The sequence below is a fragment of the Miniopterus natalensis genome, chromosome 3 (assembly GCF_054644295.1).
Source record: "Miniopterus natalensis isolate mMinNat1 chromosome 3, mMinNat1.hap1, whole genome shotgun sequence".
Classification (NCBI taxonomy): Eukaryota; Metazoa; Chordata; class Mammalia; order Chiroptera; family Miniopteridae; genus Miniopterus; species Miniopterus natalensis.
In genome coordinates, this window is record NC_142083.1 from 671,998 (window position 1) to 813,304 (window position 141,307).

The window sequence follows — 141,307 nt, forward strand, 5'->3', positions numbered from 1 at the left end:
TGTACGCGAGACTTCATTCGTCTTTCTCTGACACTTGCCTCTTTAAATCCTAAAATAAGAAGTTAGCCTAAGAAACCCCCCGGTTTTCCTCTACCCTATTTACATGTCAAAGCCCGCACAATACTGGAGGGATCCGAGTGCTCCCGGAGGCAAAGCCCAGCCCCTACTTGGTGTAATTGACTCTAAAGCCAGATTCTCCGGGAGAAACGGGCTCTCTTTATAACTCGATTCAAATGACTGCTCTGATTCTCAACGGCTTTTCACGAAATTACCATGTTCAACCTAAATTGGTGCAGCTGAATTAAATAAATATCGGAGCTTAACGTTCTTAATCGCAAACCTTCAATTTAACCAACCGTTTATCACCCTCGAAAAGCAATCAATACGTTGACTGTGGTGACAGGCGAAATGGAGATGGAGTTATTAGTAATTACCCTGTATCTGCGGAGCCGCGTGGTGGGAAACTTCGAGCGCCGCCGTTAAAGGGCCGGTTGCTGTCTGCCTCGCGGGCTGTGTGGGCTGCAGCCTTTGAATAAACTGAGCAGCACAGGCCGCCCTCGAGCACGTGAATTATTCACGGCGCAGGCTCCGGAGCGCTGCGCCGTCTGAACGCTGACGGGTGGGTGTCCACACGAGGGGCCCAGAAGCCCCCAGTTCTCGCAGGAGAACGGCTCAGGGCAGGGCGAACGTTGATGGGCACACTCCTTCACCCGGGCCTCTGCCCTGACCCACAGGAGGTGCGGGACTAGCATCAAGCCTCAGCCCCGCGCAGGAGGCACTCGGACGGGAGGTGCTGAGGCCTGCATGACCGCCAACACTGGTGACCCCAGAGGCTCTCCCGCAGGCTCCAGGGACCTCAGAGTTTCCATGACATTTCTGGGGTGGCCCTCGGGCCCCTCCCAGTCAACACTTGGAGCTACGTATCGACACGCGTTGGGTTTGCGTGTTCAGTCCTGCGTGTGCAAGAAATTAGGAACATCCAATTTTGGGGAAATCCTAAATGACAGTTTTCTTTTCTCTAAATAAGTCTCCACAGTGGCCTATAACCTGCATGTTTCAATATTTATGAGCCCTCGTTAGAAACGAAATCCTTATTTCCTGAAAACTCTGGGTAGCATTGTCTCGGAATGATACACATATTTTAGTAAAAAATAAAATAATTTGTCTGAGGCCGTCACAGAGAGAAAACCACAGAGAGGCAGTGATTTGTGACCAAATCAATGCAGCTTGCCTGGGAGTCAGGGGGTTCCCAGGATAGGGGACCTTGAATCTGAACACATGGGACAGTCTCAGGCAAACTGGGATGAGCTGGTCACGCCACCGACTGTACCCGCTCGAGGAGAGGAATCAATCCCCTGGGACGTGGGGCGTTCAGTGTTAAAAGCGGGGAAGCCCTGGGCCAACGGGGAGGGAGGGCCACCCCACCTGGACCCCAGAGTGAAGTGAGCGGATTGGTGTGGGGCGGGCGGGCTTCTCGCGTAGATGAACTTTCTGGAATTCTGATCTACAGCCCTGGAAGCTAACCTGTTAATTCACAAAACGTGTACATTTTCCTGTGCGTGGGATCCTATGCACACTGTCGAGTGCCCCGTCCCATTGTCAACACGGCCGAGTTTTTATTATTATTTTTTAAAGTATGTCTTTATTGATTTTAGAGAAAAGAAGGGAGAGGAAGAGAGAGGGAAATATCAATGATGAGAGTCATTGATCAGCTGCTTCCTGCCCCCCCCACTGGGGATCCGCCTGGGACCCGGGCCTGTGCCCCGACCGGGCATCGAATGGTGACCTCCTGGTTCATGGGTCGACACTCAACTGCTGAGCCACACCGGCCGGGCTCATTTTCCAGGTCTTGCAAGGATGCCTCGTTTCCACCCCCAGGCACCAAGTGGAGTCGCCACACGGACGTGGTTCTCACGGCTCATGCTCGTGTGGCTGCAGTGGGCTGGTCACCAAATTACTTCTTTTCCCCCCGGCCCCGCAACGATGTTCCTCGCCCTTCCTTGCAGGTGGACGTGGTAATATGACTGGACTCTGCCATCGGAATTGGGCGATAATGTGAGTTATATCTGGGCTTGTCTGGGAAAGGCTTCTGGGCACCCCTCCAGATTCTCTCCCCTCTCCAGCTGACCTAGTGGAACAAGGAGATGGAAGGCGCCTCGGACCCTGGGCCACGGCTCGTGGGAGAGCAGCGTTGGACCCTGGCTATTTGGGAACACTGACCTGTCACTGGGCTTGGTCACTCGGGTGCAGGGTTCCCTCTCCTGACTCTCAAGTAGGAAGGAGGGGACGCTTATCTGTGACAAACATCTGGCGAGTGGTATTTTGGGCCTCTGACATTTCCATTCTTTTTTGTAAAATGTGTTTTTAAAAATAAAGTTAGGCAAGTCTTTATATATTTATTCTACAACATTTAGAAAGAAAGGAGAAAGTTAAAATAACCCGTACTTATACCATGTATCCTTCTGGACTATTTTCTATGTGTGTATAGATAGATTTTTCCCATTAAAATGGGCTCATCCATCTTTAGTATTTTATCACTTTCCCAATTTTTGGCATTTAATGTTAACGTTGTGACACGTCAACCACCATTTTTAATGGCTGTGCCGTCATCTGTTCAGTGCTGTTACTGGACATTAATACTGTTCTCAATTTCTCCTCTAAGACAAATCCTGCTTTGATAGCCTTTTACATTAATCTCTGCTCATACCTTAATTTTCTTAAGTTCACTGAGGTGGAATTGCTAATTTAACATTTTGTTCTTATAACGAGTGCAGGGTTGCCTGATTTCATCAGCCTGGACCAAAACCGCAGCCGTATTTCACTTTCCCAGATTGTAAATGGGACCAAGGGAGGGCCTGCCAACCCTTACAACTGTCACGGGCGGCGGAGGAGCGTGTTGTCTCATGACCTAGGACTGCAGTCTCTCCCCATAAACATCATTTCTGAGAAGGCTTACTCCAAGCACACTCCTTGGGAAACGAGGTGTGAGCCTGTTTGGGGCAGATGGGGCATCGCCACTGACCCCGCGGTTCCTGCGTCTGAGGTCTGCCTGGACAACGCAGTGACGTGAGACCCTACTAACCCGAGTGCGCATCTCACCTGCTGCTGAAGTCATGCAGGTAACGAAGTTTTTATTTTCAAATCTGCACGAGAATCACTTGGTTTAAAAAAACCTCCTTAAAATTATCTTAGGGTAAACTCTGAACGCTGTCCATGCTGGAGGTCTCGCCATCTGTTTTTAAGTCTTCAGTTATCTCAGGGCAAACGAGGCAGTAACGGGCATCTTTGTTTCAGGAAGATGTCCCTGCTCTCCTGGCAACACCCGGTGACACCCGCCTGGTCTCCGGCCCGGTGCCGCCGTGCAGACCACACGTCGCCCTGAAGACGCCCGCCTGTGATGACTGTGCCATCGCTGGGTGACCCGTGGAGGCCGAGTGACCTGCACCCACCGCCCTTCCGCAGCCGGCCTCGAAGGTGCGGGACGTGCAGTGACGAGGCACAGATGGCACAGGCCGCGTGCTCGATGGCCGGTGCACGCGGAGGTGTTTTTGGAAATACAGTGGCTAAGAACGAACAATTTAATCACGAGGACACACATATTTTAAAATGTTTCATGTGGAGACACTTTTCTTTTAGCCAGCTGGGTGGACGGGCGGAGTCTGAACACAGGTGACGTAAGAGCTTCGCAGAGCCCAGTTTCCTACGGGTCCCTCACTATCTCAACGGTGACCAAGGGTCCAGCCTGGCTCGTCTGCTCGTCATCAGAGGCGCACCCTCCACGTCGGGTTCAGCTGCTCAGCCACCAGAGCACAGTCTAGGGCGAGGACCGAGCCTCCTCAGTACGCCTCCCGGTGGTGTCCCAGCGGCCACCCGGAGAGCGTCACCCTCGGTGTTGTGTTTGTTTAAAATAACCACCTGCTTCCCAGCAGCTCAAGGACACGGAGGTTTGTGTGTGGATCCTCGGGGTGCGAAGTATTGGAAAGAACGTAGCCTCCACGCAGAGGCCGTGGTTTTCATTTTGGCCTTTGCCCCGTGAAAAGGCAGCTGTGTTAACGCTGACCGACTCCTTGGCTCACGGCAGCAGGAGTAAGTGTTCCGAAACAGGCCGCCACGCCGTGACCCTGGCTGCTGCTTCAGGAGGGGGTGTTCTGGGGGTGGGGACGGTTTTCCTATCGGAGACCAGAGGTCTTGAGGTGGAACCTCACCTACGTGTTCCTGATCAGTGAGCATCTGTCCAGAACCTTCTGTGAAGCCGCGAACTGGCCGTCACGCCGGCCCCCTCTCTCCAGCCAGAGCAGATCCTTCGCTGATGAACCGACCGCACCCACTGCTGCACCTCGTAGGTCAGAGTGAAGATGAGGCCCAGTTGGCAGAGGCTCTTCAGAACGGGAGGGCAGGTCCACGGCCTGCGCGCCCCAGGCTGTCACCTAGCTTGCCTTCCTCTCCCTCAGCCAGAGCCTCTGACCAATTCTCCAAAACCGGTGCTTGGCCCTTAGCAGGAAACCATTGTTTCCCGAGCGATGTAAAGCTGGTGTTTTGCCCTTTACAGAAAACCACTGTTTGCTGATTGATGTGCATTTTTACACTGACCACTCTGAGTTCTGCAGTTTTAATAGCCGTGCTGAGGCCCTCGTGAGATGTGTGATACTGGGCAAGTCCCTTCACCACTCTGGACCTAATTTCTGCCATTAAATAAGATAATCGGTTGAGCTCTAAGGTCCCTTCAAGCTCCAAATTATATGATTATTAAAAACATCTGGATTCATTTATTCAAGAAATACCTACTTGGCCCTGGCTGTGTGGCTCAGCTGGTTGGAGCATCTTCCTGTGCACCAGAGGGCTGTGGTTCGATTCCCAATCAGGCACATGCTTAGGCTGCACGTCTGATTCCCCGTTGGGGTGTGTATGGTAGGCAACCGACTGATGCCCTCCCATCAGTAAAAACATGCCATCAGGTGAGGATTGAAAAAAAAGAAAATAAATACCTGTTAGGCCCAAACTACTGGTAGGCATGGTGTCGGGTGTTAGCGAGCCTGCAAACGCCTTTGGATCTCGCTCCTTGTCCTGGAGCAGCCGTGTCTCAGGCTGGAGCAGCAGAATCACGCTAGGGCCCTGGGGCACTCAGGAGGCTGGGAGCCCCTCCCTCTCTCAGCTGAGAACTGGACATTCACCCTGAAAAGGTCGGGCACAATGGGCCATTAGGACACATTATTCCCTGTAGGTTGGCTGAGGTCCAGCCGGTGGTCGCCGGTCACCGCGCCTACAGCCACAGCACATGCACTGTAAAGCGCTCAGCCAGCCAGCGCGGGGCAGGGGCCCGGGGGAGGAGCAGGGGTGCATTTGCACCAAAGCCCCGGTTGTACGGTCTCTGAGTGACTCTGCCTCTGCAGAGTCGGGGGCAAACCCAGCGTTGTCAGAGCAAGCCCTGCCGAGCCCCTGGCTCGGGCCCCTCCGCTCCACATGCCCCGGTTGGGGGGGGGCGAACATGACAGCTGTTGGCTACACGGGTGCAGCTGCCACACGCCTGCTGCCACGCGAGGGGGGAGAGCTCCTGAGCCACTTGGAGGCTTGTAACCAGTTTGTCACCAGTCAAGACCTAGGATAACCCTCTGCGCACCTACCTACTACCTCCATCAATACTCGCTCTCCTTCACAGGCGCACACACAGGCGCACGTGTGCACACACATGCAGAGACAACTAGCTGTGCAGTGTTACTACTGCCCAATGTCCCATTCTTGAAAACGACTCGAGTGTCCCCAGGGCATGTGCTCTGCAGCTTCCTTTCATGCCAACTGCTGTACCCTGTGATTACTTTGTATTAGTTACTTTACTGAATCATTTTCGTGTGTCTTCGAAGGACCTGCTGAGTAGTGGGCTGTCCTGGTTGAAAGAGTACTGGGCTGTGTCCTGGTCCAGTCTCCTTGAACGAGCCAGCTATTGTGCAGAGCATTAACCTCTGAGGGGCTCAGTTTCCCCATCTGTGACATGGGAATAGCATTTCTTTGCCTGCCTGGGAAAATGCTGGAGGGGAGGTGGTGGACTAGATAACTGTACTTAATTTATTAAATATGTATTTATTGATTTCAGAGAGTGGAAGGGAGAGGCAAAGAGAGAGATGGAAACATCAATGACAAGAGTAACTGATCGGCTTCCTCCTGCATGCCCTGCACTGGGGATGGAGCCCGAAACCCCTGCACGTGCCCTGACCGGGAATCAAACTGCAATCTTCTGGATCACAGGTTGATGCTCAATTGCTGAGCCACACCAGCCGGGCTGTATTTATTTTTATATTTTTACACACATATATTTATACATTATGTTTTTAATTTATATATATATATATATATACATATATATATATATAAAACATGTTAAAAGGAGTTGGTTTATTTGACATTGTTACACCAAAGATATTTAATTTGGGTTATTTGTAAGCCTTCCTGAAAATCGCCTTTATGTTATCATTTTATTATAAACCACTTTGTGAAATAGGTTGAAAAGCATCACTATTCCCTTTCTGTGGATGAGAAAACTGAAGCTAAAACAAATGAGATGTTTCTGAGAAGCAGCAAAACCAGGCATGAACCCAGGTTGTGTCCTGGGGCCAGGCTGCTTCCCTTCTCTTTGCCAGGGGCCTTGCCCTAAGCAGCTCTGACAGCTCATGCCCCTCTGTCCAGGCGCCTTGGCCAGGCCGAGAGCTGCAGTAAGTGCTCAGGGCCCAGTCGGGGCAGATGCTGAACCCTGGACAGTGGGGGGCTGTGGTCTGCAGAGAAGTGGACCCAAGCGGAGCTGTGGGGTGGAGCCAGCTTCAGATTTGGAGCCAGAGATCAGCTACGAGAACACACACACTCTGAGCGGGGGCCTGTGACAGGCAAGAGGTCCAAGCACATCAGGAGGAGGCTGACCCCAGCTGACCAGCTGTGATACACAGAGTGGGGTGGGGAGAGCGGGGTCCGGAACGAGTGCCTTGGGAACAGTGGGCTGGATGAATTTTCTGGGAAGGGGTCTCTGTGGCCCTCTGCAGGCTTAGGCCCGACTCCAAGGGTGTGCCAGTGCTCGCCTCCCAGTCTTTCACCCCCCAGTCAGTGTGCATGCGGGCGCCAGCGGGCACACTAGGACCATGAGAACAGCGTGAGCAAGTACAGGCACTGTCCTGAGGCAGGGTCCTGACCACTGCAGCACGGGGAGCACTATATAAAAACGTACTCACATTTTAACAGCTGATAACCCACTTAATTTCCACTCCTTTCAGGTTTAACTGATTTGAAATAATGGGTGAAGCCAGACTAAGCTGTGAACAAAGAAAATTTACCCACTACACTTTTTCATGGGGACACACAAAAGATAAAGTTCACGGTACAAAACCGGCAAGTCCACAAACTGAGGCGCAAAATATGGAGTGAAATGATTCTTGATGTTCGCGACTCCACGGCTTCACGTTATCAGCAGGGCCTGAACCAGGACACATTCAGTTTAAAAACAGGTGTTGACAAAAAGAGTTTATTCATTTCTGCAGATTCTTTTAAATTTTGCAGTTGAACACTATGATAATAAACACTGACTTTCCAATCACTCACAGTGTGTCTACATGCTTTTGGGGCACCCTGCACATGGCTTCCACCCCCAAATACTACCACCATCTTTCCAGCTGAGACAACCAACAGTGTCTCCAGACATCGCCAACTGGTCTGGGCGGGGCGGGGAGAGGAAGGGGCCGCTGCCCGGGGCTGAGAAGCACTGGTCTGGTACCAACAACGATGACCAACCACTGAGCACTGACCAGGTGCCAGTGGTGCTCGGCACAACCAGCCGCAAGGCAGAAACAAACTCCTGAGCAGACCCCACCGAGGCACCTCATCAGGTGCTCCAGGCTCTCCATGTCCTCCGAGACCCAGGAGGAGCCAAGGGCGGCGAGATGGTTCCAGCTGAGAGCTCTGCCTCCCGAGCACTTCTCCCCCCCTCGATGAGTCACATGCTCACAGAAGAAATGTCTTTGTTCTCAAACCTGTTCGTGCCATTGTACTGGTTGTAATTGTGCAACCTGAATAAACAGCACACAAACATTGACTAAGAATGCAGGGGGCGGTTAAAGATTAAGTGGGACACTCTGGAACAATATGATTAAAAACACCTTCTCCCAAGTAAATATGGGTAAGAACAATCGTAACAGGTAGAAAAATTGTAAAAATCTGGAAGATATAAGTTCTTGCTCTACCTTAAAGAATCCCAAACTGGAAATTGTTGGCAGTGAATTCTGGACCTGGGTTAGATACCAAAACTTGTGTGAAGCCCAGTTAGCCAAAATAAAGACCTGTGCCCTACACAGAGATGCATAAATAAATGCATGTTGGTACATTAATTTAAAGGATGTTTGATGATGGCATTTTGTGATTCGCCATTTCCAGTTGATCAACTCTGTATCTCAATTGCTCAGGCGGGTCTCTGATGTTACCCCATTTTAGAGATGAGAAGTTGAAAGTCAGAGAGGTGGACACGTTTAGGAGGTGGTGGCCCAGGAATCAAGTCCGGGTGCGTCTGCCCACAGCTCAAGCCTTTGACCACAATGTGATGTCAACAACCTTCCCCTTTCCCAAAGCTGCTCTTGACTGCATTAAAATTAAGGATTTCTGTTCAATCAGGGACGTCATGGGCAGCATGAGACTGAGTTCAAAGAACTGAGTGATGGTTTAACACTAAAGTCTTCCATTGCCCCCTACTTATTGTGTGAGCATGGCTTCTCCGAGCTTACTTCTACACAAATAAAGAACATAATTGATGCTAAACCCATTCTCATTCTAGCATTAAGTAACAGTCATCCACAGGTACATGAACTAATTTTTTTTAAGGTCCCATTCATCTTATTAAGAGATTGATTTCTGCCCGGCAGGTGTGGCTCAGCGGTTCAGCATCAACCTAGGATCCAGGAGATCGAGGTTCGATTCCCAGTCAGGGCACATGCCCAGGTTTCAGGCTCGATCCCCAGCAGGGGGGGGGCGGGAGGCAGCTGATCAATGACTCATCACTGGTGTTTCTCTCTCTCTCTCTCCCCCCCTCTGCCTTCCTCTCTCTGAAATCAATTAAAAAAAAAAAAGATTGATTTCCAATGCAATTTTGATTTTGTTTAGTAAGTCTTAATAAAAATTTGTAATACATGTATATTGTTTTAATAAATTGCAAATTAATAACTACACTGACAGTTAAATCTAGAGGGAGGTCATTAATTTTGAGTGCCAGTTTATATAGATATTTCTGTTTCAGAGCAAGATACACAAAAGATACACAAAAGGGAATCAACAGAAGCCTTCCAGGCATGAGGAGCAGTAGGCTGGGACGAAACCCTTCAGAAGGAAATGGGAATGTGGGTTCAACAAGAAAAGGGGATCACAAAATTTTCTCTTGTTCAACAACACGTTCACTTTTTAAAGAATGGTAGGTGCATCAAACTGCTATGGTATTTAGATCTACTGCATATATTTTGAAGTGTTATGTGATCGTCCTTATTTATTTTAGTTGTTTTTTAATCTTCACCCCAGGATATTTTTTCCACTGCTTTTTCAGAGAGAATGGGAGGGAGGGAGGAACATCGATGTGAAAGCGACATCGACTGGTTGCCTCCCACGAGCCCCGACTGGGGCCAGGGATAGAACCTGCAACTCAGGTACCTGCCCTTGACTGGGAATCGAGACCGCGACCCTTCGGCGCTCGAGCCGATGCTCTAACCACCAGCCACAATGGACAGGGCTGCTGGCTTTCTTTTAAAATGACCATCGTGCCTGACCACCAAAATGGCCAGCAGTTGAGCATCAACCTAGGATCCAGGAGATCGAGGTTCGATCCCCGGTCAGGGCACATGCCTGGGTTGCCGGCTCCTCGATCCCCAGTCTGGGGCGTGCAGGAAGCAGCTGATCAATGGCTCTGTCATCATTCATGTTTCTTTCCCTCACTCTCCCTTCCTCTCTCTGAAATCAAGATTTAAAAAAAAAAATTCTAAAATGACCATCATAACAATATGTTGGAAAGCGTATCCTTTGCATCTATTTAAACTTATATGAAAAAATTAGATGTCAACTTGGACATGCAGAAAGGCTCAGATCTTCAAAATCCTTTTGAGAATATCCCTGACATTTAAAGCCGCTGAGTGTAAGAGGGAAGCGGGCGGCCTGGCAGCGCCGTGCTGGGCTGACGCCTCCACCTCCTCGTGGATCAGGCTCCTTCCCTGCAGTGAACTGAGGCTCCTCTCCCTTCCTTAGGCCCCGCGCAGGTCATCTCCCCTCGTGAAGTCCCGCCGGGCAGAGCTGCCCGAATCAGCTTTCCCGGGGTCGCCGTTCACGCCAACGGACGCTTGAGTTCCACCGGGAAGCGGTGCGTCCGGAGGCGCAGGAGGCGCGAGGCGCGCGGAGCTGGACGCTTGGCCTGGTCTTACCCGGGGCCACGGGAAGCTCCGGTTGGCATGACTTACTCAATGCGTTTATTTAGCTCACGTTGTGTTCAAAAGTTTTAAAATTAGTTGACAAATTTTAAAAAGCAGGAGAATTCACATAAAAATTCAGCCTTCCAGCTGCTCGGGGAAAATAAGAACATCTGGCGGCAGCGGGCCGGCGAGGCAGGAGGACGAGCGGGTGCGCCCAGAGCCCGGCGTCCCCACCCGGCGGGGCGCTGCCTCCCGCGGCCGCCCACCGCGTCCGCTCCGCCCGAGGGCCACGGGCCGGGCCGGGCTCCGGGCGTCTGTGCTCCACGGGGGCGGGCGGACCGTGCAGACTGCAGCGCACCCCCGGCCCCGCGCCCCCCGACGACCCCGGCTGAGACGCCTGCGGGGGCCGAGGCCCTTCCCGCCCCGCACGCCGCGCTCGCCCCCACCAGCCCCGGGACTGCGGGCGAGAGCGGAGGCCACGGCCACGGCCACGCGGCGGGCTTCCCGGTGCAGCCACGGGGACGCGCCAAGCTCAGGGCGGGGGGGGGCGCTCCACTCGCCTCCCCACGAGCCCCTTCAATGCCCGGACGCGGGCCCCACGGCTGCGCTGCGACGGGCGAACGGACACGGGCTCGGGCTCCAGGTCCCGCCTTTCTCAAACGGGGCGGCGCGGAACCCCAGGCCAGTTCACAGGCCGCACGCGCCCCGCGCCCTGTTCCCTGCGGGGCCCCGGGCCGGGCGGCGAGCTCGGGGCTGCTTCACGGCCTCGCCCGCCCTCGGGCCGGTTCTCTCGCGAACCCCCGCCCACGGAGGAGGCGCAGCAGGGCCCAGCCCCACGGGACGGGGGAGAGCCCGCGGGGGGACGGACCCCCGGCCTCCCGGACGTTCGCAGGCGGCTCCAGGGATCGCCCCTAAAGTTCCCACGAACAAACGCCTTCCCGCGGGGGCTGACTTCCACTTGAGGCGCCTCCGCGGAGGCGTGGAGGGAGGACGCGAGGCCAGCCGGGGTCGAAGCCCGCGCCTCGCGCCCTCCCGGACCCGCCTCGAGACACGCAGCCCCGAGACACGCCGCCCGCTGCCGCGTGGACTCCGCAGCACCCCGCGGGACCCCGCCCTGGCGGGCCCTTCCCAGAGCCGCTCGGCAGGGCGCGGGCGGCCGGGCGCGGGACTCGGGGCTCCGAGGGGCGGGCGCTCGGGCAGGGTCTCCGGCTAAGCCCCGCCCCGGCCCCGCTCCCCTTCGAGCGTCAACAGACGCCCGGCCTCCGGGGGCGCGTCCGAGACTCCGGCGTCGAGGCGCCCCCGCCCCGCCCCCGCCCCCCGCGGCGCCGGCCGAGTCCCGCCCAGTCCCCCGACCGCACGGCCCGGGACCGTCGTGGTTTCTGCCCCGCGCGCGACCTGCAGCCACGCGCCCCCCGAGCCCTGCGAGTCCGCCCGGCCGCGCGGGGCCCCGGGCCCGCCGGGAGGCGCCCAGGTGCCGGGTGGCGGCGCCGTCGCCCCGGGCCGAGCCCGCCGCCCGCCGCCCGCCCGTCTACTCGCGACGCCCTCGCCTACGGGGTCTGCGCCGCTGTGCCCGCGCCGATCCCGCGGTGTCGGTGGGTCTCGGGCCGCGACCCGCTGGACGTGGGTCCGTCCGGCGCCCGTGCGTCCGTGCGCCCCGCTCGCCGCCGATTGGGCAGGAACTTTGCTGCAGCGGGGGCGGGGGCGAGCCGGACGGCGGGCGGGGGGCGCGGGCGGGGGGCGCGCGGGCGGGGCGGGGCCGGGGCGGGGCGGGGCGCGGCGGGGGCGGGGCCTCGGGCGGGGGCGCGGGCGGCGGCGGCGGCGATTGGCTGGGGCGCCATCCGGGGCCTGCTCGGCGCCGCTCGCTCGCTCGCCCTGAAGGCAGCAACATGGCGGAGGTGAGCGGGCCCGGCGGGAGCGGCGGGCGGCCGGCGTCCCGTCCCCGTCCCGCCGGCTGGGCGGCCCGGCCTCCCCGCGTCCCCGGGCGGCGGCGGCGGGCGGGGCGGCGCGGGCTCCGGCGGGACTAGGCCGCGGCGGGCGGGCGAGCGGCGGCGGCGGCGGGCAGCGAGCCCCGGGCCGGGACGGCGCCGAGTCGGGGCCGCGGCGGACGCGGAGCCCGGGCGCTGCCTCCGGGCGGGCTGCGGGCGGGGCGGGGGCGCGACACCGCGGGCGGCGGGAGCGGGGTCCGGCGGCGGGGTCCCGGCCGCGGGGCGCGGAGGGCGGGATGCGGCGCCGGCGGCGCGGGGTCGGGGGCGCCCTGCGCGCTGCGCCCCGGCCCTCGGCGGCCTGTCCCCGCGCCGGGGCCGCGTCCCCCGGGGCCGGCGGGCGCGAGGCGGGGCGTGCGGCGCGGAGGCCGGGGTCCGGGCGCCTCGGGGCACCGGCGCCCCCGCGCCCGGGACGGAGGCTGTTCGCTCCGGTTTGGGAGACGGCCCGCTGCGCCCGGCCTCGCTCGGCCCGGACGGCGCCCCGGGCGCGGGGGCGCAGGTGCCGGGTCCAGGCCACGGTCGGACGGGGCGCGGGGCAGCTCGCCGGGCGCCCGGGGCTCGGTGGGCCCCGGGCCGGGCGGGCGCGGCGGGCGGGTCCGCGGCGGCGGCCCCTGACCGCGCGCTTTCTTGTCTCCCCAGGCCGCGTTCGGGAGTTCCAGCCCAGGTGGGTCCCGGGACGGCGCCCCCGCGGAGTCGGTCTGTCGTTTGCCCGGGCGTCCGGGCGCGGCCGGGGCCGTGACCCCCGGGGGCCGCCGCGCAGCAGCCCCGCCGCGCCCGGACCCCCGCGGGGCTCCTGCCTCTGGTTCAGGTCTCGCTTGTTGAGAAAGCACCGCGTTGCACAGCGGACGGCAGACCCCTGTTCCTTAACCCTCGCGCGTGTTTTTTCCTCCAAGCCAGAAACAGTTAACGCGAAGTCATCTTTCCACAACTTCGGGAATTTCGGGGAGCTGTTAATTTTGGTTTCTTCGCGAAACCGGCTCTGATGTGCCAGGAGGCCGGGCAGCCCGGGCTCCGAGCCCACGGTCTCCGCAGCCGGGAGCCGTCTGCCGTGTCAGGAACGAACTTGGAGAGTTAGGTGAAGCTGCCTTAAAAAAAAAAAGACAATTTCCAAGTTTGGCACGGAAAAGTGGCAGAGTTTTTGAGGTGAGACAGCCTGAGCGCGTCTTAGCCTTTCGGGGCGGGAGGCCCGCGAGGCACCGGCGGCTGCAAGGTGAGGGCCTTGCCCACGTGCCGAGCGCGAGGCAGCTTTGTTTCCGCCCCGCACCCCCGGCCGCTCCTGGCTGCCGCCTTCCCGGGCTGCGGGCGCGGTTCCTCTGCGCCGCGCCCGCCCCGTGCGTGCCTCGCACCGGAGGACACTTCGGAGCAGCGCCGGGTCACCTAGTCCACAGCAGAGCCTGGAGGAGCTCCCAGGGCCCACGTCGCCCCTGCCTCAGAGCGAGGGCCCTTTCCTTGCAGATTACTTCTCGTTTTCAGCCCACCTTCGAGGTCTCACTTAATTACCACTTAGGGCATTGTAAAGTGGCTAGCACCAAGCGCAAGAAATTTGCGGCTCTTTTAAAAATAGCTGTCTACGTCTTTACATTTAAAAATTGTTTTAAAACCTTTCTCTAATTTTGAGACAAACATTTCTTTGTTATAACTGATTTCAGGAAAAGAATATTTATGTGCATGTTGCCAAACATCTGGATGATAATGGAATTTTTCCATTTTGTATCACTGTCTGCTTTTAAGAAGTTGCAATCTAAATAAAAAGCAAGAAGACACTGTGGTTTTGGTGTTTAAGCAAATTTATAACCTGTTTTCAATCGATTAGTCAATTTTAAAGAGAATTTTAGAGCTAGAAGAGACTCTTGAGGTCATTTGAGCCAACCCTGTGTGTTTTACAAACGAAAAACTGGACGTAGGCCCAGAAGTTTAAATGACTTGCCTCAGGTCCCAGAAAGCCAGGGATAAAGCCAAGAGTAGACCCCGAGGCCCCTCATTTCTGGCTATTATCGAATACCTTCCACTTTAACAGGGAGCCTGCTGCGCCAGCCAAGTGATGTGGGGACCACAGAAGAGGGCAGAACTCTGCCCTCAGAGGTAGAAAGTTACCATCCGTGTCACCCCGACACTTGGCATACTGCAGAGGTTTCCAGGAATTCCTCAGAAAAAGAAAATCTGTAGTGGTGGATGCTCTGCTTTTGAGCTATTTAATAAATATTTTTTTTCTTTAAAAATAAAGTTAACTTACATACTTTAATAGGTTTTTAAATGAGCAGGTAATATTTTTCAGCATTAAAAAGGGAATATCATAATGTCAGCCTCCTAAAGAATTAAGTCCCATAGAAGTTATATATATTTTTTGGTGCAAATGATCAGAGTTCTCTGAACTCAGAATCAAAAACATTGAATTATGTCTGTGGTTTTTTCCATAGTGAAAAATCTTAGGTCTGGTTCAGTATTTTGTTAATGATCTCACACTGTCCTTAAGTGTTTGAAATTTCAAAATATTGAGGAGCTTGACTAAAGAGAGCAAACTTTTTATGTTGAATATGTGTCTTTCCACTTCTCCCTCCATTCATCCCAAGGTTCTGATACTTCGTTCTCTGCTCTGAGAGTCACTGGTCTAATCGAATTAAATTCTGCAGTAAAACAAATGGAGAAATTCCCGTTTTTCATCATTTGATTTTATTCTCTTGGGATTATGGATCTTATTTATTTTTCCACTTGGTTTTCAGAGTATCCTGTTAACTTCATATTTGCCATTAAAATGCATCACAATTATATAAGCAAGTATGAACTGACCAAAGCAACTTGCAATGGGACAAATCTTCCAAAACCTATAGATGTGATTTTCCATATTCCCCTCACATACTGCTAAGAACTTTTTTAGTAATTCAAGAAGAGCATGCACTTCCAGTTTAATGCTTGTCTGATCAATGCTGGGGAGCCTGACATACCATTACCAATGTGAAAAGCGATAGGCCTTTCAAGACTGAATTGCTGTATGGCTGCTTGCTTCACAGAAACTTGTATTTGTTCAAAACCAGATTTCTGTTGCATATTCCACCTTTATTTGAGGTTTAGAATTTGGGTAACATTTGTGTTCTCTCCTCCCAAAGTTTTTAGCCTTAGTGTGTAACAGATTTTTTTAAAAAAATATGCTTTTATTGATTTCATAAAGAGGAAGGGGGGGAGAGAGAGAGAGAAACATCAATGATGAGAGAGTCATTCATTGATCGGCTTCCCCCAAGTGGGGACCGAGCCTGAAACCCGGGCATGTGCTCTGACTGGGAATCGAACCTCGATCCCCTGGATCCTAGATCGATGCTCAACCGCTGACCCACACCGGCCGGACTGTATAACAGATTTTTGTGGGATTTTTCATTCATAATCCCTCCGACATTTTTCTACTGCTTTTAGACAGATGTATCACACTAACCTCATAAGCAAGTTGGACTTTCCTATTAGGACATTTTTTGGGACCACTCCACTTAAAAATAACTTTCCTGCTATCGTATGTCTTATTCTCAGGGGCTGCACCCCTGTGAAGGTCGTTGAATTGCGCTGCCTGCTGCTTGTGCTGGTTTAGATATCTTCTCAGGATTCTATGGTCTGACTTCATAAGTTGTAAAGTGTATAGTAAATGCTCTCAATAAAGCTCACATATAAACTTTAAAGGGAACTGGCAGAGGAACACAAATTATTTTCTTTTGTAAATAGCCTTTGAACTTGTAAAGTGACTGGGTCTGTTTCATTGCAGTTGGGTCTCTGTCTTCTGAGGACCATGACTTCGACCCCACCGCGGAGATGCTGGTGCATGACTATGACGACGAGAGAACCCTCGAGGAGGAGGAGGTGATGGGTGAGGGCAAACACTTCAGCTCTGAAATCGAGGACTTGGAAAAGGTAAAGGTGCTGCTTTAGTACCGTAATGCAGACCCTCAGCAGAGGTTTTGAAATTCTTTTGTAAGTTGTTTTGCAACCTGCTGTTTTGATCTACTTTTTACAGAGTGTCACTGGTTTTCTCTTTATTTTGGAGGATAGCCTAATAAGTACATTTTTATTTAATTTTCAGACTTATTTTAAATCTGTTAACCTAATTTTCAAGTTTGCACCAGCTCAGTGAAGGAGGCACCCGATGGTCTCACAGATGGACGGCTGAGCGTAGTCCAGTGTGGCCTAGACTAGTTCTGTCCAGGCCGCACTGTCTCCTGAGGGCAGGCTTGAGTTCAGCTGCAATAGATACAGGGAGAGGTCTCTTCCTTGAAATTACTTATCATCTGGTAGAATAACGAAATTAAAACAGAGAAAGTTTTACTCTATTTTAAAATGTAAGTTAGTAATGTCTCATTTTCTACCCCCCCAGTCATCTTTTAAAAAGTTGGCAGGAGTAAATATAGTTTATATAACTTTTTAAATCCAAAATCAGTATAAATTCAAATGAGCTGGGTTTTAAACACATATTTATACCAGCACTGCAAAGAGAGGCCTGCCTAGGGGTCATCTTGAAGAAAATGTAGGGCTATACTTGTCTATAAATTAACCTTATTTGCAGATTTCTAATCAGCGCAGAATAACAAAACCTTTCAGGAATACTATTAAATGTAATAATCTTTTGAGTTTTCATACTCTTTTTTTCTTGAGGACGACAAAGCACATTCTTACATAATCTCTCTCTCCTGCTGACTCTGAGGCAGGGGTGGGCTCTTACTCATGTTACTACACAGGGAGACAAGGCAGATAGGTCCTCGGGCTTGGACCCTGGCTCACTCTGCTAGACCTGGAATTTTCTAAATGCATTCATTCATTTGGCACATTAATCCAAAACAGTTGCGGTTAGATTTAGTCATTTAAAAACATGTATATCTCCTATAAAGGGCACACATATTTGGGAATATGGAGATAAGATTGTTAGGAAATACTCAAGAAGAAAAGTCTTACTTATTGCTTCTTTAAGGGGTGATGATAAAATAACTGTTGTTGAGAAAAGATGCCCAAGAGTCTTGAGCTCTGCCTGGCGTTGTTCAGGCAGTTCCCTCATATCTCTTGAGTGGGTGACCTAGAAAAACTGAGAACGATAATCCAGTGAACATTAGCACTAAGCCAAGGACTGTGGTAGGTCCTGGGATTGCAAAACGAGCAAGTTGACAATGTCCCTGAAATCTGGGAGCTCACAGCGTAGTGTGGGGACAAGTGGGAACCAAGATTGTAACGTGGATGCTAAGCAGTGTGAGCACCGTAAGCAGCGAGAGCTGGGGAGAGGGAAGGTGTGTGTAGTAGATGTTTAGCCTGGTGTGGAGGGTCATGGAGGCTTCTCAGAACAGACACTTCTCCCGGTAGCTGTTAGGGGCAGGACACTGCTGTTGGCATGGGGAGAAGTCCCAGGTGTTCCCATAGTTCATCTCCCCTGGCCACGTGCTTGCTATTGAGGGTAGGGAGACCGCAGTCTAGTTGCCACGTGACATAAGGGCGATGTACATGTGCGTGTTATTTGTTCGGTGTCTGTTCTGTCAGTGAGACGGTCAGAATTGAGGTGGCTCAGTGGCTGCCGAGTGTGGAAAGTGTGGAGATGTCTGATCGGGGGAAGCCCTGTTTTTGGATACGTAGGCTCTGTTCTTTCAGTGGTGGTGGCAGCCGCTGTGCTGTTAGTGAGTTTAAAGGAAATTGGGGGAGATACTGAGAAATAATCAAGAGCCAAGAGTTACACACTTGTCTTGTCACATAAGTACCTGGGTCCTACTCTTGTGATTTTCATCTTGTTTCATAAACACTGGTAATTAAATCTTTGCTTTGTAACATCACCTATTACTGAATTTGTAGATTCAGAAAAATTGTGGGCCTTTAAAGATTTCAACTTTTCTGTACTTGGACAGCTTTGCTTTTTGGCATTTTATCACATTCTTGGAAATCAGGATAAAATAATACAGGTCGTCTTTAAGTAAATTCCAGTGAAGGTCTAAGAGCTACATCCCCCTGGATAGACTAACCCTGTCTCACTGGGCAGGGACGGGGCTGTTCCTGAGAGTGGCTGCTTGCCCACCTCCCTCAACTCCTGTCCTTAGTGCAGCATAGCTGTAGATGTGGTCTCTGTTCTTTAATGAAACATGAAAATGAATAAAAAAGAGTGGGAAGAGATACAAATATAAGGAGTAAGGATCACTTCCGGTCCCGGGCGTGTCCTGAGTGTGGTGTGTGCCTGGCTCGCAGGAGGGAAGCATGCCTCTGGAGGACCTGCTGGCCTTCTACGGCTATGAACCTGCGCTTCCAGCCGTGGCGGATTCCAGTGTAAACAGTTCCCCAAGCGAACTCGCAGATGAACTGCCAGACATGACGCTGGACAAGGTAAGTACGATCATCTAAAAGAACAACTCTAGGTCCCTAGCCACTGACTGCTTATCGGCGTTTCCTTACCGTAAAGGTTTTCCTAATTATGAAATGGAAGCTTCTACCACCCACTGCTCACCACTTTGGTGGCTGATGGAAATGCCGTCTGGCTTGATCACACTACTTTAAAGGTCGTGGCTTCATAGTGCTTGGCATGTTTGAGTTCCACAGTTTTCTGTCTTTTCTATGTAGGTGTATTTTGCCTAAACTTAGATTCTGCCCCAACCTCTTTGGATCCTGAGTACCCTTGAATGCATTGGTCAGTAAATCCCCCAGGAGCCTTCAGACCAAGCGGCTCACTCAGGGAGGGTTGGAGAGAAGTTCTATGTGTGGGGCCCCACGGGGGACAGTGGTATGGCAGCCCAGGCCTCGGGGACGCGTCTCTGGCAGGCTGGTTGTGGGGAGGCCTGGTCCCTGCTGAGGAAATTCACACGGCCACTGTCTCTGCTAACAGATCCCTGGGAAGCTTCCCTGGCCTTTCCGATCTCAGGCAGGGAGAGGAATCCACATCTTGGAACCTCTTCCTGTGAGTTATGTTCCCACTTTTCAGTGAAATGTGATATTAATGCACCACAGACCTGGTGACCACCGTCACTCACAACACTGAGTGCCCCTGTGCTCCAGCACAGGGGACTGCACACTGGCACAGAAGTAACCAGACCTGCTTCTCTGACATCATACCTCTAATCAGAGCTGTTCGTTAGTCGGGCTTTCCATGTTACTGGAAGGATGGACTTAATGACACTTTTTGGCTTTTATAGTCCCTCAGTATCTGTCAGGGGCAAAGGAGGTATTGGTTCTAGCCCCCTCCAATGAATGCACATATCCAAGGGTCCTCCAGTCCCTTGTGTAAAATGACCTAGTGCATCCTTCCACTCACTGTGAGCCATCTCCAGTTGCTTGTAATACCTGGCGCCCTGTCAGTACTGTGTGCATAGTCGTTACGCTGGGTTGTACAGGGAATACTGACCTGAAGAAAGTCTGCATGCTCAGTACACACCCAGCCACTGGGGGCCTACCTCCTTAGTACACATATCTGCATTCGGTTGAATTGCGGATGCGAACCCTCAGATACTGAGGGCAGACTCCTTATTTTGGCAAAAAGCGAGTTTATTTTTGTTTTAAAGTCACTAAAAATTAGCCTGCAGCTTCAGATAAGCTCTCTGCAAATCCACAAATTAGGTAAATTGTTTGTTGTAAATCTATAAAGTTATTAAATACGATTAAGTTTTAAATGTTATTAAATATTTACAGGATGTAAATTATAGAATTTCAGATTCTCTCAAAACTAAGGGAGCTTCAAGTAGTTCTTAATTATATTATAGTACTATAATAACATTTATGAATAATGTTATAAAAAGACATTTTAAAAATTGATGAGATGGGATCATTCTAACTGGCCCTGCATTCCTGTTCTACAGGAGGAAATAGCAAAAGACCTGTTGTCAGGTGATGATGAGGAGACTCAGTCTTCCGCAGATGACCTGACGCCATCAGTGACCTCCCACGAGACTTCTGATTTCTTCCCAAGGCCTCTACGATGTAAGAAACCCAGTCGTTGCTGATCATAGCAGGGTTGCTGCTCTAGCTTGAGTACATTTTATTGCATTTGATAGTTTGTCAAAATAGTCTAAGTTTTTTACGTAGTGGAAATAAAATGCTGTTATAGTCTGAATAAGAATACGACCTTTTTTATTGTGAACAGAGGTCAACTTATATTTTATTTAAAAATTCAAACATTGCTCAGGTGTGCCAGGCTGTTTCTCCCCCAGGATTCGCCTGTTGCTATGATAATCCTAGTTCAGCCATGAAGTTCTGCAGATGTTTTTTTGGACTTCTGTTAGAAAGCCCTTACTCTCTTGGTTTTGAAAACTCAGTTGCTCAAAAAGTATTTTTTATTTTTAGTGATTTATCTAATCCTTTCTTTTCAGTTCTTGGTGTTAACCCTTAATATATGTCAGGACTAGTTAGAAGGTCTTTGAGAAATTTCTTCGATGCAGCTTGCTTGCTTCTCAGGTACTTCTGGTAGAGCTGCTGAGAGGGGGGGTTGAAACCCAGGTGCACAGGTGTGCACAGCCTGACTGACGACTGGGTTGCAGCTCCTTGTGCGTCCCAGTCTGGTCAGTGGAAGGGGACTCAGGCCTTTGTCTTTCCTGAGGTGACACAGTGGTGTGCCCTGTGCCTCCCCACTGCTGACCAAACACTGAGTGATCACAGGACACTGCACCCCCACCTGGGCTGCTACCTGGGCTTCTTTTGACGTGTCAGAGACCTGAGAGCAATACAGGAGGTTTAGTATAGTTGTGCTGACCTCATTTATTCAGCAGATTTTAATAAGTTCTATGTGCCAGCCCCTCTTCCAGGTGCTACAAAAATAGGCAATAAAAACTTTTTTTAAAATTTATTTTTTTTCCTCTAAGCAAATACCACTTGTGATGGAGATAAAGAATCAGAGGTTGAAGATGTTGAGACAGACAGTGGTAACTCACCTGAAGATTTGAGGAAGGTAAGTTGAATTACCATCATAACTTAGTAGACCATTTGGACCAAAGTATTAAAGCAGCTTTTTAAAACATTTAAAAAATAATTTAAGAAATCCTGGCCCTGGCTGGGTGGCTCATTTGGTTGAGTGTCATCCATGCACCAGAAGGTCGAGGATTCGATTCCCGGTCAGGGTGAGTGCGGGAAGCAACCAGTCGATGTTGGTTTCTCACATCGATGTTTCTCTCTCTCCTCCCCTCCTTTCCCCTCTCTTAAAGAAATAAAGAAATAAAGAAGAAATTTTGTTACTACATGATGAAGTTTCTTTTGACCTGTGGTAACTGATTAATGAGTTGGAAATTTTTTCCAGTATTTATTTTTATAATAAGTTGTTTTTACTTCTGAATTTTCTTATAGGAAATAATGATCGGTTTACAGTACCAGGCAGAGATCCCCCCTTACCTCGGAGAGTATGACGACAGTGAGAACGGTAAGGAAGGCGTTTGGTTTTGATGATGAATACTCTCTCAGAATTAGCACAGGACTCGGACTCCGCACCCTTCTCTGGACGGTGCTTCTCGCCAGTGTGCCCCTGGGACACTTGGTTCTTAATAAAATTTTTAAAAATGTTTTTAAACCTTTGCTAATGAAACACACAGCTTGCAGATAATCCCATTGCTGATGTCCCTCCAGTTGGTCACTTGAACGGGTGAACAGCTGGTCAAGGGAGAGGAAGCATTTGCTACATGCTCAGTGTGCTCACTGCTTCCACGGGCTAAGGGGGTTTTCCTTACAGTGTCTAAGAATGAAGACCATGAAGACCAGTTGCTTTGGCGTCCCGGTGTGGTTTCCGAGAGCAAAGTTAAGGAGTACCTTGTTGAGACTGCACTGAGAACTGGAAATGAGAAAATGGTGGACAGGGTTTCCGCAGGCACGCTCACGAGAGACAACGAACAGGTAGCCCCAGCTTCTGAGTGGCTTACGTCTCATGCAAGTATTTCTTAAATGTCAGCTGAGTATCTGCTTTGCTTTGCTTTGCTTTTTATTTATTTATTTGGACATCTCTTTCGGATAGGTTTTTAAAACTTAGAAAATACTGGTAAAAAAAAAATCTTGAAACCTAGTGATCATCACTCTGTGTTGTTTCATGTCTTTTCTGGTCTTTTTTCTATACATACACCCATATCTTTCTTTAGGTACTCGTCTACATTCTTAATCACTTAAGTTTTTTTTTTTTTAAATATATCTTTATTGATTTCAGAGAGAGGAAAGGAGGGGGGGGAGAGAGAGAGAGATAGAAACATCATGATGAGAGAGTCATTGATCGGCTGCTTCCTGCACGTCCCTGACTGGGGATCGAGCCCGTAACCCGGGCATGTGCCCCGACCGGGAATCGAACCCTGATCACCTGGATCCTAGGTCGATGCTCAACTGCTGAGCCACGCCCAGCCGGGCTTAATCACTTAAATCTTATCTTAATTTACCATTGAGGATTCTTTAATCCCTCATTTTTTTCTTTTTTTTTTCTTTTTACATAGTATGTATTTTATTAGTTTGTACTAATACATTCTCATATTACAAAGGCAATTTAGTACAAGAATCTTTCTTTTGATATTTGAACAATCTGAAATAACATACAACTGTACATCAAAAAAAATGCTCATTTGAATAACAAAAAAAAGACAAGCTAGACAACAAAAAATGTTCCTTTCTTACAGGTGGACATTGAAGTGGATCTAATTCGTTTTTCTTTTTAAAAGTCTCCAAAGACAAACAGCTGAAAACCTAATTAAAATGAATAAAAAACTTGTTTACTAAATTACTGGTCTCCGGCACCATTTTCTGTTTTCTGCTGTTTTGATGCAGGTTCTTCTTTGTCTGTTTCTTCTCCTGCTCTTTTCACTGGTCCTGATGCCCTGTTTTCATCATGTTCATCATCACTATCAAATTTAGTGTTCTTGCCCTGGACTGTACTTTTCCTTTAGCAGACCCAGTCTGGGCAGCTTTATTTCCCTTTCCTTTTCCTTTAAATCTGCGACCTTTTGACTTCCATTTGTTTAAGGATTCTTGCTGATCTTCGATGATTTTTGTCAATGCTTCTTTTTCCACGTCTCCATCTAGTACTTCCCATGTCACTTCTTTGTTCCTTAATTGTAGGTTACCATTATTTGCATCTTTGGCTTTATCCAGTGCTTCCTTAGCTTTTTCTTTAAACAGAATTATTCCCTCTTTTGCTCCTCTGACAAGGTCTATCCATTTTATTTCACCATGATTTGAGAAAAGAATGTGCAAAACTTCTCTACAGGTCTGATCATCTAGGTCCCCCGAAAATTTCAACAAGCAGCCAATCTTTTCTTCTAGAGATTTCATTTCAGCATTTTCTGCTAGCTTTTGTTTTTCTTCTTGTTCTTTTTTAGCTCGTAATTTAGCTTCCACTTTATTTTGCTTTCTTTCTTCATTTTTTTTTTTTTTTTTTTTTGCAAAGTAATCTTCCTTGAAAAGTATTAGCAGATCTGTATCTTTATACTTTTGTCCAGGGGTCTCCACAAACTTTTTAGCAGATTCAATGCTATCAAACACAGCAAATATGGATCCCTTAAATGCTTTGTGCAGTGTTCTTCTCATCTGAATATTTAGTACATGACCTTTATCTTCTAACCATTCTTTTATGTCATCAAGGGTTGCATCAGTAGGGAAACCTTTAATATAAACAGATCTGTTTTTTACATCATTTTTATATTCGTCAGTCACTTCAGGTAGAGGTTTGTTTGGAGATCTTCTGATTTTGGTTTTATCTTCACTTATTTCCATGAGTTCTGCCTTTGATTTGCTCAATGCTTCTACTATTACATTAAAGTCTGTTGTTAGACGATTTAACCTATTGAATTTTATCATTATTTGCAACGGTACCCAGCCTTCATCCAGTTTGATTTGTTCCTTTAAAAGTTTGTCTCGTGGCAAATTGAAGTCACCAAAATAATACTCAATTTGATGACATATTTTGGCCTCCAGAGCAGCCAGTTTTTCATCACCATTTTCAGCCATTGTGGCTATCTTTAAGGTACCGGTCCCACAGAGCCGGGCCATCTCCGCGTCGCCTCTTCTAACGCGCACGCCTAATCCCTCATTTTTTATTTATTTATTTTTAAATATGTCTTTATTGATTTCAGAGAGAGGAGAGGGAGAGAGAGAGAGAGAAACATCAATGATGAGAGTGTCATTGGTTGGCTGCCTCCTGCTCCCCCCCAACACTGGGGATCGAGCCCACAACCTGGGCATGTGCCCCAACTGGGAATCGAACCAGATCTCCTGGTTCCTAGGTCGATGCTAACCTCTGAGCCATGCTGGTTGGGCTGATCCCTCATTCTTGATGGCCATTCCATTCTGTAGTTGCAGCATCACCTACTTAAACATGTCTGTGGGACTTTCAGTTTATTCTTGAACTTCACTCTCCTGGTTGGGTGGGGTGGGGTGGTGGGAGTATTGCCCATTAAGGGCTTTGTGAATACCCCTTGTTTTGCCCCCTGACATCATGTTGCCCCTCACCCCCCCCTTTCACTCTGAATTGCCAGGTGGTCCTGACTAACGAGAACCCAGAGGTGGGTGAACTTAGGCTTGTTCCCAGGTGACACAGAGACGTCACACTGGCTGAACTTCAGAGTAGTTTTATCAGCTGTCGGAGGGAGTCCCATTGGATTTTTGTTCTGATATTCCATTAAAACTATAAATTAATTTTGGAAGAATCAGTACCTTCAAAATATTAACCCTTACACTTCAAGACCGTGATCTGTGACTCTCTATTTTACCTTTTTATCATGGGAATGTTTTGTTTGTTTTAACATGACATGCACCTGATTCCTCAATATTTTTAAAATGTGTATGTGTACTCAGTGCTGTTGTAAATGGGCTCTCTGTTACATTTATAATTGTATGTTGATATAGAGGGATGTCAATTATTATTTAATTTTTTCTGAAGCTAGTGAAACTAATGATTTCCAGCTGTTTCTCTTAGGTTTTCTAGTCTTAAATTTGTTACTGAATAATTACACGTCTGTTCTTTCCTTACATCATTGTCTCTCTCACTCTTGTTCTGTCATAACTGCATTGGCCGTGGCTCTCAGAGACACTAGTGGCAGTGACGGAGGCCTGCTTTTCATGGAAAGTAGTGCAGCTAAGGCTTTGCATTAAGAGTAATACCTGCCCTTGGTGCGACATGGGCTGTCTTTGTGACAGATGTAACTGTCTACTCACAGCTACTATAGTTTTTTTACTTATTGTTAGAAATCGGTACTAATTTATCAGTTGCTTTTTCAGCAGCTATTGAGATTGTTTTTTCATGATTGATTATTACTGTAGTGATTATTAACCTATTGATATAGTAATAGCTTTACCAGTATTGAGCCATCTTTGCCTTCCTTGAAACTTACTTGGGAAGGTAGAGTATTACTTAACTTGTAATCGATTTCTGTTTACTTCTATTTAGTATATTCATAATTTCCAACAGATTTAATAGGAAGAGATTCTAATTTTAAAAAAGAGATCCTTCATGGTGGATGACAGTGACTGAGACCATTATAAACCCTGTTTGCCAAAGTACCCCCACTTCTGGTCCAGACCTGCTGCTCTGCTCTTTCATTAACACTCTCAGAGGCAGGAGGTGGGTGATCAAGAGGACTCTAGTTCTAGCTTTTCCTGGCTGGAAAAAATAGTGTAGAATAGGGGGGGGTCCCCCAGTTCAGAAGACGTGGCAGTAAAAGTCAAGAATGATACTGGCAGCTGACTTCTGAGAGGTGGAGTGAGGATGGGCTGGGAACGCGTGGGATACTGCAGTCAGTCTGCAGGTGGCCATGTGGACTCAACGTCTGTGCACACATGCCCCCGAATGTCCTGGAATTAAAAAGCATTTTAGCCAGTACTTGGCAGGACTTTGAAATACACCTGGGTTTTTATTTGCTCATTTTTAATGTTGTTAAGAATGAACTTCTGGTTGTTTTTATTGAGTAGTTTTTCCTCTCTCCAGGCATTGTATGAACTTCTCAAGTGTAACCATGACACGAAGGAGGCGATCGAGAGGTATTGCTGCAACGGAAAGGCATCTCAAGGTAAGAAGCTCTGGATCGGGGGAGCGACGGGCGGTCACGTGGGGTCAGAGTAAGCAAACCACCATGAGGGACAGAACAGCCCTGTGACACTCTGTAAGGTCTTTGTTCATCTTCGTAGCAAATGTTTCCTTTCTCTTGTCCTCTATTTTTAGACATACCAGAGATTACAGATTAGTTCCTCGTCACCTCCACTTTCTTGAGGAAATAGTCACAGCACAGAGCAGACCCCAGAGATGACAGTACAGCCAGAGTCATTAAAAAGAACTGTTTTATCGCTTCACTGGGAAAACTGTTCTTTCTTTTTCTTTTTTTTGGGGGGGAAAAAAAAGGAAATGAAAAGAGATAAAAGATTTAAGAGAGAAACATGTATGATGTGTTCCATTGACTTTATTGCAAGAAGTGTTTTTTAGTAATTATGCAATAACAGTCTTCCCAAGGCTTCGGTGGTGTTTTTTGTGTGTCAAGGAAAAGGGTTCACTTTAATGTCAGTGTTTTTGTCACTGCATGAGTGGTTTCCTGCCTGTGGCTTTCACTCAGGATGTGTAGAGTGAAGCACTGCTTCGTGATAGTATAGTGAGGGCTTGGAAAAGTATGAAAGCTGGGAACAGTACATTGAAACTTGTAGGTTGAGGTAGTCTATTGAAATGTTTTCTTGTAAAAGCTGCTGCTGTAAGAATTATTTTAAGTTTCTTAGTTCAAAGTATTTTTCACCTTTCTTGTGGACTCCTGTTAATGGCTTTGGGGACCTGGCCCCCAGTGTCACTGAGGGAACACTTCAGTCCTGCCTGCCGGAGCATCAGGTAGATTGGAGTTCACCACTGTTGGCGTCTGCCAGGCGTTGAGTGGGGTCTAGCCTTCTGAAAGCATGGGCTATTTCTTCCTTCACGTTTCCAGAGCCTAGCACAATGAAAACCGACTTTAAGTAAATACGTATTTATTGTTTATGGTTTCTAGCTAAAGAACTTACGGTTCTGATGTAAGACCAGAATAAAGCTGCTTTTTCCATAAAGTAAAACTTTATTCTAACTAAAAAAAAAGTAATAATATACATATGTATATGTCTGTGTTCATTGTTTTAAAAAAAATCAGACCAACAGTGAGTGTAAATTATATAAAAACATTAAATTCTTATCCCACCATGCAGGAAAACCCCCCACCAGTGTTTATATTTTGGTATTCTAGACTTTAGATAAGGTTTATAGTTTGCATACTTTTGGCAATCCTAACTGAAATCTCCAACATATAGAACGTGTGTGTGTGCATGTGTGCGAGAGAGTTGATGGCCTTTAATATGGAAAACATACTGAAAGTGAAAGGGCTTTAAGGCTAGTGCACTTCGTTTAAAATTTCTCTAGAGGGAATGGCCGCGTGGACAGAAGAGGAGTGCCGGAGCTTTGAACACGCACTCATGCTGTTTGGAAAGGACTTTTATCTCATACAGAAGAACAAGGTAAGTCAGGCAAAGGAGTACAAAGAACTTGCTTAGTAATTACCATGACTATAAGCAACTAACCTTCAGGTCACTCGGGTAGAAACACAAGCCCAGCTTGTGAAGGCTTCCCTGCCGCCAGTTCCAGTCCTGCTCCCCGTGGTCCCCTTGACACGCACAGCCAGCGCCTCTACTCTGAAAGCGGGTTTACTGAAGTTCGGGAAATCCTACTCTTCTACCATTTCCCTGACTTTCATTTCTTTCTAAACTGTTTAGAGGTTCGTGGCCTTAAAAATGTTTCTTTTCAGCAAGAAGTGCAGGTGCTGGAGAGACATTGGTTCCTAAAAGCAACTAAAAATATTCTAAAACAACAGCGCCGGGGAGATGTGGAGCAACAGAAACTTTACTGCTGGTGAGCATGCAGAACGGTGCAGCCACTGTGCAGGACAGAACCAGCCATGGTCTCAACATACAGTCCGTCAGTGGTGTTCACCCCAGGGACGTGAAAACTGTCCGCACAGAGACTTGTGCCGGTTGTTTACAGCAGCTTTGTTCATAATTGCCAAAACCTGGAAGCGACTGAGATGACCGTCAGCAGGTGAAGGATAAGCAGGTGCACCCATACAGTGGACTGCTGCTCAGCCACAGGGAGACATGGAGGCCCGTAAATGCGCGCTGCCAAGTCAGAGCATTCAGTCTGAAAAGGCCGCACGCTGTAGGATTCCAGTACTGTAGGAATGATTCTGTAAAAGGCAAAACTGTGGAGATGGTAAAAAGATGAGCGATTCCAGGCGTCAGTGACACACAGGCAGAGCACAGGATGTCCGGGGCAGTGGGACTGCTCTGTGTGCACTATAATGGCGCACACCCCGTTGTCCCTTTGTCCAAGCCCACAGACTGTCCCGCACCAGGAGTGACCCAATGTAAACGATGGACTCTGGGTGTAGGTTCAGCGGTTGTCGTAAGTGCACCTTGGTGGAGGTGTGAGGTGGGGGGCTCTGTGTGGGAGCAGGTATGTGGCAGCTCTGCTTTTCAAGTCTGCTGTGAACCTAAAACTGCTCTAAAAAATATATATTTTTTTTTCGAGAGAGTATTCTAGTGATTCAGAATAGTTAAGTCTCATTGAAGTTAGCTTTATTGTCATTTCTCTTCGTCATAAAGGGACAAAGGATTCTGAAGTATTTAGACATGTAGGTCCATATTTTATGCTTTTTTTTTTTTTTTTACTAAGAGACTTTATAGCAGTTACTGGTTTACAGAAAAATTGATCAGAAAGTGCACAGCGCTCCCTTACCCCCCTGCCCTGCCCGGACATACACAGCTTCCACGAGCGTCAACCTTATATTAATGTGATACGTCTGTTACAGTTAATGAACCAGTATTGATACATTTTGACTAACGGAAGTCCCCAGCGCACACGGGGGTTCACTCTTTGTGCTGTACATTCTAAGGGTTGGACAAAGGTGTAATGATGTGTCCACCATCACGGTGTCATGCGGAGTAGCTGCACTGCCCTGGAGGCCCTGTGCTCCGCCTGTGCGTCCCTCCCACTAACCCCTGGAACCACTCCTCTTTTTACCCCTCTCCAGTCGCTTGCCTTGCCCAGGATGTCTCGTAGTTGGGGTCAGACCGCACGCAGTCTTCTCAGGTTGACGTATTTGACTTAGCTGTGTGCATTCTTGGTTTCTCCATGCCTTTTTGTGGCTTGATAGCTCATTTCTTTTGTTCCACCTGTGGATGTACCAGCTTGTTGATCTGTCCCCTATTAGAGGACATCTTGTTGCTTTCAGGTTTTGACAGGAGTAAAGGTGCCATAAACATCGGTGTGGAGGTTTTCCTGTGGACGGAAGTTTTCACCCCTTTTGGATAAATGCCAGTGGTTGTGATTACTGGATCATATGGCCGAGAGCTTGTTTGGTTTTGCAAGAGCTGCCAAGCTGTCCTCACAGTGCTGCGCTGTTGTGCGTGCGCACTGGTGGGGAAGCAGAGTTGCTGCTCCCACGTTGTCCTCTGCACGTGGCCTTAAGTGTTTTAGATTCTGGCTGTTCTATTAAGTGGGCAGTGGCAGCCTGTGGCTATTACGCGCCACTTCCTGATGGCGTGGGACGTGGAGCCTCTTTCGTGTGCTGCTCTGCATCTGCGCATCGTCTGTGGTGTCTGTTTAGGTCTGAAGCCCATTCTTTAGTGAGGTGTTTTCGTGGTTTTCCCCTTACTGTTGAGTTTTACGGTTTCTTTGTATGTTTTGGATAACAGTGTATTATCAGGTGTGTTTTGGAAATATTTTCTCCCAGTCTGTGGCTTGTCTTTTCATTCCTTTAACAGTTTCTTTGCAGGGTAGACGTTAGTTTTAGTGACATCCAATCTAATTTCCTTCCCCACATTTTGCTTCTGGTGTCACATCTGAAAAGCCATCGCGCCCAGCCGGGCATGGCTCAGCGGTTGAGCGTTTACCTGGGATCCAGGCGATCGGGGTTCGATTCCCGGTCAGGGCACATGCCGGGTTGCGGGCTAGGCAGCCCCATCAGTGACTCTCTCGTCATTGATGTCTCTCTCTCTCCTCCTCCTTTCCTCTCTCTGAAATCAATAAAGATATATTTAAAAAAAATAAAAAATTAAAAAGCCATCACCATCCTGAGGTCATCTAGGTTGCTGCCTGTTGTCTCCTAAGAGGTTTATAGTTTTACATTTTACACTTAGGCCTCTAATCCATTTCAAGTTAATTTTGTGGCAAATGGAAGGCCTGTGTCTAGACTCCTCTTGCGTGTGGGTGTCAGTCCTTCTGGCACCATTTGTCGAAGGGCTGTCCTCCCTTCACCTACTTCCCTCCTCTCCACTAACAGTGTCTGTATTCTTGTGGGTTTTACTTCTGGGCTGTCTGTTTTCTTCCATTAATCTGTTTTTTCACCAACACCACACTGTCTTGATCACTGTAGCTTTGTAGTCAAAGTTCTCCAACTTTGCTGTTCTTCAGTGTTGTGTTGGCTGTTACGTGCTTTTGTCTAAAATTATTTGCTAAATAATGTGCTGGGGTTTTGTTCAGGGTTGCACTGAATCTGCAGGTCATGTTTGGAAGAACTGACATTTTAACGATAATGAGTCTTCCTGTCCGTGAATGTACTTTCTCTCCATTTATTTAGATCTTTGATTTTTTTAATCATAGTTTTGCAGTTATTATGTAGATCTTGAATGTATTTTGTTAAGTTTATACCTATGTATTTTATTTTGGGGGCTGCTAATATAAATGATATTGTGGTTTTAATTTCAAATATCAATTGTTCATTGTTGATATATAGTAAAGCAGTTGACTGTTGCATATTAACCTTGTCTCCTGCCACCTTGCTATAATCCTTTATTAGTTCCAGGAATATTTTAGGTGATTCTTTGGGATTTTCTATATAGACAATCATGTCATCTGTGAACAGAGAAAGTTTCATGTGTTTTTCTCAGTGTATTTTTAATTTATTTTTCTTGTTTTATTGCATTAGCTAGGCCTTCCAGTGTGAGTTGAATAGTTTCATGCTTTGTTGTATCTGTGAAAACTTAATGTTTTCTCAAAGATGAGCTGGTGTGTTTAGTTAATAGATTGATATTTTAAAGACGTCTGGGTTGCCCCCCAAACATTAGTTTTACAGTGACTTAGGAAATTCATTCATTTTATAAATACCTAAGTCCTATCATTTACTAGACATTCTTCTAAGCACTTAGAGATACATTAGTGACTAAGACAGGAAAGGTCCCTGCCCCAAGAAGACTGTTTCCTCTACAAAGTCAGTGATGTTTATTCAAAGGTGAACTTCTTCTTCTGTTTTAAGAAGCTTGTCCGTATGTTATTATCTTGTATTGTGCTCCCTAATCAGGGTAGAGTTACTAAGCTTCATTATTGGGTACCACAGTGGAGAAAGTGTGTATTGGTCATGATAGAGAATTTTGTCAGTATATATGAACTCTTACCTGTAGCCAAATGCAGTTAGAGGAGCCAAGAGCCAAGTGCTTGCTGGAGGGGAAACCATGCTTTAGGTCGAAAATTACCTTAAATCCCAGATGCAGTAGGAGGCTGCTCCGTTCTCCATGGGGACCCAAAACCTCTTTTGGATCATGGAGCCCTTTGACAGTGTGACAAAGCTTCAGTCCTTCCCAGGAAAGTGGATCTGCCTGTAGTTTTAGGGATTAACAGGCTCCAGTGAAGCCCATCACGGCCCGACCCTTCAGGGTTAAGGACCTGCTGCAGTCAGAGTCAGTGAGCATTCAGTGAAGAAAAGTCACGGATGTGGTATGTTAGGGTTTCTCGAAAAGGTGTAAGATAATTTCTAGATGCACATTTATTTTATAAACTAATGCATCCTGGTTTAAGTGAAAAACAAACCGTGGGCTTTTGAAGGTAGCCTCATTGTTAAATAATGTGAATGTAAAGACATTTCACTGAAAAAGTGTTCAGGATTTCATAATTGGAAGGGCAAAAGATGTCCCATGGGTTGAAAAAAAAATAGTTAAGCCCGGCCGGGCGTGGCTCAGCGGTTGAGCGTTGACCTGGGATCCAGGTGATTGGGGCTTGATTCTCCGTCGGGGCACATGCCTGGGTGTGGGCTCGATCAATGACTCTCTCATCATTGATGTTTCTGTCCCTCTCTCCCCCTCTCCTTTCCTCTCTCTGAAATCAATAAAGACATATTTAAAAAAAAAAAAAAAGTTAATTAAAAATGTATTGGGTCTGCTTTAAAAATCCAACTATTTTGTTAGGTGAAGACTAGAACGGTGGCCGAGTGTGTAGCGTTCTACTACATGTGGAAGAAATCTGAGCGCTACGATTACTTTGCTCAGCAGACGAGATTTGGAAAGAAGCGGTACAACCACCACCCTGGAGTGACGTAAGTGCCGTGGTCCTGACCCGGGACCTCTGTCTTCCCCGGGACGGGCAGTCACAGTACTGGGTGTGTTTTTCAGGGACTATATGGATCGTTTGGTAGATGAAACAGAAGCTCTGGGTGGGACAGTCAGTTCTTCCGTCTTAACCTCCAGCCGACCTGAGCCTGTTCCTGATCCACAGCTGAACATCCTCAGCTCTTTCACTGCAAGCGACTTGACAGGTAAAACGGCCCCGGTGGGTTCTGAGCTCAGGGTGAAGTTGAGTCCTTATTTCCTGACATCGGACCGCTTCCTGGAACCGTCTTCTCTTGCTCTTCTTTCAGCTTTGACCGGCAGTGTGGCGAGCGGCTGCAGCCCCGCGGACGTGACGTGCTTGGATGATGGCTTTCCTCCCCTGGGCAGCACACCCCGTGCACAAGTGAACCACGTGCCAGTGGTGACGGAGGAGCTGCTTGCCCTGCCCAGCAGTGGGGAGAGTGACTGTTTTAACTTATTCGAGACTGGGTTTTACCATTCGGAGCTCAACCCCGTGAACCTGTGCAGTGAGGAGTCAGAGAGACCAGCCAAGAGGTTGAAAATGGGCCTTGCTGTTCCCGAGTCCTTCATGAGTGAGGTGTCCGTGAATAACTTGGGTGTGGACTTTGAGAGCCACGCGCATCACATTGCCAGCGCCAAAATGGCTGTGTCTGTGTCTGACTTTGGCAGCCTGGCTGCCGGCGAGGCCAACGGCTTCATCAGCGCCCATGCTCTGCACCAGCATGCCGCCCTCCACTCCGAGTGACCCGGGCACACGGGGCCCATTGCGGCTGCAGTGCCAGTGAACAGGGACACATCAGGTTTGCTTAGTCTTTCACTGGAAGTTTGAACGTTTCACTATGACATCAGTGATGTCAGTATGTATAGAACTATGTCTTGATTTATCAAGAATATTCTCATTTTTCAATCCATAAATGTGGAAATGAACTAGGGTCAGCAGAGTTGGGAATGAAGATCGAACTCTGTGGTGCAGCTTTAAGCTCTGCTCATCTCTTCCTCACCTCCCAGTACCTCTTCCCCACACCCTTCTTTTTCTAGTCTCTTCTGTTCTCATGTTCAAAACCTGTAGACAGAGGCCACCAGCTCAAAACCAGCAGATGTTCGGAACTGAATGGAGTGGTTTCTCCGTGTAAATTCCTTTTGCCGTAACGGATGCAGTGGAATAACCGTGTTTACAGGTACCGATCTGATCCCTGCTAAATGTAGCATTTTTTGGTTTTCTAAGTTAAGCAGGGGTAGGTTTCTTTAAACTGCACAAACATGCAAGGACTTTTTAAAAATGGAAACTTCTCTCATGTTATTCAACCAGAGCACTTCTGTTTACAAACAGCAAGTCCATCTTGTGGAGGCCGCACGAGGAGCTGTGCAGACGACGAGGGGATCCTGCTTCCCAATTCTCACTCACCAGGGCACTTTCCACAGAATCGGTCCTTTTACTGTTGGGAGATTTTTATGAAACTTCATTTGTTGGCTACAGATTGGGCGTTTGAAGATGTGGTATCCAGATGGAGTTTGTCCACCACTGTCAAGATCGTGATTGTAAAGCCATACCGGTCATTGGTGGTTTTGTTTATTGCCAGGCAGTGGACCAGCACAGCCCAGTCTGCAGAGCCCGGGGTGGGCATTGCCACTCATGGTTTACACTTGGGACGCCTCTGGTGGTGTTTGTAGCACAGGTCAAAGTGTCAATGTCAAGGAGGGACTTCAATATTTTACAACGGTGCAGGAGAGCCTTGAAGTGTGTTTACAAGTTTTGTTTAGCTTGAACAGATGGCGAGGAAAATGTGAGTTACTATCTGAAGTAGAATGGTACGCTACCACTTGAAGTGTATACAGTGTAGACGCTCAGGTGTGTCTCAAGCTCAATTTTATTTCTGTGGCTGACATCGTGGATGAGAAGCTGTTGTCACAAACCTTGGCCACTGTGCTCCGTAGACAGCATCTGAGTTACAAGGTGAATTCAAACAACACGTAACAGTATTAGGATGTACTATGCTTTGCTTTTATATTTCAGTTAAGACAGAGTTTTACTTTTTTATTTGCACCGCTTTAATTAGAACGTTCAGTTTCTGTGAGTTGTCTTGCTTCGCAGACAGCTGAAACGTGTGGCTGCGTTGCTGAACCTTGTGAGTCTGCATCACCTCAAGGCAGTGCTGATGCGTAGGTAGATCGTAGTGACCTTAGCCAAGGTGGAGGGGCGGGTATTTATTATACAGACTGTGAACTGCAATGACATCCTTGCTTTGGATGAAGTGTATTCTTGTTTTTCTTTGCAGCATTTTAATGAAGATTGCTTTGAAGTGTTTACACAGTGTAGCGCATTTACCATAAAGTTTAGTTTAGCACAGTGGACAGAGTAGGTAAGTTAATAACTTAAATCTGTCTCTAACTTATGCACCTGAAGCCTGGCATCCTGTGTGCACACAGTGGCTGATGTGGAGCCTGGGCGAGTGCTGCGTCAGGTGTTTTACCTGAGGCGTGAGCTGCTGATCGCTGTGGTGTTGTGCTCAACTGTGGACCTGAGTTCCGTAAGAATCAGTACAACTCCTGTGATTTAGTAAGATACCAGCCATAATCTTCCATTGTCCTAACTTTAATTTCCACTCTGGGCTTCCAGTGGCTGGTCCGTGTGAAGTGATTTGCAGAGGCGACAGCCCCGCCAGGAGCACTTAGTGAACACGCCCGCTCCCTAGGGAAGCAGTGATACGTCAGTGCATCTGTGCATTGCTGGGGTCTTGATGCAAGATGGAAACAGTGTTTCTTATCTAAAGTTCTGATTATCAGCAAGTGGAATGGACACTTTAGTTATTTGAATAAAGTTTTTGACCAAAATTCAGAAAATGATATGAGAGAAAATAAATTCCAGCTAGTTTCATAGATGTTTAAACGCCAGCCAGGTTCAGCCTCAGAGAGCGCTGATGGGCTGGCAGCGTTTACTTCTAATTCCTTGTTAAAATGAGGCAATAATTTGCAAGATTTTTGTATATATATGTAAATTTTTCCTACTTTTTAGATCTGATTCAGTATTTTCTGTCTGCCGTGTAGAATACCATTTTGTGCATGCGTGATGTGACACATAAACTGTACCCTATGACTCTCCATGTAAAATAGCTATTTATTGAATTTTCTTTTAAAAGCTGGATTGACTGTTTTCCCCCTCTCCATTTAAGCTTATTAACACAGAATTTGTTACTGTTTGTTAGGAGAATTGTGCTTGAGAGCACGAGGATAGCTGATCTGCAGCCGAAGAGACAGTAATGCCTTTACTACCACGCATTAAGCACAATTCTTATAACAGACTGTGATAAATTCTCTTTGTTTTTTTCCTTTGCTGCATTATTTTTGTATGAACAAACCAAAAATCCATGGTGAACAGTTGCAGTGTTGGCTGGTGTGTCTGTATGTACAGAGAGTTGGAGAGGACAGCGGGGTGGGGTGTGACTGGTGCTGTGACCATAGCAATATTTACTTGTTAGCCACGGTCCGTCTTCTCACGCTGGCTTCTTAAACGTCCGGATTTCCTCTTGTCATGCTCAGCTGCTGAATTTACTTGAAGGATGTGGAATACTGTTTAAACAGTACTAAAGTGTGTACAATTAGGTCAAAGCATCGTGCAATTGTTTTCCGTTTCATTTGTACAATTGAGGGTCCTAAGTGTTTGAGGACATCAGCTCTAACAGAGCATAGTGACTTTATTGAATTTAACCAAAGTCTCTAGTGCATCTTTCAACTCTGAATGTAAACTAAGGAAGAAACCTGACCACCAAGGAGACTGTTGCCCAGAGTTTCAAAGCACATTGTCTACAAATGGAAAATGAAATAATTTATAAGAATATTGACATTACTATGTTTTTTAAAAAGTTCTTAATTTTTCACGAAAAGGAGGAAACTATTAGTTTTATTGTTAAATGTGGTAGATATTAAAATTCCTCTTAGAAAACCAGTGATTCTAATGGTCCCAGTTTGAAACAAGTACCCTGTATGAGATGAATTAGTGACAATCAGAACAAGTTTTAGTACCAGATGTTCAAGAGGAAGTTGCTGTTGTTGCATTGATTTTAATATTTGTACATAAACACTGATTTTTTTGAGCATTATTTTGTATTTGTTGTACTTTAATACCTGTACAGTTCCAGAAATAAAAATCTGGAAATCTTTTTTTTCTTGGTTCGTGTGAATATTTGCCACAAAGATTTTTATTTAATGAATCTTGGTTTTGGACATAGTAGATATTTGGTAGGTAAAAGATAAGTTTTCTGTAAATTCTCTATAATAAATTTCCATTTATAATAAAACTGTAGCCATTCCAAAGTGAGGATTATACTTTCAACTTAACTCAGGAAATATTTATTGAATGTGGTATGTTTTGAACACTGTCCTCAGTAACTGTCTTTTAAGAAGACGTGATCTATGAAGTTCGATCACATGCTGTTATTTGACAATATGTTTATGGTAGTTTTCTTCACAGTTTAGTAGACTAGAGATATCTTCCCTAATGCCGGAGCCTGCCGGCAGCTTTCATCTTTTCCAGCTGACGATCTTTCAGCCTAATTTCACAAGTGTGCCCCAGCCTTCACTTGCTCTGACCAGAGCTTGCTCCATTCTTGGCTTCGGTCGGATGGCACACAGTGTCCGGATCCTGTGTGAGGACAGGAGAGAGGAAATGAAAACAGAACCCTGACTCCTCAGCTCTGGTTACGTATCTAAAACTACATTCCTTCATTCACAGACACCAAAGAGCCCTGATGAAGGCAGCCAAGTGCCACGTGAGAGCTACATGGTGTTCCAGGCTTTTAGGGGAAGGACCAGAGTAGTGACTTCTAGGTCTTGTCCATTTGGGCCGTAATTTCCATCAGTGGTACCTTTCTGAGCCTGCTGCGTCTGTAACTTATAGGCCTCATGGCTTTTATAAGTGGGACATTTTCATTATATACACTTCTATTTAAAATTTTTAAAAAAATGTTTTTAATGCCCTAGCCAGTTTGGCTCAGTGGTTAGAGTGTTGACCTGTGGATTGAAGGGTCCCGGGTTTGACTCTGGTCAAGGGCACCTACCTTGGTTGCAGGCTTGATCCCCGGCCCCGGTCAGGGCAAGTGCGGGAGGCAACCGATTGATGTTTCTCACATCAGTGTTTCTCTTTCTTCCCCCTTCCACTCTTTCTGAAAAGCAATGGAAAAAATATCCTCTGTTGAGGATTTAAAAAAACACTTACTGATTTCAGAGAGAGGAAGGGGGGGAGAGAGAAACATCAATGAGGAGAGAATCACCCATCGGCTGCCTCCTGCACGTCCCCTGCTGGGGACTGAACCCGCCCGAAACCCAGGCATGTGCTGTGCCTTGACCGGGAATCGAACAGTGACCAGGTTCATGGGTCGACGCTCAACCAGTGAGCCACGCCGGCCAGGCTATACCCACTCTTAATTTCAACTAGTCCCTGGGACAGCACTGCTTACCATCTCCCATCCAGGTCGGTGACCCCCAACCCTCACCCTGTTTGTGTGTGTGTGTGGGGGGGGGCGTTCTGATGAGACTGCCAGGGCACTGAATTCAGGTCCTAGACCAGGAACGTGTACGTTTTTTCTAGGTTTAAGACACTAGCTAGCACCCACTGTAGAGAAACGCTGTACTCTGCTGTGTTTATTGATTTGAGAGAGAGAAACCTTGATTTGCTGCTCCACTTACTTCTGCATTCGATGTTGATTCTGGCACGTGCCCTGACGGGGGAATCACACCGCAGCCTTGCAGCCTTGGCGTATCAGGACAACGCTCTACCACCTGAACCACCTGGCCAGGGTTGCACCTTGGTGTTAATGAGCCTGTTTTCAGAGGGAAAGCCAGTGCCGCCTCAAGTTGTTCACAGGTGTAGAATTCCTAACAGCACGTCATCAGCCTGTAGGAAGTGAAGTCAGCCATTTATAAATCTAAAAAATTATTTTAGTAAGAAAAAAAATGGTTCTACTTTAAAAAATGTTTTATTTAAAAAGATACCATGTACTTTCAACAATAAAGGTAAAAAATCACAGACCTTTACTCCATGTTCCCAGTGCAGACCAAGTCCTGGTCCTGGGCAAGTGTTTTGCACCCACCACGAGCATCATCTCAGCGGGAACCGTACTTTATTCTTTGAGTCTCCCAGGACTTTTCACATAAGTAGATATTCACTAAATATTTGATGACATATATACTCTTAAGCTGATGGTGACTTTCCCCAACTTAAAAAGTTTAGCCCTGGCCACTGTGGCTCGGGCTGAGCATCGTCCTGTGAACCGGAGGTTGGGGGTTCGATTCCCGGGAGGGCACACGCCGGGTTGCGGCTCAATCCCCAGTCGGGGGTGTGCAGAGGCAGCCGATGGGTGTTGTGCCCTCCCATGGCTGTTTCTCTCTTCTCCCGTCCTCTCTCAAAATCAATAAACTATGTTTAAATAAGTGTAAAACTTTTAAGACAAAAGAACAAAGAATTAACATTTACCGTATTTGATCTCTAATGTGCACTTTTCTCAACTATTTTAAAGTCATTGGCATTTAACACTTTTCTCCCAAGCACTCAGCCCTCCCAGTTTGTCCGCAGGGGGTTCTGTGTATTTTTAACCCTCACCCCAGGGCATTTTTCCATTGATTTTTGAGAGAGAGAAACATCGATGTGAGAGACCCATGGATGGGTTGCCTCTGACAGGCGCCCCAACGAGGGCTGGGGATGGAGCCTGCAGCCGAGGTGCGTGCCCTTGGCTGGAATCGAGCCCGGACCCGTCAGTCTGCAGGCCAACGCTAACCCGAGCACACCTCCAGGGCAGCGTCCGTGTTTACGTACAGTTCTGGGTAACAGGTCTCCTTGATCAAGTCTGTCAGCTTTTTTACAAGATGAGTCCCCCCTGATGTAATAAGATCTCAGTGGCACAGAGACTGAGTGATGAGGAGCTCACGGCCGTGCTTGCGTGTGCGCGTGCATGTGTGTGCATGTGCGTGTGCGCGGGCCACAGCATTTATCCAGGATGGGAGGAGGAATCAGAATTTTGAGCAGAGCCAGGCCAAGACCTGAGTCCCTTCTGAAAGACTCGCTCCTAGATGAAGGGGGCAGGAGGCTATTAAAATTGCAATAAATTGCCCTGGCCGGTGTGGCTCAGTTGGCGGAGCATCATCTCATGCACCCAAAGGTGACGGTTTGATTCCCAGTCAGGGCACATGCCCCGGTTTTGGGCTTGATCCCCAGTAGGGGGTGTGCAGGAGGCAGGTGATCGATGTTTCTCTCCTTTCCTGTACAAAATCAATAAAAATATATTTTAAAAAATCAAAATAACATTGCAGTAAATTGAGAGAAGCTGCTGGTGTAGCAGTGAAGGTGGTTAGCACCTGGCTCTACAGGTTCCCTGGAAGGGTTTGGGGGCCCAGTAAATAACACTGCTTCCTTACCTAAGTTTGGAGCTGAGAGTTGGATGCAGGAGTCAGGTCGATGGAGATCAAAGGAATTATTACTAATACAAGTCTGGAGGAGGTGGCTTCAGAGCTGTGGCTAGGTTGGCTCACTCACCCCCCATCAGCCGCTGGGCTGCCCCCAGGCTGCTCCTCGCGGGGGGGGGGGGGGGGGGGGCGCGGCCCAGGAGGCCACAGAACGGGAGCTCCAGGGGCCGGGGGTCTAGTTCTCCAGAGATAACCGAGAAAGTCACCTTCCTCCAGTGGGAGGAGAGGGGCAGGAGCATTAGTGACGGGAGCCTTGCAGGTGGGGACACGAGGAATGCGGCCAGGTGCTCGCCCACCACCACCGTCTTTTAACATAGTCCCACACCAGACAACCTCACACGCTTTTTAAACTCCGTGTGTGTAAATTTCAAGTAAAGTAAATAGTGTAATGACTCCCCCATTTCTCCGTTAGCCATATAACACAATCTATAAATCACACACACACACCAATTAATTCAAGGTCACACAAAAATATGTTTGGTTTATTCTATAAAAGTAAAGTTTTTACAGAAGTTCTTACACATCAACAGTAAAAGAAGTGCTGTTGACTTGGCTGAAATTTTATAAACCACCGCAGACACACATTAAACAAAAGAAACACTGAAATAAGTTCAGGTGGCAGGTTTTAATTTAATAAGCTACTGTGCAGGGAAACGAAATAAAATTGGAATTGTATTGTAAATTTGAAACTGTAATGAAGCAAATAGTTTTTATCATGGAATCGAAACATAAAGTATCAACAGAAATTAAAAATCCCCACCCTGATTAGATCTCAAAGCCCGAGTTGTACAGGTGGGACTCAGAGAAATGGTGAACAGAAGCACTAACGTTAACAACAGTCGAGCAGAAAACCCAGTTCCTGGTTCAGTCAGCTGACAATTGTGTAGTAGTTTGAAAAAAGCTCCTCTCCTTGTTCGATGTCCCTGAGCGCGACGAGAACCACACATCGGAGTGGGCTGAAAGCAAGAAAAGCCGAGACAGACGCACGTCACAGGTCCTGACTGACAGCTGGGTGTGAGTGTAGCCGACCCGGGCTGCGAGGCGTCACCTCACTCAGTCCCTGCCACCTGCTCAGCCAACTGTGACGAACACAAAATCTAAGCTATAATTTTTCACAAAAAACACCCCAAAACAAAAAACTTACCCCAAATCCTGTAGAGCTTTATGTTTTTTGACAACATACTGTTTTAAGCACAGCTCATATGAGACAAGCTGGGAAAGGCCCTATGGGAGGACTGACCTGTGCTGGTCGCAGCCGTAGGCAGTGTTTGGAAGGTACTGCTTCAGCTCCACAGGGAAGACTGCAGGCACGTCCCACTCCTGATAGCAGACGTTAGCTGGTCTGTCTAGGAGCGAGCACGTCGCTTTTAGAAACAGAGTCGTTTTACAAGGTCACGGGAAAGAGCGCTGAGTTATGAACTGGATGTATGGATTTCTAAATTATCAGAACATGCTCAAATTAATAATCACTGTTATGTTCCAGGCAATGCTCTCTCTCTCTCTATATATATATATGTATATAATATATACATATTATATATACATATGTTTTTTAATTTACTTTTTGAAGATCAGGAAACAGGCTCAGGAGGTTAAATGTTACGTAGAAGAGTCAGGCCTCAAGTTAATGTCTCCCCAACGCCAAAGCCTATGCTAAATGTAGCCAGATGGCCAAACTTAGACTTATGGGAAAGTCACACCCCAGAGAAGGTAAACGACTCACAAACTTAGCAGCAGAAAGGGGACACCAGCCTAGTGGTTAATCCACGAGGCTATACTCAGGGACAGACAAAATCATCTCTATATCAACTATCAAAAAACGATGATGATAATGATGAAAAGGGCAGCTTTCCAATGCCTATGTTTACTGCCAAACCAAACCAAAACAGTACATGAAAGAACTCCAGTTAACAGATATCACTGTTTCCCCCAATTCTCTCTGCTATCTGCCTCAAAGAGTTAGTCTGTGTGAGGGCTTCGAACAGCTGAGACGTTCAACTCCTCCCAGTCACATGGCTCAGGAAGAGAACTGCCACTGCCGCTCGCTCGCTCGCAGCCCCATGGTGCCGACTCACCATTGGAACAATTGTTGACATACTGTCCTACAGCCAGCGGATTCTGCATCTCTGATGTCAGCCACGTGCTATCACTCATTTTTAAAGGGCCAAGCCGATCCCTTCCGCTGCAAGATCTGAAACGGGAGAAGCATTAGCCAAGGGATTGTTCCTCTGGATCTTAAAATTCAAAAACACAAAATCAACCCAACCCTACAACCCCAAAAGTGCAATTTTTCTTTAAAGAAGAAAACACCTTAGTCTAATCAACAAGGCAACTAAGGTTAGTGGTCACGGTCACTGTGGTGTGGCTTGTCTCCTAGAATTCAATTTGAACATGGGCACCAACCTACCTGTACACGAGTTTCGAGATTCCCTTGTCATTTCCATCAATGAGTATGCCATCCAAGCATCTGAAAATAAACGGGTTTCCAATAGACTGGAAAAAGATTGGCTCATATTTCTGATACACTGTACCTATCATACGACAAGAAAGAGATATTACAGCCACATGTAAAAGTCACTAACATCATGATAAGGCCTTTTCTCCGGAGCATAAACATAACATGTAAGAATGTTTTAATTTCTCAACCTTTTCTCTAATATTTTACCTCCAAGTTAGACCATCACATTCTCTCTGGCCGTTTTCCCCATTAAAGAGTGCCCAAGAGCAGACCAAGCAGAATCAACATGTCCACACAGCCAAAAAATAAAATAGGACTTGGTTAATAAAAATGTGAACACATTTCAGGCTCAGTTTTACCAAGTCGTGGGGTTTGTTGTTTTTTAATTGATTTGAGAGAGGCACATGGATTTGTTGTTTCACTTATTTGTGTATTCATCGGTTGATTCCAGTACGTACCCTGACTGGGGGTCAAACCTGCAATGGTGGCTTATTGTGATGATGCTCTAACCAACAGCTACCCTGTGAGGGCTGTTTTTTGGGGTTTTTTCTGTCTTTTACGTAAAGTGTGGTTTGACACCTATCACAGCATCTTTCAAGGAATGTATTTTGTTAATGACCAATTAAATAATGTAGACACGTGTGGCCATTCAGGTGGTTCCTCCTTTCACTGGCAGAGGAACGGAGAAAGTCATGCATACCAGGTGCTGCTTATGTCCCAGGCACGTCAATCTACTACATTTATTTTAGTGTTGATTTGTTTCTGGTTGGTTCTGTTTAATCCTTAGAGTTAATTGTGTAGGAAGACACCGAGACCCTCTTGTTAGGGATGTGGCTTAGCAAGTCATCGGAGGACTTCAGGGAAAGATTAGGCCTGATTTAAACTCCACTTTGTTTTCCACTTTGCCGAATAACGTAACGTCAGTTTAACAGATGACATATTCTACCGAGCATTTGAATTGATCTTTTGCAAAGAAGCTGCTTGCTTCCCAAGTGTAGAGACACCAGGAAGGTCTTTATTCAGTGATGTACGGGCCTATGCCCTACCTTTCACGCTTTAACCCAGATCTTGTTTACCTTTAGTTATCAATTATCTAGGCCAAACTGACTTATTCTCTAGTACTTTCTATTACTAAGTCTGATCAAAGCCGGCCATCCCATACCCTTAAATTTACACATCGACTAGAAAAATTTCCTTAAAAGAAAAATGCATTTATCCCAACAAATAACACGGATACTTTCTGACACACGAGATAATTTCCAACAGTTAATTTCCAAATCAGGATTTAAAAATCTGTGGAGATCTGAGTTTCCGATTCAGCTCCTTACTCTAAAGGTTACGGGGCTAGGCCTTTTTTTTTTCAACTTGTAGTTATCAGTATGTAGGAATCTCCTGGCAGAGTGAACTGAGCCATTACCAGGATACATGGCCACGACCGCGCCTCTGGGCGCCCGTCCTTGGGTAATGAAGACGCCTCTCCCGGCGGAAACCAACGAGCTGGGCGCTCGGGCGACGCTGAAACCCAGAGTCTTACAGAGAATTTCTTCTGGTTTAAAGATGCTTTGCCGCCGGCGTCTGCCCTGGAGGTTCGCCCGTGGGTGCTGAGCCGACAGGAGGTCCTGGTATTTCGCCTGCACAGCGTCTGGAAGCACAGTCAGGACACGCGCCTGCTTCCCGAGGTCGTTCATGAACAGCGCCCGGAAGGCGTCCAGCAGCGCCCCCCGGACGGCCTCGTCGGGGGCGACCTTGTCCCGCAGCGCCCCCGGGACGCGCCGGAGGGTCCTGGACACGGGAAAGGCCATCACCGCGCGCCGGGAGGGCCGTGCCCACGCGCCCGAGGGCGGGAGCCAAGCGCTTCCGAAACAGTAACTGGGGTACAGCCGCCTTCCAACAGCGCCCACCAGGGGTACGAGGCGCCCAATCCTGCCCAGGGCCGGGCCTCCCGCAAATCATCTCGCTTCTGCGCACCAGGGAACAGGCTGGGGCCCTGCCCCGGGCGCACCCACTGCCCCCCCCCAGGCTCCTCCGGGCGGGTGTCCCCGGGCCGGGCGACCTCGGGCCCCCGCCCCGCCCGGGAGCGCCCCGCGTCCCGCTCCAGCGGCGCCTTCTGCGCGCCGGGCGACCTGCGGCCGGGACCCCCGCCCTCAGCTCCGCGCCTCCGGGGCCGCGCCGCCCCCCCGCGCCCCCTCCCCCGGGCACCCCCTCTTCTGGGCCGGCTCCGTCCTCTACGGCGCACACGCCCGTCTTCAGGTCCTTCTGCTCGTTCCCCGGCGTCAGCCGCTCCGAGCCCTCCCCGCCCCGCCCCGGAGACCAGCGGGGCGGTCCCCCGTTTCCAAGGGGTCCGAGCGCCTGGGGCGGAGGGGGGCGCCCCCTCAGGTTCTGCGCGGGCGGACACCCGCGGTCCCCCGCGGCGCGCAAAAGGGGCACCTACGGACCCCAAAAGGGGCACCTACACCGCCCGCAAAAGGGGCACCTACGGACCCCAAAAGGGGCACCTACACCGCCCGCGGGCAAACCCACCAGGCCCGCCGGGCAGGGCGGGGAACGACGGGAAATAGGCCTCAGGCCCCGCCCACCTAGAGCTGCACAGCCCGTCAGGCCCTGGACCCTCGGACTCCGGCCGTCTCAGCCGCGGCCCCGCCCACCTCGGGCCCCGCCCGCCCCAGGCTCCGCCCACAACAAGTCTTGGGCAGCAACGCTTCTGCCGCCGGAAGCTCCGCCTCTCGAGTCTCCGCCCACCTAGGGCTCCACCCACCACCAGCCCGCCAGTCTCCGACCCCGGCCGCCGGAAGCTCCGCCTCCCGAGCTCCGCCCACCTCGGACTCCACCCACCACCAGCCCGCGAGCCTCCGACCCCGGCCGCCGGAAGCTCCGCCTCCCCGGGGCTCCGCCCCCCGGCCCCAGTCTCAGGCCTCGCGCCCGCGGCCGCGCCTCCGCGCTGAGGGAAGACGCCCCGGTGCCGCCGGCCCGGCCCCTCACCTGGGGTTGTGGGTTAGGTTCAGCGCGACCCAAGGTACGAAGCGGTACCGGTACCGGCGCCACCACTGCCCCAGGCCCCGCAGCAGGCGGCCCGGCATGGCGGCCCCGCGGCGCCCGGACGAGGGCCCGCCCCGGCGGGGGAGGAGCGCGAGTCCCGCCCCCGGCCGCGCGCCCCGGCCGCGCGGGGTCCTGGTGCCCGGCGGCTGTGGCCGGCCGCCCGGCGGGGCGCGGAGCGGGGGCCGAGCCCCGTCCTCCCCGCTTGCTCGTGGCGCCCGCAGCACGGGGGCCGCCCAGCGCTCAGCCGTCGTCGGCCGCACGGCGCCGGGGGCCCCGCGCCTCGGCCCACGCGGGGCGGCCCCCCCTGGGCCCCGAGGCGGACGCGGGCGCCTCGGCCCGTCCCCGCGGCTCGGAGGGACCGGAGGGGGAACGGCGCCGCGGTCCCGTCAGGGACGTCGCGCCCGGGGCCGCCGCGCGCTCGCCGGGGCCCTGCCGGGGTGGCCCGGGCAGTGCCTCCTCCCGTGACGCGACCCTGAGGGGCTTGCCCTCGCTCGCGCCTTGCCGGGGCGCAGCGGCGCCACCCACGGCGGCCGCGAGGCGGGAGCGGGGCGCGGGGAGCGAGTGTGCGGGGTCCCCGAGCGTTCCGGGAGGACGGGGCGCCGCCGGGGAGCTGGCGGGACCCGCGTGGACGGGAGCGGGGCGGCGTTTGCGGCGCTTGAGAGAAATGTCGACGAGCTGGTTCCCTGAGGGTCGGGGCGCGGACGGGAGCCTGGCTGGGGGGAGCGGGGAGCGCGGAGCGGCAGGGGCCTCCCGGGGCCGGCGGAGCGGCGACCTGAGAGGCGGCCGGGGCGGCGGCGCCTCGGCGTCCCGGGGGCGCGTGGGGAGGGAGCGGGGCGCCCGGGAGGCGCGGGCGAGCTGCGGGACGGCCCGGGAGGGAGAAGGTGGGGGCGGGGCGCCCGGGAGGGAGAAGGTGGGGGCGGGGCGCCCGGGAGGCGCGTCCCCGCGGAACCGCTCGGAGCCCCCGCGGAGGGCCGTGCTCCGCTGCGGCCGGGCGAGCGGACCTGCCGGCAGGGAGGGCGGGCCCCGCGGCTCCGGCTGCGGAGACCTCCGGGGAGGATGCTCCCCGGGGCAGTTTCGGGGAGCGGTGGGGGCTGGAGAAGAGGAGGTCAGATGGACACGGCCGCTCGGGGAAAGCGGCGTTGTGGGGAAGGAACTGCTGACCCGGAGGGTGAGCGCGGGGTACCTGCCGGGCGAGCGGGGGCCCTTCCGCCGCCCGAGAGGGACGGGGCCACGGACAGTGTGTGGCCCGACGCGCGGCGTCCAGGGCGCGGCGGAACCCTGGCGTCGCTGGGCTCTGAGTTCCTCATAGGAACTCAGCGCTTTCACTTTGTCCGAGGAGAAGTGACTTTGCAGCTGTAACCTGGAGGGCAGGCTTCGTGTAAAGACGGTAGTTTCAGTCCCTCCCCCTCGTTCCTGCAGCGGGGGACTGTGCGCGCGCGCCTGTGTTCGCGCGTGTGTGCGTGCGTGCACATGTATGTGCATGCGCGCATGTGTGTGTACGCGTGTGTGTGGGTGCACATGTGTGTGCATGCGCGCATGTGTGTACGCGTGTGTGCGCGTGTGCGCCTGCGCAGGGGATGGCAGCTAGCGTGGGGCCGACCTTTGCACGGCTCTCTCTGGGTCTTGAAGAAGGGTGGGTACCCGGCAGGCCGTTTGGATGCCTACACTGATACGGGTAGGATAACCGGCAAGTAGTAACTGGGTACAGCTTCAAAAGATTACAGTTGAGTTGAAGAATTTAATATTCTCTAAACTTAATACAATTTAGAGAATTGAATATCAGTTCCCATAGTTTCAGTGTCAGTTACTGGAGTTGAGGAGAGAGGTGGGCGGGATAGACAGCAGGAGCCAGCGGTCCTGAGTGCAGCCTAGGACCCAGGGTCAGAACTGTTTACCTAACAGTACTAAGATGTTATCTATCTATTCCCATTCTCTTCCCAGGGTACAGTGAGGTTTTCTAGGGGTAACATGATGTGTGGTAAGACAGACTGAATACAGAAGCAGAGATGAGAATCTCACTGTTTTTTATTAATCCTGAAATGAAACAGATTTGTAAAAAATAGTTAAAAATCCCATTTTTCTCACTGTTGGGATTTAGCTACTTTTTATAAAGACATGCTATCCGTATTAACATTAAAAGACTTTTAAATGGTTATTTTAATGAATCAATATTTAAAATTTTACCTGTTTTAATATGACACAGTAAATACCAGTAGATATACCTATAACCAGTGGGTGGGTGGGTGGTCACCCGGGAGCAGGGAGGTCTTAAGAGCAGGAGACAGAGAGTAGGTATCATGTACCTTGATTCAGCCTCTCCTGGGTTGTGACTGTGTCAGAAGATGGAGCAGGAATGTCCTGTTTGATGATGAGCATCAGGTCTGGCTTTGAGCTTGGGAAAGTGAGATTCTCAGTACTGCCCTGAGGATTTTCATTGCCTAAGAGGAGCACTGAGGTAACTGCTTTGTTCCTGAGGAGGGGTGGGGTCAAGTCTGATTCTCAGGTTCTTGGCAAAGTTAATTGATTAAGATCATTCTTTAAATAAAGAAGTTTTGCTCTGCTGCCCCCTCCTGGATCTGCCTGAGTAATTCTTCCCTGGTGGTCAGTTAGTGCTGGCGGAATCCCACTGAAATCCTGCAGCTCATCTGCAAGGGAAAACCCCCCAAATGAACAGAAAAGGAAATCAAGGTAAAATGCAGAAAGAAATTAAGCCAAACCAAAATATATACAGAATTAATTTCCCAACTTTTTATTTTGAAAATTTCTAACCTAGAGAAAAATACAGTGAACAACCGTGTATCTTTTATGTGTGTGTGTATTTTTAACTTTCCATTTCTAAAAATGACACTTTTCTAATCCCAATACCATGATCACATCTTTGAAAATGGACATTAGTTAAATATAATGAATATACATGTATTTTTAATCCTCACCTGAGGATACTTTTTCAGAGAGAGTGGAAGGGGGAGAGGGAGAGAGAGAAACATGATTTGAGAGACACATATGAACTGGTTGCCTCCCACACACGTCCTGACCTGGGGCAGGGATCAAATCTGCAACCCAGGTATGTGCCCTTGAGTGGAATCCAACCCACAACCCTCTGGTGCTCAGGCAGACACTAACCATTGAGCCACACTGGCCAGGGTATAACAGTCTCTTTTAAGTTGATGGCTCCTTAAGTTCAAACACATTCTAAAATCACTACAACTTTTACTCAACCTCTCCATGTTCATGTTTTTGTCCATATATATTTTACCTCGTTGGTGTGTGTCTCCCTTATTGTAATTACATATGATCTTTCCACTTTTTCCTTTTAACTGTCTTTATAGTTGTTGATCTAGTGCTTTTCTAAGTATTTGCCTTTGTCAGTGAAAATTTTTTCTTTCCTGTATTTTCTTACTCATATTTTTTATCTTTTCTTCTTAAAGAAGTCCCTTTAACATTTCTTGTAATACTGCTTTAGTGGTGTTGAACTCCTTTAGCTTTTCTTGTCAGGGAAACTCCTTTGATTCCAAATGATGGCCCTGCTGGGTGCAGTAATTTTGGTGGTAGGTCTTTGCTTTTCATCACTTTGAATATATCAAGACAGTCCCTCCTGACCTGAAATGTTTCTGTTGAGAAATCAGCTGACAGTCTTAGGGAGCTCCTTTGTAGGTAACTAACTGCTTTTCTCTCACTACTTTTATGAGTCTCTTTGTCTTTATCACTTAGCATTTTAATTATGACGTGCCTTGGGTGGGCCTCTTTGGGTACATCTTGTTTGGGACTCTCTGTGCTTCCTGGACTTGTAAGTCTGTTTCCTTTGCCAGGTAGGGGAAGTTTTCAGTCATTATTTCTTCAAGTAAGTTTTCAGTCCCTTTTTCTCTCTCTTCTTCTGGTTCCCTTATGTTGTGGACGGAGCTCTTTAGTCACAGGCAGAACCTACTGTAAAATAAAACTCAGGGTCAACCATACCACTGTGACAGCTGTTAGAATGCTACAGGTACACAACTGGCTACGTGACCATTATATTTGAGTGGTGAGCAAATGTGCAAAATACTGCCGTCATTGGGAAAATAGTGACTAACAGAAACTCAGGAAAATTGCCACGTAGACACAAAATGGCTGTGAACCCAGTTATTCAGTGATGTTTCTCATCTCACAGGGTTGGACCAGCTCCTTTCTGATTTTGATCATGTGAGAAACTACTGCTGAGCAGAAATACTAGGATGAAGTGGAAACAGCAACCACCACAAGGTAGGATCTGAGACTGAAACTGCGCTACCGCAGCCGAGTGAGCCGTGAGCAGCAGAACTGCAGCTGGAGTGAAATTTGTTTGCTCGTCTACAGATGGAGTCTAGTCACTGTGCTCCAGTGTGTGCCTGACACATTGGTGAATACGTCTTCATTGTCCTTCCACAAGTTTAACTTAGGGGGACAGATTTTATGCTTTTTAAAAATGTCATATTACATCAAGAGTTATGTGAATAGAATCAACTGAATTTTACCTGCTGCCTGGGAACTATGGGATATTTATGTGGACGAATATAACGCAGACGGTCAGGGAGAAAGAACTCAGGAATGAATGGTTGTGGACTGAACGAGACTGAAGGAACAGGGCAGCTAAAAGCAGCGTGATCTTGGTTTGGCTCGTGTTGCTCTAAGGGACACACCTGGGCAGCTGGCACAACCCGAGTGGGGCCTCTGGGCAGAGGGGAGATAGTTCTTCATTGTGTCCTCACAACCCCTTCGTAAGTGTGAAATTATTTCAAAATAAGTGAAAGTAACAACCTTTGTTTAAAAACTTTTATTTACTATAAAGACAAAACACCAAAATAGGTACAAATACTATAAAATTGGTTCAATGGGGTAAAAATTTTAATTAAAATATCTTGATATATTTAAAATAACAAAGGATACATTTAAGCCAAATTTTCTTAACCCAGAGATTTTTTTGTAACATTTGCTTACACAGTAAGGTGCTAAGAGAAGTTAGCCCTTAAGCCCTGGAAGTCTTAGGGATCATAGTCACACAGCAAGTACAATTTCATTGTGAAAGTGAGCTTTGGTAGAAGAATCTATAGGACCCTGAGGTAGCAGAAACTGGAATAAACAGCAGTAGGCGTCATTCACAACTCGAGTACCGAACATTAGGGCACAAAACAAGCACACAATACAATCTTCAGTCCAGCTTTGACCCAAAGAAAATAAGAATATTACATCACATTTGCATTGAAAACAAAACAAAACAAAACACCACAATTACCAGCAAGCTGAGGGAACTGCAGACAAACTCAAACAGTGGGTCTCGACAAATAGCGGCTGTCTGAGTCTGCACTGTGTGGGCACGGTGATCTAGAGTAATACTGATTCGCTGAGGTTCCTCAGTGTACAGTTTACATGGCTGTCAGACGCAGACTAATCTGACCAGTGATCTTCCAGTAATTAAATGGCAAGAGTGCATCCTTTAAAGCCTGCACACGACTCGAAACAATCTCATTAGAACTGAAAATTCCAAGTAGTCAAAAAAAGAGAGGAAATAAAAAAGAAAGTCAAGTACAACACATTTAGAGCTACCAAACTTCACATTTCAGCACTATTTTTAACTCTTCAAATATTGCCAATCTTCCAAAACAAAGGAATGTAAAATTTCACGGAAACACGTTCACATTTAAAAACTGCCTTTTAAAAATTATATGCAATATATCCCTGTAAACTTGTAAGTTATTTTACTTCCAATTTGTGTTGTACATTTAAAATGTACTCTGTATAGCTTATTTAGTTTATCCTGAGTCTTTGAGAAGAACCAATTCTATTTCATCCTGCAACGGTTCAGCTGGCTTCTGAAGAGTTAAAACTTGACATCTCAAAAGTTGTGTAAAATACTCAGTCAGTACTTGATTTAGAGACTCACGAAAGAGGAGGAAAGAGCTGCCATTTTCCTTCCGGATTCCACACGTCCGAATTCAACTGAGACGAAAACCATTAGGTAATTGTGTAAAATCCAGTGAATTAGTGTGTAAATGAAATTCAGTTTCACTTTTCTATGAGCACATTTTCCAAGTTCCAGGGAAACTTATAGTTTAGAAACACCATTACTCATGGGTGGCTGAGTAAGGAGGTTAGTTTTCCCCTCGTTCCCACCAGGGCCTCTGTGGAGAGAAGGAAAACAGCAGCTCGGTGCTCGCGCCAGCATGACATCTGTCAGAGTGAGGCGCAAGCAGTGAGGCTTCCTACAGACACAACCAACACGCCACAGAAACGCAAATGGATCTCAAGGTAATGCTGATCTTGGCTGCGGCTGTCTCACAGAATAGTGGTTTTTCACTGAATTTACATTGATTTTGCCCAAGAAGAGCAGTGATGGGCTCCATGAAGGTAGTAGTAAAACCCATTTTTAAAAACAAACAGAATTCTGTATTAAAAAACTCTTGCCACAGCAAGATAGTCAATAAACACTAGTTCACATCTAGTTCTACTTTTTTCTGGTTTGAAAAGATCACCTTTCCCTGAATATTAAACAAAAATGAAGGTGAAATGAAAATACAGAACCATAATTTCCAAAACGAAATGAATGGGCCAACAGTAAAATGCACAGTGAACCACAACTGCCCAGCTTTTAAAAAATAAAGGTCAACTGTGGGTCATAAAGAAGTCATCAACTTTAAAAAACATTTATTTACTGCTACTCATAGCCTATTCTGACCTAAAGGAGGCAGATACTGATTTGTAGAGCCAGTGACGAAAAACTGAGTGGAATGCAGAACCCCTGCTGCGGTCAGGACATGAAATGGAAGAAGAGTTGAAACAGTGAAACAGATCCTGAGCCCCTCAGCTGCTAATGTTGCTGAAAAAGTGCTCCAAAGCAATAACAAGAAAACTTTGCTCCTGTTAACTAGTCATGCAAACTTCACTGCTCCTGCTCACCTCGGGCAGGTCCCTGAAAGGCACGGTGTGCAGTCCTGCACAGGTGTGGCTCTGCAGACTCAGCTTAGGTACAGACCATGATTTGTCAATCACATACTTAGGTAAGGTTCCCCACCGGGCTCATTCATAGCTGTTCAGTGGCGGGAAGGCCAGTGGATTATCAACGTGGTTCCCACTACAGTTTTTCTCTTATTGAACATCCTGTCTCCGCTAGAGTTTGTCTGCATAGCTGGCTACCACGTCGTGCGGAAGACGGGATGCTTCAGTAGCTCTCTCGACGGAGGTCTGTCCTGAGGTTGAAGTTCTAAACAGCGAAGAGCCACGTCCCGTAACCCGGGAGACAGGTGGGAAGGGATCGATGGAGCAGTTGTTGCACTTGCGATCTGTGGAAGAAACACCAGGCTGAAGCTTTTCACACAGGACTCCTGACAACACAGGTGCCGTGTGCAGAGTTCTTGACCTTGGCACGAGCTCTGTGCAGGTGGGACCGACACTAACAGGATGTGAGGCAGAAACTCGCCACTGGATGGGAGGATTCCTCTAAGAACCCTTCAAACTTCAGGCTTTTAGAATTTGATCAAATGCACCCTGATCACGTGGATCCACTCTGTCCCTTACTATCCAAATGAACTAGGCCTCAAGTGCATCCACCAATCAGAGAGGTGAAGTGCTCACGCAGTGAACTCGCATCCCTCACTCATACTCTAGGATGCTCTGTCCCCACTGCCTTTGCACAGTTTCTACTGTCTCAGCACAGAGAGCATTTACAGAGGAAGCTAAACCCTGTGGGTCACTTCAGAACATTGGAGGCACACCGCCCTGGTTTCATCAGGTAGCTGAGGAGGTTCTCTAGGTGCTGGGGGGCAGGAAGAGGCTGTGTGACGGGAGGGGGGTCAGTTTGTGCTGGGGCCTTTACTCAGGTCTAGAGCCCATTCTGCTTGTCCTTATGACAGTCCCGTGAAGTAGGTGCTGTTATTACACCCAGTTGATAACAACAGGGGCAGATAGATGAGTGATTTTCTAGTCTCATGGCTGCTACAGGATGGAGCCAGGCTTGGAAACTGAGTCTGTATGACTCCAAAGCCCAGGCTTTCACCAAGCTCATGTCTGTCTCAAAGCTAAACATCTGAACCGCTGTACTGATCTCTGGTGGAAATGAAGAGAGTGGATTCAAGTTGTCAGAAAGGTAGACAGGATTTGGAAACTGACTTGTGTGAGTTTTTAATCTTTTAAATTGATTTCAGAGAGCGGGGAAGGGAAGGAGGGTATCGATTTGTTGCTCCACTTATTTACGCATTCATTGCTTGCTTTTTTATGTGCTCTGACTGGGGATCGAACCTGCAACCTTGGAGCACTGGGACGATACTCTAACTGAGCTACCTGGCCAAGGCAAAGGTTTTTTTGTGTTTTTTTTTAAACATATCTTTATTGATTTCAGAGAGAGGAAAGGAGGGGGAGAGAGAGAGAGAGAAACATCAATGATGAGAGTCATTGATCGACTGCCTAGCCTGCAACCCGGGCATGTGCCCTGACCAGGAATCGAACCCCGATCTCCTGGATCCTAGGTCGATGCTCAACCGCTGAGCCATGCCCAGCCGGGCAAGGTATTTTTAAAATATAGTAAACTGGAGTTTAAAAACAAAATGTGTGGACTGTGTACAATATATGAAAAGCTTCAAGTTTTTAAATGTGGAAGTTTGACAGGGATATTTATTGTACATATTTCAGCCAGGAGCAATGGTTCTAATAATTCAGTGTCCACAGCAATGTTAACAGGACATAACTGCAGGGAGGAGCGAGGCCTGACTGTCCATGTGCCAACACTGGCCATACCACAGAGTGCCCTGAAGATGTGACACAGTTACTTCAGTTCAGTAAAGACACACCTTCTTGTGAGACTGAAAGCTGAGGAGAGCCCATGAATGAATGCTTCCTGCCAACTTTAGCAGAAAGAAAGAGTTTCATCTCATTGTTACCTTAAATATCAGAGCGAGATGATTGGAGTGCTTCTCTGCATTCCAGGGCGGCTTAGCACAGGCCATCTCTATGATGGCACAGCCCACGCTCCACACGTCGCAGCTCCTCCCATACTGCTGGCCTCTCAGGACCTATGAGAAGACAGGTTTCATTAAAGAAACAGAAAACCACTCCGTAGATACAGAGTCTAGTTTCCTACTTCAGAGCAAAACAAAGGTAGAAGCAGCATCTTCACGTACTTCCAATGTCTCATTCATTAACAAGCTCAACCTCCTATGTGGCACAACAACATTTGGGAGAATTGTGAGACTCTGAAGAATCCCATGGAGTCACAGTGCTTAGTAAACTGTGGGCAAGGGGGTGGCCAAGAATCATGTGCATGAACGTGGGGAGTTCTGACCACAGTAGCAGAGCCGAGGTCAGAACCGCGCAGCTCAACCTGCTGTTTCCCTACGCTCACCTCCCTTTCCACAGAACAACGTGAAAACTTCCTAACGTGCGCACTTCAGGGTTACTACAAAACAACCGTTATAACTTGCCCAAGTCTTTGTTAGGAATAGCCTTTAAGCAACTCTATTAAAACCAATCACTTAAAGTTTTTTTAAGACAAAGATGGAAAGGTAGGGAGTAAGGGTCTGAAATCAAGCATGTCATTAAACCTGTTTTTAAGGCCATGGGCTTCTGACTGGTAAGCTCAAACTGGATAACACTGCATAGAGAACCCCCAAATATGTTCCTCCATCACCCTCACAGCCGCATCTCACCTCGGGTGCCATGAACGCAATGGTCCCCAGTAACTGTCCCTGAAACTCTCCAGCACCAGTTCCTTTTGATGCCAACCTGGCGGCAGCTCCAAAATCAGCAATTCTCAGCCTCTGACCTGTGCTGTCAATGAGCAGGTTGGCACCTGGGACAAAAACAGCAAGCAATCATGCAGGTTAACCACCAAAGAGCAGACTCCACACTCAGTAAAACACTACAAATGAGACAGGACAATGGCAGGAGAGAGATGGGCTTGGGGTCAGAGGTCCAGAGGTTACTGCCCCTCGATTTGCTTTGCTATTGCTGCAGGTACACAGGTCTCTACGGTGTAATATAAAAAAACTCTAAAGCCCCAGCTCAGAGGGAACGTCTGACAGAGCATCAGGCACAAGGAGACGAAGGCAGAGATGTAGTGAGACTCTAAAGTGTTGAACCTTTACTAGAATGATCCCAACAAAAATATTTCTTCAAAGTTCACATTTTAGTGTAATTTACGTTTAAGACAAAGTTCTGTTGAAGCATTATAACCTGGACCAATTCAAACTACCATAATTACAGCTTAATAAAAAGTTAATGGAATTAAGTTACTTGAATTCATGATGTCAAATACGAATCCATTATGTCAAATACTAGATACAGACATTCATGTCAGAAAAATCAAAGTTGCCATTAATCGAACTGCAAGAGATGGGAAAAGATTTTTCTTAAAAGTTTATAATATCGCAATTATTCTGAATAGAACCAGGAACAGGAACTTTCAGGGAGGCAGTATAAAATCAGGACAGTGAACTGAAGACCTGGATCCTATACCTGGTCTACCGTCTTGGCAATAAGAGTGCAGAAAAGTCACAGCCCCTCTGAGGAGTAAGATCATGTGACCCCAAAGTCCCTTCACTTATAGTGACTGGAGTGACTCGGGAGAAACAACTTTCTAGTTGATTTCACATAGAAACTATCAGAAAAGGTTCAAGTTTTAAAATTACATTTGTTTTCTACTTATTGCTAATGAGTAATAATGAAGAATCCCCCACCTTTGACATCCCTGTGGATGATCTGGTTTTCATGGAGATACGAGAGGCCGCGGAGTAATTGCTCAGTGTAGTTGATAACCACGGACTCCTTGAAGGCTCCGTATTTACTGAGCAAATGTGCCACAGATCCCCCTATGAGACAAACATAAAACAATAGTTGCTAGAAACTTATGCCAGAATTAAAATTATTGATTACACTTGGTTTCATAAGGTTGCACACTATGAGCTCACATTCACATCTGAAATGTCCATTTATGCTCTGCACCACAAGTGAAACTGACTTAAAGACATATGTTTAAATAATCTCGAACCTGTTATTTAGGAGACATTTTCATGGAACCCTCATGAACTCGTTTTCTGAAAGGTCAAGATTCCAGAAATCTTTAAAATTTAACCATTTTGGCTGGGACAGTTTCTGAAATGTGTAATTCACCTCTGTCTTTTTGACCAAGATATACAATGTGCCTTTCGTCATCACTTAAGTAAACAGTGCTAACAGGCTATTTAGCAAAAGGTAGAGAGAACAGGAGGAGCCAGAAGACCCTAAGTTAGGCTGGATATCCTACTACGTATTAGCTATGTTTTGGGGCAAGTCACAGACTCAGTGAGCATCATTTGAAAGTATTTATAATCATCAACCTAAGTATAACAATTAACCCAACTATAACCAATGTCAGAGAAGGCACTAAAAGAACTGATCTGTAGAGGTGAAGGTGGAGACCCTGGGCTCACCTCCTCACATGGGTCACCAAAACCACAACTACACACAGAGCTACTGCTACTGAGAATGACCTGAAGACCAGGTGAGCAGGATTTCTACACCCCAAGACATAAAAATGAAACACTGACACAAGTAGGAGGGGCAGAAACATGGTCCGATTAGGACCCAGACCCCAAGTTTGCTGATTCACAAGTGGGAGTGGTATCACAGCCCTTTTGGTAGTCCTGAGGGGAACTGCACCAGGAGGATGAGCCCCCCCTCTACCCCCTATTATGGGAAACACAGCCAGTTAGCCTGAGGGTGTGCCCACAGCAGTCACGGCCCAACTACAACAGGAGGGTGCATTCAACCCACCCAGGGGATACCCTGACTGGTGACCAAAGGGGATTGTGTACCAGGCCCCACCAGACACCCTCTACATAGACCGCTCTTATAAAACTGGGAGGTGCAGCTGATCTACCTAATACAGAGAAACACAGAGAGATAGGTAAAATGAGACAAAGGGATGTCTTCCAAATGAAAAAACAGCAAAACCCCAGAAAGAGAGCTAAATGAAACAGATACGCAATCTACCAGATAATGAGTTCGAAGCAGTGGTTATAAAGATGCTCAATGAACTCGGGAGAATGGATGAGCCAATCAGAACTGAAATGAAATGAAAAGTACACTGGAGGGAACCAGCAGATTAGATGATGCAGAAGAGTGAATCGGTTATCTGGAGGATGAGGCAATGGAAATCGCTCCATCGGAATAGCAAAAGGAAAAAATAAATTTTAATGAGGATAGTTAAGGGACTTTTGGGACAACATCAAATATTCTAGCATTCACATCTTAGCAGACCCAGAAAAAGAAAGGGACAGAAAATCTGTTTGAAGAAATAATAAAAACTTCCCCAACCTGATAAAGGAAAAAGACATCTAAGTCCAGGAAGCACAGAAAGTCCCAAATAAGATGAACCCAAAGAGACCAAAAGTTAGCCCTGGTCAGTGTGGCTCAGTTGGTTGAGCATCATCCATGCACCAAGAGGTCACCGGTTCAATTCCTGGTCAGGGTACATGCCGGGGTTGTGGGCTTGATCCCCAGTAGGGGTGTGCAGGAGGCAACCGATCGATGTTTCTATCTCGCCTTCCCTTCCTCTCTCTCTAAAGTGAAACTATATTTCAAAAATATGCAAAAAGTTAAAGAAACCATAACATTTCTAGAAGAAAACACAGGTGTAAACTCTCTGACATCAGTCTTAGCAATATTTTTTTTAGATATGTCTCCTCAGGAAAGGGCAACAAAAGGAAAAATAAACAAATGGGACTACATTAAAAAAAGTTTATGCACAGTAAAGGAAACCATCAACAAAATGAAAAGAAAACCTAATGAATGGGAGAAGATATTTACAAGTGAATATCTGATAAGGGTTAATAAGATCCAAAACATATAAAGAACTCATACAACTCAAAACAAAACACAAACCAAACAGTCCTATTAAGAAATGGGCAGAGAAGCTGAATACACATTTTTTCAAAGAAAATATACAGACGGTCAACAGACATATGTAAAGGTGCCCAAAAATCACTAATCATCAGGGAAATGCAAATCAAAAAAACCCCAATGAGATACCACTTCACACCTGTCAGAATGGCTGCCATCAATACATCAACAACAAGTGCTGGCAAGGGTGTGGATAAAAGGGGACCCTTGTGTGCTGTTGGTGGAACTGCAGACTGGTGCAGCCGCAGGGAAAACAGTATGGAAGTTCCTCAAAAAAATAAAATTGCATATGATCCAGCAATTCTACTCCTAGGTATTTATCTGAAGAAAACACTAATTTGAAAAGACATGCACCCATGTTCATTGCATCTTTATTTACAATACCTAAGATATGGAAGCAACCTAGGTGTCCAGTGACAGATATATGTGGTATATGTACAAAATGGAATATTACTCAGCAGTAAAAAAGAATAAAATACTGTCATCTTTGACAACATGGATGGACCTGAAGGGTAAATGCTGAGTGAAATAGGAAAAACAAGTACCATATGGTTTCACTTACACATGGAATCTAAAGAACAAAATAAATGAACAAAACAGAAATAGACTCATAGACACAGAAAACAAACTGATGGTTGTCAGAGGAGAGAGAGGTGGGAGGATGTCAGGAAAAGGTGAAGGGAAATAAGAATTCTAAACTTCCAATTAATAAAATAAGTCAGAGGGATGTAACAGGTAGGATGGGGACAGTAGTCGGCGACATCGTAACGGCTTTGTACTGGGACAGATACTATACAGTGTGGTGGTTGCATCGTCAGGCACATATGTGGAATCCCTGTGTTGTGCACCTGTAATGTACTGTATGTCACCTGCACTTCAATTAAAAAGAACTGATTAGTAAACAGATATACACTCTTCAAATACAAAGGTCTAAGAAGTTAAACCAAGCACTTAACTATTTATTACATCCTATCATTTATTTTACTGTGTATGCTGGATGATACAGAATAAAATGCTGTTGTGGGAGGGAGGCTGCAAGGGGTGTTTTGGAGGCAAGATCCCCAGCGTAAAGAAGGCCCACAGAGCCGACATCGAGAGAATGATTCCTTCTTTTATTGTGTACAGTGCTGGTTCTATAGACTATAGCAAGCAGTGCACCAGTGTCGCATGCGTAGTTGCATCATGCTGAATCATCACTACATAAGGCACCAGCATGCGCACGTGCAGGAGGGTCAGGGGCGTGGACGAGACACCGAGACCTACCCTTACCCGACACACCTGACGAACGCAGCCTTTACTTGTTGAAGTAGATGACATGGTTTAACTTGACGCTTCAGGCTGGTTTACCTACCATAAGCTATTCAAGTGTATCTTAATCGATTTTAGTTTCATACTGTCATGTTAAATCATCTCTCAAAACTGTCCAGTTGAAGGCCACCTGGAAAAATGTGGATCTCATACCTTGCAGGTTTAAAAAAAATCATTCCTATAAAACAGTGCTGCACAACCATTTTAGGAGAAACACTGAGAAAGTTTAAAAGGCAGAGGTAAAGAATGTTTTGAGTTTAAATGAAAGACAACACAAGTACTGATCGTTCATCCTACCACATACGGGGTGATTCACTTTCAGAAAGTCAAACTACTTGATATAACTGTTCATTAAAATGTTTTTCCTAAACATCCAGCACAAAGTTAAACCCAGGTACGATTTTTGTGGTTTAGAGTGCACACACCTGCCATCCACTCGATGAAGAGGTTGTAATTGCTCTTCTCACAGGTGGCCCCCAGCATCCTGATGATGTTGGGGTGGTTCAGGTGGCTCATCATCCTGATCTCCTCCCTCAGCGCCTCCACCACCTCCTCCTGCTCCGACGACGTGTTTCTGACGTACGTCACCTGTGTCAGTAAACGCATTTACAGAGTTTCCATTTGGATGAGCTAATATGATGCAAGTGGACAAATTAGCTTCTACGTTATATTAACAGCAGGTGGCATTTATGCTAACGGGCACAGGGTAGATACTTCACCCAGCGACGCTCTTAGATAACAAGAATCTAGCGTTAGAAGCAGTGAAATATCAGGAAAATTACCAAAAAAGGGACATGGCCAGTCCTCCAGAACTGTCTGAAGACAGAGTAAAAAGTGAGAAAAGCCCAATTCTCACTTGGAGAACATGATTTAAAAGCGAAAGCTCTAAAACTTTCATTTCTTGATCCATACGCTCATGCTAGACAGTGAACCACAGCGACCCCGGGATGACCTTGCACCGTAACCCTGCTGAGAAGTGTGAAACCACAGCCCTGAGCATGACAAGCGCAACCTCAGTGCAGCCCACAGAAGCCCACCTGAGGCCACGTCCAGCAATTGGGCTTCGACTTTTAACAGAACCCACGGTGCATGGCAACACCGACTCTGAAGTTTAGGTTTCTGAAAACTTAGGCATATACACACAAGGACATCCTTTATTTGCTCGAGCTGCATCGCACAGCTTTAATCGTTTCTATCCTCACCAGACACTTGCCTGTTTAACAGCCATTAAGGTCCCAGTTCCCACGTCCTGAGCCTGGTAACAGGAAGAGAAAGCCCCGAGGCCGATCTGCTGCCCCTTCAGCCAGTCCGTGTCCTCTCTGTAGGGCAGTTTCGCTTTGGTGTGTCCTGGCAGAGTCTCCGGTGTCTGCAGGGTAAAGGAAAGCAGCTTTTACTGTTACATTAGAAGAGGAAGAGTGTGAAATGAGCCTGGCAAATATCACTCGTGTTCAGTCTGGCTTCCCGGACCACCGATAACCTGGACTCCTGATGGACAGGGTTGGTGACCAGTGTCAAAGGCAGACTGGTCACCATGGACAAGATCAACCAGAAACGTCTCTGAAACAGACAGGAGCTTCCTTTCCAACAACAATATAGACACTGTATGATTCTACATGGAAAACCCGCTTCTAGCGATGAGCTCAGGCTACACGAGCAGGTGCGCTACGCTGACTGGGTGGCCCAGGGCACGCCTGCCCTGCCCAGCACCACTTACGTCCTGCTGGATGATGACGACGTCCTCTCCCTTCTCCACCTGCAGCTGGGGCACCGTGGGGAGGGCGTCCTGAGATGCGGACAGCGCCATGGCGATGGCTAACGCCTCCTCCTCCTCCGCCTCCATCTTTTCCTTGCACTTCTGATTGTGACTCACGTCCTCTTTGTAGGTGTCATCACTTTGATCCTTCTCAGGAGAGAGGACAGCAACTTCCGACTGAAACGTCACGGTGGCATCGCTTGAGGGCATGGAGGCCTCCAGAAGGTCCTCAATGCTGGAGGTGAGCTCGGTGCTGACATCCAGCCTGCACTTGTCGTCCACGGGGGTGAACACCGTCTCGTCGCTAGGGATCACAGCGCCGCCGCTTTGGCTGCCGCCACCAAAGCTGTCGCCACCTTCGGATGCACTGCTCAGGTCGAGCATCGTGCCAGTTGCAGAGGTGTCTCCCTGTCCACCCGTGTGGCCTGGGGAGGGGCGGGATGGCTTTGGCCTGTGTATATGACTGGAGGGCAGGGGCCTGGCCTGGGTGAAGATTGGGGAGAGCTTGTCTGAGTCTTTGCTTTCGGGACAGTTTCTCTGGAACTGCAGGGAAAACTTGCGCTGAGTCTGGGGCGAAGCAGAGGGTGCTTTGCAGGGAACGAGGCCCTGAGGTCTGTGCTTGGAGGTGTCTGCTCCAGGGCCAGCGGGGACAGGCGGGGTGGAGGAGGCCGGGGACACCAGCTGGGAGTGAGGGGACACGGGAGAGGAGGTCAAACACTGACTGTGGGGCCTGCCTTTCGTCTGAACCGCTGGCTTTGGCCGCTCCATCGTCGCTGAGCTAGGAAGTCCGACGGAGATGCTGGCCAGCCTGTCGGAAATGTCCTCGGAGCTGGCACTCAGCCCCGTGGCCCGCAGCCCTCTTCCAGTTTTCTCTGCATGGTCTGTGCACTGAGGGGGGCTGTCCTCTGGGGTTTCTGGATGGCTCTTAGGGACAGAAACCTGCAGAAAGCTGTCCTGCCAGCTGTCCAGGGTGTCCCCTAGGCCCAGCTGGATGGCCTCGGCGATGTCCACCTCCTCTGCGATGGCCAGCAAACGGCGTCGCATCCTGGCAAAGTGGGCAGAGCTGGAGACACTGAGCATTTCTAACAGCTTTGAAAACACGTGGGGAACGGCGGTGACCATCCGCGCAGAGCTCAGATAGATCCTCCGGGAGAGCTTGCCGACCATCGAGTGGGGATTATCAATGGACTGCAACGCAAAGGCCAGGAGGGACAGCAGCTTCTTATACCTGCAAAGAGACCCCGTTCCATCATACAGTTACTGTAAATGCATGCGAACAAAAAGATGATGGTGACAATTACAGCTCGTAGGTCACAAAAATGATCAAGGTCTGTAAGCTTTTCAGTGAGTAGCCTAGACCTCAGGCCTTTATGTCAGTCAAGTATTAGTAGTTTCTGAGTCTCATGAATCTAAAGCGTGTCCTCCTTGGGGGCTGGGTGTGGAAGGGCAGGTAGGCTGGAGGAGGGAAGTAACACACTCACAGAGGAAAATTACCTGACTTCCACAGGCTCGGCTGGTGGAACCTCGGTGCTGACAATGTGGGGGTAAAACTCAGCAGGAAACTCCAGCAGCAGCCTGTCGATGAGACAGAGGCGGCCCAGGAGCTCCTGCCAGTTGTTAGATTCCGCTTGGTTTCCAAGAATGCAATTTAAGACGTAATCAACACCACCAATACCAATGGATCCTGAGAAAGGAAAGTAGAAATAACTGAAACAGTGGTATAAAAATCTGAAATAAAACGTGGTCAAATGGCATAAGGCCAACAAAAGTGCTCTGAGTTGTATCAGTTTAAGAATTTCTCTTAGATTCATATTCTACTTCTAATGTTAGCTGATTCAAGTTACAAAATACTTAGAGATCCTGTAACTGCCCTATCAGAGGTTATGAGATAGACAGTCTGCTAAGGAAAGTGATAAAACATGTCGATTTTAGGTAAGAAGTTGTTACCAGCTTTAAGGATTTCTCTGCCAACTGCCAGCTCCCCCGCCTGGCCCTTGCACAGCTCCAACAGGGTCGACACAGACAGCTGGCTTGTGCGGCTGGAAATGAGAGGAAGTGGCTCAGACCCGGGTCTTGGGTGAAATGTCCATTAGAGGGGGGCAGCAGGTGATGCCTCGGGAAAGGGGGAGACACCCCTAGGAGCATCTGCTTCTCTACCACTGAGACTGCATTAACAGTGTCTCTAAGAATGGTGTTCATATTGGGTCTAATTTCACACCCTTTACCTCACCCTCTAGGTACACACAGGATCCTCACTACTGGCTCTCAGACAGCGAGTGCCGACTTCAACATCCAACCAGGTCAGACAAAAGGCTTATTTTCATTATGACATCTTGTTAAAATAAAAAACTTCATATTCTCTTATATAGCCAGAGTGAGTTCCAAATATCCAAATCTCTCTACAGTATTTCTTATGATGTTCATTCAAGCAACCAGGTAACCTGATTTAAAATTTTAGAAAGCAGACAACCCCATAAAGGCCACAGACTTCTCAGAACAATGCCTGTTTTGTGTTGAATACCTGACTTTCCTACACATTTCACCAACTGTCCACTTGCCTGACGTTTTCAGACTGCAGACTTGGCCTTGTTTGCAGGTGTAGTCGCTGTCCTATATAACTCACTCTCTGAAGTGAAGGTATACCGTATAGGCATGTACACAGCTAGTGTTCTCATCAGCTGGTCTTCAGACAAGAAAGTCACTTTACAACAAAGGGGACCCACCAGGGTGCAGCTCTGGGCATGCCACGACCCCTCCTTCCTGACGAGCCTCGATGAATGTGCATCAGACACTCACTGGGTCTGTCCTGGTTATCAGAGGGTCTCAGTCTCACCTGTTGGCATCCGCACACTTGACCAGGATGGTGTCCACCACCGGCCGGAGGAGCCTCTGCAGTTTGATTCTTTCCGCCAGGCTGTGGCAGGGAGTGTACACCAGCATGGCCCGCAGCGTTTTCTGGGGGACAAAACAGGAGGTCAGCATAACTACATTTAAAAACATCAGACAACAAGCTCATCTGAGACAATCTGAGAAACAAAATAATGAAGAACAGATTATAACCCATAAATACGAATCCAAGAGACAAATAAGTGAGTAAATAAATATGTAGATGGGGTAGAAAGGAACCCTGAACTATTTCTGCCATTTTTTAAAGTCTGAATTAATTACAAAATGAAATGTAAAAAAAGTTACTTTAAGATGAGAACAGGAGCCAACCTCATAGAGCCCTGTGGCCAGAGCAGGAGTAATGGAGCAATGAGACAGAAAACGAGGGAACTAGACTCAGGATGTAATGGGCAACTGGGGACATCTGCATGTGGACTTTACCACAGTACTGTCATAATGCTACGTGTCTCAAGTCTGCTGACTGCGCTGTGGTTTTATGGAAGAGCATCTTCCTGAAGAGAGACAGTCCCAGCTACTGAGGGGAGTGTCACGATGCCAGCGGGAACCCTCAGATGGCTCAGCAGACAGTTACATATGGGGAGAGTCCAGGCAGGAGCCACTCCTGCCCCACGAAGATGGACATTACTCGACGGTGGGGGATTGGAAAAGGGCACAATTCCTGCACTCCAGCAACTCACAGCTACTTGGGACACCACCTGAACCTGAGAATAGCCAGCTAGGCAGTGGACTGAGCAGTCAGGTAAGCCTGGAGGTCTGTGCTGGAAAGAGTGGGGAGAGGTCAAAAGTTGGGCCAAGAACACTGGTCTTTATTCTACGGAATGCTGGTCTTTATAATATTCTACAGTAGCTGGTCCTCCCAGATGCCACGAGAAACAGACCTGGTGAGATAATCTGGGAAAGGATGCCCCTCCCCAGGTCGTACAGAGACTCTTGCTGTCTATGGCTCATCAGAGGTGACTGGGAGCCTGTCCATGAAGAGACCAAAGCACCCTCATGTGACTCAGTGCTCCCCAGTTCTAAGGGGACTCAGACTCTCTCTTCAGGGACTTCCATCACCCTGCCAACCTGCACTAAGCGTGCTTCAGGAAATGCTGCCCAGCAAGAGACCGCGTACCACATCGGAGCCGGGGACGGCCAAGTTGTGTTTCAGGGGTACGGGGCTAGTCTGTACTCAGTGTTCCTATATCACGGCCAGAGGCTTCTACCTCAAACCTAGAGGCAGCACTTTCATCATTTCACAGGTGAGAAAGCTGAAGTCCAGGAGACTACAGTCACTGCCGGCACACGGGAGACCCAGAACTTGATCAAGGTCTCTATAATCTTGACCGTGTCCACACTGCCCAGGCCAGTCCAGGCAACTAGCCAATTATTCAAGTGTCTTGTTTTGATGCTAAATTATGAGGTCACCCAATTCTGACTCACGTTCATAACCTCATGATGTGTTCCTCAAAAAGAAGATTCATTAGGCCCGGCTCGTTCAGGATGGGTCAGAAAAAGATTGCACATGGAGGCAGAGAAAATAATGAATTTTAAAACCAAACTAAGGAAGAATTATTCTAAAGCATTGGTTCTAAACTGGGGGCCATCCTGACCCTCAAGACATTCAGCAATGCCTGGACACATTCCTAGTTGTCATAACTGGGGAAGGAGAAGGAGGTTGGGGAAGGGGAGAGGGTGCTACTGGGACCTGGCAAGTGGAGGCCTGGGATGCGGCTAAACATCCTACATTGTATAGGACAGCTCCTGCTTCCTGCAAGTAACTGTCTGGCTCCACAGTACTAAGGCCAAAACACCCTGTTCTCAACCCTGTTGTGTACTCGGGATGGAAAAATAAAATCAGCTTCCAAAACTGCACACAGCCTCTTCGCCTTTCCCTCCCACTCACCAAAGATAACTTCTAATGGGTTCAGCTAGAACAACTCTGTAGTAACCTGCCTTGGAGCCCTCTTTTGTGAGAACAGGCCTGAATTTATGTACAACAGTGTTCACTAAAGACCAGTTCTCCTTCATGCCTATTAATATCAAATTAAAAAGAATCAGAGTGACTGATCACTGTGATTTCATCCACGATGTACCATTACCTTGGCCATGGTGAGGTAAGGAAAACAAAGAAGCAGGAACACAAGACATGGCTATTCCAGAGGAGAGAGCAAACAGCATGAGAGAGACTGAACAGTCTAAAATAAGCAGAATCCAAACAAAGAGATTAAATGGAAAATGTAGTTTCCCAGGATTATGGAATAGAAACAAAATTTGGGTTTTCCAGAGTTATATTAGGTGAAGTTTTACTGGACCTTAAACATGGTATCTATAAATGATCGACACTGCCCACCCCTGATGCATGGTGATGAGTGAAGCTACTTACTAAAGCAGCAACGTACACTTTGTAGACAGGGTCGGCACAGACCATAGACAGCACGCTGCAGCAGGCGCCCACCACGTCCCCGGGCGCACTGGGCGGGGAGGGTGCACTGGCGGCCCCCGGGCTGCTCCGGCCCCCGCCCGCGCCCCCCGAGTGTCCGGTGCTCTCCCCGTGGGCCAGCAGCAGCGCCCCGCTGACATCGTGGGAGAGACGCCGGAGAGCCATCTCCCGGATGTTCCAGTTTCTGGAAAACAAGCAGCCGACGAGCTCCATCCCGAACACCTGCAGTCAACACACAGCAGCCTCGGTGTGAAGAAACCAAGCGGGCCTAAGGCATCCTGAATTAGGCGTGGATTCTATTACTAAGGAATTGGGCACTGCCTAAACCTTCACTGGACTACACAGTTTCAAATGTGTCCAGCACCTAAAAATCACGAGAAGGGCCCTGGCTGGGTGGCTCAGTGGGTTGGAGTGTCGCCCATGCACCAATGGTTGCAGGTTCGATTCCTGGTCAGGGCACATACCCAGGTTGTGGGTTCGATCCCGTCAGAGTGCGTACGGGAGGCAACTGATAGAGAAACGTCTTTCTCCCTTAGTCTCTCTAAAATCAATTTTAAAAAGTCATAAGAAGGAATTTCACACTCAAGTTTAACTGGTAATTATCAAGGGTCCTGAACGTCACCAGCTTAGGTAAGTGAAGAGTGAACTCTGGTGCACAGCTGGGTGTGTGTGTACACTCATGCCCACACTCCTCTGCTTCACCACAGAACAGAACACCCCAGAGATGAGCCCCAACCCTGTGTTCGTGTTGTGGGAGTTTACAGAGAAAAACTGAAGCAAGGCCAGGAAGAGCCACATCAGGAAGGGCACGGCAGGAGGCCATGGCATTTCTTCCACAGGTGACAGTGGTAAGCAGACAGCGTTTACTTGATTTCTGTCTTGTACGCAAAGGTTAAAAAACTACACAAAACGGGGGCACTGTAACTAACGAGTGGAAAAACCAAGATGGAAGGAAAAGTTTTTGTGTTCAGATCAGCTGAGGGTGAGAAACGGAGAACTCACCTGAATCCAGGGCTCAGCCAGGTCTCTGTAGGCAGGAGGCACCTGCTGAGCTCCATAGTGAGTGAGGCTGAAGCTGCTCTCCTGGCTCCTGCGTTGTGATGGGGGCGGCTGGGCCGCCCGCAGGGAGGTGGGAGAGTCCACAGGGCTGGACAGCTCGTGACTGAGTGAAAAACCAACAACTTGCTAAAGGTAACTGGCAGGTCTGATTAGCACTGAGAACACTAGTTTTCTATCTAATACATCCACTCACTGAAAACACCTACCTGTAGAAGTCATGGGACCTCCACTTGGACCTGCAGAGGGGACATATCAGAGGTTCTCTGTTTCTTCTACATTCTTCTGCCCCTGGAAAACCAAACCAAACTGTATCACACGTTGTCTGTGTGACCACTGTTCACAATGGCGAGGGCAGGGTCAACACACGGGGGACCTCGGGGAATACTGTGACCTAACGTTTCCCCGAAAGCAGGCAAATGCAGCAGGTGATTCTCACGGTCATCCCCTTTGCAAAGGCCATCTTACTAGTTATCACGTGGGCTTTGTTACTGTGTCAAACTGTCTGCCCTCAATGATCTGGCTCCGTTCTTCCAAACCTCGCCGCTGTCTCTGCGACGCCTGCCCAGGCTGCCCTGCCCCACCCTGCGCCTTCTAGATCACAATTACCTTTCGACTCTCTGCACTCCCTCCGTCTCTTCCTAAAAGCCATTTAAAAGTCCTAAATAATATACAGTTGACCCTTGAACCACACGGGTTTGGGGTGCTAACACCCCCTACCACAGCAGAAAATCTGTGTAACTTCTGACTCCCCTGAACACTGAGTGACTGGTAGTGACTGCTGACTGAGCCTCATGGCGCCACAGCCCGTCGGTCAGCACACAGTTCATGGTGCGTGCGGGACCCACTGTGCGCTCAGTCATGTTGGCTAGAGGAGTGCGCAAACGGGCTCACAGGATTCCCTGGAAGACACCCGGGGCGAGGGGCCTGCGCAGCTCAACCATGTGTTACTCAAGGTCACTGGCTATCGTGTGCTGGGCCCGGGGCCACCTACAGATGGACATGCAGTGGTGGTGCAGCTTGTTCCTGCAGCCGTCCTCGCACACGGTCAGGCTCTCCTCATCCAGCATGCCCAGCAGGCAGATGGGGCACATCTGCTCTTCTTCATCCTTGACGCTGCAGGGGACAGGGACAGGTGTCAGGTCAGCACAGCGACGGGACAAGGACAAGCATCAGGTCAGCACGGAGAGGGGACAGAGACAGGTGTCAGGTCAGCACGGCGAGGGGACAGGGACAGGCATCAGGTCAGCGCAGCGAGGGGGCCGGGACGACAGTGGACAGCACAGCGAGGGGATGGGACCAAGTTAATGCCACAGCTAAATCGCTTCAGAATACGAAACAAGGGACATTCTTGTTGAGGAGCATCTTGTATGTAACTACTTGAGAAATATTTATGTCTCCTACTAATCTATAGTAATTCTACATCAAACTCACACCACTGTGTATCTGCACGTTGTGGGTGTGAGTTCACCTTTCCTGGCTATGAATACAATTCATGTAGAAACTACAACTTTAGAGAGATGAGCATCCTGAAATTCTGCTCTGGCCCCTTCTGAATAAACAAACTGCTGTAAGATGTGACTATGGCCCGCATGCCCACCAGGCCGGGCTTCGAGGGCGCAGGGACCTCTGGTCCAGCGAGCCCACGTCCAAGTGTGAAGGCCCTTCCACACGCCTCTGTGGGGCGTATAAACTGGTCCAACTTTCCTTGAAACAAGTACATTTACTAGATCAACAAATGCAAACGTTTTATTATTTATTTATTTTAGTCTTTCATTATTAGGTCAACTGAACCATTTTCATGTTTGTTGGCCCTTTAAATTCTTTTGTGAACAGTCTTTTCATCTTTGCCCATTTGTGTGCTGGAACCCTAGGTTCCAGTGTGCAGGTTTTATTTTTTTGATAATTATTTTTAAAGTATATTCAGTTTGTCCCAATTCTTTTTATTGCTTCTTATATACCATGAAGGTTAACACAGTGCAATCAGACACCCAGGTAAGTTTCCTTTTTTAAAGTCTGAGATGACAGGGAACATGAATGCACTCACCCACACAGTACTGTCTGTCTGTCAGGACCACACCCTCTGTGGTTCCCCCCGACACACTAATGCAAACGACCTAGTAACCCCCCAGCTGCGGCCAGCAGCATCTAGGAGGCACTGTTGTTTACCTTGGAGAGAATGCTTTGACTTTAACTCTGGCTGCCTGGTTGTAAGCATTTGTTATTTTTTCCAAAATAAAAAGCTACAGAAATGTCCATCAAAGGGGATAGGCTCTAGGATGAGTCTGGGCAGGAAGCATGAGAAATGAAGCTTATTTTTCATCCCACTTAGGAAAGACGGGTAGGAGAGAGCCTTGAACTAGAAGTCAAGACACTTGGTGTGGTCCTGCCTCTGCTCAGACGAGCCGCGGGATCTCTTTGGCCTCACTTATCATTGACCCATGTAAACTAGAAAATCTCTACTGTCCCCAAACTCATAAAACTCTGATTCTAAGGTCAACTCATTTAATCAGAAATAAGAAAATAAAAACATTTACTTTCTCCATAGATGACAAAACCTCTGGCTACACAGCACCACTTCCTTCCTTCCTGAATCTGAGGTATTCACAGCACTTGCAAGGGTGATGGGTGGAGGCGGGACCTCCTCCACTGAGGCCAGGGCTCCACACACCAGGTGCCCGGGGAACCTACGGGAGGTGCCCTCCTAAGAGAGCCAGCGCTCCTTTCCACATCAATACCAATAAAGAAACCAGTAAAGGAAACCAAAGAAGCAGCCCTGGAGAAGAAAGTAGATTTGCAGGTGTCTCCTGAGGATACTGGAGACCCACACTGCGGAGGCAGTGGGGAGCCGCTGCACGACCTCTGGCTCTTTTTTTGCTGCTTTTCATTTTAGCATGACAACCCTGTGATGAGCCGGCGCGGGAAGATGAGGCTCCCTGGTCAGAAAGCACTCACACCGTCACTGGGGGGAGCAGAGGCCAAGATGGACAGTGCTGCTGCCAATGGTGGGACTGGTCCGAGGCACGTCTGGTGGCAAATGGGCACACATGGCACATGGACCGGCACGTGGCACACGAGAAGGGAAAGTGGGAACTGGACAGGTGGTCTGGGCTGTTTGCAGGAGCCAAGTGGGGCTCTGAGGACAGGACAGGTGGCTGCCCCTCACCCACAGGGTCCCCAGGAGTCAGAGCCGACTCACTAGCACAGAACACACAGAGTGACCTCGGGTCATGCATTCGCTCTTATTGGCAACTACACAGTGGAAAAACTGAGGCGCGCTGCAGACTTTACGTACAACTGACCAACAGCTGCTGTCTCTTTAACTGTAACTGCTACTTGCCTAGAGGAGCAAGAGCAGTTTATGTTCTCAAGTGAGGCCTAGAATGAGGGTCCTGAGGTTCCCATGGAAGAGGTAGTGATGTCAGAGCTAGACATTCACACAGCCTCAGCCTCATTACCTGCAACAGTGGTCAACCTACCTAAGAGGCTGTGTACAAACAGGTGAGCCACATCCGTAGATGGTTGACCCCAAGTAATGACTAATAGCAGCCACTTGTAGTTTATACCTGCCACACTTCCCTTGTGAAATGCACATTTATGACATTCTGATAGGAAGGAGCTGTTTCTCAACACTAGTTTTCAGGACAGAATGTCCCTATAGATGTATGTGTGTGTGTGTGTGTGTGTGTCTTTATACATACACATGCACACACACACTCGTATGACCTTTAATAACTTTTACCCTTGATTTTGACTCAAAAGCCAAGATGCAATAGATAAATCATTTTAGAGTAACTTAACAAGTAGATATAAAAAATTACCCCTTAAGTTAAAAAGTACCACTGGGTTAACGCTTTAATGCCTTGAAAAGTACCAACCTGTTTTCTGAGCTAGACGTGGAAGCACTAGTTGATGACAACGTATGAGAGTTGGACATGCGGGAGACGAATTTCTGGATGGTGCTACGAGATGGAGCCTTGATCCGAGAGCTACGGCGACTGTGATATTTCTGGAACAAACTCTCAACCTAACATTGAAAAGAGACAGTAACAATGACACTTGTGGTGTGATATACACACACACAGTCCTAGAGGGTGAAATTGTCTGTCCTTTGTTTTAAAGATTTCCACAAAGCGGCTTCAGAGATTCAGAGCTAAGCATACTCATAGCTTACTCAGGACGACATTACTACAGCCGGTCAGTGCTGTCTTGTTTTTCAGACTAGAAACGAATTCATCAGTGGCCACAAGAGAACTGTCTACACCCCCAAACCTTCCAAATGACCCCTGTATACTTAAACTGAGAGCTCATAGGAAATGTTTAGAAATATACCATAAAAATTTGTTGACAATTTTACTGTAAAGCGTTTAAAGTTACCTCGAAGTTCTTCAAAGTCTTTCTCCACAGCATTGGGTCTGAAGGCTCCAGCTGGAACACCCGCAGCATAACGAACAGCAGGTGGATGCAAAACGCCCCGCGCCCACAGCTGCAGTTCTAGAGGGAGAGCAACACGGGTCACGGGGCTCTGCGAGAACTCCCCAGTCACTTAAAAAAATATTCCAAGTTTATTCCACTCAAGTTTCTATTAGTTAATACACAAGAAAAGTCTACAGCTGTCTCCAAAACATCTCTTACTTTGGTGAGTTTATTAAATAGATCCAATTTGTATTCTAAAGCATATTAACTCATAGTAAAAACCTTTATAAATACATTAAAAATATTAGCCTAAGCTATACTTTAAAGTCAGTCTAGTTGACTGAATTTCAAAATGCTACAGAGCAGGAACCTGAGCTAATGGCAGGCACAGTGAAAGACGTGGTGACAGACCTGTGGCCCGATGAACACGCGGTACTTGTTGTCCGGGCTGTCCCCTCCGATCAGGAAGGAGTTGGGGCCGATCTGCTGCAGCAGGTACAGCCGGGCCCGCATCACCTTGTTCACCCGGCGACTAGTCTCCTCGGGGCTGTACGGGGAGAAGCCGTCGGGGGACGGGGCTCTCCGAGGGGGTGTGGTCCTTCCACTCTGAAACTGCGCAACACGGTTTCATCAGGAAAATGGCTGGCTTCTCGAAAGAAACAATTATCCCCAAAAGGTCCCATCAGCCAGCCACATGGCATTTCACCGTCTGAAAAGGTGCCTTAGTATTTAACATAATGGGATGATAGACTTTCAAATGCTCTTGTCCCAAATACGCATCACGAGTAAACGTCTAAATCTCAGCCCCCCCATAACCAGTGGTATGCCCTGGCCGAGAGACACCTGCATGTAATATTACAAATTATAAATATCCGAGTGCTTTGAAGAGAACCATGTAAACCAAAGTAAAAAGCATAAAAAATTCACCTCAAAATGAATTATTTCTACTGACTTTGAACACCCAATTCCTGGCTCCACTCCAGGTCTGCTCTTCTGCAGCTGGTAATGTACAAACCACTAGTGGCCAGTGACTTCCCAGACTGAGTCGTCTCCCTGGAGGCTGGCGGGTACTCTCCTAGTGAGGGTGACACATGTCCCTCCACTGCGTCCCGTAGGACGTGGTCTTCCTATCAGTGCCTCGTGGAAATTCTAGTTCTTTGTGATGCCTGACTGACTAGTTAAAGATCAGAGATGCTGCTGTACCGTCTCAGTGGTGATACAGAGTTCTGGTAAAATACATGAAAATCTTGCCTCACATGGACACGCAGCTGGAAAAGGTACTTTAATAGCCTTTCAAATAACTATGAACATTCCTCTTTGATGCTACACCAGAGAAGTGGTTTCTCAAAGGAGACTGTGATGTGGAACCTGAAACCCCGTCAACAAACTCCCTGCTGTTCTGTTCACGTCCAGGTGGAGTCGCTCACACCCTGAACGGGCCCTTTACCCAAGAGAGGTTCTGTGTCACTACAAGCTGGGCATTTGGAAAACACTGGCTCCCTGACCAGCAGGTCCTCCCAGGGCTCACGCATCTCACCGTGCAGAGTGTAAAAACAGAACCCCATTCGACACCATCACCATCTCAGATAGTGTCTAACTGGGGAAGCTGTAAAGCCGACGGGTGGAATGAGGTTTCCAAAATTCTCATGTTTGCTTGGTCTCAAATTTTACCTGGTGAAAAAAACATTTCCACTGGTTCTTTGAAGTGAGTCTCACTCACTTCACCAGAAGGACAATGCCTGTCAAGTACTAAAGTGAGGGCAATGGTCTCTGTTGGCACAGCTCTGATTCTGGCATTGCACCAGCAGCTCCACCCGCCGCTGTGAACATCAATGCAGCCAAAGAGGCAAATGACCAACAGACCCCACAGAAAGGGACTCAGGAACTGCCCTGTCCCCAACCCTGGTCTGCAGACCCCACTCTGAGAATCGCTGCGCTCAGGTGGCTGCCGATCTCCTCTGTGCTATAAATGAGCCTGAGGATTACAGAAACTTCACAGGTCGGCTCCAACATGAACTTACAGGCACCGGGGACGCTCTCTTCCTCCTCACTCCCGGAGACTCAGGCCTCACCGTGCGCCCAGACGGGGAGCCAGGGGATGGACTGCGGCCTTTGGGAGCTGGAGACGCCGGGCTCGCCTGGGCCTCTCCTTGCGCCTCAGCTGCCAAGTTACTGATTTCAGATCCGTCTCCTTTAACAGGGATTGGCTTTACCACCTGAATGAAATTCCAATATTTTGATTACATCAGGAGGGATCTGATGTAACTTACATAAAACAAAAACAAAACCAGACCCCCGCAAGCAGACTACAACCTTCTTGGGGATGAAGGGAAATCTGTGTGGGTAAGATGAGCTCCCTCTTCGCCTGTCCTATACAGATAAACAACTCAGGGATTTGCTGGGGAAGGGACAGTGAGAAAAAACAAAATTTGGTTGTAGGGAACTCGATGTTCCTAGTTCATATGTAACAAAGGATCCATAGTTGGCTTCCCTCTTTTCTAAGACAAGTCCTTGATGTGTCCGTCTTCACCCCCTGACGTGACTGCTAAAGTGATGAGGGCTGTTTCCCAGCTACGTACTTTGTGTGAGGAAGAAACAGGAGACGTGGAAACTTCTCTGGAAAGGGAAAGACTCGTAGTAATGTGGCAGGTGAGAGTCAGTATATAAGGGACAGGCAGCTGGAATCTGAATTGTGCTAATGTGGCAGGTGAAGGCCGGTACATAAGGAACAGGCAGCTGGATTCTGAATTGGCTCCGTGGGTGAGAGCAGTGGGTGGAATGTGCAGGACAGACCATGGCCCCCAGGGAGGAGTGTCGGAACCTCTGCTAAGACGGCTGAGAGGTCAGTCAGTGCTCGATACGTAGAACTTTCTGAGATGACAGGAATGTTTTCTAACCACACAGTCCAGTCCCAGGAGCCACTGGCCACATGGGCCATCAAGCATTTGAAATGTGGCTACTGTGACTGAGGAACGACATTCTCACTTTTACTCCTGTTTAAACGTAAACAGGCACATGGGATGAATCCAGGGCTAATCATTTGGTGGGGCTGTAGGTCGGGTTTCAAATATCAAATGAATCATTTGCTCAGTAACTTTTATGATTCTAGCCACTTCCTCTGGTCCTCTCTCACACACACACATCAACAAATCTTAAATGGCCATCTCTGTTTATAAAGAAACAAACCCGTGGTGCGATCTGACCCTGGTCACTGTAGCCACTGAGACCCACTCCTTCCTCTGAGACTGAGGAAGAACATTTCGTAGATTTGAATGAAAGGCATGGCGTGTTTTATTGTGCGCGGCTTCACTGTGCTCCATGGATGTTATGCTTTTTACAAACTGAAGGTTAGACCCTTGCCCGCAGAAAGATGATGGCTGCCTTATCAGGGTGGTGTGGAGCCGACCCGCCACATCTCCAAGGCCCACCTGTACTAAAAGGGAAAAACCGCGCCCACCCTTCCTACCTGAGGATCTGGGTGTTGTCCCCAAACCCTGGGCATCTTTTAAATTTATCTCAAACCCATGAGTGTACTTAATTTTTTCTGATTTCCTGAAAGATTTATGGAATTAAGATCCTTGGATCCTACCCTAGAGATAAAACATCAAAATAAAATTTGAAAAACTGCTTTTTAAAGTTTAAAGCCCAGTGTAATTCACTAAAGGATTTCAGATGCTGACAGCAGGGGGCAGTGTTGCCTCAAGCATTCCAGCCCCTCAGTTCCCAGCCCACCAGGCAGGGTAAGCTGCTCAGTGAGCACAGGCCTGGCCTTCTGTCCCCAGTGGTACAAGATCACACCAATCACACCTGTGCATCTGAACTGACGAGTCACCAAGCTCCCAGGAGGACCCACAGATGCCCCTTCCTCCCAGGCCCCCTCACCACGGGCAGGTCCCACTCACCACGGGGCCCCTGCGGCTCCTCCGCTCCAGCCACTCGTGCCTCCAGGCTGGCATGCAGGTGGCCTTCAGCTTCTCCCGGATCATCCGCTCCTCCGGCCGGTCCTCCATCTTGTGTAGCCCCCGGAGGGTGTCCCTGCTGTCCATCTCCCGGCTGCAATGGGTGGCGACAGACGGTTCACAGATGAGAACACATAAGGCAATATGGGTCTAGTTTATACTGTCCATGGACATGCAACTAAAAAGGCAATGGCTAAAACCCCGGGCGTTTTCAGCAGGTGTGAGAATATCACTGTGGACCACATACCGCTCCCTGTGGGATTTACAACGTGGCCAGTGCTGAGTGCTGCCTGGTAACATGAGTTAAATGCCTCTAAACAGGAGGTTCCATTTAGAAGGTGCAGCTGCTACTAACACCAGTACAGACATGCTCACAGGTAGTTTACACGGGTCCTGAAAACTGAGTGTGGCGTCCACACACACGGTTTCTAACGGCAGCACGGACACGCTCCATATATAGACGGATACTCAGGAGGTATTTACGGTTTTTTATCCCCGAATTTCCAGTAATTCAGGTGAATACAGATAGGGTCTGTGGAAATGTTTATTTTCTGAAATAAATGAAACATTTAATAAGCTAGGTGACACCTAAGCATCTTCTATGGCCCCATAATGTTTTGTTCAGATCCTGAACGATTACACTGTGCTCTCAGAATGGTGACCTTGACCGCATTTGGGTGTGCCATGCACCGCGCACAGGACCTGCACACGGCTTTTACAACCTGGGTCTTACGGAAACAATCACAGCAACTGCGCTCTGGAGAAGTAACGGTTTTAAACACTGAGCGAGCTTCAGTAACTATTTTGGAAGCTCTAGGAAGCTACAGAACAGCGATTCTTCTACCCGATAGGAAAAGGAAATACTCAGGGAAATACCAGAGACGAGAACCAGCCCACCAAGTCACACTCGGACTCCTCTAGGAATTTTCCAGCTACTTTAAGTATAAGGCAGTGGTATCTTCAGAGAGCCAGCAAACGCACCGACTAAAAGTAGACCTGCCCTGGGAAGGAAGGAAGGAAGGGCAGCTGCTTTCACTGGGGGGGGGGAGGGGGACCCTCGATAGGCAGCTCCAGAAACGCGGAGCAGGGACACCTGAAACCCACACCGAGTATTCCCACCACACAGGTATAAACCCCCAGGGAAGGAGGCAACAGGAGGGGAGAGGGGACTAAGGAAGGGGGGAGAAAGACTGATTCCCTTAGGAGTGCTGGGCGGCTTTTCCTGCCGATTACATCACAAAATGGGGTGCTGGGAGTGGGTAGGAAGGCGAGAAAGGGAGGGGGCAGAGAGGGCGAAGTCTGCCCCCAAACTCATCCTGCTGGTTGACACCCAAGGAAACTCAGACTTACAGGCCTCCGAACTTAGGGGCTGAGGGTGCACCCAGAAGTCACGCGACTCGTCTGGAAAGCACTTTCCTCCAGGAATGGTGCAGGTGGGCAGGTCCTCAGAAGGCCAGGAGTGTGTCCCCAGGGAGCCTGGAGCCTGGCCTCCCTGACTCCCTGACTGGCTCTCCCTCCTGGGAGCCTCTCGCCCAGACCTGCCTCACAGGGTGAATCCTTTCAGGTCTGCTCTGCATTTTCCGAACCTGTCCTCCTGGCACCCACCCAACACTCAGAGGATGCCCCTGGTCTAAACTACCTTCCCAGGGGACAGAGGACGGGCCTCACAGTCAGCAGGACTGGCTTTGTCCCCAACACTTGTTGAAAACAATACCACCTTTTGAACGGACTTCTGATGATTAGTAGGGACAAGCACACTCGCAGCTCCACTTCTGCTCACACCTGAGATTACTTCTTTAGAATAAATGCCCTGAAATGGAACTGCTGGGTCAAAATGTACACTTTTTAGTACAGTAACTAAGACTTCTGATACTAATGGCAAATTATCTTCAAGAAGATATCCATTCTCGACCCCCCAGTCAAGTTGCCGACCTGGCTGGTCCGACTAGCAGACTCCCGAGGGTTTCTTTACCCCGAGTCTCACTCTTTTCCCATCAGGCCTTGGGGAGCCCCAAGGCTCACCTCCCCCAGCAAAACCCTGGGTAGTTCCCCTGGACTCAGACTAAAATCCAAGATGTTTAACACGGCCCGTGACGCCCTGCGCCGTCTGGTCTAGCTCACTGCCTAGACTCCCCCTCCTGCTTGGGGCTGTGCACAGGCCGCCTCTCACTGGCCGCTTCTCACCTGGCGGATTCTCACCTGTCTGATGTCCAACACTAGCTTCTCTTCAACCGAGGCAGCCTGAATCAAGAGCCCCTAGCTCCTGTCTCCGCGGTTCCTTGACAGCGCTCACTGCCACCTTCAAGCCCTTCCCCCAACAGGTAGGCCAGGAGCAGGTGCCAGTGATTCAGGTACCACTACAGACCCAACATCTAAGTGTCTGGCTTATAACAGGCATTAAAATGTGTATTAAATAAGTGACTACTCATTAACATCTCTGGCAGCTCTATGGACCTTCCTAGGATTAAAATTTAATGACTAATATTATTTAATCTTTTTATAGACCCAAATTTAATTAAGACTAAATGTGCAGCTTACACGTTGTTCAGAACAGCTTTCACTAGTCCTCAGTTATATACAGATATAAACCCAAGTGTTCCTTCTAATATCTTTGTAAGTAATAATTACATATAGTTAATTCTAAAGTGTGTGTTTTTCACATTTCACTATCTCTGAAATTGAAATGCCTCTAACAATAAATTTTGTTGTAATTTAAAGGGCTGGGTTTACCTCCTTTGTTTGTAGTATATAAAATAATGGTGCAGCTTCAACCAATGGGAGGTTAGATTCAATGAAATAGACAGTAAATTCTTTTTCATCTGCCAGGAAAAAATCCCCCTTTCCAGTTTCATTTGTCTCTGAGTCAGAAACCAAACTGGGAACGGAAACTTTTTCTTACACTTCTATTTTGTTATTATCTTAACAGTCTTCATAGATCAGATGTACACAGGGTTTTATTTTACCAGTTATGTGTGTGTGCAGGCATGGACACAGCGGCGACTGGTCATCTTACCCACTTACTATAATACCTACAGCAGGAAACTCCTTTGAAAACACACCAACTAATCCAAACAGAGCTGCAAAATCAGCAGCAGATCCGAGGGCCTCTTGCCATCCTGGTTAGACATGAGTGTTTGGGAGTTACTTCTGCCCTATTATCCAGAGCCATTCCTGCAATTTTAATCAAAATAATAGCTTGTATAGCCGCCTTTTAGCAAAATAAACATATATTTTTTGAAATACTTTGAAGGCTTAAAAAATAAACAAAAACTTAGCCAGATAAATATGAGAAGTTTAAGCACTGTTACGGATTATGCTTTCTTTTCCTTTCCTGTTTGCTTAGAAAACATGGTGTTTCTGGTGGTTTTGGGTTTGTAAACATTCAGCAGAATAAACCTGTGACTGACCCAAAACTCCAAAGGACCTTCCTTTCCCGGGGTTAGGTTTCCAGTTCTTGCCTCTTTCCAAATGGACAGTTTACCTGCTAAACCAAGAAGCTCTGAAGGCAACCACAGAGGCTGATAGTCCCTTATGGGACAAGGCCCCAACCAACAGTCCCATGAGGGTCGCCCAGCCATGTCTCCTGATGGGGTTTTACTATCCCACTAGGTAATGAAATGACAGAGAGGTTATTACATGCCCAAGGGGTCAAGTCAGGTGTGAAAAAACAGGATTTAAACTCAGACATGAAGGGCTCCACAGTCTCCTGTGTCCTACAGGGCAGAAGGAAAATCAGTATTGCTAGGTGCTTAAAATTCGGTGACCTACATCTGAGGCCAAAACACGCATCTCAGTCAGTACTGATATCTTCCCAGTCAGATTCCTCCGGAGATAACACTGCCCTTGGCAGCTGCTGTGAGTGGGAAGGACCAGATAAAATCGTCAGTAAGGCAACCCTTCCCTCTCCACGGAGGGCTACATTTACAACACACTGAACTTACACAGAAACTGAGGATTTTATTCCAGGCCGTGCTCAGTAACATCGGACCCTGAGAGCTGCAGGCAGCCTGGCTCCTATTTACTTAGAGAAACTAGGAACTAACTCCACCCCAAACACAGTAGCAAACGTCTGGCCTTCTGCACAGCTGAGCTCTGTTCACCTCTTAATACGGGACGCCCAGGGTACAGTCAGTTTTATACCAGTGTGTTGAATATCAGAAATCTTTATGGGGGGTGATTTTGAGTATTGTGTGTAAACCTCCCTAGTTCCCTAGTTAGTCCTTTGAGGGGACAGAATTCCACCCTTAGAAAGCCCACGTCCTGGTGAACCACATAAAAAGTTAAATACTGCGGAGGTAAAAAACCAGAGACAATAATATAACTTACCATCAACGACTAGAAGCAGTTTAATACCATCTTAGTGACTCATTTGTAAATTATTCTAAATTGTCATGTACATACTAAAAATCAATCTGACAGCATGGATTAGTTTCTATTAAAGTATCATCCCACTTGAGTTTGAAGATTAAAGTCCTTCTCTAGCAAAAACTGCAGGATTTGAAATGTAAAAGAATGGTATAGAAACACGGGTTCACACGCAATGAGCCAGCATCACGCCGAGACTGTACTGATGGACAGTCGCACAGCGAAGGCTCACTCCTTAGCCGCTGGGCCGCCCAGACGAGTCCAAGGCCCCTGCGGGCAGGCCTTCCCCGCGCTCACACCGGCAGCGCGAACACACCAAGAGGTGCCGAGGGCTTGAGAAACCATCACTGACTCGGGGCGGAGCGGCGGCTGTCACTGTAATCAAGGAGGCCTGGGAAATACCGGCACACGCGACGACATGCGGCCATTTAACCCGTGGCTGGTCCGTCCCTTTGGGACATATAAAGAATTTCAATGAAAACAGGAAGAATACTGAAGCGTTTTTCCTGCTTCTAAATCAGCAACCTGTAAAGGGTGGCTCGGCAATCACTGCGCCGTTGCAGCAGGAAGTTCACAGCTGGCGGAGGGTCACGGCCCTTTCCAACGCTCACGGGCGGCGACTCCACAAGGAGAGGACTCTTGCTAGTTAGTTACTGCTGACCTAGTGAGTGAGTGAACTACATGCCTCGAAGTCTCCCTCCAGAGGAGACAGTGACTCAAAACAAAACGGTATTTACTGTACCGTCCACACTACACGTTCTCACATGTGGGCGGGATGGTGTGAGTGTATTTAAAGCAACCGATAGTCCACAGAGACTGATGTTCTACTGCTGATTATAACTCAGCGAGCTACACATTCAGACACCAGCCCTACCAGTGTGGCTCAGAGGTTGAGCGTTGACCTACAAACCAGGAGGTCACTGGTTTGAGTCCTGGTCAGGGCACAAGCCAGGGCTGTGGGCTTGGTCCCCAGCCGGGGGCGTGCAGGGGGCAGCCGATCAATGACTCTCATCATTGATGTTTCTATCTCTCTCCCTCTCCCTCCCTCTAAAATCAATAAAAACATATCTTAAAAAAAAAATTCAGACACCATTGATATATTTTAAAAATGTACATAAATTATTGGTAACTACCAACCAGGACATAATATGGAGACTGGGACAGACATGAACTGAAGAAAGGAAGAAGATTCTAGGCTGTTTTCTCTTATGAATCTTATTTTTGTTTAATTCTCCTCAAGACTTTTACGATTAAAAAATTTATGATTAAAATATTTCTTGATCACAAATATTCAGAGGAGTAATGAACTGGATAGACCTGCCTTGCAGGAAAAGTAAACAGCCAGCTCAGGCACGCTTGGCTGATGAAACCCCTCAACAGTAGAACTGGGGTGCTCTATACAAACCCTTCTGGTTGTGCTGATGGATGAACACAAAAACCAACCAATTTACCTAAGAATGAAACTGATCACAGGCACTTGATCAAGCCTTGAGACGCATAAGACAGCAGTCAGATGTGTGGACAGGTGTGTGAGCGACTGGTCAGGAAGGTGGTAACACCTGCCGGGAGGAGGTGACTCAGGAGACAACTCAAATGTGCGGGGAAACGGGAGGGAAGGGAGCGATGCAGAGACGACCATTCACATTGATGCAAACTTTAAAGAAAATCATGAGAATCAAGTTAGGTGACTAAGGAAATGAAAATCCTAGAAGATGAACAATTTGCAATGAGAAAATACCCTTTTTTAAACAGAAGAAAACAAACCAGAGAAGGCACATGACCCTCAGGACAGATGTAAAGGAGCACAAATCAGACGCAGCGAAACCCACATGCTGTCACTCGGCTCAGGTTCAGTGAAACTCACTGACTGGTCACGAGTTAGAGCTGTGACTTGGTGGGAATATCTGTGTAGACCAGTAGAAACTGTAAAAGTGGTCAGACCTGGACAGAAATGAGTGCTGGGATTCTGTATGAGGCATCATGTCACAGAACATATGACAATCTTAGCGACAGAAAGACACTGAGAAAGCCGACGGGCTGAAACGTCCCCGGCCGCCCCTGGGATGCCGACCACCTGAACTCGTGTCTTAGAGACACGTCTTCCTCACGAGAGCAACCGCCTCTGTAATGCGTCCGAAACACGGCCACTCCCCACGTGCCTCGCAGGGAGACAGACTCAGTCCTGGGTTCTCACCCACGAACGTGGAGGACCCAGCAGGTTTAATGAGCCGCTTCTGAGAGCCAGTGTTTGCCCAGGGAGCTTGGGACCCATCCGGCCCTTTCCGACCAACACCCACGGAGGCTTCACACGCGTCAACCCTGTGGGCTGGTATTCTTTCGACATTCGGCGCTAAAACTCCATTGTTCACCCCTTCCGTTGCTGGGTCTTTGAAACTGGACAAGAACCTTTGGAAACAACAGGACGCGAGCAGTCTCTTCCTTCACCGCTGAGCACAAATCAGACATGAGAAGGAAAAAGGGTGCTTTTTTATAGTATTTGTCTAAATGTGTGTTTCCTCCCAAGAATCCCTCTCGGTGCTACTTGACTAACCCAGGGGTGGGGATGTCTAAGAAGCGACTGGTGCACAAATGTAGGGGCTTCCACCATGTCCAAGGGGTGGATCAGAACTCCTTCTGCCCCACCATGAGCAGAGCAACGTGTCTTCCCTCCACTCACCGGCGCTGAGACACAGTCCCCGGTCAGAGAGATGGAGGCTCCTTCACCAGAAAGCTCCTGAGTCAGTGCTGCATGCAGGCTCTCCATCCCCTGCCTCTCACTGTAACAGAAGGACTTCAATATGTCACAAGTAGCTTCAGGGATGGAGTGAGCCTTCATCTGTTTTATGGGGGGGGGGGGGGGGGGGCGCTGGTAAGACCCACGGAGGAGGTGGCGCCTGGGTAACTAAAGGAAAGAGCAGGACTGGCAGGCATGGAGCTGATGACAGCGGAAAGGACATTTTCTAGACAAAAGAAACAGCTCTGGTGGAAATAATGTTCTATAAAATATGAAACGGCTTATGGTTCTGCTGTTTAAGACTCAGTAGATGAAATAAAGTGGCTTAAAAACTTAGTGCATCAATATTCTCTATGAGGGAAAAATCGGCCCACAGCATCCTCACACCAACTCGGCACACAAGTCCTTGTCAGCAGGACACCTCGGGTCGGCATCCTGGGCCGAGATGGTTAGAAACCCGCACTGGACCACCTCTGACTCAAATTAGTCAATATGTGCAAGAAAAAAAACCTAGAGAAGACACCAACACCGGCTGTCATAACGTCCCAATATAAGACTTCTCAGCGATCCCAAAACTTAACGCATCTTTAGTGCAACTAAGGCTCTGAGAACTCAGACTACGGGGGAAAGACTGACAACCAGCTGGAGAGATGAATAAAAATTACCTGGTACAAGCCCATCCTAAGAAAAGTGAGCATCAGAAACTCCACCTTGGCCTGGCCCAACCCAACCATAAGCAGAGGCCCTGGTTTGCCACTAAGACCTGTCCCTGGCCAAGTCCACTCGCTCTGCCAAGGACTTAGGTCTGGGGTGAAGACGGTGAAGACATCAGCCAAAAAACACACACAAAAAACCCTGCCAGGAAGCAGGTCACAGCAGGGCAGCAAGATCACATGGCCAAAGGGGACAGTGCTGTCCAGGGATGGCTACAGGGCCTTTGGGGAACTATAGTCTCCAGCACATGCGAGGCCATGTGGGGACTCAGAAAGTACCGGGGGCTGTCAGGGGCACGGCTGGGGCCACAGCCACCCAAGCCGGTGAAGTCTGGGTGGGTCGTATGCACAACAAAACCAAGGGGCTTCTCATTCAAGAAACAAAACAACGTGAAGGACACGTCCCAGCACAGGGCAGATGAAGCAAGAAGTCAACCGGACCACAAGAAGCAAGGACGGCGACAGGACACGAGCTGTGGACCCAGCCTGCCCACACCCAAATCCAAGCCTGACACCACCACGTGGCTTCGGCCTGAGTCAGCCTCTGCCTCAGTCTCCTCCTGCAAATCCGGGGTAATAACACCTACCATACAGAGTGGTTGTCAGGGTTGACCAAGTTTATATAAATATATATATTGTTGTTATTAACTTCAGTGCTTTGATACAAAATATCCCTTAGTGAGCCGTAGTGACTCTGTCCACCTTGCAAATGTAGATCAACCTACTACTACACAGTAGATCTCCTCTTAAAACCCACTCTCTACTTGCATAGTCTAATAAACAGTGGAAAAAGCTGGAAACAGTGGATGCTTAGCCCTGAATTAAGGCAAACCACCACACATGTGCCAACAAACTACAAATCATGGCCACATAAAATTCTCCAATAAAACCTGGTGAGTTTGCCAGTGGTCATGTCCTCAGCTTTTCACTAGGAGATGCTATCTCCTCATTAAAAACCACCAAAAAGTGCCACGCATATTACGTGAAGCAGGTATGTGGATTTGTGACGCAGAAATCTCCCCAAATGACCTGTGGCCCAGTTGTGACGAACAATCTCTGTTTCATCCCCTGGGGACCGAGATGTCCCAGCAGATCTTGACCAATGTCATGTGTTCTCAATCCCCTGCAGTTCTTCCTGGGAATAATTTCTTCCCAGCCACGGCCCACCTTCTACTCACTGAGCTCAGCGTACCCCTGGGCAGGTCAGAACGGGAAGGCCTGAGGCTTGCAAGGTGCTGGGTCCTGCTTACGTTTCGATGTTTGCACATGGTCTGGAGGCTCACACTCTCTGAGCATGCCAGCTGCCTGGTGACCCTCAGGAAGGGGCTCAGGAGTGAACCCAACTTCTCTGTCTCTGTGTGGCATTAACTACAGCAACCCCGGAGAACCTCAGGACTCAGAGTGAAACCACATCCTAGGAATGGGCCGGGAACGAGGGAAAAGCCCTCCTGAGGGAGGCGGCGCCTCCCCTTCAGGAGGTAGCTGAGGATGGCCTCGCCCACTCACCTCCCGAGGGACCCCGTCCGGCCTCCCTGAGTAACCCTCCCTCCTCTCAGCAGGATTCTGCAGTGCTCACTGATAGTAACCTCTTTCACTGGAGTAAAACCAAATAATTGCCTTTATTTTAAAACAGCAGGTTTTGACGTATGACTTAGCCTGGTATATGCCTCAAAAGACACCCTTCATATTAAAAAAAAAAAATTAGCCTGGCCGGCGTGGCTCAGTGGTTGAGCCCTGACCTAGGATCCAGGAGATCGCGGTTCGATTCCTAGTCAGGGCACATGCAGGGTTGTGGGCTCGATCCCCAGCAGGGGGCGTGCAGGGGGCAGCCGATCAATGACTCTCATCATCGATGTTTCTCTCTCCCTTCCTCTCTCTGAGATCAACAAAGATATACTTAAAAAAAAAAAGACACCCTTCACAACCACGTCCTAATTCTAATGAGCTCAGTTTAAAAGAGGAATATGACTGGGAACAGGGCAAGTGGCTGCACCTTAACATGTCAACAATGCCACTGTGTTATTTCGGTTTTAAGACACGACGGCCGCTGTCGTGAGCAGGCACCTGACTATTCTCTGCACCTGGAAAACCCTGACTCAGCTCGTTACCTTCTGGCTGTACTACCCGCCACGCTCCTAAGCTGAAAAGTGGAGACAAAGCTGACGATCAGTAAAACACGAGTCTAGCCCTGGCCGTGGCTCAGTGGGCGGGAGCATCATCTGTGCCCCAGAAGGGGTCCAGGTCTGATTCCCGGTCAGGGCGACACCTAGGCTGCAGGTTCAGTCCCTGGTCGGGGTGCATTCGGAAGGCAACCGATCGATGTTTCTCTCTCCCCCCCAATCAATAAAAACATATCCTTGGGTGAGGATTTAAAACATAAGATGTGAACTTACCTAGTATACAGAAGCAGCAAAACATAAAAAACAAAGCACGTCTACAGTTTTCCCGAGGCCTCTCCCGTGGTCTGGTCCCTTAGTCCCTATGTCCTCACTCGGTCCAGGGTCAGCCCCTCCTGGGAGAAGCTGTCGCAGCTGCTGCCTCCAGTCCCTGCCAACAGCCATGGCCCCTCTAACTCAGTGGGGGGGATCTTCCCCCATCCCCACCGGCAGGGAGCACTCTGTTATCAAGGCCTCATGACCTGTCCCCACACCTGGCGGGAGATCCCCGAGGGCAGCAATGGGCCCTGACTGCCTGTCCCTGCCCTGGCGGAGAGCGTGGCAGAGGGAGGTCTCAGGACATGGGGGGTCTTTGCCCTGGGCCTGCCTCTCGTCTCCCCCTCTAATGGTCCTGCTCTGAGGTGCCTGCACTTACACACTGTGGGCTGCGAGGAAGCTCCACACCAGGAGGGTCTCAGAGATGTAGATGAGCTTCCTGGAGGCCCTGTGCAACCCAGCCCCCCCCCCCAGTTCTGGGGAAACTGCAGAGAGAGAGGAGCTGGGGCACCGCGTAGAGACCCTGTCTCCAGGAAAACATGGTCCAGTGAGAGATTGTCACTAAGAACCAGGAGCCCAGATGCCTATATTTCAGTAAAAAACAAACTTTCCCGTAACTTCGGAACTTGTCCGTGTCTCTAGTTCTGTGAATGCTTGTTGATTTTCCTGTGGTTAGTGGGAAAGTGCTGAAGAAAACCCTAAAAGATTTTGTGCCTGAGAGGGGAGAGGCAGAAGCCACAAGACGACTTCCTGTTGTGACCGAGAACGGGTGGGGCTGGGGCGGCCAGTGAGTAGGTGTGTCCGGGGCGGCCAGTGAATGGGTGTGTCCGGGGCGGCCAGTGAGTAGGTGTGTCCGGGGCGGCCAGTGAATGGGTGTGTCCGGGGCAGCCAGTGAGTGGGTGTGTCCGGGGTGGCCAGTGAATAGGTGTGTCCGGGGCAGCCAGTGAGTGGGTGTGTCTGGGTGGGAGGGGCTGGAACCCACACCCAGGCCCCGCAGGCCTGGACTCACGGCTGGCAGGATGCATTTGAAACCAGAGCACAAGCTGAAACAGAGCACCTGTTCTAGGATGTTGATTTTATTCAAGCTTTGGGAGTGGGGTGCAATGACAGACCCACGATGAAAACAAAATATGACTAAAATATAAATTCACATGAATTAAGGTAAACCATGAGGCCAGAGACATGAATCAACTTTGTTGACTGTTCGAAGGGTCCTTTCTCTTCAACAGAAGTGTGCTGAGCGGGTGGCCTGCGTGCTCACCAATACACTAAGGCAGCTGCTCTCAACACTTCCCATCACAACCTCATGCTCACATACACAGATGTGACAAACCTCCAAGAACTGTGTAGGGACCTAATGTGTCAATGGCACAACTAGCCACACACAGGTACCAAGTGACCCTGTTCCTGAGGCAGAGACAAGATACATTGTAACTGCAAAGTATCAGCCGTCACCTCTACCACCTTCCATCAAGTAAGCACATGGTTGTGCAAGATAATTAGTAACGTTTACAGGGATACTTCTAAACAGGGCCTAAAGTACTTTTCTAAAATCATTTTAAAACTTTGATATTTTATTATTACCATGAAAGTACTCATGGATCGATCACCTGCCCAGGTGGGTCACCACACCTGTGCCCTCAGCATCAAAGCCTGACTGGCCAGCAGTCGGGTACACCTGCTGACCAAGTGAGAATGGAGCCAGGACAGCATTTCTACAACTGACAATTAGGACGATGGTGGAGAAAAGCAGGAGCCCTTGGAAAGCGCAGACGGAGAGCCACCTCTGAGCACGAGGGGCTGGGAAGGTTGGCTCTAGGAGGAGTGTTCCTGTCATCCTAAGACAGGTCCTTAGACATGAGCGTCCAGCCAGCAGGCCCCACACACTGGGCTCTGAGCTCGCGGGCCACCGGCAGCCTCTGTTACAGCGAGATCTCCATCAGAGCAGGATTTCCGCCTGTCATCGCTGGTACTCGGTGCCTGGCACACAGCCAACTCTTCATCAATTTGTTGAATGAATGAATGTTTTGTTACAGCATGAGCTACAGTCATCAGCACACAGAGAAAACAGCTATCTAGTATTTAGTAACCATGGAAACGCAACCACAGCCAGGCTTCCCGGGCTCCCTCCCGCAAGCCCCCTCCAGAGGAGGGCAGGGCTTCAGGAGAGCAAACTCCCGTCTCCATCCTGCAGCCTGTGGGCACCTGCCCATCTTCTTGCCTTAAAACAAAACCAACCTAACCAACCCCAAACGCTTCCCTTGGCTTCCCCTCTCCAGCCTCAAGGGGCACCTGTTACCAGGTAAGGAGCACTAGGCTCCGACACCAGCACCCACAAAACCCAGCACCCACGAAAACTGCTGTTGTGGAGACCGTCTGTGCCTGGCATTCCAGCCCAAGGACACTGCTGCTGACGGTCTTCTCCTTGGACAGCCTCCCGGCCTCTCAGGGGCCCCCTGTCCAGAGTGGCTTAGGCTTCCCTGTGCTCTTTCAGGAAACCCCGGCAGCCCTCAGAGGGAGGAGCCTGGAACCACCCTCAGCCTGCCCAGGGGCGCGGAGAGGTTCGAGGAATTAAACTGCAGCAGGCCCCGTTCACTCACTCCTCAGCCCCAGCAGCTGAGGGGGACTCTGAGGAGGCGTCACCAAGAGGAACCTACAACCCACAGCCGCCCTCCCATCCTGAGACAAAAGATAAAGCTGAGCAGGTCATATGCTCCAGTGATTTTCTAAACACTGTATGTAAATAAAATACACGTAATAACATCATTTTCTGGAGTCTGACACTGAATTGCTCTGGATTTTTTGGGGGGGCGGCACTAACTCACTCTTTATCAAAAACATCCTCAAAGCACCACAGCGCTTCTTTCCCTCATCACCTGCACCATCTGCGACCTGGCAGGACCGTCCGCGGGCAGCGTGCGTGACACTGTCCTCACGGCACAGCCCACGTGACCCTGTCAATCCCAGAACTTACAACCACCCTCAGTTTTCTGCCAGAGTTTCCCTGAAACCAGCTGCTGGTGACCACGACTGGCTAGAAAACACGGAGCTGGACTGTTGTGGCCTCTGGCTCCGGGGTGGGGCACCCCCACAGCGTCAGGAACCACACGGAGCCACGCGCACGTTTCCAGGAGCAGCACATGCCGTGTGAGCTGATGGGACAGCAGACACGTTGCTAATGTAATTTAAGAAAATAGTGGAGCATCGGAGACACCGCGAAGGGCAGAGAGACTTATCTGCCAGAGAGACTTCAGTTTTACCTGAGTGACCTTTCTACATGAAACTCGAAGATAATCTCCGTGCCTGCTGGGAGGCACAGGCCAGGCAGGTTCCTGAGCGCTCACAGCCACCAGGCCCTTCCAGTTACCAGAGAAGATGCCTGCGGCACAGACGTGGCGGGCGGGCGCCCGTTTCCCTGTATTACTGGTGAGAAGACCAGTAAGAGAGTGAATGAGCTGTAAGTCACAAGGCCCAACCACGCTGAGCGCCAGCCTCGGATTTTAGTATCTTCACTCAGTAAACAGGCGCAACCAGCAATGAAAACACCAGCTAAAAGAATGCTCAAGCCTGAACCGAGCTTTAACTTAAAGCCGGGACATGAAAGGGAGCATCACAGCCAGTTTGGGTGTAAAGAAATAAATTTCCAAATGCCTGTAGTTCCTGGGAGGTCGCATTGGGACACAGGTGAGAGCTGGGACACGGGTGTGATGGGGAGGCACCGGGGGGCCGGGTTCCACTCAGCCTCCGCACACTTCACCTGGCTGGGGGGCCCCCTCTTCAGGAGCTGCTCCCACAGCTGTGAAATGGGAACACTGCCCGCGTCACCGGGCGGGGCCGGTAGTCTGTACCGGGCGGCGGGTCCCACACGTCCACACGCGCTTTCTGTGCATCTCCCCCCTGCTGGGCTGCGCGTCAGGGAAGTCACCTGGGTCCGCAGCCTGGAGCCTGTCCCCTCTGGCCCCATGAACACAGTGATGTCCAGGTTATCTGTGTTCACAACCGGCTTTATTTTATAGCAACTTCCCGTAACAATGAGAAAGTTAGTGTTTCACATGCTTCTAGTATATTCTGAAAAACCTATAAACATGATTTAAAAAGTCACCACTAAGAAGTTCCCACTAAAAGCCAAGACAAGGGATGAACAACAATCACGACATCCCTGCTGTGATGTCACTCAAACCCATCTCACAACTTAAAAATCACACAAATGTGCATAAAAGACAATCAGGAAGGTTAAGAGCAGTCTGAGTCGAGCTGTCGGGTCCACATCAAGCTTCTCTGCCAGGAGCTGTCAGGCTCCGGCCTCTCCGCGTCTGTAAAACAGGACAAAGCAGCTCTTCCCTCACTAGGGCACAAGGTTTGCAGGAGCCGAGTGTAAGGAGTGGACCCCGCAGCCGCTCAGGGTTCACTGTCCCTGCTGCTCCCAGCTGGAGAGGTCTGCTGGGCACAGGCTCAGCCGCCCGGGAGGCCCAAAGAGTTAGAAACTCTGTCTTTGGCCAACATAAAACGTGGCCCACACGGTCCACTTCACACAAAATGATACACTGGGGGCAGAAAGTCAGCCCAGGAATAAAGTGAGGGTTAGGGAATCCAACGTTAAAGCAGACTTGACTGCAAATGCAAACCCTGCTGATGCTCAATAAATGATTTATAGATGAGATTTGTTTCTAAGAAAGAGCTGAGAAATAGGGAAGTGGGGGGGGGCACTGGCACTATGGGAACCTCATTCCTCAGGGCTCAATGAATGCCCCCCACCAGCAACACCCAGCCAGCACGCCCACTGGGAGTGAGAAGACAGCCCGTGAGCTGGAGGTGTGTGTGTGTGTGTGTGTGTGTGTGTGTGTGTGTGTGTGTGTGTGTGTGTAAATGTGTGTGAGTGGGTGGGAATATGTGTGTGGGGGGGGTGTGAGTGTGTGGGGGAGTGTGGGGGAGTAAGTGGGCGTGTGGGGGGAGTGGGTGTGAGTGGGAGTGTGGGAGTGTGAGAGTGGGGGGGAGTGTGTATGAGTGGAAGTGTGTGGGAGTGTGGGGGGAGTGGGTGTGAGTGGGAGTGTGTGTGGGGGGGGAGTGTGTGCACATGCCTTGGGAGTGGTAAGAAAAACAATTTCACTTGCTCCCTGTACGGCCAACCATTTGCTCTCCTTAGATAAGAAAGTTCTACTAATTTGTTTTTAGTAATTAAAATCTGAGGCATTTAGCATCTGGGGGTTGAGAAGAAAGCTCCACATGACACACTGTGATTCTGAGCACATTTCTTTGGCAAGTTGCTCATTTAGAGATAAGCTGACTTCAGACACTAATGGTTTTGTATCTTATCACCAAGACTTGGCCCAGGAAGTGAGAGGGAGAAAGCACAAAGTTCCTGAGCATCAGCCTTTCTTCTTTGAAGCCAAACCGCCTTTCTGGACCTGTGCCCCCAATGGGCGGCTCTGCTCTCATGTCTGCATATTTATTCAGCATGCTCCTGGCAGGCCCTCCTGCAGCGCAGGGAGCGTCCAGTGTCCACTCAGAAAACCGCCGGATAATTCCAGTTTGCATGGTGCAAATGACAGGCTAGCTGCCTCATTTATTGGTGACGAAATCGACAGCCAGTTTTCACAGTCACAGCAGGCTGGAAAAACGTGCTTGGGCAACCAAGACTCAAAAGGACGTTGCTCTGTTTCTTATCAGCCTCGCCTGGAAACCATGAGCACGTTGTCAGTGCTCCCAGGTATCTGAGTAACTGACCCCAGCAATCAGATCCCCGCAATCGGGTTGAGCGCCTGGTGGTGGGGAGGGGGAGGGGCGAGTCTCCTCCACCAGAACCTGAGAAGGCTGCAGATCCTGCTGGGTGCTGTGTACTCAGCAAGGAATGACAAGCAGCTTCAGTCCTGAGTACAAAGAACAGTGATGTGCTAGAGAGTTTCGTGTGAATGTGCTTCCGGTTGGTGTAATCCCATGATTAAGACAGTTAAAAAGTCCTATTCCAAATCTATTTGAAAGTCAAAAGTTTCTAGAACTTGAGCCCCAAATTATTAAGAGTAAAAAGAAAAAAAAAAGGCTGATAGTGAAATTCATAGCTTCATGCTGTCCAGTAATCACCAACCCTGTCCAAATTATGTGAAAAGAACCCCCAAATAGAATGAAATCTGAGGTTTCACAATTAGGAAACAATATAACCGAGTGTCACGAAACAAAGTATCCTATGTATACATTGTATGTAGAAGATATAACAATGTATAACAAAGTAAACAAGTCTATATTCATGTGTATTTATGAAAAGGCCTTTATAAACCATAGGATGTCAAAGACTGATTTGCTCATTAGAGGTTATCCCTGGGGAATGGCCCTTCCTTACACAAAGTTGAGGGAGGAAAGGCACTTTTTAATGGTAAATTAGATTAAAATTATTTTCAAAACTGTTCTCTAAGTATATCTACTGAACTCAAACATGCCAACTACTTTGCCCTAATTTATTTTCTCCACTTTGCAAAATACTTTTCTCCCAGCAGTTATATCTTTTTTAAAAAATAAAAGTTTCTCTTTTAATGTCAGTTAACAGATATTATTTCTCTTTTCTGAGCCTTCATGGCTTTTCATTTGCATTTCTGTATAGTTGGTACCCAGGTTTAAAATTCCAGGAGTTTAGAAGTTTAAAAAACAAATTGTTTCAATAACTACAACTAAATTTAGCCACAAAAAATACTTTTCAAATTAAATTTTTGGAAAGTTGCTTGAGCTTGAAGGGAACCAAGAAATGCCAACCTCTTCTTTTCCCAGGTGAGAAAACAAGACCCAGGAGATGGCGTCAGAGCCTCACGAAGCGACAAGACCCTAGTCTGTGCTCTACCCCACATCACATAACTCTGAAAGGTACAGTTTCCATTGTTCTAGTAGCAATTTCAAAATAACAGGGAAATGAACTGCTCTCAAGGTGACACATCACCTGCCCAAACCGCCTTTGGGACCTAATGGTAACAGTAAGGTAGCCGAGCCTCCTGACCTCATCAGCACCTGCTCAATCACAGGTGTGAGGGGTGGTCAGCGGTGTGAGGGGTGCGACTCCACGGCTGCCTGCAGTGATATCAGTGAGAGCTAATGTTACTGAGGGCCTCATCATCTCATCTAATCACCACCACTCGCCCCATTTCCTAGATGGGAAAGTTGAGGTTCGGAGAAGCAAGTGCCTTCCCTGGAGTCCAACAGCAGGAAGTGCTGGCAGGTCTGACTCCTGGCGCCCAGGCTCATCATCGCAACCTGCGCTATCTTGAAGGAGCCATGTGCAGTTCAGAGCCACGTGCAGGACCAAGGGCTGGAACGAGAGGCTGGACCTCGTCCCGACCAAGTGTGGTTGCGAGGCTGTGAGCCTCACACGCTGGGGCGGCTGGAGTGTACCGGCTGTGGCTCCCAGCCCCAAGGCCCAGACCTTCCTGCAGCAGCTCTGAGGCAACCCCTTCTCCGGGCCTCCTGACCCACTTCCTAGCGCACTGTGGTTACCTGACAGGCAACAAAGGCTTTTATTCCGAGCTCAGCACAGAGATCTGGGGAACGGCCAGTGGGAGCGCTGAGGCGGCGGAAAGTCCTGCGTGCTCTCTGACCGGAACTGGGATCAGGTCCCCAGCTGGGTTCCCGGCCAGTCTGCACCCTGCTCTCCACCTGAGGGAGCTTCCAAAACCTCCCCCACCTCACCTGCCCTTCTCCCGGTCACAGGGCCAGCCTCCGGCCTCCCGGCGCTCTCTCCACGCCCCTCACCCGAGGCCACGAAACCAGCCCACAGGTCCTTTCACCTGCTCACTCCTCCGCACTGTCGGGCCCTGGCGGACTGAGCTTCCCGGGAAACGCTCCCTCCACCCCTCAGCCCCAGCCCCGCCCTATCTCCAGGTGAACTGCCGCCTGGCTATCTTCACGGGCTTCCTCTGGGCGGCCAGCCCTCCCTCGGCGTGTCCTTGGAGGCCGGACTCTGCCCGCCCGCAGTGAGGGCGGCTCTGCCGATCAGCACACACCCTGGCATGGACTCTGCCAGAGACCAGATGCAGAGCTCAGAGACGACCTCCTGAAGCGCTTGTTTTCCTACAACCGATCAGCCAACTCCTGGGACTCTGCCCATGGGAACCGACATGCCCAGGCCATGGTCAAGCTCGGTGCCTGAAGCACTCAGCACTCTGTCCTCTGGGCTGATGGCCCTGGATTGTCCTTGATGACAGCCAGACATTGTTTGGCACCAAAACATTGTCCTGAGACCGCACCTCTGAAATTTTAACACCGATGAACAGGGAAACCTGGTCAGCTCACAATGATGTCTACTTCACAGGGACTCTGTAAACCCTGTCAGTCAGTCAGACACAACGCCGTGGGCAAAGACGGGCAGAGCTAGAAAGGCTGCAGGTGGCGAAAGGAACCAGAGCGGAGAGCACTCGGGCCTGACTTCTGCAAACAGAAGAGGGGTGACTCCTCACTGCAGAGGGGGTCAGACCACCTGAAAACATCTCACAGCCTCACAGTGGAGGCAAAATGAGCCTTCTAGAGAGAAACCGCACTCAGCGCTCTGAGGAAAGGCAGGGTGAGCAGGCGGAAGAGAAACTCGAACCGAGCAAGGGGGGGGGGTGTGCCTGGGGGAGAGTGGGCGTCTAGGGCGGGTGCTCTGGAGGGGCAGGGCCATCACAGGGCGTCTGACCTACGGGGAGTGTGGGCTTCACGAGGATGGGAAAGGACTCAGGAACAGAGCGTCTCTCAGGCCTCACTGCCCAGCCCTCCCTCCAACAGCAGCAGAGAAAGAAGACAGAGCAGGAGCCGGTCACAGGAGGCTCTGCAGAAACTGGACACTGCGACGGTGGCCTGACCCCGGCTGGCAACTGTGGGGGCCCCAGGCCAGAGAGAAGGGGAGAAAGCTGAGGGGATGCTGGGAGGCCGTGGCAGGAGGACGGCTGTGCACCTGGCCACCGGATCCAGGAGGCTGTGGTGGCCGCAGTGCCTGGTGGCCGACCTCCTGGAGACTGTCCCGAGGTAGCTGCACGCAGGGCTGTCACTGAGGCCCAGACACTCCGGGCGGCAATAAGACCAGTCAGCAGAGGGACAGCCAATGTTCCCTTGTGCAGCCTTTCTCCAGGCAGTGGCTTTAACCTTTCCAGTGTGGTTACTTAGGGATTTAGGCCCGTGGTGGGGGAAAAAATAAAATCTGAAAGAAATGTATTCGGAAACTTCCAAATATTTGAAAATTTTATATGTGATAAAGGGGCTACTTCTAATCAATAAACAGTTAAACAGCGCTGGGACACATAGCCAGTCATTTGGATGAAATAAGTTAGAGCCCAGTGTCACCCTGAAACACCAGATGGACCAAAGGTTAAAGTATTTTTTAAAAACCTACAAAAATACTATCAGGAAAACCCGATGAGTTTTTTATAACTTTGCAGCAAGAGCTACTCCGCACAGCGTTGCCCATTCATCAAGCGCTGATTTAAGAAACACACTGATACTCAGTCCTCACACCCGAGGGCACCTTCACCTCACAGCTAAGGACGCCTGACCTTCCCAGTCACTCCCGAGAACATGAGGCAGACTGGAGCTCTGTCTCCGTGCCCTTCACCTTCTAAGAGGCCCTCGTCTGAGACCTAACACTGAGAAAGTGAAAGAAAATACCATCACTCAAATCCCTACGTCACAACACAAAGGTGGAGAAAACCGACTGCAATAAGCGTCAGAGCTTGGATTCTAACCTACCAAGGACATGAAAATCAGTAAGAAGGAATGAACAAGCCTCTCCTGCGTGGGAAAGGAAAGGCATAATGTGTCTGAAATTGTCAGCAACAAGCTGCTCAGTGATGCTGAATCACTGAGAAACATGAGGACAAGACCACCCTCCACCCACCAGCTGGCACAGGTGGACAATGGACCACGTCCGCTGTGGGCAGGAGGTGGGCCCAGGCCTCCCCTGCGCTGGCGGCAAACGACAACCAGCTCAGAGCTCATCAGGGCAAGTGGCTAGATGACCACATCCTTTCACCCAGCAGCTCTACTTCTGTATATTCATTTTACAGAACTAAACACACAAATACATGAAAACGTATACACAATGGTAGCCCCTGAGGCTTCACAGAACAACCAAAAACCAAACAACATAAGTGTCTAAAAACAAGAAACTGGTCCATGAGATGTCCACACGATGGACTACCATGCAGGCATGAGGAAAGACGCTCTATACCCATGAGTGAAACAACCAGCAAAAGACAAGAAACCAGCAGGTCTATAGCAGTCTACACGGCACAATCCTTTCCGTTAGGTGAGAAAGACACACATTTTTGAAATAACTATTGCTTTCAGAGGGACTGACCGATCATTTTATTAAAGACAATTCTATAAATTCTGAATCCCACACACACCATAAGGACTTTTATAACTGCACGGAGGTACAGTGTCCCAGAATAACTGAAACGTATTTCCAAAATTCAAAATAAATTTGGATTAAACACTACAGCTTTTTCAGAGATATTAATACCTACATTAATGTCACATCCTTAAAAACCTAAGGTTCAATAAAAGTAATTTGATTTATTGCCCAAGAAGAATTTAAGAAAACCAACAGAGATCCAGAAAATAAATAACAGATGTAGCCAATTATTTTGGAGAAGGGAAAAAAAATAACTGTGAAATGTCTGTTTCAAAACATTTATCATCGTAGAGCATGAAGACATTACAATGCTTTCACAAGTAGCATCTTATTAAACCAGAAACCCCTGTAATCAGAAAACGTGGTCAGTGTTACAAAGCTGAAATTTACCGCCTGACTCCTCAGTCTGACCAGGAGATAAACCAGTATATTGGTGGTGGTTAGTTATTAAGTATTTTAAAGAAACTGCAACGTATAAAATGGCCAACAAATGAAGCAAAAACAAACATTTTCCCACATAAACAATCCATAAGACATTTCTGATGAGCGGCGACCAACTTGATGGAATTCTACAGAAAACGCATTAATTCAGTGTTGTCACAGCTACAGGACTAACTCTCAGGTGATCTAGCCATTTACTTCGTTAAGGATCCAAACACTTTCTACAGCTCCCCTGGTAGGAAACGCTCCGAGCACTGCAAGCTTTCTAACTTCAGCCCCCTGAGCGGAAACAGGACAACCCTGCAAGAATGAGCCACCGTTTAAAAAATCACATATAAACTGATCACATTCATCTTACAAATAGGGAAACAGATGCCCAGGAGGCACTGCTGGACAGTGCCGTGATGCAATAAACGTATAATCCAGACGCCATGCAGGTGTGCGAGGTACGCGTCCCGACACCAGGTGGCCCCCGACAGCAGCGAGTAGCGTCTCGCTCTCCCGCCCTGGCTGGCTCTCGGGAACCTTGCTCACCAGCCGCCCTTCTCACCGGCTGCTTTTAACTGCAGCCTCTCAGGGCCACCACCCGGCAAGGCTGTGAGAATGCCTTAAATAAGTGTCGCGAGTTCCGAGCAAAAGCCCTTGGACTCTTCTGAGTGTAAAATCAGAGAACTTCAAAGCGCAGGTTTAGTTACTGCCTCTGGCGGCTCAGAGCTTTCTCCCTCGCTTCTTAGCACTGAAGCAGCTCCAGATAAGGGTGCTGCAGGCTCAGTTACCACAGCAAACCTGAAACGTGTCCTGTTACGTGGGCTCTTGGCTCTCCTGGGTTCTTGAAATCTCTTGTAGCACTTGCCCAGCAAATCTTTTCTTTAATGCAAAGGTGAACTTCTACTCATCCGAGCAGGATTATTGTCAATAACAAATTAATGAATTTTGGGTGAAGTGCAGTTATTAGGACAAGAATTCTAAATGTGGCATCTGAAGTTTCCATAACATTGAGAACTTGAAAGAGGGAATCATTATATTAATGCAGAACACAATTTTGTGCATATTTACTTATGTATATGCGCGCACACACAGACACACACACTCAGCTCCCTAGGAAGTGCAGAATTACACACAGACAGCGAAGGCCTCTTTTCTCTGTAGGTCACCACGCAGTGTGGCTATTTCCTCCATGCCACGTCAGCTGTCACCCTCACTGGAGGCACCTGGCATGCCTAACAGATGCTTCCCAGTGGATCTACCACGGGCAGCGATCTGGAAGAGCCAACTGCCTAGGCTTTTGCCAGATGACCTCGTCTCGGCTAGGCCCTCACTGCGTCTAGACAAAGGGGAAGAACAGGTCACCTGCTAGGTTGAACTTGCCACATTACTAGCACCCTCACCTGCTTATTCAGCAGCATGTGCTGAGTGTCTACTCTGTGCCAGGCATCCTGCTAGATGCTGGGTCTCCATCCAGCCACAGGCCCTGCCCACTCAGGACTAAGTCTTCTGGGAAAGGCATGAGATAACATGTAAAATCACATCAGTGAGCTAAGATCTGAACAATGACAAGCTGACTGGGGAGTGTTCCTGGCAGAGGGTGCTGGCACATACAAAGGCCCTGTGGCAGGCGGTGGTGTGCTGAGTTTGAGGAAATCAAAGAGAGCAATTCTGCGGGAGTAGGGACGAGTGTGGCTGGAGACGGAGGCAGGCAGGGGCCAGACCACATGGGGACTCCATGGACATGTTACAGATTCTCTGGTCTTTATCCAAATGGAAAGCATTTGGAAGTTTTAAAATTATTAAATTTATTAATTTTTAAAAATTAAATTTATTTTTTTAGAGGAAAACTTATAATCAGATTTACATTTTTAAATAAACATTTTGGCCACATAACATGGAGAACAGACTGGAAGGGAGAAAGCAGGGACAGGGAGCAAGTTAGCAGGTGATACATGAGTCCACATGAGGCACCAGGGAAGCAGCCTCAAACGAGGGGCTACATCCAAGGAGTTCTCAAGATAACGCCTAGGTCCTGGTTCTCCTATTTCATGAGCAAGGAGCATGTTAGTGGGACAGGTACAGAGAAAACCCTGGTTTCAGATACCTGAGTACAAATGTGTCCTGTGAACAGTGAGGTCTGGAGTTTAGGAAAGGTCATGGCTCGAAAAATAAACTCTGCAATCCTTTGTGAATGGCCAATAATTGATCTACAGACATTAATAAGACTGGCAAGGGCATGCGGGGGGGGGGGGGTCAAAGAAGACAGAAGCCCTGGGACCCCCCAGGATCTGATATTGATGTTCAAGAGGAGGATGGGGGGGCCATCGAGGAGAATCATCAGGGTTCACAAAATCAGAAGGACCTGCCCATCAGCCCAAACAACCAGACACCTTCAAATACCAGAACCTCAACCTCCTCACTATTTGCCAGTTTGAGTATGGCTCCAGTTACTTTGTAACTACACTTAGTTACTAAACTAATTAACTTTTACATTATATAAAATTAGTCAATATTATCAACTCAGCTGTTAAACACCAACTACTGCTACTAAGTATCAAGCGATGTACCAAAGCTCCTAAGAAACAGTTCTTGCCTTCAAGCCTGCCTTAAGCTAGATCTTGATTAACATCACAACACAGTAAACTTTTGTAATCATCTGATACACTAATTTTAAAACAACTACCTTGAGAAAAAATAATTCACCCTAACATTCATGGGCAACTAGTACTATTCATGGGTCCCAGACGCTAGACTGGGTGGTGTGAAGAATCAGACAAAGTTCCTTGTCTGTTAACGACGGACAGTTGTGACTCAGAGTGCTTGCTGTTGGACCAGTTTGCAGATTATTTGATAATATATCAGTTAAATGATTATTTGGGCACGAAAGAAAGGTAATGACCACATCTTGTAGTCTGGGGTAAAGCCTCCACCCACTGCCCAGCACCCACCTCCCTTGCTGCACACTCATTACAATGCCTACACGTGATAACCCAGGTTAACACACTAACCACTGCACTGTGCAAGCTTCAGGGACCTCCAGGCTCCAAGAGGTCTGACGTTCTCATTAATTGATAATTAATAATTTCCAGGTGACTGTACTTTCAGGAAAGTGAGTTTGCTAGGTCTTAAGAACTTAGCAGTTCCTGACACTCTCCCACGTCTCAATCTATTAAACCGAACTGATCAGACTGGTATTCCACAGGCCTCAATCACCCAGCAGAGCTCTCCATTCCAAGCATACCTGAACCAACTGGGATCCCCGCAGAGTAAATGAAGACGGGATATCTCCCTGGTTATCTTACGCCCTGGAGCGTATTTTACATGTCCTCATGCTGTTTTCTTAACTGGCAGAGTTGCTGTTTCTAATAAGACTGAATTTTACAACCGGCATTGGCAGATGCCAAGTTTCTTGCTCCCCATGTCCCCGCTTTTATTTCTTCCTTCAAGAAAGAAAGAAAAAAAAATCACACCTGAGTTTGCAGTTTCATGTATATTCCTGTTGATTTAGGCACAAGAACAGTCTGAAAATAATCTGTACCAAGGCTCCTTTCCCCACCATGGGGGGAAAGGAAAGACTCTACTATGTCTGTCCTAAGAAAAAGGAAAGAGGCTGGAGGCAAAGGGCAAACACAGCTGACCAAGCAACAAGCAGAGAGGGGAACAAAGCTACCACCTCAGCTGCAAACCCGGGAGGACGCCTGATCCCTCAGGCGTTAGAGGGGTGCGGTAGGTGGCTACAGGCGGGACTCAGAGCACTCGTGTTTAATCTGGGGTTCCCTGCATCACCGCACTTAACGTGGTCTTGGGACACATGCTCGTCCCCCAATCCACCAACAGAACCGGCCGTGCGCCCGCAACCTCTCCCCTCACGCAGAGCAGAGGGCGCCTTGCAGAGGCCGAGCGCTGGGAGGAGGTCTGAGGGGCAGGGGCAGGGCCAGCCACACTGAACAGTTCTCTCCACGCGTGGAGATTACGGTGAGGGAGGAATGTGAACTTCTTCCACTCATGACCTAACGCAGCACACGTCAAGAAATCCACGGAGCAGGGGCGCTCGCGTTCCCCACGCCCGCGGGGTGATCCGAGCGGCTTACCCGTATCACACGGACGAGGCCGCGGTACAGAGGCCGTGCGTGACGTTCGGATCGAGAGGCGCTGGCAACGGCACTGCAGAGCCTGTGTTCACTACAGAGCAGCTGCTCCCTAAAACCACCGGTTTATTCATTTGAGAGAGAAACGGAGGCAGCAGAGAAGGGAGGAGAGAGGTGGTCTGTGCAGCCAGGTGGGCCCGAGTGTGGATCCCATCTGTCTTCTGGTGTGGGCTTTAGCATCGCCAATGAGTTTCTGCCCCAAAACCGAACTTACGACGCCCTGGCGGGTGGCAGTGACCACACGTGGAGGGCAGGGCGGTGACTGCAGGAGCCGCCTGCTGCCAGCCTGTTCCTGGCCATTGCTCTCCTGTTTAAAAACGTCCTTGAAGCACTCCTGAGACACCTGGGTTTACCCCCTGCGCGTCCTCCCTCTGGTCTAGCACCCATCCCCACGTTCAGCAGCGCTAGCCCTGACTGCGGGTCAGGGGAGGTCGGGCTGAGGCCAGCAGGGAGCCCGAGGAGGGACTGGTCCCCCTGACACCACAGTGTCCGTTCCAGGGAGAGGCGCGGGCCTGCAGCTCCGAGCAGCACCTGCGCTCGGTCACTTTCCAACGCCACGCCTTCCTACCACCGTCTCCTCGGAGAAATGCCTCTTACCCAGAGAAGTGGGTTACAAAAGGCAGTGCTGTGCTGTCCAGCCCAGAGCGCCCGAGAAGGCCCGCTGCCCTCGGGGAGCCCGCCCCTGTGAACGCCTGGCCACCCCAGCACTGCGTCTGGAATGCTCGCAGCCGCAAGCGCCGATCACCGGGGGCCTCGGCAAGCTGCAGCCGGCTCTCCTGCTCCTGCTGAAGGCAGAGGACACTCCTCTTTTTTCCTGTTTTGCAATCTTCAAGTGGACAGGTCAGCAACTGTCTCTAAATCACGCAACGTGGGCTTGAGGTTCGAGACAAGACGGGAGAGTATCTCCGGACAGGGCTGCTTCCTGCTTTTTGTCTCTAACAAAATGGAGTTATTATGGTGTATTGGAAATCGCAGATCAAGGAATGCTGGTTAACCAGTCACCCTTGCCAAAATCAGATAGGAAAAGAAAACAGAAGTTGGCAACGACTCTAGCGCTCATATTTCTCTTTCGGAATTATATTTAATAAGGCTAATCTTTGAAGAGTGTGTTAATTCTCTTACCTGATTTAAAATAGAACTCGGAGACAATTCACAGCTACAAAACTTACAAATTCATGCATGACTAACGTATGTAACTACCTCTATTGTTTTATAAAGTCACCAACTTAAGTTTTTAAAAATTTATTTTTAGGTCATAATGTTCCTATACCCCCTCTAGTAAAAAAAAAAAAAAAAAAATTGCTACATTGTATTTTTAGCCCAGCAGCTTCTAACAGGAAGTGAAAGCCTAGTGCTAGATGAGGCATAAAGGCAGCCTATGAAACAGCTTCGGTTTTAAACAAAAACCAACATTAACAAGCGCAGACACCTTGTTCTTTCGTGGGGCCAGCAAACTGATAGCTAGGGTGTGTGTGGTTTTTTTTAAGTTACAAAAATAGGAGGGGGTAATTATATCTACCAAACTCACAATAGCCTGTTCAATGGAGAGCAACACTGTAATTTTTCTTCAAAGACAGTACATTGGAAGAAAAAGCCCCTGATTCTGTAATACAAGGAAAAATTCCAAACCCTTGGGCGCCACTCACAGGCACAAGGCTTTCACTGATTCCAGTTACGACCCTGAAGAAGAGGGACAGACCTGAAATCTTCTCTTTATAATGAGTATTATTTATGTAACTTATGCTCCACAAATGTATTTTCTACACTTTCAATTTCCACATCCAAAGATTCAAAACTGAAGGAAATTCTGAAATAAAATATCACAGGATTTTCTTTAGACAGAAAGGGTCCCCAGACCCATGCTACTACTGCAACATAAAAATAGTTCAAAATCTGTTAGATTTTCCTCTGGAAAGTATGAATGTAACTATTGTCAAGAAAATTAAAATGTAGAGTTCAACTGAGATTTTACTGAACAGCTTACAATGAAAGTGTTTATACCAACAGATTCAAATGAACTTCAACCCTATTGACAAGGAAATGGGGGGGTCGCGGAAATCACTGTATTTCAAAAGCTGGAGAATGACCCTTTGACATAAGAGCTTCAGGCGCGACACCCAGGTGGGCGCGCGAGCACTCAGGCCGGTGAGACCCGTTTTTAAAGACCACGGTGCTGCTCGGCCCAGGGTCGCACCCACGGCGGCGACGCGCCCTAGAGGGGACCTGGGCGCACCCCCTCCGTCCGGCTGGACCCACGTTCGTTACGCGGCCCTGCAGCCACCGCCGACGCCGAATGACCGACCGTATCCAAAAAGGGGGTCTCGCGAGAACAGGTAGAGTGAGTGTGCCAGGCCTGGGGCTCCCCGTTTTCATCTGGAGCCTGTTTGCGGGAACAGCTGCTCTCAAAGCACCCTCTCGGGAGGCTTCGCCCGGGGCAGGAAGGCCGGGGCGCGCCACGGGCGAGACCGCGGCACGAGTGCCCACGGACGACCCCGGTCACGCGTGTCCCTTGCTCCCGGCGTAGCCGTGGCTCGGTGCGGTCATATTTTTTAGGATTTTTTTGGGAGGGGCAACCTCCAAGTAACATTCGGTGACTTTAGACAAATAATCAAGTTCAGAACAAGTGCCAACCGCTCAGCACATCTGCCGACACCGAGGCCGGCGCCGCGCAGCCCCCGGGACCGTGGGCACGAGGTCGGACGGCAGGGGCGGCGGTGCCCGACTCCGCTCGGCAGCTGTCAGGCGCCCGGCGCGCGGGGCGCCGCTGCCACCCGAAAGGCTCCTCTCCCGCGGGGACCTGCAGGCGCCTGACCTGCGCCCCGCAAGCCCCGCTGCACGAGCGCCCTGTCCCCGCACCGGCCGTCCCGGCGGCTGCTCGGAGCGGGGTCCCGAACCCCGTCGGGACGCAGAGAGGCCGGCACGGGGGGCCCGCGCCGAGCGCAAACTGCCGCGAAGTCGCCGCGCTGCGGCGCGTCCCCCGCCCGGAACCGGGCCGGTCCCGCGGCCGTGACAGGCTCCCGACCGCCCCGAGGCCCGGCCCGCACCTGCCCGCGCTCGCCCCGCAGGCCCGCGGCCTCGCCGCTTCCCCCGCGCCCCGGGCCGGGGCCGGGTGGGGGTCCCCGCGGCCCCCGCGCGCGCCTGTCACTCGGCCGCGAACAATCCGAGACGCGGTCCCGCGGGCGCAAGACGCGCGGTCCGAGCGCCCACTGCCCGCCCGCCCGCCCGCCCGCCCCGTCCGCCCGCGGCTCACCCGGCGGCTGCAGGAGGCTCGGTGCCCGCGGCGCTCGGGGGGCCGCTGCTGCCCGGCTCGGGGGCGGGGGCGCGGCTCGCGGCTCCGGGGGGCGGCGGCTCGGGCACCGGCTGCGCAGCGCTGCCGCCCGCGGGCTCGGGCGACGGGGACCGGGACGGGGAGCGGGGCGGGGACGGCGGCGCGGGCGGCGCGTCCAGCTCCACGCTCCGCACTTTGCGCAGCTGCCGCCGCCGCCAGTCCGCGCGCTCGCGGCCCCCGCCCGCCTGCAGGGACCCCCCGCCCGCCTCCGCGCCCGCGAGTCCCGACGACGACGCGCGAGTCCCCGCCGCCGCCGCCATTTTCTGTCGCGGCCGCGTCCGCGGGGCGGAGGGAGGGGCGGGGGCGGGGCGCGCGGGGCGGGGCGCTAGGCCGCCTGCGCAGTGCGGGAGCGCGGCCCGCGGGCCTGGGCGCGCGCGAGGGCGGGGCTCCGGGGGGAGGGGCCGCGGGGGCGGGACGCGCGCGGGGAGCGGGGTTGGAAGCGCTCGGATCCTGGGGTCGGGGCGGGGCTCCGGGGGGGAAAGAGCTGCGGGCGGAGGGCCGCGCGCGGGGGCGGGGACAGAGCTGGGGCGACACCGGGGCCGAGAGCCGGGACTCGGGGCGGCGGGAGCGGGCCCAGGTGGAGGGGGCGCCGTGCGCGCTGCCCCAGGTGGTCCCGCCGCCCCTGCGACAGGAGGCGCCCCGGCGGGACGGCCGCTCGGATCGCGGGGCGCGGCGCGTGCTGGGGACGCCGGCACCGTGTCCCATTTGCCGACTCCCCTGGGCGTCGGGCAGCCGGCACGGACCACCCCACCCCCACCCCGACCCCGACCCCGCCGGACGCGACTCAACGTCCCGCAGACGCGCTGCCCCGGACCAAAGAAACACAGGGTTTAAAAAGTTGCTGAGTCTTCTGCCCCCTCTTTTGCTACAAATAAAACTTCACGGCGTCCTGGGACCTACAGCTCCCAAACCGAAATCACGAATTTCGGACCGGACCCCGCGCCGGGCTGGAGACACACCTGCTCCAGGTGTGCGCGGCCCCGGGTCACAGGGTAGCCCGCAGCGCGGGAGGGGAGGGGCGACGGCGAGCCTGGGGGTGCGCGGGGCCTGGGGCCTGGTCCGCCCCGCACCCCTCGACGCCGGGCCCGCGCCCCGCCCCACACTGCGGGCCGGCCCTCCAGCCCGGGGCGCGGCCACGAGGTGCCGGCGGTGAAAACGCGCGTTCACAGGTTAATGGTTTTCGACCTTTCATGGCGCATGGAGCCGCTGCTTCGCGTTCCCGTGTCCCCCTGTCCCCCCAGCAGCCGTGCTGGCGACGGGAAACCTCCCGCCCACCACCGGGTGCGTCCCCAGGCTTACTCGGAAGCGCGGAGACGGTGGGGCGGGTCCCTCCTGAGCCAGCGGACCGCCCTGTCCTGTGCTCTTGGTGCGTTCAGACCAGAGTCACAACTGTCCACGGAATCACCCCGACTTCTTGGAACGAGATCAAGGGACAGTTCCTCTCCCGAGCTGTGACTGTTAGTCCAGGAGGACGGGGACACCCAGGGGTTTTCATAACCGGCCCGATTTCATTTCAGCTTCGTGCTCTGAGTGCCCTACAACATCTGCCAGAAGATACTTCCACCGGGACAGATTTTGAAAGTCTGGGTAAATCCGTGAAGTGCACGTGCAGGCTGTGCTCACACGCGTTCCTGGTGGTAGCCGTGTGCCCGGCTCTTCCCAATGGCCCACCGAACCCTAAACTGAAAACGATACCTTCCTCTTTCCGGTTTAAATCGGAAAAAGACACCAAAAAAACACCCTACATTTGCTCACACGTGCTCAGGCACCTGTAACTGAGAAAGGAAGTGAATGCCTTTAGCCTTAAAAACATTCTGAAGTTTGGCCAGAATAGCAAAGCAGAAGGGATTCCAGCAAAACATTTCCTTTTGCCCCTTCCTTTGTCCCTAGCGATGAAAAGGGGGGGAGTGACAGGGGTTCCAAATGCCACCTAACCCCCCAGCCGGGTCCTCTGACCTCCGCGGCCACCTCCGCGGATGACAAAGCTCAGTGCTGGTCTCTTGCCTGGGGTTTGGTGCTTTGAGCCATTTTCTCCTTAATCTTTTATGTAAATATTTGGGTTGTCATTACGCATCTATACACTGAGAAACCTTTTTTCTGTTAAGAGAAAAAAAGAACCTCAGGACCTGCTTGACTGAGGGCAACGTTGATACAATCTTAGGGAATGTAACCGAATGTAACCGAATGTAACCCGCGGGGCTGCCAGTGGGGAGACCCCAGCTCTGGTTTTGGAGCTGCTGGCTCCTGCCTTATATTCCTTCACAAAGGCAAACGTCAGACTGCCTTTGTTTGATTTCTTTAATGACGCAAAGGAAACCGAATTGCCAAGGAAGAAGCAATGTGACATCAGGAGCAGCAGGCTCGGGGTCTCAACAATAATTATTTTCCAGCGGAGAAAATCCTTGGCTCAGCGGCAGCATTTACACCCCTGGAATCAGCATCTCTCCCAGAGCCGTGTGCTACACACTAACCTGCCTGCCAGCGCTCTTACCTGTTGGGTGGGATGACTCAGGAGCCTGTTCTAAAGTGGTTTCTGGATTTTTCCCTGAGGGATTAACTCCATGTACCCACGGTGGTAGCCAGCTAGGAAACACAACCCTGATCAGCTGCCTTCCCTGCCTCACTTCCCCCATCTCTGCAGCATCTCCTTCGCCTCCCACATCAACTCTTTGCACAGGAATCCCGTCACAAGTCCTGCTTTTAGAAACCCCGAGGAGAACGAGACTGGCAGTAAAATAAAGTTGAAGTTACGTTAACCACATGGTGCTTAGTACGTGCTCTCCAAATATTAGCTCTTCCCCAGGCTGAAAATAATTCATGGCTGGAATAAACTCGGCAGTAATCACAGGTCAAGTAACCACATGAGGAATTGAAATTATGCGTTTAAAACTCAGCTGTCCTAAATATACAAATCACTCCCAATGACTTTTTAAAACTTTTATTATTTTAAAGAATTTTATTACAATAAATAAAAGCTTTACATATGGAGACTTAAAGCAAATCTCCTATATCTTCAAAGAAACCAAGCTAGAATGTAGTCTAATGGGATGTGCAGACCTGCAGGGTCCCTCTGTCTGCTGGCAGCTATAGACCTCTAACAGATTTAAGGTCTCTGCCCCCCCTTATTGATTTTGATTTTATGTTAGTAACTGTCAGTTTTCTTTTATTTCATTTTTACTTTAGATGCCTATGTTGACCCCTTGTTTTACGTCAGCCTCAGACAGTGCTGTAGCCAGGATCTCACTTTTATTACCGTTTTAATAACAAATTGCAATGTTGGAGCCATTGGGAACCCTCAGGAGCTTGCTGTTGCAGAGATGCTTGAAAAGATAACCTTTCTGACAGTTTTCTTTAAAAATAGCCTTTTGTGGCATAGAGGGGATAAATGGTGATGGGAAAATAAAATAAACATTTTTTTTAAAAATAGCCCTTAGTGATGTCTTTATGGCGAGATTATAAATGACATTTCTTACCTTGTTGTGTTTCAATAGCGAACAGATTCCTATCAGACAGTTCTCAGGACTGGGGATGTTTTGGAAAAGCCAAGTGATCATTTTCTGAAGAAATGGCACGATTTAGTCAGAAAAGCACCACGCTGAGCGTAGGGAGTCCTCGGTTGGTCCCACCATGGCCTGTGTGGCGTCGGGTGAATCATTCAGTCACTTCCCCTTCCTGGGTCTCAGTGTCTCCATTTTCAAAGAAAGGAGCCTGAACTAGATGACATTTAACATCCATGTTAGCGACAAAATTTTATGGAAGTCTGACACCAGTTCAAATTATGTAGCCATTATTTGCTGGTCCTGCCTCAACATTTCAAGGGCTGTGAGGCGATGGGAACAGAGGTCTCTGGTCTGTTTTCTCGCTGTTGTCTTGGGGTGGGTGTTGGATGGGGGATCTTTCACTTTTACTTCCATGTTGTTTTTTACATCTTAAAACAGGCATGTTTCTTTTCTAAAATAATAAATTATAGGTAACAAACCTGTCAATGTAAATAATACATAAAATATAAAATAATAGATCTTTCAAACACGTGTGTCTTGCTACCAGTGATTTTGTCCTGGCTCAGATTTAGTTAGACTCATAACTTAACCTTTTGAAAATAAAAGTGTTTTTATAACAAGTCCACCAACTTACAAACATTATGAAGTTTACATTTCGGGCGGGGTAAGAGAATGACATTAAATGCTAGCATATCAGATTCTCTTTTGGCAACATTACATTTTATAACATTTTACTTATGGTCCCCAAACTTCAGTTGCAAAACTTTTAGCCGTGCAGCCTTTGAACCTGGCTCTGAAATTACAACTTTGAGGAGCCCAATCCCTACAGTGCGTTCGGTGCACACTTTTCCGTCCGTCCAGTAATTAAAGTGTTTTTGCTAAGTTGAAAAAAACCCCAAAAAACTAAACTGAAAAAGAAACACAACCGAGAAGGGGAAACGGCCCTGATGCTTGCCCTTGGCGCAGCATCTCTGCTTTCCTGCGAGTCCCCCTCCGACTGAGCTGGGAAGAAACATTGTTTCCAAGATGAAGTGAAAGTGGGGCCGCGCGCTCGAGGCAGGAAGTCCCTGCAGGGCGCCCGCCGCTTACTGGCAGCCGCGGAGGGCGGGGCCCCTGCCGCCTCCTGGGGAGCAGGGCTGCGCCCCTCAGCTCTGCAGACCGTGGCGCGGCTCACAGCCCCTCCGGGAGGCCGAGGGCGACCAAGAGCAGCTGTCCTTTGAGAGTGTTCCAAGCGGGGGGATGCTCGAGACTCCCTTCTTTAGTGCTAAAGAGTTAGGGTGAAGCGGGTGGGCGTTGTGCTTCTGCTCACGGACGTGTACCAAAATATTGGAATGCAGCTTATCTTAAGGTAAGGAAACCCTGGATTTGGCCGAGTACCACCACGGAAGGAAACTTTTCATCTTTTTTTAAATCACTTCTGATGTCTCAGAGGATCTCAAAGTTCTGTTTTAAAGACTCATCTCCTCTAGAAATCAGATACTGGCTGGGCAGGGTCTTCTAGGAGAGGCGCCCCCCCCCCCCCCCCAACAAGCTGCACAGGAAATAATCCCTCCTCTTCTTTGGTCTGATGTACTCGACGCCTGAACAGTCCAGCAGCCACCTGCGGCCACCCGGAGAGACATCCTGCTCAAGACAACAGGCCCGCGAGACAAGAACCTGTGTCCTTGCTTATTTCACTGAGCGGCTGGACCTGCCCACGCAGTGACCCCAGGCCAGAATTTTCATTTTGACATAACATGTCCCTATTTTTAGAGTTGTTTTTTCTTGGGTGTTCTGATCTGTAGCCAAAAGCACCCCGATTAGGGAAGTTTAATTCAGCGGTTTTGTTTCACAGATAAAGAAACAGAGACTCCGAGTAACTTGCTCAACACCCACCGCAATTAAGTGACAGACCTACAACTCAAATGCTGGTGTCCACATTCTCTCTGCCAGGCCTTAGAGAACATTCCAGCAGGAATCGAAGGGAACACGACCAGAGAGAGGCCCTGCAGGGAGAGAATCCGGGGCACTCGGGGAGAAGAGGGCCTCTGCTGGGACGTGCAGACCAAGAGGACAGGATGCAGCCAGCTGCGAGCGACTCTCCTGCCTGGTTGCTGACCTCTTAGCCCACCCCTGCATCCCCAGAAAGCCAATCAAAAATAAACACTGACCATGTCCCTGTCCTAGATACATAAAAATAACATTACTGTACATGACCAAAAGTGAACCAGATTCTCTGAATTTTTTTCCAGCTTCCAAAAATAGTCAGGACTTTCTGCCAAAGAGAGCGGGGCTCAGATTCCCATGAAGAACACATCAGTCCGTGGCATTTGCTCCAGTGTAGAAATAATTAGATGCACACTGAAGAGTGGAAGCTCAGCGCTCTCTCACCCCGCCAGCTTGACTCCTGAAAGGAAAGGAAAGAGTCGTGGCCCCCACTACGTAGTGAAGAAAGCGCTGCCCTGGGAACCAGGAAAACTGGGTTCTGGTCTGTAGGACACTTGCCATTCTTTTCCGTCACCCGGGATCTGACCTTTATTTTTTTTACATGTTTGAGGAATCTCTCGTCTTAAGACAGAGAATCTCTCTTTCACTGTATAAACTTAAAAGGCCAGATACTTATTTTCCCAGCCTCCCTTGCAGCTAGAATTTGGGTATGTGGCTTACGCTCCACTGTGATGGCTGATTTGATGTCCACTTACTGGGCCTCAGGTTAAACAATATCCTGGGCATGTCTGTGGGAGCATGTTTGTGAGGGTGTTTCTGGATGATATTAATATTTGAGTCAGTGGGCTGGGCCCAGCAGATCCCTGTCTTTCGTGGGGGTAGGCCTTATCCAACCCCACAAAGGGGCAGAGTAAGAGGAACTTTATCTTTCTGCCCGACCTTTGGATGTCTTCCTCCTGTCCTTGGGCGGAGACCGAGGCTACATCGCCAGCTGTCCTGGGCCTCCAGCTGGCCAGCGGCAGACCCGGGACCCCTCAATCTCCATAACTGTGTGAGCCAATTCCTTACAACCGAGCTTCTTATAATCAATCTTGTTCCTTGTCATATAATTCCTGATAATAAGTCACGATAAACCATCCTGATGGCTCCACTTCTCTGAGGAACCCAGACTCCAGGGCTCAAAACTGGATGGAGGAGCCAAAGCTGTGATGTGGCCGGTACAGGCTCCTCTCGAAGGACTCAGGCTTAATTCGTCTGCAGTTCACTATTAATATACCTCTTACTGTGACAGAGACTGCGAGAAAAATGCCCCAGGACCAACCATCAGAGGTGTCTTGACCCAAATGGACTGGGTTTGGGTTCCAGACGAGCACAGAACCAATTGTTGCTGCCACTCAGGGCTGCTCCTCTCCAGACTGGCCTTGAAAATACGGGGTGGGCAAGAGCGGGCTTACGGTCCTGAGTCCATGAAACAGAGCTTATTTCTGTATTTTTATTTATTAATTATTGTATTGTTTTTCGTATGAACACCTGTAAACCTACTGTTGCCCTGCCCTGTACATAGAAAAGTAACGGTTAAGCAATGCTTCAGAAAGTTACTAAAGTGATTAGAAAAACAAAGTGAGAATTTTGAAATCCTAACTTACAAAATTTATTACTTCTTATTAACCCTTAAACGTCTCTCATAAAAATCATATGTTTGTTGTAATCATTAGCATCTTCTGGAGGAGACACAATAAAACAAAAAGAGATGTAGCCAGTGTTACACGTGACACAGAATAAATGGGAACCAGAATTGGGAACCAGGAGGTGGACTGATGGTGGTTGTGTATAAGTGAACCGTTTAAAACCCCCATGGATACAATGTATTTATTCATATGTAAGTGAACTGTTTAAAACCCCCATGGGTACGATGTATCCATAGGTGTGGATGCACATTCTTTCTGGACTGACAATCATGAACAATGGTTTAGTTTTCATTTAATGTTCAGTTTAAAGGTGTTCAGTTGAGCATTCTCACCATTTACTAATGACAGTTTCCTTTTAATAGAAACAGTGCTATCTGGGCAGTAAGGATATAGCCCATTTAAATTTTCTTCTATATTCTTCCTAATATTAAAAAACCTAATCACGCTATGTTAAAATTCAATATCATTACCCATTCTATTATTCAAAACATTGGGGAGGGCAGGGAGCCTTCAGAGTACGTTAGAGCTGGTGGAAAAACATTATGTGAGGGATTCTCTAGGAACCCAGACAGGTTTTTCCCCATTAGCATATTTATTCCACTGCCCACTCATGACCTGGAGATTTTAGTCTGGTCAACAATGGTATTCTAGTTTTTTAAAAAATTCTAAAATTTAAAAAAGCACATCAAGATCAACCAGAATAAGGTGTTGAATGCTAACAAGTCACCGGGTGGCCGCATCTTCCGTGGAGCTACAGGAAACCCGCCACCCAGAGCTCCACGAGGCTCCTGCAGATGTGCGGGGTGGGACGCCCTGCTCAGAGCCACGGGGACTTCGGTAGTCCTTTGCTCCTCAAAGTACTGTTGTTTTGTGCTTTCCACTGTCCAGCCCCAGGGACCTTGACTGACAGGCCGGCCCTCTGTGCTGGGCTGATTCAGCATCGGCACCCGGGGCAGCCTCAGCGCAGACGGCGAGGACACAGAGGGGCAATGTCTGTGGAGCCGGCGGCCTCCCCGCTCCACGAAGAAGAAATGCCCCCATTGTCTCCCGAAGCAAGATCGCCGGATTCCCCAGAAACAAGCGGTTGTCCGTTGACTGTTATAAATAGACTCTAATATACAACCAGCTGTCTGAGAGAGTTTATAATGTTGACCAGAGGCACAGTGGGAACAGGACGGGACATTTCCACACAGCAGGACGGCTCCCTGCAGTGAGCGAGGCCGTGCATGGAAGGGAGCCGCGATGTACCACTTGCAGTGTGCCCTTGACGTACGTTACCGAGCGTGTAGTAACCGCGTGCTTTCATCGGCTTCCCATCTCGCCACGTCCCCGTGACAGACCGGCCGGAGCGAGCACAGGCGCGCAAGAGGAAACGCTGGAGGAGTCAGTCCTCGCACCCCGACGAGGCAGGGCTCGGAGAAGTCGCCTCGCGGGTCGCCAGCCTCTGCGGTCGTCACATCGCACGTCGCCAGCCTCTGTGGTCATCACATCACATGTCGCCAGCCTCTGCGGTCGTCACATCACTCCGTGACAGCACAGTGACACCTGAAATAGAAAGTCCCCTGGACTGGAAGTCAAATGCCCTCGGTGGATATTTCCTCCAGCGTGATTGCTGATCAATGATCTTTTTGGTGTTTACTTCTCTGGGACTTTAGAAGATGTTTATTTATTTGCTAATAAAACGTATACATGTTCCTTTCTACTGATACGTGTGAGACACACAATAACAGAAACTGAAAAGAGTTTAGAAAAGTAGGGACGGAGTTCTGGCGTTTTCTTCCTGCCCCGGTGACTTAACGTTTGGAGGCCGCGGCTCTCACGCGACACATCTTTCCGAGAACGAGGCGCGATGATTGTCATTGGCATTTAGACGCATGTGCAAACTCCAGTGCTTTACATGTATTAACTGGTTTTATCTTGGCATCAGCTTTATGCAAGGGGGGTAATTATTACCTGCACTTCACAAACGATGACACCGAGGCACAGAGGGTCACCTGACTCGTCCCGGCCACACGATCACAAAGCCAGAGGGACGGATGCGCGGCTGGGCTCAAGCTAAGCGGGGACCTGAGGTCCTGGCCAGTTGTCACGAATCCGTGAGGAAAGGGCCGCCTGTGCATTCGCGGCCACACACCTGCGTGGTGCCTGTGTCTCCCCAGGTGTAACTTGCTCCCAACGCTTCTCCCTCCCACTGGAATGAAAACTCCTGGAGCTTGAGGACTGAAGAACTTTTGTGCTTGTGTAGCCGCAGCCCCGAGCGCAGTGCCCGGCGTCTACGAGGCACACAGCAGGCACGTGTCGAGTGAATGGCTAGTGAAAGAAAGAAGATTTTAAGCGTGTGTGGATGGATGGATTTACCCTAAAATACTAGACATCCACTGGCATGCGAATGTCCTTGAAGTAAGGACAGGAAGCTATCCTTCCAACAAAGACCTTCTCAGGCTTTCTTCCTAATGGGATGTTGCTCTGTTGCTAAACCAACACGGAAAAAACAGCCCGTTGGTGCGGCCCAGGCCCCTCGGGCAGGATCGCTGTCCTGCAGGAGCCTCCAAGCCTGTGGTTCTGGAGAGAGAAAAGGTGAGCTAGGCAGACAGCATTGTTTATGGAAAGTACATCTTTCAGGAGCCTCATCTGTATTTTCTCTCATAAAAAGAACAAAACTAAAAGAGAGCCTGCCCGCATGCCCTGGAGCAAACAGGTTTATTTCTTACAAGCTTGGCCTGGACGCCTGCAGGAAATCCCAGGATGGAAGAAGAAGTGAATGAGGGGCTCTCCTTCTGCGACATGGACCCAGCTGCCCAGGCCTCAGTCCAGTGCGTCCAGCATGCGGCCACCCTGCCGTCAACAATGCGCTTTGTCACCGCACAAGCTGCCCAGCGTTCACCCGGAAACCAGGAGTCTGTGTATTTCCCATCTCACATTTCGAGCGGCACAGACCACCCCAGGGTGTGTCCGCCAAGCCGGGGAAAGTCACTTCCGGCACCTGAAGCTGTAAAAGCTCCAGGGAACTTCGACCCAGACACACGCTGATAAACTGTTTCTTCCACACCCGTTACTTCTGTCCGCAGCTTAAGGTGCAAAAAGCTCAGATAGGAACAGTGGCTGTGGAGTTGTGTCAGCAAAGCGAACGGTGACCTTGTGATGGGCTCCAGCTGAATACTATGTAACTGGTTTAATATATTATAAATACAGGGTGTCCTAAAAGATGTATACACACTGTAACAGCTGATTTCTATAACATTTTGAAAATGAGATGTATTTTAATAAACACTGCCTTTATAATTATTCAAAGCGTGTATACATTTTTGGGGGAGAGGCTGTATATAATTTTGTCTATTTTACATTGCTTTGTATTTTTTCAAATGAAAGATGATTTTATAGAAGTTGAATTCAGACTTTCTTTGTTACAATTATATGTAATATAATTATATAGCAACATTAACAATATATACATATTACATATAATATGTATTTTGATTGAGGGTGATTACTGTTGCTCTTTAGAGCTTTCTTGCAACAATCAAACACAATTACCACGCTGGACAACTTAACAGCTCATCAAGCCCAGTGTTTCTCTCTCAGAGCTGTGCCTGTTTATATTTTCCCTCCTCAGGACAGCAGCCGCCAGGGTATTGACCAACCTTCACTGAACTGAATCACTACGGAGCTACTTAGAAAAGTGGCATTTCCCAAAGGCATTACTAGCTCTAAAGGGCAGAGAGGGAGCAGGGTCCTGCCACTTACCTGCACCAGCCAGGCAGCATTCACTCACCTGGGAGCATCTCGGAGGCAGGTTCTCAAAGCTCTCGCTTCCAGGCGCATGGAGCCAACTGAAGAGTGTGATAAAAAGGAGATTCCCACTCAGGAGCTCCGGGGGGGGGGGGGGCCTGAGAACCCACCGTTCAGTGAGCTCTCAGGTAGCGATGTGGGAGCCCCCAGGCAGGACAGTGAGCCAGGACAACCCCGTGTCCCAGGGGGTGGGGCTTAAGGCCCAAGGGGGACAGAGGTGTGGCCTGGGCCCGCACGAGGCAGGGACCCCAAACTGAGACACCGTCATGAAGTTGGGACACCGTGACAGGAGGGTTCGAAAACCTCTGCCAGGGGAACTGGTCTTTTCCTGGGCTCTGAGTAGAAGGGGAGATTGTGGGGGGGCCTTTGACCTCCAGCTGGGCATGAAGTGGAGCCGATTTAACACCCCTGAAGGATGTGAGATCCCAGAGTGAAACCCCTGGCTCCCCGGGAAAGCAGAAGCGAACATGAGACCTCCCATGGGATGTTCCCCCAGCCCAGGTGGCCGACGGGCACCAGAAGACCAGAGAGAAAACGTGTGAACAAAAGAGATTTTCAAACAAGGAGGGTCTATCATTCAAAAGACCTTGGCAAAGGAGCCGCTGAAGGTTGCAAAGGGAGTTGAACTCAGAATTTCTTTCAACTCCAAATAAAATGACAACCCATTTAAAATGAGGGGAAGTTAAAACAGACGTTTCTTCACAGGAGAGAAACAGATGACCAGTGGGCATGACCAAGGTGCTCAGCAGCATCAGCCAGGAGAGAGATGCGAACCCCAACCACTGCGAAGCACCCTTTACACCACCAGGGCGGCGATGACCTCAAAATCCGATCACAGTAAGTGTTGGTGCCGGCGGGGAGCAGTCGGAGCCCTCATACGTTTAGAGCAGAAACGCGAAATAACGCAACCGTTTCGGAAGATAGTTTGGCAGTTCCTCAAAATATGAAACGCGGCGTTATCACGCGCCCCTGAAATTCCACTCTTGGATAAACACCTGTGAGAATTCAGGGTTATGAGAATCATTGCACATGAGCGTTCGCAGCAGCATTACTCACAATCGCTGAAGGGACAGCCCAACGCCCGTCACCCGGGGATGGGTAAGTAAAAGGTGGTGTATCTCACAGCGAAATACTATGAGTACAACACTGCCTTTTCCACATTCTCACGGGGTGAATAGTGACCAGGTAGCTACATGTCCTGGACAGGGGCTCAACTGTTGGCCTTCCTGGAGGGGGAAGGACAACATTCAGCAAAACAGGTGTTTTATCTCCCACCAGAGGCCTGCAGGGCCAGCCAGTCTCCTGAGAGGCTGGATGGGCAGGGGATTTTCCCGTGGCCACTGCGCGTGGAGTGATGGCCATTTTCACCAGCACCGTGGCCGGTTTACGGAAAAGACCCGCGTGGGATGGGTTCTCAGGCGGCAGTTTCACTGTGGGGCCCGAGTTACAAAGCCCCCCTGGGTTTCACTGAGAGACAAGGGAGGACATCTGCAGACGCAGGCCAGCTGGGGATGCTGGGCACTGAGACGCACAAGGCTGGTTCCTTACCGACCGGCCAGGAGGGTGATACACGCCAGGCGTCCCCGCGTGAAAGGACCTGCCGCATCCCAGGTGACCCTGATGAACACGCGTTCCTGCAACAGGCCCACGTGCGTCGTGGCTGAGGGTAGACCCTGAGCTTCTAGGGGGCGACTTGGTAACTGCCACCACCCTCCAGGAGCAGAACTGAATTAAGGCACTTAGAACCCAAAACACAACAGCGACATTAACTTCAGGGAAAACGGTTGTTTTTCATGGATTAACTGTGAACTGTGGTCATAATAATGTAAACACTGAATTCTTAGATAACCCAAATTACAATTTAACTCTGCCGGCAGGACAGGGTATGAGTGATGACATTTTGATGAGTGCTGGTCTATTAGGTAGAATAATTGGTTGAATAATTAGAAAAACTGGGTGATCATAAAATCTGGAAATATAGCAAATGTATGTAATAAGTGCTTTTTGTCTTCTGTTATGATAAATCGTGTGCTCCTGGTGCTGTTTTCTGTCTCTTAACCGCACGTCTCCATCCAGCTCTGCACGTGCCCCTGGGAGGCCTGGCTGCAGGTGATTTGTGGCCCTGGTTTTCCATTGAACGAACCTGTGCCTGCGGCATAACCCACAGGAATCATCAGGGGGTCCAATCTGTAAAAAATAAATAAAGAAAACACTCGATTGTATTTATGTCTCATACCTAATGGCCGGCCTCTAGCTCTGCCCCCACTCATGGGAGAACCTTTAGTTTTGCTATTTTCTCCGTATACTTTTGGGGGTAAAGAAGATAATTAAGGGAAACGTACTTAATGTCCTTTCACTAATCACTTCGCTTAATGACGCGGTTGCTTTTCTTCGGCTCGATTCGTTGGTTGTGCTAGACCTGTAAAGTTTCAAGGGCCCATCGATCACTCTTCTGTCTTCAGGGAGCCTCTGGCCCTTCCTTACATTAAATGCGCCTTCAGCGCCTTCAGGGCCTAAGGAGCTGTGAACCAGGAGAGGAAGGGAGCCCCTGGGCCGCTGGCGAGCCAGTTGCCTCTGGATTACATTTTACTGAGAAATATCCTTTTGAACTAGTGTTTTTGTCAGTAAAGCTGTAATTTATGGCTGCAAATGGGATTGCTATAGATTGGATTTTCCGTTTTCTGACTCGATCCTGCCCATATCCTCAGCCCCCCCCAGCCCCCCAGAGCGCGTGCTCCCCAACACTGGCACAGCAGCCGCAGAGACGGTTCTGGAGCCATGCGACCTCTTTGGAGCTGTTCGTGTTTCACGCGTGTATAGAGCCCTCCTAGTCGCTGGTCAAGCCCAGGAAGGAAGAGCCCAGATTGTGTGGGGAAGTAAGTCAATCGGAAAGGAACTGAATTGCTTGGGAGTGAGAAGGTGCTGGTATCACCCAGGCCCGGGCTCTTCATTCCCAGGCCTGCGTTTCAGGCAGCGGTTCCCCGAAGAGAAACTCGGCGCAGCCCTGGGTTTCCGCTTTCATGGTCTCGAGCACCCGACGTGGCAAACGCAGCGGAGATTCCCGTGTAAACACCACAGGCTCCCTTGTCGACTTGTTTTTGCTTGCTTGATTTTACAGAAATTAGTTAGTAAGCCACTGTGTTTCTAGTGACTAACTGTGAGTGAGAGTGAACAAGGCTGTCGCGGGGAGGCTGGCGGCGAGGAAGGCCGTGGCTGTTTCCGTGGTTCCCTCAGCAGCGGGAGCACCTGCCTGACGCGGTCACGACTGGGGTGAGCAGTTATGACGACAGTGAGCACTGAGCGTCCCGGCGAGGAACGGCTTCGAGTCAGAAATGGCCTCTCGCTCTGGGGCTCCAGACGCGTAATCTGATTTCCTGCGTCTCCTTTTTCGTACCTGGAGATGATAATGCCTGTCCCTCAGGGGTGCTGTAAGGAGCTGGTGAGATGAACCTGAAAACCGTGTCCAGCGGCGCTTGGCACGGAGGGAGGGCACCGCTGAAGCCAGCGCCTGCGCAGGCCGCGGCCGTCACCATCAGTCTGCTTGAAGAGCAGGGCGCACATTCCGAGGAACCCCTGGCCTAGGATATGCGTCAAAAAGTGCAGTTTGGACTAAAGACAACTCACCGCTGCAGTCACAGGCTGGTGAACGATCAGCGGCCCCAGCCAGCCTGTTACTTAACAGGTTGCCGGATGCAATACACACGAGCTCAGCAGTAGGAAGATTGTGCCTGAAATCTGCTCTCTCGTAATCAGCCGCACGCAGTTTGAGAACCCACCGTCCGATCCTCAGGAGGAGCCCCGGGGGCTGGTGGTTGACCGGGGAGTGTAGAGGGCGCCTCTATTTTTGGCAACGGATGGATCACATGTGTCCCGATTCTGGGCGCAGATGCCTCCTGAAGCTGGCACCGCGGGGCCACCAGACGTAACAGATTCTAAACATTTCTGGCAAGAAATCTTCTGCCAGGGTTTTTTTCAAATTTAGGCAATTAGTCATTTTACAGCAGGTGAAACTATTAGCTCCCAACCTCGGGTTATCCTGGGATTTGCAAAGTAAGAGGAGGCTGTGTGAGGGCTGGGCGATGAAGCGACGGGCCTGCCGCCGCGGGGGATTCGGGCCGGAGCACCCCTACTTCATTGGCGGCATTCGGAAGCCAGTCGAATTGGTGTCAGACCCCTGAAATGGTCAATACGAAGGTATCCACAGTTGTTTTTTTAAAATATGTTTTTATTGATGTCAGAGAGAGGAGGGGAGCGGGAGAAACATCCGTGCTGAGAGTCACCCGTCGGATGCCTCCCGCGCCCGCCCCCGCGGAGCCTCACCTCCGCACCGCCAGGCCGATCTCCGGCGACGGCGGTTCTGTCGATGGTGATGTCAACAGGCTTCGTGCTCGAGAGCAGTTTCAAGTCTGCAGCAGCGTCGGGCGGAAGGACAGAGCTCTCCGGCTTAGCCTTGCCCCCGCCCCCCGCCTGCCCCCAGCACCCCCACCGAGCGGTGGGGCTGCCACACGTCGACAGTTTTATAACAACAGGTGTGGTGTCAATGTCATGTTTTGCTGCTTCTTTTCTTGATTCTCTGTTTTCTGAGATTTTTATTTTTGCCCGTTTCGGTTTTGCTCACCGCGACGCAACCCACAGACCTACGCTGAGCGGGTTCTACAGGTCCCAGCACAGACGAGGCCGTGACCGTGAACACGCCCTGAGTGGTGAGTTATCCTGTTGTTCCTTTTTTTTTGGTAACTCTTCTGTAAATTTATTTATTTTTAAATTAAATTTACTGGGTGACACTGGTTAACAGATCATACAGGCTTCAGTGTTCGTTCTGCATATTGCTGTGTGCCCACCCCCAAGTCGTAGCCTCTCCTCTCACCATGTTTTAGCCCCTCCGCCCCTTCCCTCTGGCAGCCACCGCACCGCTGTTGGCAGCCACGAGTTTCGGTTTTATATCCCACATAGGAGTGAAATCACGTGGTTCTCAGCTTTTTCTGCCTGACCTAGTTCACTTGGCATAACGTTCTCGTGGCTGACGTTTAACCAGTTGTTTCCGTAAAACACGCAGGGACCTTGAGAGTAAGGCAGGTAGGAGCCCTCAGGTGCTCAGCCCACGGAGGTCAGATGCACCTGGGCCTTGGCCGAGGGCTGTGCTCAGACCAGGACCAGTCGCAGCGGCCTGTTGCGGGCACAGAGGTGACCCTGACAAGCACAGGTAAGTTCTAACCACCCTGGAAGTTACTCCTGAGACGGGAAGGACACAGCTCTCTGCGAGTGAGCAGCAGCGACCCACGCCTCCTGTGACCGTGACCAAGGACAGAGTCCTCTCCTGGACAGTCACTGTTGCCAGCCGCCCTCCCCCCACCAGCAGGGTTGTGTCATTCAGACAGGATTTCCTGTGTGCTCCCCGAGCATTCGCGACTCTTTTCTATTTTTTTGCTGGTTCTAAAGTTCCCCACTTAGGGCCTTTCAGCCTCTTGCCCTGTGTTTCTGAGCCCGAGCCCAGTGGCGCAGGCTGGGCCTTGCAGACAGGCACCTCCTCCAGGTCAGGGTGCGGGTGGGACCACAGCCAGGGCCTCGCGGGCTGTGTGCTCCGGAGAAGGGGCAGGTGCCCGGCGGAGCCTCTGCCCTCTCCCTTGGGCCCACATTCCCTCCAGTCCCTGTTTTCCACTCCTGGGCTTTTAAGGTGCCTCAGTGCCACCCACGGGCCTGCTCTCCTTGCAGTCGCCCTGGGTGTCTCTCCAGCCGCCCCACAGGCCATCCCAAAGCTCCCCCCGCTCTGTTCCCAGGGTCTCTTCTAACTGGAAACCTCTGGCGCGACCCCTTAGTAAATCACTGTTTGAAGCACTGGGTGCACTGATTTCCACGACTGTAGAAAAATGGGTGAAAGCTGGGTTGAGTCGAAATGCAAAACTATCCAAAGCAAAACAGGAAACAAATGTTTGCTCAGCCCCTGGTTTCCTGCCGAGGCTCCGTGTGCAGCGTGAGGTAGGGAGAGTTCACGCTCAGCCTGGGACAGAGCGGAGGCCGGGGGTGTTGGGGGGCGCGGACCCCAGACCCAGGGCTGTGCGGCCAAGTCCCAGCGGCTGCAGGAGGCGGCGGGAGGCGGCTCTGAGGCCTGGCTCTGCCCTGAAGGAGGGCTCTGCAGGCTGTGGTCCCGGCTGCCAGGAAAGACGACAGCTCCAAGGGCCCCTGAGCATCGCTTCCGCCCACGGGCTCCAGCCCCTGACGTTATTCTTAGGCCTGCTGGCTTCAAAGGTTTCCTCTTCTCCGCTTGTGGGGGCAGAGCGCGGATTCAGACCAGCTCAGCCCCTCTCGCTGCGGATCCCGGCCCCGGAGACAGCAGGGCTGCCGTGTTCTGTCGCGATCTGTTCTCTGTCTTTTCAGCGCCTCCCAATGATTTTTAATATTAAGGACACGGATTTATGGGAGGAGTCGCTGAGCTCTCAGAGGGATTTGCAGCCTCCTAATTGGCACATTCCTTTCTCCGGCAGGGGCCTGTCAGGGATCCTCGGAGCCAGGGCCTGACCCTGTGATGAGTGAAGGAAGCCAGGTTGGTAAACATGCCCGTCGATGGCCAAAAGGCAAGCAAGGCGGCTCTGCATGGGAGCCGCTAGCACCTGATCAACACAGCTCCACGGGACAGAAACTGGGAGCCTGTGAAACCCAAGAGGAGCTTAATCTGCGCGAACGGCCGCAGAGGCCGCCGGCACCCCGGGCTGGGACCTGAGGGCCCTGGGCCGGGAGAGGCAAACCCTCCGGGGGGGGGAGCAGGGCTTCCTAGCCTCACGGTGTCTGACCTCATGCCCCGAACTCTGCTGCTTTCTGTGTAACTCCCACCCAGGCATTTCCCCTGCTTCCCAGGGAGCGTGGGAGGGAGGGAGGGAGACATCGATGGAGGGAGACGCGTCGGCTGGTTGCCTCGAGCCTGCACCCGAGGTACGTGCCCTTGGCCAGAGCCGAGTGCGGCCGACACCCTGACCACTGAGCCACCGGCCGGGGCGCTGACCCGCTTCTTCAGTCGCCTCCGTGTCTCCTGACCCAACAGCCACCGGCCTGTTTGCTCTCCAGCAGCAGCAGCGGCCCCGTGTGCGTCCTCTTTACGTCCAGACAGCTCAACATTTTTTAAAAAATAATATTAAGCCCTCAAGTCCTCCCGTAAAGATATGGGGCCGCCCAGAGGGCTGAACGCAGAGCTGGGGATCGGGCGCCCCCACCCCTCAGCCCAGCTGCCCCCGCCCCGTGGTCCGACTCAGGGTTTCCTTCCGCCGCCTCAGAAGGCTGAGGGTCGTGTGCGTGGACGGATTCCCGCGGGAAGGGTGAGCCGAGAAGCCCCGGGCTGCCCGCGGCCCCGGGTTACCTACGCTTCTGTCCGTCGCAGCCCCTGGTTTGACCTCCTAGAAACCGTGAGCCGCACTCTGAATATTCCGAGTGTTCCACGTGCGCCGTCAGGCTATTCTGTTTTTCGAGAACCAGGTGAACAGCCGCGTGTGGGGTGGGGAGGGTGGGATGAGGAGAGTTATTTCTACGCACTTTGCAAAGGGACCCTGGCGGGAAACCGCCAGCCGGGCCACACGTGGGGGTCCTGCCCTGGGAAGGCCTTTGACTGTCTCACGGACGGTCTGGGGAGCAGGCGCGTTACTGTACCTGCCGAGTGGCAGTATTGACAGTGAACTGAAAAGCTGTGTAATAGCTTAAAAGTGTTTTTTAAACGCCTCCCTTAATTTCCTCCGGAACCTTTTCCCCTGCTGACTTCAGGTGTCATTTTAAACGTGTTCCAGTGTCAGGCTTCTCCCGGGAGAGCGGCGATTGGCTTTTTCTTTCCCTGGAGCTGCCCCCTGCGGACTGTCCTCTCCCCGAATTCCTATGCAAATGTCCCGGCCCCGCTGGGAAAGGTTAAAAGGAGCTGAAAAGCCTACGGTGGCCTTTCCGAGACGCCCCACACTTGGCAGGGTGAGGTGCTCGTGGCAGGTGCTGGATTCTATAAACGGACAATTTATAAACAGAGCTGACAACTGGGCAAACAGAGCGGGGGGAGGCTGGCATTCCAGGCCCGGCCGATTCCCATCGGGCGCCCAGCCGGGGTTATTGATGGCTGCTGCTCCGAGAGAAAGCCCGCGGCGGCCGCAGGAAGGCTGGACCTCAATTCCCGCCGATCGGCCGCGAGATACCGTAACTAGGTCAGCGCAAATTAGCTTCTGCAGGCCGGGGCCTCCTGGGTGAGCGCCGTGTCCCGAGTCCTCCCCTCGCTCTCGGCGGGGCTGAACCTCGCCCTCGCCCCCCTGCAGGGCCTGAGAGGTCAGGCAGGACCCGGAGGAGCCCGGGCAGTGGGAAGGGATCAGAGCCGGCGGAGGCAAGTCCTGCGGGAAGCCAAGGGCAGCATTTTAGGCTGAGCGTCCCCGGGGAGAAAGCGGGGAGTCTGTGCCCTGAGAGTGGGGAGCACCAGGAACACGCACCCAACGCGTCTCCTTCTTCTCTGCTGCTGTCAGGCCGCCGCCCTCGGGGCCCTTCCTCAGCCCCTCGGCAAGGGTCCCGCGTGCTTCTGACCCGCACGTCCAGTTTCCACTGCTTTGTTTATTTTCTGGACAAGCGTCCCCCCTGTGGAAAAGCCTAACGCTGGCTCCTGGACCGAGAACGTGACGGGTCCGGAGGATACGCCTGAGGCCCTGCCTGGTGCGAGCTTAGAGCTCAGGGCTGCCAAGCGGCCCTACCTGTTTGTTGGAGCCTTGGGGGTGGTTTCCCCGGGAGACAGTTGTCTGGCTTTTCTCCCAACCACACCCTATTGTTTCTCTCCCCAGAGGACCTGACTGCACAGACCTCCGCCTCCCTCACAGGCAGTGAAAGCGACAAGGCCCGAGGGCCAGGGTATCGAGTCGGGTGCCGGCCTGGGCTGCTGCAGAGCCCAGCCTCGCGCTTGCAGGGGACCCAGCACGGGGCTGTTCGGTGCCACACAATGGCGGACGCCCCCTTCGGAGCGGATGGAGACGCCGAGGCGGTGGAGCCTTTTGTTAGTGGGCAGTTGTGTCCGGCGTGGAAACTCCTGAGCCTCACCTCTGGGCACCTCAGCTTCATCCACTGTGGTGAGCTCGGGGCAGACAGAGGCAGGTCTCACTGAGCATCTACTATCCCCCGGGCTGGCCTGGGTGCAGCATGTCAGGGGCCTGCAGGCACAGCCCTGCCCCGGAGATCACCGTGCGTCAGAGACACACACTCGTGACAAGAGCAACGGGGCCTGAAAACCGCAGGCAGCGGGGAGGCCCCAGGAGGGCCCAGGGAGGGTGGGGCTGGGCCTGGAGGGGGATCCCAGGGAGCTGGTCTGGGGGGTGCCGGGTAAGAGTCCCAGTGGGAGGTGGTCCCTGAACGAGGGAGGGAAGGCGGGAGGACCACAGGGGCCGGAGGCCAGGCAGGCAGTGTGTCGGGAGGTAGAGCAGACAGAGTGACAGTCCCCGTCCGAGGACCTCACTAGTCCGGTCTTTGGTGACCGAGGCTCCAGTCTGCAGGGGTCCGTGGATGGGCGGTGAGTTCTGCCAGGCCCCTGGGCACAGACAGAGCCCCCGTCCTGGTGCCCCTCTTCCCAGCCCCGCTGGACACCTCACCAGCCAGGGCCACACCCGCTCTGTTCCCAGAGTCCCCACAAGCACAGGGACAAAGCGAAACAGGCAGATTCACCGTCTTCAAGCCCAGGGCTTGCCGGGCATTCGCTCCCTCTCGGATCCCTGTCAGTGTCTCCCTCGTGGGTTCCCACGAGCGTGTGGCTGGTTGATGTGAGGCCGTGAGGGGCGTCAGATGATGCTTATTGTCAGAGGCCCTGGAAGGTGGCTGTCGGCTCTGGGAGCCTCTGCTCCATGTGACAGCGAAGGCAGAGCTGGGGTGGGGGGTGTGGGTGCCAGGGCAGGAGGGCTCACCTGCTAATCCCCCCGGAGGACGGAGCGTGGAACCCTCTTTCCCGGCACTGTCCCTCGTTCTCTGACACTCCCTGTGGCCTGCAGACACCCAGCGCGGGCATCACCCAGAAGCTGGTTACAAACCCAGGATGTGAGGCTCTGCCCGGACCTGCTGGGTCAGCGGATGCCCGTTGGACAAGACCCCAGGGATTTGGACTCGGCAGGGTCTGAGAATCACCGCTTTCTGCTCGGCTGGATGGAGGGTCACTTGGGCTCTGAAAACACCCCCTGGTGCACTGCCTGCCCCGGACAGAGTAAGTCAGGATCTTCAGGGTGGAGCCTGGCATGGCAGGGCCGTTAAACAGTTTCCAGATGGTTCTCTGCGCAGCTGAGCTGACAGCCCCTGGCCTGAGGTCTGAGTTAGACACCCTGTTTCCAAGGCACCAGATTCCCCTCGTGTCATAAAACAAAGCACCAACCTTTCAGCCACGGACCCGGACGGTGAAAACAGTGCTGATCGATTGCGTGGTCGGGGCCTGGCCGGGAGGCTCGGCCGAGAGCAGATGCAGCCACTGGGTTCGCGCCACAGGGTCAGGGCGGCCGCTTTGAAGCTCCATTGTGAGCTTCCACCCTCTGGCTCTGGGGGGGCTCGACACAGCCCAGGAGACCAGTGACCTTGGCCCTGACCTTGATAACAAAGAGATGGCACCCAGGCCTGTGTTCCGGGGCCACACTCCCGGTTCCCTGTCCGCTGACTGCAGAATTCAGAGCGTTAACTTCCACACAAATGCTCATTCTCAGGAAACGCAAAAGGACTTGAAAGCAGTTTTCCGCCCATCCTCAGGCCGGGGTAGGCGTCAGATTTTAAGAACCATCATGGTGATTTCAAAGCACTGCTGCTTCCAACAAAGGCCTGTCGGCCGCCGGCCCAGGAGGGTCCTCGGCGGCCCTCGCGGCAGCTCCTCCGGGGACACCAGACCCCTTCCACTCTCCGTGCAGCTTCGTGGGGAAGATCAGACGGCTGGAGGCACCGCCGCTGTCCGTGAGGAATTTGTAATTTGCGCCTTGCTGTGCCCGGTCGCTCCCGGGCACCCTCGCTCGGGTGCTTGAAATGTATGCCCCTGTCCAGACACGTTGCTTCTTGGGCTATTAATTATGTAATTAAAAGTCCAAACCTTCTCATTTTCAACGATAATAAAATGTTTATAGGCAGGTTGCTTGTGAGCCTATTTTACTCTTTGTCTTTCCATTTGCTTCCATTTTATTGCCTTTTATGAAGGGCTGGCTGCCCGGCCCAGCCCCGGCAATGGTGGCTGTTGTTTTGTTAGACGAGGCGACACCAAGACTCTTCCTGAGCCCCCTGCTCCGCTGTGGCCGAGTCTGAGGACGGGCTCCAGGGAGGCGGCCGGCGGGGGCTCGGGGCCCTGGCTGATCGAGAAATGCCCGACTGGGCAGAGGATCCAGGGGCCGGGGCCGTGAGAGGGCCGGGGGGCCACCAGGATGGGAGAAAGGGAAGAGGGAATTGGGAACATACCGCAAATTAGCTAGAGACGTGTCCCCCTCCGACCAGGACCCTGGGATCGCGTCGGCACCAGGTGGACTCTCAGGTGGACACGCTCACCTGGTCAGGGCGGAACCCGCTGAGCCGGGGCTGGGCCTCTCCCCAGCTCATCACCAAACGCAGCCCAGCTAAAGACGTCGGGCAAAACCGTGCGTCCTGAACGCGTGTTCATTCTAATCTTCATGAAATAAAATGATTTCTGTTTTTGAGAAGTGATAGGGTGCCTGTCACAAAAGGCAGCACTTGGGAACTCACAGAATAAATAAATGAATTGTCTCTTGATAAAACTCTATTTGCCTGAAAGTTATATAGGCTATATTTTTATGTTGCTTTTAGATTTATTTAAAAAATAAAGTGTATTTTTCCATTACAAAAGTCACATGGTAAATACAGACCAATAAAAAGAAAAAAAATTCATGCCGGGTCTCAAAGGCCACGTCGGTTAATATTTTTGTGTATTTTCTTGCAGAGTTTTCTACCAAGAGGTTTGTTTGTTTGTGTTTCTGTTTTTGGGCAGGGGGCTGGGCAGGAGGAGTGTGGGATATAATATCCATGGTTATTTTCAAATTGAATCCAAGTAACATCAATTTGGCTGGGAGGCTCCTGCGGCCCCTGGGAGTCCCTGGGGAGCCTCTGGCGTGTTGGAAACACCTGTTGCGAGGCTGGGCTCCAGCGTCAGCAGGAGCAGAGCGGCTCCCTGCTGGTGAGGTGGGACGCGGGCATTCGATGCGCAGTCCGCGGAGCTCGGGCCGCTGCGGACTCGAGCCGGGGTCACAGCCTCGGGGTCTTCCAGGTAAGCCGGTCGTAGACATTGCAGTAAGGGGGCAGCCCCAGGAAGGCGAGGGGGCCTGGACTCCCACACGGCACCTCGGCGTGAAAGGAGCCGGTTCCATAGAAAGAAACAGCGAAATGGTTAAAAGCGTGAGCTCAGTGGGTTTGATCCCCGGTTGGGGCGTATTTGGGAGGCAGCCGATCGATGTCCCCCCCCCCACGAGAAGTGACTTTGGCTGCAGCTGGGCATCGGGGCTGGGAGATGAGAAACGGGGCACTGGTCTCAGCACAGCTCTGAGCCCCTTTCTCCCAGCAGCACGGGGCTCCCGCCGGCGTGTCCAGCCTGGCGGGTCAGCCACGGCCCACCCAGCGCCTGCTCCTTGGGGAACGTGTTTTGGGAGAGGCCCGAACAACCAGGCCGAAGCCAGACGGGAGCCAAACACAGGGAACAGCAGTAGCTGCAGGAAAGTCACGTCCTACCGACAGTGGGGTCAGTTACCCAGCTTCCTCTAGAGGCCGGACGCCTGACGCCCACAAACACAGGGGCGCCCAGAGGCCACCCCCGTAAAGCGAGTGTGGCAGTAAGGCGAGTCCTAGTGGTTCTGCGGGCGGACGGTCTTGCCTTCAGTTTGTAAAAATTTGCAGTGACTGTGAAGCACTGGAGGTTGGCCGGAGTCGTCGGTTCTGACGGGACAGCCCAGGCCAGTCTGGCTCCGTGGTTGGAGCGTCGGCCCCCCGACTGCAGGGTCCCAGGTCCGATCCTGGTCCAGGGCACCCACCCCCGCGGCCGGCTCGGTCCCCCAGGCACACGCGAGGCAACCGGCCCGTGTCTCCCTTTCCCTCCCGCCCTCCTCTCCACTCTCTGGGGAGCAATGGAAAAAATAGTCTCGGGTGATGATTAAGAGAAAAATTCTAGTGGGATAAAAGGTGCCCGATGTTTGCAGGTGAGCGGCCAGCCGACCGGGACACGGCCGCGATGTCCTGTCCGCAGGGCGTGAGCTTACTTTGCGGATCTGCTGGCCATGCCGAGAACGCAGCTGGGCCGGCTCTTAAGCAGCTTCACCATCAGCGCGTCTTCCCTCTGTTTTAAATTTAATCGGCTGCACCTAGTGTCTGACCCTGACGACCAGCGGAGCCGCGTTGGAACGTGCGCCGTGGACACCGGCGGAGCCGAGTGGCATCAGAAAGGGGGGGCGCGGTCCCGGCCCGGCCGCTGCCCTCAGGCCGCCCACGCGGAGCAGGGCCGCACCCGGGCCTTCAGAGACGTGGCCTCCAAGGGTAGCCGGCGGCCCGAGAGCATGGCGCCCCCATGACAGGTGAAAAACAGCAGGCCGCGGAAGGACTTGGGAACAAGCCCAAAGGAAAACGGAGAGACTCGAAATTAATAAAGGAGAAGACTAACTGTGACCATCCAGGTGGCAGGACTGGGTGTGAGGTCGGTTTTCCCCTTTGCATTTTTCTGCATATTCTACGACGGGCAACGTTTAATTTATTTTCGTAACAGTTTTTTGGTTTTTTTTTTAAATGTATCTTTATTGATTTGAGAGAGAGGAAAGGAGAGGGAGAGAGAGAGAAACATCAATGATGAGAGAGTCACTGATCGAGCCCACAACCCGGGCATGTGCCCTGACCGGGAATCGAACCCCGATCGCCTGGATCCTAGGTCGACGCTCAACCGCTGAGCCACAGCTGGCCGGGCTCGTAACACTTTTTTAAAGAAGAAGAAAAAACAGGAAAAAAGCGAGTTGATTGAATGTAGTCTAACCCTCAAGCGAACACCCCACAGCAAAGGAAAAAGCACTTTTCAGTAGGAAAGAGGCCGGCGCCAGGCGGGAGAGGAGCCGAGGTGGGAGCGGGTCAGGTGCCCGCCGGGCCTTCTCTGCGCAGCTCCCGCGTGTTCCTCCCGACCGGCCCGGCCCCCCCAGAGCTGGCTTCCTTCGCTCTCCGGCGGGCGAGCCCCTGGGGAAGCTGCCGCCTGGCATTGCCTCCGGGAGCAGCACGTCTCGGGTGCTGACCGACCGTGCGCGCTCTTCGCCGGCGCCCTGGGCCGCCGTCCGAGCTGGTTTTAGGAGACGCGGCCGTTGACTTCACCTCCCTCTCCAGCCACCGCGGGCAGCCAGGACGCCACGTCTGACTCCGCCGTGATCTGAACCTTCGCACTGCGGCCCGAACTGGCCTCCGGACGTGACAACTGCTCCGCGTTAGCCTGTGGCCTGGTTCCCCCTCTTCTGTCCCAGAACGCCTCTTATCCAGCTGGCTCAGACCTCGGCCCGGGGACGCTAACCCCACGGCGTCCGCGCTGCGAGGTTGCCCCGAACGCCGAGGAAACGTGCGCGTCTCCGGCCCGGCCACGCCCGGGGAGGCTGGCCTTTGGGTAACGCTGGGTTTGCGAACAAGCCCATGCGCTGCAGACACGGGCGACTTTGAGCCGGGGCTCAGAGGGCTGGGTTAGGCTCCCGGGCTCGTTCCTGAGCCAAGATTTAAAAAAAAAAATCAGGTTGACAAAGCAGCCGATAAAGGGGCTGCAATTATTCTGGTGAAATAATTTCTTAAAAATAATAGATTCTGTGCTCTAGGCATAAAAGTAACAAATCTTTGCTCCAAATATGATTTTCGAAAGATGGGGTGGCTGCCCGTGGTTGGCCCGGACGGTGAGCCCTCCACAGGCGTGACCGGCTGGGCGAGGGGCCCACACCGCTGGCAGCCCCGGGCTGGGTCCCTCGTCAGAGGGCAGTTTTAATGCCGGGGCTTTTCTTCCTGGACTGGAATCTGCCTCAACTCCAAGGATTTCATGTTGTTCCCATTCTGAGCTCCTCAGAAAGTGCATTTTCTCTTGGGCCGTGGGGAGGGAAGACGGCGAGCGTCTCAGCTGGCCCGGCTGCTGCGTCTCGACTCCCCGGGGCGACCGGACTGTCCGCCTGCCGGAGGAGCCTCCCAGGGACGGGATGGGCTCGCCCAGCTCTTCCAGCTCAGGGGTGCGGCCCAGGCTGGCGAGACGGGCGCCTTGTTTCAACAACGTTCCTCTTTCCTAGTCAGGAGGCCGTCTGCTCAGCTTTTTTTCCATCGGAGACTTGGAGGCGATTTGCCGCAGACGGATCTGGGCGCTGGGGAGACGGGAGACACCTCTCGGAGGGAGGGGCCCACTCCGGCCGTGCTGGGGGCGCCGACGAGGTCAAGCCTGGTGGACGCCTTCACTCGCGGGGCTGTTATCCAGGGGGCCAAAGGCAACATTCAAAGGACCACGGGTCGGGGCAGAGCTGCGGCTGGGGCCTCCCCCCGGGCGCGAGGGGCCGCGAGAGGTGGGGGGAGCGGGCGCCCCTCGGACGCCCCTCGGCTCTCCCATTCCACCAGGCTCTCTCCTGAAAACCACCCTTCTGCCCCATGTCCTCCCACGGGTGTCCCCACCCTAGGGATCCGGGGCCTCCTTCCTCCCTTCTGTCCCTTCCTTCCACGCGTTGTCTGTTTTGTCTTTACTTCTGAAGGAACACGCTTCTCATTCATTCATTCTTTGCCTTTTCTAAAAAGGTTCCCCGTCTGCGATGGCACCTCGTTTCTACTTGTTTAGAACAGAAGCACCCTATTTCCTTTACACGCCTTTAGTTCTGAATCTCAGAATGTGCCCCCCACCCCCACGGCCGGGAAGGGCACGTGCCGGGGCCAGGGAGCACCCACAGCGGGGCGGCCTTGGGGAAGGCCTCCCGTCGGATCCCCTGCAAACTCCCGCGTTCGCTCCCGTCGGGACGGGGCAGAGCCGCCCACAGGGCACCGTTCTTACGACCGTCCGGTGTCTTGTCTTTGCCTTTGCCAATACCTCCGAGTACTTGGTCACTTAAGCCCTGAGGACACCCGTCTTCCCGGAACCAGTGCAGCTCCTGTTCGCCTCTGAATAGGCGGCTTTGTCGGTTCTGGCTCAGAGGAGAGCACCGGCCACCGAGCGGAGCCCTGGACATGGGTGCAAAGGAGGCGCCTTGCAGGTGTCTCTCTTCTTTACGGGAAAAGCAGAGACGTGATAGAAGTGGGGGTGTGGAAGAGAGGGGGCGAGGGGATGTTGCTTCCCAAATATAAAACGTAGAGTAACCATCGTGGGCGCAGAGGGAGGTGACTCCGTGTGGTTACAGGCGGGAGGGGCCTCCGGGTGGGAGCACAGTGCGCCGTTTCCCTTGGGTGCTGGATTCAAAGCCACCTCGTGCCCTAACGGAGCTGCGGCCACCTCGTTGCTTCAACAGGTGCCCGCGGTCCCATCCCGCTTGCCCGCCGACCTGATGTGCGGGCCCAGGGCAGTTCTCGCCCTTGAGTGAGCGTCAGGGTCGCCGTGGGGTTTATTAACCGTGCGGCCTCCAGGGCCCACATGGGACAGTGGGCTCAGCAGGGCTGGGAGGGCCCAGGAGGCCGTGTGCCTCATCCATCCTCTGCGCGGCTCAGACACAGGGTCGAGGGGTGAGCCACGGGAACGACGACTCGACGGTGCCTGTGACGGGAAGAAGTGTGCGAAGAATGACTGGGAAAGGCTGGGATGGCAGGCGTTAGCCCACAGGAAGGTCAGTCCATCCAACGGACTAAAGTAAGATCGTGAGCCCCTTATAATTCTACTCAGCAAATGCCAGGTGAGTGCCCAAGTGTTATTGAAGCACTTTTTTTTTTTTTTTTTTTAATAATAGCTGGCTGGTTGCTTCCTGGGAATTTCTAGACTCACGACGATTTTGAAAACTCTCTCACAGCTCTGGCCTTCAGACTTCGGATCGAGGCTTTGGAACGAATGGACTCAGAGGCCCCCTCCCCATCTCACGTCAGGGAATATGGACTCGTTTCCCCCACGAACCTGAGCTGGGCCCCCGTCCAGGTCGACAGCTGGCCCGGCCCTCGGGCCTCGTGAGAGGAGAAGGGAAAGCGCCTGCTGACTACAGAGCAGGGGGTGTAACTGGCGCCCCGGCAGGTGGACTGCGAGGGGCAGGAACGCGGAGGAAGAAGCGTGTTTGTGACTTAACGGGAAACAGGGACAGTTATCGGGTCAAACGCTCGCTTCACAGACGGGGCTGGAGCTTAGAACTGGGGGAACTTCAGCATCTTCATGTGTGAAGGACCTTCAAAATCCACACTGTGCTTTTTGTCCCACCCACACGAACTTTGTAAATGAGGCTCTGGGGCGTGCTTGTGCGTGTGTGTGTGTGCGCATGTGTGTGCATGTGTGTGTGTGTGCGTGCGTGTGTGCGTGTGTTCACACGTGTTTGCATGTGTGTGCATGTGCGTGTATCCAAATGAAAGAAAACCAAGTATTACTTTATCACCTCGTTTTCTTAATTGTTTATTTTACACCATCCTTGGACCTTCTGAAATCTCTTGGTCGCTGGGGCGACGGTAACCGTCCCTGAACTCGGTGGGTTGTATGTAGAGTTGTACTGACCGGCACACGTGTCCCCCTAAAACACGGCCCCCAGCTATGCAGACCATCCGGGGGAGCCACGGAATTAGCGTCAAGCCTCAGACACTGGGTTTTATTTCCAAAACCTCACTCCTTCCTGACACAAGTGCGTTTTGGAAAAGAGTTTGGTGATATTTTGCCCCGGGGCCTGTTTAGGACGTAGGTACCCTAGAGCAAGACAACCCCAAAGAAACAAAGAGAAAGAATAAAAAAAGACAGAAACGTCTCTACACCCCCGGCTTCTTTCAAGCCCCCGGGACAGGCCAGGAAGGAGCCTTTGAGTGAACTGCGTCTCTCTCCGGACAAGGCCCCTGACTCCGAGGGGGGCTCCCGGCGCGAGGCTGGGGGGGGGGCAGTTACCAGTTGCTGAGGCTCTCGGCAAATCTGACCCGGGGCTGACGGCGTGGCCTGTCCCACAGCCCTTGGCCGGGTTATTTCCGACACCGAGCAGACAGTGCACCGAGGGTGGACTGGGCAACTGCGTGATTTTGCCTAACCCAGGAGTTAACGTTGAACCTGTGGCCTGAGGGCAGAGCAGACGTGGGACGAGTGTGGACCCTCCACCTCCCGGGGGCCCCTTCCTTTGAAGTCCACAGGGATCGGCCAGCTTTGCCTCTCCACCCTCAAAAGCAAGGGCCGTTGCCAATTTGCTAAGTGTTTTCTGATAAATTCCTCGCTTTGTTTTCGCCGGCTAGGCTCAAACCACAAAGAAGGTGGATAACCTTACGTTTCAAGAAGGTGTGACGTGGGGAAAATATGGATCCCCTCCTGCAACGTCGCACTGGCCCAAGGAGCCCCTGTGAGACTCCTGGAGCAGGGAGCACAGTCGGGGCTTCACAAACACTAGCGACCGCGATCTCGCTGATGGATTTCCATCTTCCCATCGCTGACAAAGGGAATGGCATTGTCTCGATTTTTCTAAATTAACCTGGACTTTCTTCTGAGCCGGGGAGCTGGGGATGGGGTCGCCTTCCCCGAGAACTGGAGAGTTTAGGTTTTGCCAACAGAGAAATAGGATGGCTGTGTTTGAAGACAGATAATCGAATACAGTTGTGTTTAACGCTACCGGGGAGGGGCCTTGCCCAACGCTCCACTGTCAGGTATGCTGAGCGTCCCAATAAGGCCAGAAGGAGGCTGGAAGAGGCCTGTTGGTTACGGCTCTGACCTCTCCCCAAAGGGCGGGAGCAGCGAGAGCTCAGAACCGCTCGCGGCTGGGAGAGTCGCGGCTGGGAAAGGGATCGTGCCCGTTCCTGGTCGCAGTCGAGGCTCCTTTGCGTCTTTGGTTTGGAACCACCAGGGCAGGTCTCAGGGACGGGGGCAGAGGGCTCGCCACTCGCACCCACACGGTGGAAACCTCAGGGGCGGCTCCTCGGCCGGTTTCGGAGCCGCCGGCGGGTCTCGGCCTCCTTCCCACAGGGCGACCCGCTCCAGCCCGGCGGGCAGCTGCCAAGCGCCTCCCGCTTGATTCCAGCTCTTGAGGCCGGTCCAGGCGCCGTTCCTACTCTCTCCCCATTTGACACCCATTTCTTATAGTGGCTCAGTTTAGGAGCAAGAAGGGGGAAGCCTTCTGCCCGGGGCTTTTGGGGACAGGGAAGGGAAAGCCACTCGAGCTGGTTCGAGTAAATGGGTTGAGGGTGTTACTTTCAGAATACAAATAAGCTTCACCAAGTCCAGATGTCACCGGCCTCAGACACTGCTCACGGGCAGTGAGCCCCAGAGCAGCCCGGGCTCGGCGGTGCCGACAGGGACGTCACCCGCAGACCCGCAGGGCCCTTGGCGTGAGCTCGGCGCACTGGGCTTGACTCCTCAGTTCTAGCACTTTCCACGGACAGTCCCTCCCTGTCCTTACTCTCAATTCCTGAGACACAAGCTTGACGAGTTTCTTTTTTTTAACATCCTCACCAGAGGATCTGCTTACTGATTTTTAGAGAGAGAGGAAAGGGGAGGAGAGGGAGAAATATCGATGTGAGGGAGGAACGTCGGTTGGCGCCCGGGGACTGACCCTGCAGGACGACCCTCCCGCTAACTGAGCCACCGGCAGGGGCTTGGCTGGTTCACGTACCGATTCCAGAGCAGGTGCCGGCTGCCGAGGAGACGAACAAGTGACCCGATAGGTAAGGACACTCTGCTGTGATGGGGATGGAACGTGAATTATTCAGAACACGGCCCAGACTGTGGTCAGTGAAGTCAACACCGGATCACGAGCTTAGAAGCCCGGGGCCTGCTTCTGACTCTCTCCCCGGGTGTAAGGTCTTAACGTCTGCAAAAGTGAAATCGAAATGGGTTTTCCCCAGGGCTCCTCTTGCCCGGCACTCTGTAGATCTTGGTTTCGCAATCTGTCAGTGACATGTTTCAATTCCCAAACTCATCCCGCAGGTTTCACCCTGACGGACTCCATACAGTGGGTCAGGAACCTGTGTCTCGCCAGCAATGTGCCTGCACAGCCCACGGTGGGGGGCTTTCCTCAGGGAGTCGCCCTGATGCCTGAGTTTCTGTTTACAGCTGATGTAGAAGACGCAGGAGGGGGAGGCCTGTCCGAAGTAAACCCGGGGCCCCTGGACGAGGCGCAGTTCACCGGGAGAGGCGGGGGGGCCCTATCAGGGTGCCTGCTATTTTGTTAATAAACACGGAGATGATTAATATTTATACCGTGCTAAATTCTAAGACCTCGTTAACATATTATTACTCATGTCATTTTTAATAAGATTCATTGAAACCAACTCGGCCACATCTTGTGTATATGGATGCGACTTTGCACATAGAAATCGGTCAGGATCTTGTTTTACTCAAATAGCATTACAGTTGGGCAGCTTGCCGGTCCGTATTCTGAATTCTCTACTTCTGTAATGGCACAGAATCGAGAAACACTGAATTATGGAAGGTTTAAAGCAGGAAAATTTCATATGTTTGATTGTCAGTGGAACACTTGAGTCTTGAGAGGGGCCCCCTGAGGGTGGTGGGAGCCACATGGGTGCCACGTGGGTGAGGGTCTGTGTTGCCGTCTCCCCGTGTTGGGTACAGAGGTTGGGGAAGGTGGTGTTTCTTCCAGTGGGACAGCTGGAGGGGGAAGAGCCGGGGTGGGGAAGAGCTCGGGCCCTGGGAAGGGCCAGCCTCCTGTCCCCGCATCTGGCGTCTTCTGCATCTTCCCGCCTCCCCTCCTGGTCTCCGCTAGGTTCCTGCAGAACGAGACCTGGAGGCCAGGTTTCAGATGCAAAAGTTGGAAGGTGACCCCGGGAAACACTGGAGGGGTCAGTGAAGGGAAGGTGACCGGTGAAGGGTGAGCTGTCACTCATGTGGGCAACCAGAGGGTCCGTCCACTGCGGAGCCAACTCTGGGAGCCAGCGCAGACCGGGCGCCGCAGGGCCAGCCCCTCCGTGGGGCCGTGGACACGGCCGACCACAGCCGTAGGCGGGAATGACGCCTTTGAACTCTGCTTGCAGACGGTCGGCGTGAAGGACGATTTCCTGTCGGGAGTGACCTGTAATGCTGGTGTTTATTAGTTAGGGCACATTGTGTGCAGTGCTCCTGCTTCATGGGCCAAGTGGAAAGAAAGTCTCCGGAGCGGAAACCAGTTAATAGCTAATTCGATAGCGTCCACTGTCACCACGGAGAGCGCAGGTGACGCTGAGCAGCAGCTTCCAAATGCTGGCGGTCGGGGGCTCGGCCAAGGCGACAAGCACCTGAGTTGCTCCTGAGTTCCACCTGCTCTCCGAGTCACAGCAGCACCCGAAGGACTCGGGAGAGTCTGCGCGAGGCGGATGGCCGGCCGTTTCCTCAGCCCTGGACGCTCCCTCCTGCCCCTGCGAGGTTTCCTGCTCCAGGCTGTCCCCCTACAGCTCCCCCCACAGCCCCGCAGAGACCGTAAATACCGACGGACCCGCGAGGTGCGAGCCCCGCCCGAGGGGGGCTGCCTGGGTGCCGCCGCGGGGTGAGGCTCCGGTAACCCGACCTGTTTTCGGGCCGCCTGCTGCCACTCACTGCAAAGGTTACTATCTCTCCTTTATTGTGACCACAAAAGCTCCCGCAGAACCTGAAACCCTGCTGGGAAGTCGCCTCCCACACAAAGAGCGCAGAGGCCGGGCGCGCAGGGTTCAGTTCTGTCCGAGCTTCGATAAAGGAGTTTTTGTCTGCCCTGCGAGGCTCCAGGCGGGGAGGCCCCGCGAATCCAGGTTAGCTTGGCGCGGAGCGTCTCAGGGAGGAGGTGCCCTGCGGACGGTGCCACGCAGGTGCCTTGCAGTCGGCTCGCGGGAGGGCAGCGAGGGGCAGCCCTGGCACATCCCGCGGGAAGGGTCGGGAGAGAGGAGGGGAGAGAGGGGGAGACAGAGACAGAGAGACAGGGACACCCAGAGAGGAACAGGGGGACAGAGGGGTTGCCCCAGGCGAGGTGTCCTGTTTTCGGATCCGGCAGCTTTCCCGAAGGCGGTGTGACGACGTTAGTTCCCCTGTTTGCGTTCACCACGCTCTGCTTAAGGTTTGAAAACTATGATCATGACGTGAGGGCGCTGGGAGGTTCCTACTTTTATCCCTCTGCCAGCATCACCGCCGTGGGCGCTCAGAATCGACCCCCTACCGCACGCGGCCACGGCCCGCCGCCCGCCCGCCGCCCCGAGGCTGGGCCCTGGGTGAGGGGCGCGTTTCGCCGCCTCGGAAACGTGTGAGCGAAACCCGCGCTCAGAGCTGCTCCCTAACGAACACGGAGGCGCGAGCCAGACGTGTGCTCTGCGGATCACGGGGCCGGGGGGGGGGAGCCCTGCTGCGGACGCCTCCTCCGGCCGCTCGGCCGCTTCCTTACAAGAAGTTTGCTTTCCCGGGGCAGCGCCTCGCGGGAGGACCGCGTCTCCCCTGGGACAGGTGTGGCCGGGCCCTGGCTCCCCGGCCGGGCGCCGTGCTCCCTGGATTTCCAGGAAGGCTTCTAAGAGGGAGGGCGGGCACCTTGCCCTGGTCCTGCCAGCCTGCCCGCTGCCGGGAAGCGGGTGGGAGGCGAGAGCTCCAACCGGCCACCCCGGCCTCAGGGGGGACCTTGAGGGGCAGCCTGGGCGGAGGGCGCCGGGCAGGGGGGCAGTGCCACCCCGGAGACCTGCTGAGCTGTCAGCCAGCCTGACCCGCCTCCCGCGGTTCTTCTTCTTTTTAAGGAGAAAAAATGCTTTTGTGTGTTTGGGTCGTTATTTTGGGGGGTTCTCTGTCACGAGCAGACAGATGCCAGTTCTGACGCGTGAACCTGAGGTTCAACATCGCCCCAGGCCTGAGTCAGCGGGTTTACAGGCTCAGAGGACGGGGCGGCCGGCAGTGCCCCGGCGGAATCGTCAGGTTTCCCAGTCATCTCTGGCTTACACCTTGGCGTAGAAACGCCCGCCTCGTTGGCTGTGTGGTCATTATAAGGCCTCTGTGGCCCTGCTGGCTGGGCTTGGCTGCCTACTGGACCGGAGGGCCCCTCGAATGTAAATGTGTGTGAGTTTGTCCCCTCATTTATTCACTCCGGAAACCTTTGTTCAGGGTGTTATGTGTGAGGCGCAGCTTTAGATGCCGGCGAGGGTCCTGGGGGGGGGGGGGGGTACATAGAGGAAAACGAGGGGAAGGCTCTGGCTTCAGATGCACAGGCCAGGGAAAGAGAGAGGTTCTCAAGGGGCAGCCCTGGGACCGCAGCAGCAGCGCCCCTGGGGGTCCTACAAACGCAAACCATGGGCCTCACCTGCTGAATGGGAAGCTCCGGGTGGGGCCCAGCGGCCTGGGTTTCAGCAGCGCTTCCAGGTGAAGCGGGTGCCTGCTGGGGTTTGAGCACCACTGAGGTGGGAGATGAACAGATGAGTGAGGCCTGGGTTTGTAGGAGGGACCAGCAGGTGTACAAATAACTGGAATTCACCGCAGATAGGACGAAGCTCTGAGGGAGGGTTAGGATCCTACTGAGTTCGACTTTGCTGCCAGGTTTTATTTATTTTTTATTATTTTTTATTTTTATATCTTTATTGATTTCAGAGAGAGGAAGAGAGAGAGAGAGGAAGAGAGAAACATCAATGATGAGAGTCACTGATCGGCTGCCTCCTGCTCGCCCCCCACTGGGGATGGAGCCTGCACCCCGGGCCTGTGCCCTGACCGGGAATCAAACCGTGACCTCCTGGGTCCTAGGTCGATGCTCAACCGCTGAGCCACGCCGGACGGGCTGCTACCAGGTTTTCTGATTTTTCAAGAGAAGCTGGGAATCCAGATTTTAGTGGGAAATCTCCCAACTTTATGTGTACATGGAGCCAAAAAAAAAAAAAAAATTTAAAAATCAACAGGCAAGGCAGGTGCCAGTCTGTGTGCCCTGCTGAGGACAAAGGGGCTTTCAGTGGTCGGCCCAGGATGCACAGGGTTCATTTACCTGGAGAGGCTGCAACGCTGGTTGGGACAGGAGGAGGCTGGCTCCCTGCCCTAGTTCATGGGGCTGCACACGAGGTACAGTCCCCCCTTGTCCTCAGGGGACAGGATCCAAGGCCCCCTCGTCCTCAGGGGACACGCTCCAAGGCCCCAGTGGGCGCCTGAACCGCAGATAGTGCCGAACCCTCTGTGTGCCGTCTTTTCCTACACACGCACGCCTGTGATAAAGCTTTTTACAAATTAGGCACCATAAGGGACTGAGAACAGCAATGATAAATGGAGCAGTGCTAACACTACTCTGCAGCAGAGGTTATGTGGCTGTGGCCTCGCTCAGCAAACTGGCACAAACCGATTCTCCTTCACAATTTCACAGAGACGCGCTCTTACCAGAGAGCCTGGCAACCCCAGCACACGAGTTTTCTCTTACGTGGAGGAAGTTCAGCTTTTCACTTAAAGGAGACACTTCACAGCTTCTCTGTGGCAAAAGCCAATATCCGGCGTCCCTGCCCACGGGCTCTGGGGACACGATTCCGTGAAGAGCCGTGGCCTGAGCACAAGCAGAGACACCTGGCCGCCGGCCGCGCGGGACTCAGGGCGGAGCGTAAGCGGCGCGGACACGTGGTTCAGGTTCCCGCCCCGGGGGGCCGGGTGGGGATTCCCGAGACTTCACCTCGCTGCTCAGAATGGCCGGCAAGGAAAACCTATGAATTGTTTGTTTCCGGAATTTTTCATTTAATGTTCCCGGACCACGGTGACTGACACCTCGGAATGTGAACCCGGGATGAGTGGAACTACTGGACCCCAAGGTGAGTGATTCACCTGCAGAAACGAGGCGTCTCTCAGGCTCCCAACGCCGGAGCGTCAGGTCACGCGGGGGCAGGGCTGGTGTCCCCCGAGGGCTCCGACTCGGGGTCCAGCAGCCCCGACATCCCTTGGCTTGTGGGTGCAGCCTCCGACCCCCCGCCTGCACGTGGCTGCCTTCCACGGGGGACGCCGGCCTCGCCGGAGCAGGGGCCCACCCTCCTCCAGTGAGCTCGTCTCAGCCAGTTACACCTGCAGCCACCCGCTTCCCAAGCAAGGCCACAGGCTGACTCCGAGGTTGAGGGCTTTTGGGGGGACCCAGTTTAACCCATACATTCGCCTTTAGGTAGCATAATTCAATCAAGTCTTTGTTTTCATTATAAACAGAGGCGAATGGGTTCATTTTTGTTGCTGTTCCTTTCTGTGGGATACGAAGAGGGTGTGATACCCTCGCCGAAGGTTACGGGCAATGTGTAGATACCTGGGGTCTTTAAAATGCACCGAAATATCAACAGACCAGGACACGGAGCCGGTGGCGAGGTCCAGGGCCCTGCCTTGTGCTGAGCACAACACGGAAGGCAGCTCATTTAAAAGATACTTGAGACACGTGACTTTTGAGAACTTAGATGAAGAGACGCGACTTTGATAGAAATTCAAATATTCTGTTTGGCTTAATTAAGGGGAGGCGAAGGGCCCAGTGGCTTTTAAGGGCCCCCAGAACTAATCCAGTTTTTGTCTAGGATCTGGCTGGCCACTGGTATATGGTAAATTTCATATAGGGGATAAATCAG

The 141,307-nt window shown here is 50.8% G+C and overlaps 3 protein-coding genes, 1 long non-coding RNA gene and 1 pseudogene across 12 annotated transcripts; 2 read left to right on the forward strand and 3 right to left on the reverse strand.

Annotated features, from left to right (window-relative positions):
- The first annotated feature begins 12,252 nt into the window (after nt 1–12,252).
- On the forward strand, nt 12,253–36,832 carry MIER3 (MIER family member 3). Of its 2 annotated transcripts, XM_087815240.1 has the most exons (14): nt 12,253–12,307; nt 13,034–13,058; nt 16,140–16,285; nt 18,587–18,721; nt 19,218–19,289; nt 20,185–20,305; nt 21,184–21,269; nt 21,662–21,734; nt 22,041–22,201; nt 26,265–26,346; nt 27,702–27,796; nt 32,513–32,640; nt 32,717–32,859; nt 32,962–36,832. In XM_087815240.1, the coding sequence occupies exons 1-14, from the start codon at nt 12,299–12,301 to the stop codon at nt 33,417–33,419; spliced, it is 1,734 nt and encodes a 577-aa protein (XP_087671366.1). In that variant the 5' UTR covers nt 12,253–12,298; the 3' UTR covers nt 33,420–36,832. The 2 variants fall into 2 exon arrangements, with proteins under 2 accessions (XP_087671366.1, XP_087671367.1); XM_087815241.1 differs by lacking the exon at nt 19,218–19,289.
- Nucleotides 22,767–24,313, reverse strand: LOC107527143 (lupus La protein homolog pseudogene; annotated as a pseudogene).
- Nucleotides 36,833–40,579: 3,747 nt separating the features above from the next.
- On the reverse strand, nt 40,580–45,664 carry SETD9 (SET domain containing 9). 4 transcript variants are annotated; one of them, XM_087815246.1, is made up of 6 exons: nt 45,567–45,664; nt 44,005–44,369; nt 42,537–42,660; nt 42,205–42,320; nt 41,370–41,475; nt 40,580–41,085 (listed from the first exon to the last, which is right to left on the reverse strand). In XM_087815246.1, exons 1-6 carry the CDS (start codon nt 45,662–45,664, stop codon nt 40,998–41,000), a joined length of 897 nt encoding a protein of 298 aa, XP_087671372.1. In that variant the 3' UTR covers nt 40,580–40,997. The 4 variants fall into 4 exon arrangements, with proteins under 4 accessions (XP_087671372.1, XP_087671370.1, XP_087671371.1 ...); XM_087815244.1 differs by having other exon boundaries at nt 41,370–41,493; XM_087815245.1 differs by lacking the exon at nt 40,580–41,085 and adding an exon at nt 41,098–41,208.
- Nucleotides 45,499–113,155, forward strand: LOC148093426 (uncharacterized). 5 transcript variants are annotated; one of them, XR_015714237.1, is made up of 8 exons: nt 45,499–45,600; nt 49,768–49,859; nt 60,280–60,389; nt 61,694–61,804; nt 63,801–63,863; nt 67,600–67,740; nt 93,324–93,416; nt 93,699–94,222. It is a non-coding gene; the product is annotated as an uncharacterized LOC148093426 (long non-coding RNA). The 5 variants fall into 5 exon arrangements; XR_015714236.1 differs by lacking the exons at nt 60,280–60,389; nt 61,694–61,804; nt 93,699–94,222 and adding an exon at nt 112,838–113,155; XR_015714234.1 differs by lacking the exons at nt 60,280–60,389; nt 61,694–61,804.
- On the reverse strand, nt 50,395–105,095 carry MAP3K1 (mitogen-activated protein kinase kinase kinase 1). The gene is made up of 20 exons (XM_087815242.1): nt 104,758–105,095; nt 76,267–76,417; nt 74,386–74,580; nt 72,776–72,976; nt 72,326–72,442; nt 71,827–71,975; nt 68,943–69,064; nt 68,158–68,239; nt 67,895–68,054; nt 66,836–67,114; nt 64,397–64,518; nt 63,511–63,602; nt 63,058–63,247; nt 61,525–62,791; nt 61,024–61,176; nt 60,236–60,398; nt 56,300–56,431; nt 55,271–55,413; nt 54,506–54,637; nt 50,395–52,912 (listed from the first exon to the last, which is right to left on the reverse strand). Exons 1-20 carry the CDS (start codon nt 105,093–105,095, stop codon nt 52,763–52,765), a joined length of 4,338 nt encoding a protein of 1,445 aa, XP_087671368.1. The 3' UTR covers nt 50,395–52,762.
- Nucleotides 113,156–141,307: the final 28,152 nt, after the last annotated feature.

Coding starts and splice junctions, on each gene's coding strand:
- MIER3 (XM_087815240.1), top strand. Junction 21,270..21,661: donor CACCTGAAGATTTGAGGAAG/GTAAGTTGAATT, acceptor ATTTTCTTATAG/GAAATAATGATCGGTTTACA. Junction 22,202..26,264: donor TCACGAGAGACAACGAACAG/GTAGCCCCAGCT, acceptor TCCTCTCTCCAG/GCATTGTATGAACTTCTCAA.
- SETD9 (XM_087815243.1), bottom strand. CDS start 45,664: ATGCCGGGCCGCCTGCTGCGGGGCCTGGGGCAGTGGTGGCGCCGGTAC. Junction 44,370..45,566: donor AACCTAACCCACAACCCCAG/GTGAGGGGCCGG, acceptor TCCCGTGTCCAG/GACCCTCCGGCGCGTCCCGG. Junction 41,494..42,204: donor TGTCAACAATTGTTCCAATG/GTGAGTCGGCAC, acceptor TGTTTCTAAAAG/CGACGTGCTCGCTCCTAGAC.
- MAP3K1 (XM_087815242.1), bottom strand. CDS start 105,095: ATGGCGGCGGCGGCGGGGACTCGCGCGTCGTCGTCGGGACTCGCGGGC. Junction 64,519..66,835: donor AAGTGTACGTTGCTGCTTTA/GTAAGTAGCTTC, acceptor TTTGTCCCCCAG/AAAACGCTGCGGGCCATGCT. Junction 52,913..54,505: donor ATCTCGCTCTGATATTTAAG/GTAACAATGAGA, acceptor TTTCTTCCACAG/ATCGCAAGTGCAACAACTGC.